This window comes from Magnolia sinica, chromosome 11 (assembly GCF_029962835.1).
Source record: "Magnolia sinica isolate HGM2019 chromosome 11, MsV1, whole genome shotgun sequence".
Lineage (NCBI taxonomy): Eukaryota > Viridiplantae > Streptophyta > Magnoliopsida > Magnoliales > Magnoliaceae > Magnolia > Magnolia sinica.
The window spans coordinates 81,049,082-81,193,260 of record NC_080583.1 but is presented as its reverse complement, the minus strand read 5'-3'; the positions used below and the strand labels follow the sequence as shown (position 1 = coordinate 81,193,260).

At 40.2% G+C, this 144,179-nt stretch overlaps 3 protein-coding genes, 1 long non-coding RNA gene and 5 other non-coding genes across 9 annotated transcripts; 4 read left to right on the top strand and 5 right to left on the bottom strand.

The window, feature by feature from the left end:
• The first annotated feature begins 3,619 nt into the window (after window positions 1-3,619).
• LOC131219490 (uncharacterized) lies at window positions 3,620-4,557 on the top strand. Its single transcript, XR_009158218.1, has 3 exons — window positions 3,620-3,967; window positions 4,081-4,143; window positions 4,241-4,557. It is a non-coding gene; the product is annotated as an uncharacterized LOC131219490 (long non-coding RNA).
• Window positions 4,558-55,189: 50,632 nt separating this feature from the next.
• On the top strand, window positions 55,190-59,486 carry LOC131219489 (premnaspirodiene oxygenase-like). Its single transcript, XM_058214651.1, has 2 exons — window positions 55,190-56,230; window positions 58,486-59,486. The coding sequence occupies exons 1-2, from the start codon at window positions 55,232-55,234 to the stop codon at window positions 59,107-59,109; spliced, it is 1,623 nt and encodes a 540-aa protein (XP_058070634.1). The 5' UTR covers window positions 55,190-55,231; the 3' UTR covers window positions 59,110-59,486.
• A 6,851-nt stretch (window positions 59,487-66,337) lies between these two features.
• Window positions 66,338-66,444, bottom strand: LOC131219642 (small nucleolar RNA R71). Its single transcript, XR_009158289.1, has one exon. It is a non-coding gene; the product is annotated as a small nucleolar RNA R71 (small nucleolar RNA).
• A 6,992-nt stretch (window positions 66,445-73,436) lies between these two features.
• On the bottom strand, window positions 73,437-73,543 carry LOC131219640 (small nucleolar RNA R71). Its single transcript, XR_009158287.1, has one exon. It is a non-coding gene; the product is annotated as a small nucleolar RNA R71 (small nucleolar RNA).
• Window positions 73,544-80,517: 6,974 nt separating this feature from the next.
• On the bottom strand, window positions 80,518-80,624 carry LOC131219638 (small nucleolar RNA R71). The gene has a single exon (XR_009158286.1). It is a non-coding gene; the product is annotated as a small nucleolar RNA R71 (small nucleolar RNA).
• Window positions 80,625-87,622: 6,998 nt separating this feature from the next.
• LOC131219637 (small nucleolar RNA R71) lies at window positions 87,623-87,729 on the bottom strand. Its single transcript, XR_009158285.1, has one exon. It is a non-coding gene; the product is annotated as a small nucleolar RNA R71 (small nucleolar RNA).
• Window positions 87,730-94,725: 6,996 nt separating this feature from the next.
• Window positions 94,726-94,832, bottom strand: LOC131219636 (small nucleolar RNA R71). Its single transcript, XR_009158284.1, has one exon. It is a non-coding gene; the product is annotated as a small nucleolar RNA R71 (small nucleolar RNA).
• Window positions 94,833-103,925: 9,093 nt separating this feature from the next.
• On the top strand, window positions 103,926-120,942 carry LOC131219488 (uncharacterized). The gene is made up of 8 exons (XM_058214650.1): window positions 103,926-104,322; window positions 107,060-107,187; window positions 107,403-107,459; window positions 109,710-109,802; window positions 110,796-110,874; window positions 115,459-115,583; window positions 119,247-119,393; window positions 120,524-120,942. The coding sequence occupies exons 2-8, from the start codon at window positions 107,062-107,064 to the stop codon at window positions 120,761-120,763; spliced, it is 867 nt and encodes a 288-aa protein (XP_058070633.1). The 5' UTR covers window positions 103,926-104,322; window positions 107,060-107,061; the 3' UTR covers window positions 120,764-120,942.
• An 8,708-nt stretch (window positions 120,943-129,650) lies between these two features.
• On the top strand, window positions 129,651-135,410 carry LOC131218201 (pectinesterase QRT1). Its single transcript, XM_058212882.1, has 5 exons — window positions 129,651-129,943; window positions 130,120-130,309; window positions 130,680-130,886; window positions 132,519-132,754; window positions 135,263-135,410. Exons 1-5 carry the CDS (start codon window positions 129,651-129,653, stop codon window positions 135,408-135,410), a joined length of 1,074 nt encoding a protein of 357 aa, XP_058068865.1.
• Window positions 135,411-144,179: the final 8,769 nt, after the last annotated feature.

The window sequence follows — 144,179 nt, the reverse complement described above, 5'->3', positions numbered from 1 at the left end:
TGCTTTGCAGCATGTTTTTTTTTATCATCTGTGCTGACATTTCCTGTTTCAATGGCCAATTTGTCAGGTTTCTCAAACTGAACTCCATCACCAGTTTCATTCTCTTGGGGCTGGTGTCATAGAAGAAGTGCATGTATAGAGAGAATAAGAAGAAGAGATTTTTCAATAACCTTACAGACCGCTGGACGAAATCCGCATCTGCAGAAACCCTAGAAAAATGAGAATTCGGGATTTGGTATGGAACACGGAATCTGATGAAATTGAAATAAAATCCTACTTCCTATTCGTCAAGGATAGTCCATATAGAGAAGAAAATGCGACAGATATTTCAGGATTTTGTGATTTATAGGGTTTTGAACGAATCGAGAAATCGACAGACGAAAATTGCACGATTTTTTTTCCTTTTTTCTCTCCAGATATTCATCTCATATCATCGCATAAAAAGAGAGAAATCGTGATTATTTTTTTAGAAAATGGAAATTTAAATAGAAAAATCAGAAAATTCGAAGAAATTACCAGAGGTTTTGACGATCTGAAATTCGGAGGCCTGCAAAAGCAGCTAAGAACGAGAGACAGAGAGGCTTCTGCCTTTTGCTGGAAAGGAAGTGGAAAGCCAGATGTATTCGACACGTGGCAGAGATGAGAGGGTAAGTGGAGATGGACGACTGATATTGAAGAAAATGGATGAAGGACAGTGGGAAAGAAAGTACCAGAATCGTCCACCACACCTGTTTTACGCAGCTCCATAAAACATCCAATCTCTGTGGGGATAACCGTGTATATATATATATATATATATATATATATAAAGGATGTGGAAAGCCAGATGTATTCGACACGTGGCAGAGATGAGAGGGTAAGTGGAGATGGACGACTGATATTGAAGAAAATGGATGAAGGACAGTGGGAAAGAAAGTACCAGAATCGTCCACCACACCTGTTTTACGCAGCTCCATAAAACATCCAATCTCTGTGGGGATAACCGTGTATATATATATATATATATATATATATATATATATATATATATATATATATATTCGACACGTGGCAGAGATGAGAGGGTAAGTGGAGATGGACGACTGATATTGAAGAAAATGGATGAAGGACAGTGGGAAAGAAAGTACCAGAATCGTCCACCACACCTGTTTTACGCAGCTCCATAAAACATCCAATCTCTGTGGGGATATGTTTGTGTGTGTCTATATATATATATATATATATATATATATATATATATATATATATATATATATATATATATATATATATTCGACACGTGGCAGAGATGAGAGGGTAAGTGGAGATGGACGACTGATATTGAAGAAAATGGATGAAGGACAGTGGGAAAGAAAGTACCAGAATCGTCCACCACACCTGTTTTACGCAGCTCCATAAAACATCCAATCTCTGTGGGGATAACCGTGTATATATATATATATATATATATATATATGTGTGTGTGTGTGTGTAAATCCACTCCGTCCATAAGGTGAGAAACATTATTCTAACCGCACATACAAATTATCCGAATGATTAGAAACTCTCATGGGACACACCAAGGGAGCAAAACCTTGAGGCCTGCCCAAGGTTTTGTGCCACTGATCTAATTAACCCTACGGTGGATAGTCCATTCCTAAAAATCTTCTAGATGAAAAGATCCTAGCCACCAACCTCTGACATTTTTTTCAATTGAAAGTTGACCACTGGTGATGCAGTTAACTTGAAAGCGGAGAGTTTTGAACTAGCCAAGTACTTTTCCTTGACCATCACTGGGATGCATCAACTGTTTTATATTTTTCTTGACCATCTATTTGCGGAAGTGAGTCAGCTTGGTTTTGGTGGGCGATGGTAAAAGAAAGTGTTTTAGTGGTCAAAGAAACATGTTGCTGAGTAATTCATGTTCCAAAACTGGACTGTGTTGGAAGTTGAAACAAGTCTTAGTGATTTATACTGATAGGACTGTCAACAGGCCAGGCCTAGGGTTGTCTTTGGCTTGGATTTTGAGCTGGTTGGGCTGGATCTAATCAAAATTTTTACTCTGTCTGGCCAGGCCCCAGCTTCTATTCAAAATTGAGAGGGCTAGCCTTATTCTCATAATTTTCACAGTATGTGTGACTATTGTGGGTATGTATTTCTGGCTGAATGCTGAGAACTATCATTAAAAACAGCAAGACGTCAAACTTGCTTAATTCATCCTAGTTTTTATTGATTTCATCTACATCAAGATGATGATTGAAATTCGGCATGATTGCAAAATCCAAATGCAGGTTTCTGACAGTGTATTTCCTGATGCTGCTACAAAGATTTACTTTCAAACAGCTCAGAGAAATGGCAAGATAGTCAACTGTATCACAAGCTTTGGTACAACCAGTTTTTTGTATGAAGGTATCTTTAAAACAAAAAGAAAAAAAGAAAAAGAAAAATCAGCAATCCAGCAAAAGAAACAACAAGGAATTATAACAAAGATTGATCTAATATTAAGTAATGCATGTATGGAATAGGACAAGATGTATAGAAGACAAATAGAACAATCGGTGTAGAAGACATACCAAATTTAATAAAAGCATAGGGCCTGGCAGCAGTTTGACTCCCATTGACTTTCTCAAATTCGTTTTTGAGGTCTACTAGGTATTGAAAAGCAAGTTTCTTCGGATAAGAATGATCACACATGGTGAAATAACATACACGGCCTTTAATAATATAGCTGCAAAATTAGGTCAGGGTAACAATTGCATTTGATTTAAATGGACTGGACATGAAATGCCTAACATAGAAAAATAGGGAACAAGGGAGAAAATCCATGTTGTTTTCTTAAGTAGCCAGTTCTGCTACATGGATCAAGCTGAAATGCTACTATTTCTTGTTCTGCAATTGGAATCCTTAGGAGAGCACTTCTTATAAACAGGTGGTGTGAGTTGGCCATTTTTCTTATTTGGTGCAATTGCTTCTTAGCTATTAGTAGTACATGTGACTCTGATCTCCTGTTAGAAACTATCTCTGCTCATCCTTCCCTGCTCTCTCTCTCTCTCTCTCTCTCTCTCTCTCTCTCTCTCTCTCTCTCTCTCTCTCTCTCTAATAGTAAATTCTTGATGTAGTTTGTTTTCCATTCAGCATTGATTTCTTTCAGGGATTGGCACTATTGATTTGTGCATTGCAGGCCCTTTATCTGAATTGCCCAGAGCTTAACGACCTGAATCTCAATTTATGTACAAACTTGCATCCAGGTAGTTACTGAATGTTCTACTTGTAGGTAGCTGACATGGAGACTCAATGTTAGACACTACAAACTTTGAGAATCTAAATGCAAACATCTCTGTATGGGTTATATGTTATTGTCAAAACTCAGAAGATACAATCATCATCTCCATATCCTAGCCATTTGTTGCGTGATGTGAGATTATACATGCGTACATATAGAAAAAATGTTTCTAGTTAAATAGGAATTTGCCTAGAACTACGTAGTTAGAATGTGGATGGTGCTTGTAAATGAACAAGACCATGAACTTAGATTTTACCCTACCAGCTATTTCAATGTGTTTAGCACAGATGTGCAGCTTATGCCCAGGATGGGTATTTTTTGAAAAAAACAAAGTTCTTCATACATAGATTAGGTGGGTGGGGGAAACATTTAGTACGTAAAATTATAATTAGGTTCTTTTGAAGCATAATCCTTCTTTCAAATTTGAGGCCTTGCTCTGTTCTGGTTCTTCAAGTTTGCATTACTGCATCACCTTCTTCTCCTTCTTCTTCTTCTTTTTAAATTTTTTATACACATTTAAACCAAATCTGATGACTACAAAGAAACTGTCTTAGTTCACTGATTATGTTACATACTTAGATTTCATTTCGTTATACAAATTTTTTATACACATTTAAACCAAATCTGCTTTTTTGTATGAAAGAGCAATTTGCACTATTGGAGCCAAATAAGAATGGATGCATCTCACTAGAAAACATAAGAATGGTTAGTTTCTTTTTGTAATATCTAGATTTCTTACTGGGCATGTTTACTATTGGTTGTTAAGCTACAATGTTCAGTTACTTCTGTTGATGATTACTATTGAATATTTTGGCCAGGCATTGGTGAAAAATGCAACAGATGCTATGAAGGAATCCCGCATTCATGATTTTCTTGCTTCGGTATCTATTTTACTGTTGACTTTGTAGTTATTCTTCAATTTCAAATGGTTCTGTATGCTTTATAACTTTTTACCAATACTCCTTTCTTCTATGACAGTTGAATGCTCTTCAATATGGAAAGATGGACTTCCACACCGGTAGCTTTATGGCCAGAAGCTAACAAACACGTCTACACACAAATGAGAGAGAGAGGATCCATTCCAGTGTAAAGAAGAATCATCAATGCCTGACGAAAGGGCGCTGTTCTTTGAAGTGGACATGGTCCTTGATGTTGTCTCCTTCCAACTTGAGGCTGGCCCACCACACCAAATCGCCTTCCACCTTTAGAGAACCCCCACCAACAGTGGTGGTAGAAGCAGCAGCATTGTCACAGGGAACTTGAAGAGGAAGATTATTCAGCTTCGAACATCCACTCACTCCGGCAAGCACACCTCACCACAAATACTCTCCAGCTTAGGTAGCTCCCACAGACACACTGTACATAGTTGTTGGAGTGAGCCTTTAGCTACCCCTCAAAACACCACCTCCAATCTATTGCAGAATTTGATATGGAGAGTTTCCAGGCTTTCTAAGCATACAATTGAGGAGAAGACGATCACGAGTCTCGGACAACACTCCATATATATGTGCAATTCCCAAAAAAACACAACCAAGGAAAAATTCTCTCAATGAAGCCAGCAGCAGCAATGACAGAAATCCTGGATGTACAGCAGGATGTACAGCAGCAACAACAATGGCAGTGTGTTTGTTTTGAAAACTTGAAATATACAATTAATTGTTTTGTTGGTATTGTGCTGATTGTTGTCTTGATGGATGTTAAATGGGTGAAACATGCACAGTTCAGCCATTGGTTGATTATAATATTGTTAGCATTTGTTGATAGAAACTAGACTTAACCTCGGTTATTGATAAATGATGTTAAAAATTGAATTTAGCCTCAGTTGATGCCAACAAAGGCTAAATCTATCTTTAGTCTTAGTTTTGCCTCAATTACTTAAACTGAGACTACAACTCCCGTGGTTAAAGGCTTTAGCCTCAGTTGTTGAGAACCAAGGTTAAAAATGGATTTGGCTTCAATTGGAGGCAACTGAGGCTAAAATTTGGATTTAGTCTCAGTTGGAAACAATGGAGGCTAAAATTTTGATTTAGCCTCATTTCGAGAAAACTGAAGCTAATAAGGTTCTTTTAGCCTCACTTGAAGAACCGAGGCTATAAAAGTCATTTTAGCCTCGGTTGCTAAAACTGAGGCTAAAGCTTTTAACCACGAGGGTTTCAACCTCGGTTTGGATAACTGAAGCAAAACTGAGGCTAAAGGCTTTAGCCTCAGTTTTTAACCTTTTTAGCCACAGTTTTGAACCAAGGCTAAAGCTCCCTTTTCTTGTAGTGGTAGGATATAGAGTACATGTAAACGGATGGTTCAAACAATTTTTTGGTCATCCATTTGTTTATGATTCATTTCACTTGAGGTGGGCAATTGCTGAATTTTAAAATCTAATTATCTAAACAATGTAAATCAGGGATGCAAAGGGGTCAAGTTCACTACACTAAATTGTAAGATTTGGAGTGGCCATATCTTTGGTTTAGGTACAGATGTTAGCCATTGCAAATTTGGAACAGGTTTAAACCGTTTCAAATGCAAACATAAAACCCTAAAAATAGGTTTAAACTATTTCAAATGCAAACCGTCCATCTCTCCGTCTCTCCCTCTACCGTGCTCTCTCTCTCTCTCTCTCTCTCTCTCTCTCTCTCTCTCTCTCTCTCTCTCTCCCTCTCTCACAAATCCCAACGCTCCCAATTAAACTCTTCGACGAAAATCTCCTCCTGCACAACTCAGATCTAGTGTAGCCAGCAGTCTCCGTAACTCATACGATGCTCTCCACCATCCGATCCTCCTCTCATCTTTCTCCTCATTTTCCTCATCATCTTTGCCGCTCCATCCGCTTTCGAATATGGTCACAAGGTACCTTCTCAAACTCTACCAATCTCTCTATTTCAAGGGATCGGCTTCGATCTCTAACCTTTGCTGGCTCAATCGCTATCAGATAGGATTAGATCTTCTGCTCGCAATTGATTTCAGCTTCGATCAGATCTAGAGAATCGTCTGGTAGAGAATTTAGGGGTTGCATAGCTTCTGTTCGTTCTTTGTCTTCAAAGAGAGGTCTTTTCCGGAGAGTCCTAGCTAGGGTTAGTTATATCTAGTTTAGGGATTTTTATAAACGTCGTTTTAGATCCTTTACTATAAGGAGGAATTTGAGAAGAACCTCCAACTGGCACTGCAGCACGTCGAGGCATCGAGGATGACTTTGCACCGGTTCAGGAACACATCATCGTCATCTCTATGGTATGAATTGAACTACATCGAATTGAATTGACACTAGAAATATTCACCCGAAAGCCTGGCAGGTTTTAGCCTAATGGTGTGGTCTTAGTTGCGTGATCATACAGCCACGTGGGCCCACCATGGATGGGTCTTACTCGAATCATGCGATAATCGGACCGTTTATCTAATGGGTCGCGGCTTCGAAATATCGACCGTTGTTTCTCCATTCATGATTGTAGGGGAATGAAAAGGAGAGCTTTAAGGAGCTATAAGAGCTGTTTAAGGAAATGTTCCAACGAGATATGAACGATTTTGGTTCGGCTTCTTTAGGCGCTAATTCCAACTGCTTTTCTACTCCTTGTACTGCTAATAACAACAACAACAATAACAAGAGAAATTGCTTGGAAATGATTTTCCCGGGGAATGGAAAAGCTAACGTTGATAGCTTTGAGACGAACCGCAGTTTCTGCCTAGGGGTGAGTGTCTCTTTCTCTAGCTTCTGTTCTCTTGCAAAAGAATCGCTCTGTGGGGGCTATCAAGTTCTGTACGTAATATCCAGTCCATCTGTCATGCTCCAAAACCGAAGATCGGACTCACAGGAATCCCGATCACCGAATTCAGTGCCGACAGCCTCTATAGTACCTATTCTCGGCTCCCAACACCCATACGCCAGATTCCGATCTTGAAATCCTACAAAGAGGATTTTCCAACGTACATTTATCTCGTAAGAAGCATAATCGCAAGTGTACCCAAATCACAAAGGCAACATCATCATCATATATCCACTAATATAATCATTTGAATACAATGCAGAAAGAAAAATACATATATCAAAAATCAAAGCTCCAGAAGTCCACTGCATGCTCCAAGCTCAGCGCTGCTGCAACCTAATGCCACCTGCACGCATCTATCGTGCATAAGCTTATAGAAAGCTCAGTGGGTGGTGAACGTGTGTGCACAAGGTAAGTGCCAAGTAAGCAATATCAGAGTAATCAGAGTAGGCGAAAATGTTGACAAGCCCATAAATCATACAATATCAGAATAATGCAAAAACATGCTGATAGGCCCATAAATACCATCAGCCTTATCCAGGCTATGCGATGCAAAAATATAATAAACCAATATCATATATTGAGGAAGCAATGTAGATCAGCTATGCAATGCGGAGATAATAAGCCAAATACTATGTGCTAAGGATGCAATGCAATATGCGATGCGAATGAAATACCATCAGCCTTATTCAGGCTATGCGATGCAAAAATATAATAAACCAATATCATATATTGAGGAAGCAATGTAGATCAGCTATGCAATACGGAGATAATAAGCCAAATACTATGTGTTAAGGATGCAATGCAATATGCGATGCGAATGAAATGACCAAGTTAGAGTGTGAAGTCGGGATGATAATATGTAGTATCGCAGGCTACGGGGTCCACCACAAGGGACTTCTATCCAAACCAGTCTCATACTTAAATTTAGATAGTCAAACTCAATGTGGTAAACTCCTGATCTCAGGTTAGTCGCGCGCCCAACCAAAATCCTGGCCATGCGAAAGTACACAACAATTAATTGCGCACCACCAGCCCGAGTGGATAGTGAATGAAATGAATGCATGAGTATGCAACTTCTACTCAATAAGTCCACATATCAGTATGGTTCCTCTCTAGGAAATCACCGGGGTCTATTACACTTCAAACCAGATTGTCGCCTCATCGCACACAACAAGGTGAATGGAAGAGACCTTACTATCTGCTTGCCAATATCAGGCTCTTCTCGTTGATAGCGGACTCATTCCTCGAGTTGGTCAGACTCAGCCTAGCATTGCCCGCTCCTCTTGGGCAGGTAAGGCCGTACCCCCTTCCAACCGACCACGACACAGTGGGAGACGCAGCTTAACGGTATACGGCCCTTATGCGCTCATTCATCCACTCGGTCTAGATATTAGAGCAACCTCTGAAACAAAGAGGGTTTAGAGACTTTCACCCAGGGATATCTATAGCACCCCATGTCTAACAAATTTTTGGTGTCCCATCTAGCCATCCACGAAATACCTGTGGAGGCTATGGCCCTGATGTCACTAAGGCGTACGGTGGTCATTTCACACAAATGCGAGATGCATGAGTGACACAATCTAATCATGCATTAATCTTGCGCATACCATGCGCTCATGTGGGGCAACTCCGCCTATCAGGGAGCCCCATGAACAACCTACCCTAGGCATATGCAATGGTCAATCACATCTCATAACAAAAATGCAGATGATGCATATGAGCATGTATTATGATGCTATGCTGTCACATACTCATAATCGGTATCAATAATTGGCCTCAATAATCGGCATCAATAATTGGCCTCAATAATCGGCATCGACAATCGCCTCGATAATGTGCACATTTAACCAACATTGCCCCCAAGGGATGACCCACATAAAGCCTAACATATAGTGGACTCATGGCCTCAAGGGCCTGATATACAACACCATGAGTCTCACTCAAGAGCTTAATACACATCACAATGGGCCTTTCACATAGGCCTAACATGCATCACAATGGGCTCCATTGCATGGCCCTCAAATGCATCGCAATGGGCCTCATCACATAGGCCTCATATACATCACATTGGGCCTTAAACACGAGCTGAATGCATATCACAATGGGCCTCAAATACGGGCCACATATATATCACACAGGCCAAATACTCATTACAATGGGCCTCAACTACGGGTCACATATACATCACATAGGTCTCGACAATCGGCCTCGGCAATCGAAATCGTCTTATACCATCGGCCTCGACAAATCAAAATTGGTCATAATGGACCTAAAAAGGCTTCGACAATCGAAATCGGCTTTAATAATCGGAATCGACACTCGGAATCAGCCTCGACAATTGGAATCGGCCTCGATATTCGGCCTTGACAATCAAAATCAGCCTATACAATCAGCCTCGACAATCAGAATCAGCAATCAGCTACAGCAATCGGAATCGACAATTGGCCATGACAATCAGAATCGGCAATTGGCCACGATAATCGGCCTTTATCAATAATCGGCCTTGATGAGAATGGGCCTAACAAGGCCTAAGAGAAGGTCACAATGTGGATGTCCAATCATCATTGCCCATCAATGTGGACATTCAACCAACATCGCTCCCAAGCAGTCGCCCACATAGAGCCGAACATAAAGTGGGCCCATGACCTCACAAAAAGGCCTAATATACATCGTAATGGGCTCCATCACCTAACTCTCAAATGCATCACAATGGGCTGCTCACACAGGCCTAATATACATCACGATGGGTCACATCCATGGGCTTCTCATACATCAAGTGAGCCACATCAATGGGTTGCACCAATGGGCCTCATACTCAACAAGTTGGGCCACATCAATGGGCCACAAATACATCCGATTGCACCCCATGGATGGGCTATAAATACCTCAAGGTAGGGCCTCATGAATGGGCCATAAATATATTAAAGTGGGCCTTAATGGGTGGCCACAAATACATCAAGGTGGGCCACATCCACAGGCCTTAAATACACAACAGGTGGGCCCTGCACATGGACCTCAAATACATAACATGTGGGCCCTACACATGGGTCTCATATGCATCAAATGGGCCATGTATCTAGGCCTCGAATACATAAAATGGGCCACGCGTCATGGGCCTAATACATATCACAATGGGCCTTGCCCATAAGCCACGAATACATCACAATGGGCCTTGCCCATAGGCCTCGATTCAAGTAGGTGGGACCCATCATATGGGCCTCAAATACAAGGTAGGTGGGCCCTATCACATGGGCCTCAAACATACATCACGATGGGCCTTATGGATGGGCCGCACTAATAGGCCTCAAGTGGACTTGGACTACACTAAAATCATTTCAATAGTTGTAGGTGTAACATGTGTATCACTGTACATAATGATAAGGGTACATGGCTCACTAATGTGATCAGCACCATCCAAACATTAGTTATGTGAATCAGCACCATCCAAACATTGTCTAGCACCGTCCAAATATGTGGGCGGTGTGGATGAAATAAATACATCACGGTGTGGCCCACATGGCAGAACAGGTGGACGGCTTGGGTCTAAAACACATCAATGGTGGGTCCACGATGGACGGATGGTTAGGATCTAACACATACATCGTGATGGGCCCACAGAACTGCTGATGTCAGTACACAGCTATATAACTAGTGTGTGGTACCTCGGCCAATCCATCGAGCCGGTGGGTCCCACATGGGGCGCACCACATGCATATATGTAAATATATATATATATATATATATATATATATATATATATATATATATATATACATATAATATAATATAATATAATATTATTATGAAAGAAGTCCAGCGTCCAGGTCTGAACATTGGACGGTGTGTATAAAATACATGCCCTTGTGGGTCCCACTGATCTGGACGGTCTGACCGTCTAGACTATGGATGGTATGGATACAACATATACATCATGGGTGGGTCCACGCACGTGGCTCACCAGAGATTTAAATCTGCCTAGGATTGGATGGACGATGTTGATGAAGGACACACATTAGGGCCCCACGGTTCCGTCCAAATGGACAGACAGCTTGGATATACCATACATCATGGAGGGGCCCACACGAGTGGACAGTGTGGATGCTACACACGTGCAGCGAATGGGGTCCACGGATGTGGCTACAAATGTAGGCCCCACACGTGTGGCCTACACCATGGTGATAAAACACCCACATCATGATGCGTCCCTCACATACGGATGACGTGGATTAAAACCCATATATCATGGTGCGCACCACACCAACACCGTCCATCAATATGCATTAAGGTGGGTCCCATCCCACACGTGCTGTACGTGTGGGTGGGCCCCACATCCAAACATGAGGACGGTGTGCTCCTCCTGGGATTTGAATCCGTCTCGTTTGCCGGCCCAAGACCTGGAATAATAAGGGAGGCTAGATGGACGGTATACATATACCATGGTACGGCCTCACCAGCAGATGGACAGCCTAAAGAAAATCAAGGTGAGCCCCACAGAGCTTGGTGACGTTAACTGCTGGTGGGACCCACGGAGCTTGCTGCATCAAAGCAGCAGCTACACAGCTGGCACGAGGTACACCAGCCAATCTGGTTCATGGACAAACAGTGTGGATAAAATCCACACATCAGGTGGGTCTCACCGTCCAGATCTGCTGGACGGTGTGGATTTCTCACACACACCAAGGTGGGCTCCACGTGATGGATGGCATACACGCATCAGGTGGGCCACACGTACCACCAATCACCACAAAAAAATAAAATAAAAAAGGGAGAGAGGGAAAAGAAGAGAGAGAGAGAGAGAGAGAGAGAGAGAGAGAGAGAGAGAGAGATCGGTCGTGGGAGGGGCCCCGCCACTATGGGCCCCTCAATACATACATCAAATGGGTCCCACCACATGTGGGCCCTTAAATCATCAAATCTAAACAAAAATCACCCACCTTTGATCTTCTTAGATTTCTTCTTCCATCAACGCATCCTTGAGCTCCAAGGAACGAACTTCAATGGTTGAGATAGGTTTTGGAGGGTGGGGATGGGAGATAAGAAGTGGGCCACACAAAGCTCGCTCATGGAGCTTGCTTGGACGTGGGTTGCTTGGGAGGAAATGAGAGCGAGAGAGAGAGAGAGAGAGAGAGAGAGAGATGGGTGAGTGATGGGTGTACTTGGGTGTAAGAGAGAGAGAGAGAGTTGACTTTGGGGTTGCTTGGGGATGGGGTTGTACTTGACATGTGAAGTGATGTGTACTTGATTGATGGGATTGATGTGATGTTCTCTTGGATTTTGCAACGTGCAGTGTTTTTCCTTGAACTGAATGGGGGCCCACATCTCCTGGCCTGCGTATTGCCTCGGCGCGCGAGACGAGGCATCGGAACCGCGGCGACGGCGCGGTCGCACTAGTACAAGTCTCGGATCGAATCAGCTCAAATATGTAGGACTCGGCTTAGGATCGCGTGCAAACGTTGGTTATAGGTCGCGGGTTGGCGGAATTCGACCAAGAGGACCGTAGGAGTATACGGAACGGTACGGGCTAGGATATGGGTTTTACACCATCTTTCAAGTTTTATACTAGATTCTAGGACATACGGCAAAAATTTAGTAAGACCCACAACTCAAATTGGCCACATTACAAGGAAAAATGGCAATGAGATGCCAACCGTAGCTTTGTTATCTTTCATCAAACACGCTAATCAGTTGTAACTGAAGCTACAGAAATCCGCCTGATACAGAACTTAGACGGCCACACGGAGGTTTTAAGAGCGATTGGCCCATTGAAAATTTCTAGGGAGCCGGTCTTTTGTATGTACGGTTCAGATAAGGTTCTCACCTTAATGGACACTGAAGGAGGCACAGAAAATGTGCTTACATAACAAAGTAGATTTGTCATGCAGGAGACAACTCTGTCCATATGCAGGCATCACCTTAGGTTGCCAATCTTTCACAAGCATTACTCCAATCAAATGATTCTACTAATTTGATCAATGGTCGTTAAAATTAATGATCCATGTCAATGGCCTACAAAATTGATGGTCCATGACTAACTGATTTTCACCAACCATCCTATGGACTGCACATTTGATTTCATGGGCCATTTTATTGGTTGTGGAGCTCAAGATCACTTTGCCAGCAGAATTGACTAATTCAGGAATTGTGGAATTGACCTTTTTCCCTTGTCTGACACTTCATGCTTTTGGACCATCTAATTGCCTAATTTGTTAATTGGGTAAAGGGTTGTTGCTCAAATGTCTCAAGAGCACACTTCATGAATTGGGTGGCATTAAAATTACCAAATTCATGAATTACACGTTGATGCAAAACTTCTTGCAGGCTTCATTTTTTTCTTCTTTCTTTACAGTGAACTTTGAATATTGTTCTTTCATATTCATATGCATTGGGCTTCAATCAATGCAGGGGTTCTCAATCAGACTTTGAGGTTCTCAATCAGGCAACCATCACTTGTTGTCCTCTGTCATCATTGTTATGAATGTTTTTCTTTGAACAAGAGAGTAGTATCATTGGAGATTTTCAATGATATTTTGATATGGCTACCATCGTCTTGTTTTCTCCTTCTAACTGAAATTATTAATATCAGCAATCTCCTGAGAAAACCATTTATAAATTTGAATTTCTTAAGAAGAAATTTTATATTGAAAGAAGCTTAAATGAGTTTTTTATATTTATCGTAGGTATGTAACATGCATGCAAGTAATGTGTGCTTGCAAGTGCCCCACACATGCCAATGTGGGACACATGTGTGAGTCCGGTGACTCATTAAGCAGGTATAATGAACAGCTCAGATAATGCATCCATGCTAGCACCACGGTCCCTTGTAACCATTGCATCTCTTTTTAACTATCTTCTTGCAGGCCATAAACTCGAAGGTTAGGATTGTCCTATCAAGGAGATTTTCAATGCTTGGTCCATCTATTATGGGTCCAACAGACCGATGGTGGGCCCCACTGGTAGATACCCTTGGATTGGGGATCATATAATTCCTCTTCAATTCTTCTTATAGAGTTGGGATCAGCCTGCAACATTGAGCTTTTGACATTGAGAATTGCCAAATTGAGCTACAGGCTAAAGTCCCAGAATAGAGTTGAGCAAAATATTCAACATTGGTTATTATTAATTTTCAGAACATGGTCAGCTTGGTGATCTAAGATTGCACTGATAAGCGGAGCCTGACCAGAGCAAGTTGATTTGACCGAGCTAATAATTGATTAGCCAGTTATGGGAACTGGACGTGAATCAGCTATCCATGGTTCGTTATTTATTGAAACATGATTGTCTATTTATTTGTTATTGTTTTGCAGGATGCTCAGAAGCTATCAATGACTTGACTGGTAAGGCATCTGGGGTTTGCAAATTTTGGGTTTGTCAAAATGCTTGTACATGGTATTTTTCGTTGATTTAGGTATGCTCCTGTCAGGTGAATGGCTCAGAAATAGACAAATAAGATGCAATTGGCCTGCTAAAGGAGCTGGCTTTACTGAGGAAAAACCCGAAAGCGAAAACCAAAACCAAAACATGTTGGTCCTGACAAATGGTAGTTTCAGTAGTATGGGTACAAGATCCTCCATCTTCTCCTTTCTATTGAAAGTTAGGGCCATTATTTCAATGCCAATGACAAACAACAAACCAGACTCCCATCTCCTTTATGTGTTTGTCATTGGAATCGACCATTTGGTGGACCTACCAAACTATCAATTCCACTGGTATATTGATTTTACTCTGTACTGAATGATGTTTAAAATGAGTGCTACCCACCACGCAACACACAATCTGAAATTTCATGGTCCTGCATTAATGAGCTATAGCTTAATGGCAGTCAACAGCTGTTCAGACTCTTGATCCAGATGCTTCAACATGGGGACACCCATTACTGAATTCTCAGTAGAGCTTTCCATCCAATTTGTGCATGTATGAGATCTCTAACCAAGAGGGGTGTGTGTCAACTGACGAATGTTATCTGCTTCCATTGTGACTTTGCAGATGGAGGAGATGAAGAGAATGTAAGTGATGAGGCCCCTGAAAACAATCCTGCATATACAACTGTCTATGTTGGTAATCTTGCACACGACGTAAAATACAAGAACTAAGACATTTGTTGGCTGCATGGTTTGTACAATTGAGGAAAAAAAAAAAAGAAAAGCCCCTTAGATTGATGGCCATGCTTTGCAGCATGTTTTTTTCTATCATCTGTGCTGACATTTCCTGTTTCAATGGCCAATTTGTCAGGTTTCTCAAACTGAACTCCATCACCAGTTTCATTCTCTTGGGGCTGGTGTCATAGAAGAAGTGCATGTATAGAGAGAGGTTTTGGATTTGTAAGGTACCACACACATGATCAAGCAGCCCAGGCCATTCAAATGGCCAATGGAAGGATTGTCTGTGGCAAGTCTATGAAAGTAGGAAGCTCTTTTTAAACTCCCAACTTTCTGTTTTTTAATTATTTTGGTTCCTCGAATCTTGGGGCCAGAATCAAATAATGATTTTGGTTAATGCTCGTGTAGTGCTCTTGGCTTACCAGCGCCAGCTTGCCTTGAACCAAGCTGCTGGGTTGGGACTCTCCAGCCAGACTCTCCTTCAGATGACTGGACAGCAGGGGCTTGTTGCAGCCCAAGCATCCATGGATGACATTAAATGAAATTCATCAGCTGACATTGCATTTCATTTGTTGTTAGAATCATGCAAATTCCTTGTTCCTTTATTCATTTCAACATGTTTTTGAATGGGTGCATGCATATTGTATCCATACAATGACAGCCTCTCTAAACTGATATGCTTAGTTATGGCTCTTGGAATGCTACCTCTAGTATTCACATTGAATGCCAATTCAAGACCCACGAGTGAGGTAATATTCCCAACAGACTCTGGGATTTCTCCATTAAGTAGACCATCTGTAGACAGATAAAGTAGCTAGATCCTACTCCAGCTGCCTTCAAGGAGTTGTGAATAGTTAGCACTGAATTTATTTATACCTCCTCTCAGCTGCAACTCTTCCAGGTTGGGAAGTTGGGAAAAATGTCATATGAGAGATTTAAAGACACAAGGCTACTAATGTTAGCTATCCACTTTGGAATTCTAGAGTTGAAGTCATTCCAATAGAGATCAAGGACATGGAGAGATGTGAAATTAACAGAAGCAAGAACTGGAGAAATATATGAAAGACCACAGCTTGATAGGTGCAACTCAACAACGGAAGGAGAGTTGTTCATTACGTGCACCCAATCATGGCTTGCCATGGAAAGGTCTACATAAGACATGTTGAGTTTTGTTCTGCAAATTACTACCATTAACAGATTTGGTTTTGATAGAGTTTCCATTGAATGATGTCCTGTTCCTGGCTGCAGGCGTTCCTTTTTGAATGCCCTCTTTCTTTGTTGTTCCTTTGACTGATGAAGTATGAATATTTTCCTAATTAATGGACCTGGGTTTTAGACTCCCAACTTTTGTGCTTGAAGATGCATTTCTTTCTCCATCTGAATGCCCTCTATTTCTGTTTCCTCTTATCATTTTACAGCAATCTGATGCATACTTTTTGAATTATAAAGGTCACCAGAAGCATTGATACCGGTGATAGAGAACTCAGCCCACAGGAGAAGAGCACGATTGATTGTATCAGACCACGGGAGTCGCTGCAAGGTATATCCCTATACTTCTTGGACACTTCCAATACTCACAAAGAAAGAGAAGAAGAAGCAGAGCAAGAAGAAGATGATATTCTCAATAAGCAGCAGTGGAGCAGCACGACCGTCCGATCAACCTGCATCCAACTTTGACAGGGTGTTTTTCTCCAAGGTTGCTCTTCTAACTGCTTTTCATCTCCTACAAGTTGGTCAGTATTTTCACACTAGCAGTCTCGACAAGGTTCAATAACCAAATGTGGATTTGCATTTGATCTTTGTAACATTAGGCAACATGTGCTTGATCACGGCAATCAGCAGGCTGACTTTCCACATCTTCATCAAACCATGGGGCTTCTTGAAAGGAGGATTCTGACCTTTTGGAAGTCCCAAACTCACCCACTGAATCTGCTCCATCAATCATACATACATACAAGCATGCACTTTTTTAAACTTCATGCATCTTGCTGAACATGTCATGATGCAAATTCTTCATTATTTCAAAATTTCATTTTTTTGTGCAAAACCAGCTTAAATCTATTTTTAGGAAAGACCCTTGCACTCTCACATGTTTGTGATCACATGGTTCATGCCCCTTCATTACACTCTAAGGAGTGTGCAACAAGCTGATATGCAGCGTCCCCTACCTTAGCATGTATGATTTTGCAATCTCACGCATATGCGGCCCATCGAATGGAGATAAGGGGTTTGATGGGTACCACTTCACTGTTTGCTTAGTTTTCATTGAATGTAGACTAATGTTGGGTTTTTTTTCTTAATTGTATAGGTAGGTTGATCCACTTGAGGCCTAATCATGGTGGCCCACTCCAGTTTTTAGCAGCTGCGGCATTTCTTAGTAAATTATACAAAGACTATCTTGGTATTATTAGGAGTTATGGAGGGAGTTATGGTTCCCAGTCATTTTCCATGAAGTGTCGTTTGTTGATAATGTGGGTTTGAAGTTCATCATGTTGTATGCATGATATCCAATTTGTCCATCACATTCGCAACTACATTTTCTTCTGATATCCCTAAACTCAAGCCCATTCAAGAGTTAGAATTTCACTACATCAATCATTTTGGTGGTTTAATCCAAACTGTTCAAAATTTATCTCTTGATCTAACTTTGCTTTACACTTTAGCTTCAATGTAATCATTATTTTAACTAAGAAAAGTGTGAAGTAGCTTATATTTTGACAGATTTACCTTGTATTATTTGTGATATTTTGGATATTTTTCGTTAGTAAAGATTTGATTTTGTTATCTTACATTTCTATGGTCATTATATTGTAACATTCTGAGTTTCAAATATTTAAAAAAATATAGGTTCCAAATGAAAAAAAAAAACTGTTCCTCAAAATTGAGGATTTTGGAGGGTGCTAAAATTGAAATTTTGCGACGGTTTTAAACCGTTCCTAATTTTTTGTGACGCCTTTGGGCACAGTTTTTAACCGCTCTTAAGAGGAATTTTGGACCGAAAATCAATAGGTTTGGGTGTAAGATTTAGACTCATGTGGCAAGTTTGGATCCAAATGTTTGATATGAATCACTGTATACGTCAGGTCTGGGTTCTCTTAAAATTAAGTTGGCTCAATGTGATCTTGACCCAATTTTTAAATGAGTTTGATTTGGGTTATATTAAAATAAGCCTAGCCTTGACATGCCTTATACCAAGGTAACAATAATGATTCATCACCTTTTCCTAAAAGGTGGTTGGTCATACACTAGCTGTCAACTTAAACTCAGAAACCAATAGCCCATTTTCAACAAAGAATATTCCTGTAACCAAATTGAGAATCATTGAATCCATTAGGGAAAAAAAAAATAGAAATAAATTTCAGTAATTTAAAACTAAATTAATTGATGATAAAATGAATTTACAATCATTTAAATAGTGATATTAAACCTAGGAAGAAATTTCATAATCAAACTCCAACTTAAACTTCCTAAAAATGTGACTTGCAATAAATAGTACACTTATTATTTATAGATGGTCATGATTTCCACTTCACGGTTTTTGGCCAAAAATAGTGTCCAATTTGGTCTAACCACGATGTTCTCCTAAATTTTCTATGCCCTTTTCATGTTGGTGACAATTCCTAATGCTCAAAGGATTGAGAGTTATGATCAAACTAAAAGTTACTATAAATAGTAAAAACAAAATGAAAATGGACTTTTGACCATCGATCAGATGAAATCTCACAAATCTGGTGTGGGTAACCCGATATAGCGGGTTGGTTGGCTAAAGTAGCTTCTCCTACCCCCAAAATCATATACTGTACGTCGAAAAATTCATTCTGATTTGTGAGATATGCCTATTTTAGGGTTTTGATGGCCCTGATCACCTCCACCTCTGATCGGGCCTTCTCTTGCCCATCTTGGCCATGAAAGTGTTTATGACCCTCTCTACATCACCTTTGATATGTACAATTAAATTTAATAGCCATCAAGGATTGTAATTTATACAAAAACTCAGTCCTAGATTCCATGATTGACAATATGATAAATGGGTGAGGTCGGGGCCCACTTATGCCAGACCTAATCCATCCAGTTGTTTCTTACTTGGACCTGACTTAGACCCAACCTTAATTTTGTATGGGTTAGGTTTGGGTCCAAAATTCTGACCCACTTCTTAATGGAATTGAGTCCAGGCACTCTTCGACTGACCAAACCCACGAGTGTTCCATGCCTGTGGATGAGCATGCTCCCCAAGGGGCCTAAAATTAGCAACCCTCTCTAACCAAAATGTTTAGTAAGGGACATTTCGTTGAGTCCACGCATCATATATAAGTCAGCTAATGTAGGATGCCACCACATGTATTAGCAATGCAGACTAGTGCAATTTTGAAGCCATCCATCATAAGGGTACCACTATGTAGATTTTCTATTCCAAGAATTAAGTATACTTAGTCAAATGGACCACAATTAATTAAATAAATTTATGGATGTGAAAGATCAGCCAAAGTTTTCTAACCCTTCAACTTATTTTTTTAAATTTGTAACGTGGTTTATTTGTATCCAGAAAAATAAAACAAATTTCTAATATGACAGCATACCTGCTGAACAGCCACCTTTATTTTTACTTTGAGCAGTAACACCTACACAGGGAAGCGGATTGGGTGGTGTACCACACACCAGCTCTATAGGTGATGTATTGACGTCGGCAGGTTCTGTGGGTCCCATCATGAGGTATGTGTTATATCCAAACCGTCCGGCCATTTTGCGAGCTTGTAGTAACGCTTGAGACAAACAATAAGACATATAAGGATCAGGTGGACTACACTGCAAAAAGCAGTGGGGGATTGAACGTCTATCATTGAAACCCTTTTAGGGATCACAAAAGTTTTGGATCAATATGAAATTTGTTTTTCCTCTTCATCCAGGTCTCTGTGACCTTGTGAACAGATTGGATGGAAAATAAACGTTATGTGTGCCCTACCAATTTTTTAACGGTGAAAATCATTATCTCAGCTGCTATTTGTGGTGTGGTACATTTGATCTTTGGATATTATTCATTTTTTGGATAATGCTCTAAAATGATCTCAAAAAATGTATGAACGGTGTGGATATAATAAACACATCATTGTGGAGCCATGTAACTTTGATCTCCTTTGAACCGTTCATACAACTCGGAGCCGGAGGAGCGTCAGCGCTCATCTTCCCACGAGACGTACCTACACCAGCTACATAGCTGGTGTGTGGTACACCAGCCCAATCCTCTTCCCTACACAGTCAGGTCCAACTGATGAGTGGCTTGCATATTTCGCCATTAGCTAGCAGGTAGCTGGCATATGTGGTGGTGCGTAACTCAGCTAATGCAGGCCCGATCCAATCAAAGATGTCAGCATCGTAGACAGCTGAAGCATTCAAGCCATCAATCAGAAAGAGATCATTATATATATGAAGATTCCCAAACCTTGAGAATTAGCGTGGCGGGAATAAACTCAACAATTCCCATGGCTGTCAAAAAAATCTGAGTTGATATTCAATTTCTGTTTCAGCCAACATTTCACGTGACTGAAAAACGTGCCTGTCAATTATTACGAGTCATACACAGCCAGCGCATTAAAAGAAGTACTTTTTTTTTCTTCTTTTTTTTTGTCTTCGAAACATTGTTCGTTTTTTATGGGACACGTTTGAGACGTTGTAACCAATCCATCGACAATACATAGTGACTCCTGTTGGAACTTACAAACCTGTTAAAAATCTAATACACGGCGGAGGATAGAAGAAAACGATCAGATCTATCAGGTTCAAGGCTCGACTTGAATAATCGATTTCTCAAGACAGATTTGTTGCCGTTTTTCTGAAAATTCCAGTAACTGCAAATGAAAGAAATCTGCAAATTGTCTTCAGGATACAATGAACTCTCAATCCAATTTTCAACACGACAATTTGCACATTTAAGTGTTGAACAGATCTCTAGTTTTGACACCGATATGCCTTAAGACGTTCAGAAAAAACTCAGTAAGAAATTAGATCGAGAGTAATTGCACAGAAGATGATATAATATTAAGAATTAAGAGTCAATCCTTCTGGATTATAGTATCCAGGATTTATATCAACTGAAAAGTTATGGATTTCTTCCTGAAGAGGTGCTAAAGAGCCTCTTCAAGAAATCCATACCCATTCACAGCAAATAATTGTCTTTCCATGAAAGGACATGACTCTATGTCATATAGCAGTTATTTCTGTACCCATTCAGACAGGAGCAGTTATCCAACAGGAAAAGCTGAATCCACATAAGTGACACATGGCATAAGTGTTACATGTACAATCATGTCACAATTACTCTCAATCAACAAAGGTCATAAAATCATCAGGAGAAACCCTTGTTCAATTCCAATTGTACCATGGCCAAAAAAGTTTGAACCAAGTGCCAAAAAGACTATCTTTTTGCTCCTTGCGACGATGCGAACGTGCAAAGTACTAAGTGCGCCTAATAAAGCGCTCATCTTCCCACGAGACGTACCTACACCAGCTACATAGCTGGTGTGTGGTACACCAGCCCAATCCTCTTCCCTACACAGTCAGGTCCAACTGATGAGTGGCTTGCATATTTTGCCAGTAGCTAGCAGGTAGCTGGCATATGTGGTGGTGCGTAACTCAACTAATGCAGGCCCGATCCAATCAAACATGTCAGCATCGTAGACAGCTGAAGCATTCAAGCCATCAATCAGAAAGAGATCATTATATATATGAAGATTCCCAAACCTTGAGAATTAGCGTGGCCGGAATAAACTCAACAATTCCCATGGCTGTCAAAAAAATCTGAGTTGATATTCAATTTCTGTTTCAGCCAACATTTCATGTGACTGAAAAACGTGCCTGTCAATTATTACGGGTCATACGCAGCCAGCACATTAAAAGAAGTACTTTTTTTTTCTTCTTTTTTTTGTCTTCGAAACATTGTTCGTTTTTTATGGGACACGAATGAGACGTTGTAACCGATCCATCGACAATACATATTGACTCCTGTTGGAACTTACAAACCTGTTAAAAATCTAATACACGGCGGAGGATAGAAGAAAACGATCAGATCTATCAGGTTCAAGGCTCGACTTGAATAATCGATTTCTCAAGACAGATTTGCTGCCATTTTTCTGAAAATTCCAGTAACTGCAAATGAAAGAAATCTACAAATTGTCTTCAGGATACAATGAACTCTCAATCCAATTTTCAACACGACAATTTGCACATTTAAGTGTTGAACAGATCTCTAGTTTTGACACCGATATGCCTTAAGACGTTCAGAAAAAACTCAGTAAGAAATTAGATCGAGAGTAATTGCACAGAAGATGATATAATATTAAGAATTAAGAGTCAATCCTTCTGGATTATAGTATCCAGGATTTATATCAACTGAAAGGTTATGGATTTCTTCCTGAAGAGGTGCTAAAGAGCCTCTTCAAGAAATCCATACCCATTCACAGTAAATAATTGTCTTTCCATGAAAGGACATGACTCTATGTCATATAGCAGTTATTTCTGTACCCATTCAGACAGGAGCAGTTATCCAACAGGAAAAACTGAATCCACATAAGCGACACATGGCATAAGTGCCACATGTACAATCATGTCACAATTACTCTCAATCAACAAAGGTCATAAAATCATCAGGAGAAACCCTTGTTCAATTCCAATTGTACCATGGCCAAAAAAGTTTGAACCAAGTGCCAAAAAGACTATCTTTTTGCTCCTTGCGACGATGCGAACGTGCAAAGTACTAAGTGCGCCTAATAAAGCGCTCAAGCAGCTCTACAGCCCACGCCATGCGCGCACGTGCGTGGATGGTGCGGAGATTTGAACCCTGGTTGCATAAGCGAAAATCTCCTCTCTTACCGACTGGCTATACACACTATTTATGAAAAGTTTAAATAACTAATATATTTATTTTCTTTCTAAAAATAACTTTTATTTTTGAAATTTATTTTTTTATTATTAAAAACACAACAAAACCAAATCCATCCTCCCCTTATTTGTAGATTAATCGTGCATCCTCTTAGTTATTTGCATATTCATCCAATATCTTTTGTAAACACTAACTAATCTTATAAATAATAGTGTCGTGAACGTGTATTGGAATCAGATGAGGAGAGTATCAAACACTAGCTAATCTTATAAATAGCAGTGTTGTGAACGTACAAACACATAGCTCGCCCTGCTTGAGACTTAACATTCTAGGATGAGGAGAGTATCAAACACCTTCAGGATTAGTCATATGATTTCAAAAACATTCCCCGATAGAGAAAGAAAAAGAAAAGGAATATTTTACAAACTATGAATGGAAGAAGTTCTGAATAATGCTTCTTATTAGATATTTAATGTTTACACAACATTAATTCAATAATGTGAGATTGCAAGTGGATAATTTTAATATGACTACTTGAATATTATTGATGCATTTTCCATTGATATTTGGTTATGAATATTAATTGTGGAGAATGTTTATGTGAATATTTATAATTCATGCTCAATTCACACCAATGACTCAATGATTGGGCCGAGTGCGCCGAGTGCGCTCGAGTACCAAAACTAAGGTGTAACATAAAATTACTCAATCAATATGAATTTTTAGATTGTAACTCACTGATAACATGTTCGAAATTTAGTCAATTTAATTTTAGTTAATACTTTCATATATACCATTTTTAAGTGCCTCTGATATCAAGCATCAAACCTAGCTTGAGTATCAAATAACTCCCCATGAGGTACTCATTAATTTACATTTTAATCCATGACATTTTAGAACTACCAACCTTTTTCATGTGTATGTACATGGGCAATTTTTCTGGGCTGTACTTTTCGCTTGTCTAATTTTCTAGAAGTAATTAATGTAGATAAAAATTCATGTGAAATATAATATATTAAAATTTAGGAATTTGTAGATAAGGGTGACAATAGTGTAGGCTACCCAGCTTGGCTTAGTGGCCCAGCCTATAGAGCTAGGGCCACGCTTGATCTTAGAATCTTAGTGAAATGTAAGCGGCCAAGCCAGGTTGGGGCCGATGATGAATAACCCACCAAATACATTGGCCCGATCCAATCATCAATGATTCATCATTGGTCAATAAAACTCCACAACACGACGACATTCGTAAGCAATCTTGTCCAATATACATGTGTAGTTTAAAAGTATATTAATTTTTAATCTAGCAGTAATAATTTTATAACCAAAGCCATTTATATGATGGAATTAAATAAAGGGAATAACTCTTTTTTTCTTTAATTTGCATCATTTTAAACCTTCGAACATTTCAACCATAGAAAGGCCTATTTTTAGGGGTTGTTTAGATGCACACGAAGTACTACATTATGTTATCAAATATCTTAAATTTGTCTGTAACTAGGTCTGTCAATGGCATCGACATACCACTCGATCTCATTGAGAAAATCCTAATTTATTCCCTTTGCTCGGTGGATTTTTTTTAGTCGAAATCGATATGATCAAAGGTGGCTTCGATCTCATCGAAAAAAGTGAGAGGTTTTGCAAAATTGTGGGAATTATTTCATATTTCGAGTGCGGCACTATATATGGGTGTAATTCTGAGATTATGGTTATTCCAAGGGTTTCTTAAGGTACTCAAAAGAGGCCTACAATGTTTTTGAGGACTCGAGAAAGTGAAAGATGGTTTTTGGATTATTGTAAGTGACCTCATCTCTTGTACTTTTGCTTTCACAGTAATTTGTTATTGCTTTGTGCCACGGTTTTTTTCGCGAAAGGATTTTTTTCATTTAAAATTGTGTGCGCTTTGTGATTGCTTATTTACGCTTGCTTAATCGCGTGAGATCCAAATTTAAGGTTCTCTTTTGTAGATTCCTAACAAGTGGTATCAAAGCGTACATTGAGATATGAGTTTATATTGGCATCATAACGATTAAGGGATTAAACGTGAAGTATAAAATGGAGAAGTTTACCAAGAAAAATAACTTCAAACTATAAAAGGTGAAGACAAGAGGCCTTCTAGTTCAGCAAGGGCTAAAACAGGCAATCCTTGGTGTTGAGACGAATCCAACATCTTTAAGCGATGAAGAATGGAAAGAGTTTGATAAAAGAGTGAAAACATCGGTCCAACTATGTTTGGCGAACAATCTCCTTTACAGCGTCCTAGATCAAAAGACTATGGCAGGACTTTGAAAGAAGTTAAATAGCTTGTACATGGTGAAATCATTATCGAATCGACTGTATATGAATAAACAATTCTATAATTTGAAGATGGTGGAGGGTTCAGATCTTAATGAACACATTAGCGTATTTAATCAGATCCTTTGCAAATTGACAAGGTGGAAGTGAAGATGGGCGAGGAAGATCAAGCCCAAACTATGATAAACTTTCTTCCAGAGTCTTGCAATGGCTTCGTAGATACTATGTGTCATGGTTGAGAGACCATTGATGTTGAGACTGTCATCTCAACTCTTCAGTTGAGGGTGTTGAGAAAGAAGAATAGTAGTGCAGGTTCCTTCATGGATATATTGGTAGCTAAGGGAAGGAATTAAGAGTGGGAAAAGGAAAATTCGTTGCATTCACCGTCCAAATCTAAGGGCAATGGGAAGATGAAGTGTTGAAACTATGGAAGACAGGAGCATATGAAGAAGGATTGCAGGAATCTTAGGCAGATGAAGCACCGAAAGAAGCCAATATAGTGGAGTCAAGTGAGGATGTGGACACTATTGATTTTCTGACCGCATCAAAATCCAATCCACTCAGCAATGAGTGGATTTTGGACACAGGGGCGTCATACCACATGACCTTGCATCGGGATTGGTTCACCACATACACCAAGCATAATGGTGGCCAGGTGTTTATGGGCAATGATGTTACTTGTAAGGACGTTGGAATTGGATCGGTGAGCATAAGGATGTCTGATGGGATAGAATGCATCCTGACAAATGTGATATACATTCCTAATCTATGGAAGAATCCGATCTCCCTAGGTGCTCTCACGGCTATTGGATGTTAATTCACTGATTTTGATCATGTCCTAAAGGTTTCAAAATGGGCACTCATAGTGATGAAGGCACAATGGAATAGTAACATTTACAGGCCGATTGGGAATACTATATCGAGTAGAGTCGCAGTGTCTGTAGTGGAGTCTACGTCAACATATTTGTGACTGCACATATAGGCCACATGAGTGACACGGCATGAAAGTGCTTGAGGAAGGTCGTGTCACTCTAGAGAAAATCTACACAAGCGTGAATCTAATGGATATGCTGACTACGATGCGGTTCCTGCAGAGAAGTTCTGATTCTGATCGACTTATTTGGGTTTGACGAAAGCCTAATGAAGATGGAGTGTACACGAGAAGCGACAACGATGATAAAGTTAGAGATGGAACTTGGAGCTGTGGTTCATGACAATTGAAGATATGGTGGAGATCGTTATTAAATGTCTTAAATTTGTCTGCAACTAAGTTTGTTGATGGCATTAACAGACCACTCAATCTCATCGACCAGTTGTCGATCCATCGATAGCCCACTCGATCTCCTCGAGAACATCTCGATTTATTTCATATGCTCGATGGAATTATTTTTTTTTTTCCAAATCGATATGATCAAAGGTGGGTTTGATTCCATCAAAGAGCCTTCTTTGGTTGTCGATCCCATAGATGGAAGTGCACGGTTTTGCGGAACTACGGGAATTGTTTCCTATTCTAGGTTCGACACTATATATGGGTGTAATTGTAGGATTAGAGTTATTCCAAGGATTTCCTAGGCTATTTTAAAGAGGGATAAAACATTTTTTAAGTGCTTGAGAATGTGAAAAGGGGGTTTTGAATTAGTATAAGTGATTTCATCTTTTATACTTTTGCTTTCATAGTAATTCGTAGTCGCTTTGTGTCGTGGCTTCTTTTTTTTCGTAAGAGTTTTTTCACGTAAAATTGTGTATCTTTGTGATTACTTGTTTACTTTTTCTTAATCGCATGAGATCCCAATTCAAGATTTGCTTCTGCCAATTCCCAACATATTACACATGTTATATTGGTCATGCCAACTTGTTTTGTATCATGTTTGTCATATACTAAAAACATGTATTAGTTGAATATATGGGAGCTTAAGATGATCGGTAACAAGGTAAGATTATGGTGCATGTGCAAATTGACTGAGACATGCAGTGCATGTGAGGTAATTGAAGATTAATGGTGGCAGATTCGGTACTTTAACATGGATGGTCAAATTTGTAAAACATGTGATAACATATGTGCACGGAGCATTAAGTTATTCCACATGCACACATGACTTTTTGTATGTACGATTTAATCAACCCTCAGAGTAAGGATAGACTATCCTCAACTAATGGTTGTATTAGCTGTACGCATTGTCTGTATTTCTCTTTTTGCGTGTAAAAGGGTGCATCATTTTATGATCATCTATACAATAGCATTGTTTTAGGTTTGCTTTTAGAGATTGTACATCCATGTATTTTTCATTTTTGGTATGTTTTGCATGCTAAATTCATGTAAAGTTTTAAAGAAAAATCAATAAAATTACAAGTGGTGTAATCCCACTTTTCTCAAAAAACAAATGCTAATAATACATTGTATTGCTTGTAGTAAACAACTTTGTATGATCAGGTAATAGGTTCCTCTTTGCCCCCTCTTCCTTACATCACTATGTATGTTTGTGGCGTACTTGAGACGTGTAAGAAAGCAGATCTGTCTAATTATATATGTTGTCAAAAAGGGATATCTTAAATCTATTCGAAGTGCTCGACCAGTCGAGGGACTAGCTTGACTAGTTGAAGATCCCTTCGACTAGTCGAAGCCTACTCGACTCGAAGTCTAGCAACAATGTATTTGGGATTTTCAGGACGCTCGACCAGTCGAGGGTCAGGCTCGACCAATTGAAGCCCTGGCTTGACTAGTCAAAGATTATGCAAATGGTGCACGGATTCCACGTGAACTGCGTAAATTTGAGGCGGTTTCTAGGGAGATGCGTAAGTGGGGTTTCCCCATCTATAAATAGGATTTCCTAGGGCCATTCTAAGGTATTTTAAGGCTTCCTAAAGGTATTTCAAGGGTTTCTAAAAGAGTTCTAGGGTTATCAAAGGGTGTAGCAAAGATAAGATTCGAGGTTGTTCATATCAGGTAAGTCCTCTCTCTTTGTAATTTCTATTTTAATAGTGAAGATCTATCGCTTTGTGCTATAGTTTTTTCCCGCAAGGGTTTTTCACGTTAAATCTGTGTTCTCTTGTATTTGTTTGGTTCTCTTGGATTGCTATCCTAGATCCATATCCGTGTGATTCTACAGCACAAATCCCAACAAGTGGCATCAGAGCAATCGTTGAGACATAGATCTGAATCTGCAAGATTAACAATAATGGGAAGTACTAGTTATGATATTGAGAAGTACTCAGCGAAAAATAACTTTGGGTTATGGAAGATCAAGATGATCAGTTCCTTAACCAAGCAAGGCGAGGATGGTGCTCTTGAGGTGAGAAAGTCTAGCATGATTGATGATGAATAGAATACCCTTAATAAGAAGGCCTTATCATTAATCCGTTTATGTCTCACGGATGAGGTTCTCTATAATATTTTGAGAGAGAAAATTGCGGCTAGTTTATGGGCAAAATTAGAAGATATCTATGCGAAAAAATTCTCTAAAGATCGCCTACACTTGAAGCAGCAGTGGTATAACTTCAAGATGGCAGAGGTGGAGATCTGGAGGCTCACATTAGCAACTTTAATAAATTGGTTTGCAAATTGCTGGATATAGATGAAGTGATCAAAGATGAGGAACAAGCATATATGTTGTTAAATTCTCTTCCATCATCATATGAGTCATTCAAGGACACAATGTGCACCATAAATAAAACCCTGAGTGTTGATGTCGTTATCTCAACCCTTCAAGGGAAGGCCATGAGAAAGCTAAACGATGACATAGGGACATCTTCCGATGCACTGATTACGAAAGATAGGAATTCTGAGCGAGATACAGGATCTTCAAGACCTAGATCCAAATCCAAAGGCAAGGGCAAAGGAAAACTAAAGTGCTAGAACTGTGGGATGTCTGGACACATGAAGAATGATTGTACCAATCCTAAAGCGAAGAAAGAAAATTTAGTGGCTTCTTCCAAGGAAACCAATGTTGTCACATCTGATGAAGAGACAAGTGGTGGTGATGTTCTGTCTGTGTCCATGATCGAACACTTGCACGAAAATCATGGAAATGAGTGGATCCTTGATAAAGGAGCGTCATATCACATGACTCCTCATCGAAGTTGGTCGCCGGTTACAGAAAATGCAATGATGGATAAGTTTTTATGGCAATGACAATGCTTGTAATGTTGTGACTATTGGCACGGTGAGCATCAAGATATTTGATGGGATGGAGCGTGCCATGACTAACGTCAGGCACGTTCCTGATATGAAGAAAAGTCTGATTTCTCTAGGTGCACTCGAGGCTTAGGGTGTAAGTTCACTAGTATTAATGGTATCCTTAAAGTTTTAAAAGGGGCGCTCATAATTATGAGAGAGCAAAGGCACGGAAACCTTTACAAGTTGATCGTGAATACTTCAGCAGGTAGAAGGCGCAACTATTGTAGATTTCACGTCTCTACGTATGTGGTATGCTCGTTTGGGCCACATGAGCGAGCGAGGCATGAAGGTACTATCTAATCGTTGTTTGATTCCAGCCTTTAAAAATTCTGATTTAGATATATGCGAGCATTGTATATATGATAAACAATATATATTATCTTTTAAATCTGAAAAATATGTATGTAAGGGAGTGCTTGATTATATGCACTCTAAAGTATAGGGGTCATCGCCAGAAATTTTCATTGGGGGGTTGTCATGGTTTGTTTTATTTATTGACGACTACTCCAAGAAAGTTTGGGTTTACTTCATGAAACGTAAATCCAAAGTTTTCACCATATTTGAACAATGGAAGGCAATGTTAGAAAAATATCCAGGGAGAAAAATAATGGTTTTAAGGACTGACAATGGTAGAGAATTCACTTCCACCGAGTTTAATGAATATTGCAAGGATGAAGGGATCATTAGGTACAACACAGTGCGCCACACGCCCGAACAAAATGGTATGGCTGAGCGAATGAATCGAACTCTCTTGGAGAGGGCCCGATGCATGTTAATAATGTTGCGTTGGGCAAGGACTTATAGACTGACGCCGTTAACACGGCTTGCTATTCAGTAAACCGGTCACCTTCAACGATAATTAAATGTAAAATTCTAGAGGAAGTATGGAGTGGTCATAAATCGACTACTAAGATTTGTGTATGTTTGATTGTAAGGCTTACTCTCATGTACCATCAGTTGAGAGAGATAAGCTAGACCATAGAGCCAAAAAGTATATTTTTGTTGGCTATGGTATTGGTGTAAAAGGTTACAGGTTATTTGATAAAATCACACGCAAAGTCATCAATAGCCGTGACTTCAAATTCGATGAAAGCTCTCTATTCCACAAGAATGATCAAGAGGAGCAAGAAGAACCAAAAAGGTTGATCGTAGACATCCAGATTGATACAAATAATACTCAAGTAGAAACAGATGCGCAAACAAAAGTAAAGGATCAAGTAGAGCATCCACCTGCGAGAAGGAACCCACTACATGATCGCAGGTTACCAGTAAGATACAGGGACGACTCTAATATTGCATATACCCTCATTACAGATGAGGGAGACCTGTCTACTATTTAGAAGGCTCTCAGTAAGCCTGATGCAGAAAAGTAGAAGGCTGCTATATACGATGAAAGGGACTCATTACATAAAAATCACACATGGGAGCTAGTGGAGCTTCCAATGGGCCGAAAAGTGATTGGATAAAAGTGATTATTCAAAAGAAAACATGATATATACAAAGCTAGATTGGTAGCAAAGGGTTATGCTCAAAGAGAATGAATCGACTTCATAGAGATATTCGCGTCGATGGTTAAGCAAGTGTCTATCAGATTCGTGTTGGAGCTGGTTGCCTAATATGATATCGAGCTAGAACAAATGGATGTCAAGACTGCATTCCTGCATAGGAAGTTGGAAGAGTAGATCTACATGAAGCAACCAGAGGGTTATGAAGTTAAAGGGACAGAAAAAAGTTTGCAGGTTTATGAGGTCATTGTACAGCCTGAAACAATCGCCTAGGCAGTTGTATAAAAATTTTGATTCTTTCATGTTGAGTTAAAAATTTACTCGGGGTAAATACGATAATTGTCTATTAAAAGACACTGAGTGATGACAGATTCATCATCCTAGTATTGTATGTTGATGATATGTTGATCGCCAGTCATTATACGTTTGAAATCAACGTACTGAAGACTCAGTTATCAAGGACATTCGAGATAAAAGATCTGGGGGCTGTAAAAAAGGTTCTCGGCATAGATATTCATAGAGACATTAAGAGGAGCAGGCTTTGGTTATCACAGGCAAAATACCATGAAAAGGTATTAATCAAGTATGGGATGGATGAGCGATCCCCACGCGGCTCACTTCAAGCTTTCCTCAGAACAATGTCCTAAATTAAATAAGGAGAAGCAGGTTATGTCTTATGTGCCTTATTCGAATGCGATTAGTAGTTTAATATATGTCATGATCTGTATAAGACCAGATATTTCACAGGTAGTCGGTGTTGTGAGTAGATACATGTTAAACCCCGGCAAACAACATTGGGAAGCGGTGAAATGACTACTTCGATATATTCGAGGTACAAAAGACTACGTCTTAACTTTTAAAAAGACAAGGACAAAGTTAGTAGGGTATGTGATTCCGACTATGCACATAGTATGGATTCCATAAAGTCTACTTCAGGATACTCGTTTGTACTAGCAGGTGGAGCAATCAGTTGGATGTCAAAGCTTTAGTCCGTGGTGACTCTTTCCACGGCCGAATCAGAATATATGGCAGTGACAGAAGCATTTAAAGAAAGTGTTTGGCTCAGAGGCATGATAAACCAGTTGGGACTTCAGCAGGAGGCCGTGCTGGTTAACTGTAATAGTGAGAGCGCTATCAATGTTACTAAAAATTCTGTTTATCACTCATGTACTAAACACATTGATGTTCGTCACCATTTTATCCGACAAGTACTTGAGGAATGAGGCTCAACACTGAAGAAGATTCACACCAGCATGAATCCAGCAGACATGCTCACCAAAGTTGTTCCTATAGAAAAGTTCAAGTTTTGTGCAACTTCTCTGGGCTTGGCAAGGGCGTAAAAGAATGACAGAGCGTGCACGAGAAGCGTTGATTGAAGCTATGATGTGATGCAGAGATAAGAGAAAAGGGCTACAAGATACACGTTTGAAGATTGAAGACATGGTGGAGATTGTTGTAAAAAAAGAATGTCTTAAATCTGTCCGAGGTGCTCGACCAGTCGAGGGATTAGCTCGACTAGTCGAAGGTCACTTCGATTAGTCAAAGCCTGTTCGACTCGAAGTCCAACAACAATATATTTGGGATTTCTGAGACGCTCAACTAGACGAGTGTCAAGCTTGACCAGTCAAAGCCCTGGCTCGACTAGTCAAAGGTTACACAGATGGTGTGCTGATTCTGCGCGGACTGCATAAATTTGAAGCGGTTTATAGGGAGGTGCGTAAGTGGGATTTCCCCATCTATAAATAGGAGTCCCTAGGGCCATCATAAGGTATTCTAAGGCTACCTAAAGGTATTCCAAGGGTTTCTAAAAGGGTTCTAGGGTTATCAAATGGTGTAGTAAGAGTAAGATTCGAGGTTGTTAGAATCGGGTAAGTCATTTCTCATTGTAATTTCTATTTTAATAGTGAAGATCTGTCGCTTTGTGCCATGGTTTGTTCCCGCAAAGCTTTTCCACATTAAATCTTTGTGTTCTCTTGTGTTTACTTGGTGCTCTTGGATTACTATCGTAGATCAATATCTATGTAATTCCGCAGCACAAATCCCAATGATATATATACCCTTGAAAGCTCAAATCTTGAGCATGTTCCATGCAAGCATCACTTACCTATTGAACGGCAATTTGAAATTCCCTTCAGTAGCATGGAGAAAGGAAGAGGCACCTTTAGGGCTACTTTAAAATCCTTGTAACTGACTTGTCAAATGCCATTTGAACAAAAACTTATTTAATTTTAGGACAAGTTAGCCTAAACAGGACCACTGGATTTTTTTTTCAATGGTCTAATAAAAGTCCACCAATATGATAGTTTTATAATCAAATAATTATACAATTTTAATCTAATAGTTTTATAATAAAATAATTATAAAATTTTGAAAATTTTCCTTATAACCATGGCTTTTTTGCTACATGGACCAAAAGCCTCTTGCTTTTAAACTATTTCTCAAAACTCACTTATCCATTTCATATCAATCTTGGAGCCGCTTACAGCCACAACGCATCGCTGGTTGACAGTATCTATTATTGTTTTACCCCTTCTAATGGCTTTATTTATGACGGCACTACCCTCCCATTTTTCCCCAGTTCAGGGACGTCGATTGCCTGCTGACAGTGCCAGTAGGTGCTCTGTGAGCCCCACCATGATGTATATGTTTTACCCATACCGTCTATACATTTTCCAGTTTATTTTAGGGCTTGATCCATCCAGAAATTTTAAAAAAAAAAGTCAAATCAAAATCTCAGGTGGATCACACCACGTGAAATAGTATTTAATGTCGGCTATTAAAATCTTCTTAACGGCAACAAAAGGTTTGGATTAAACTAATGTTTGTGTTTGGCCTCCATTCAGGTCTATATGACCTAATCAACAGGTTGGATGGAAAATAAACATTAGTGAGCCTTAGGAGGCTTTTAATGTTGAGCGTTCAATTAACATTGTTTTTCTATGGTGTGGTCCACCTGAGAGCTAGATTTGCCTAATTTTTTTGGCTCATGTCCTAAATTAATTATTCAAAATGAACAAAACATTGTTTTTCTATGGTGTGGTCCACCTGAGAGCTAGATTTGCCTAATTTTTTTGGCTCATGTCCTAAATTAATTATTCAAAATGAACAAATAGTGTAGATAAAGCAGATCCATCATGCAGGGACTATAGAGCACTGCCAGTAGCGATGTGGCTACTGGCAGTGTCGGTATCCAGTCGGGCCGCATCCCCATTTCAGCCGGTTCGATGCATGAAAGTTACTGCACGAGGATAGGTGGGATCCACATGAACGTCTCTACAAGGACGGGACTGCATACTGACACCACGGGATTGGACAGTGCCCTGTGGACCCATCATGAAGTATGTGTTCTATCCAAGCCGTTCATCTATTTTGACAGCTCATTTAAATCATGATCCTAAAAATGAGGTAGATCTAAATCTCAGGTGGACCACACCACAGGAAACAGTGGTGATTGAGCACCCACCATTAAAAACTTCTCAGGGGCCATAAAAGTTGGATCAAGCTGATGTTTGTGTTTTCTCTTCATTCAGGTCCGTATGACCTAATCATCAGATTAGATGGCAAATAAACATTACAGCAGCCCGTGGGAAGTTTTTAATGGTAGGCGTTCAATCACGACTGTTTTCCTATGTCATGGGTCTCTACCAAACCGAATCCAGTTCACCCCAACGGAGAGGGTTATTTGTTTCTCTAGTGGGGTATGAGTCCATGTGCATGCAGACACAACGGTCTACACATGGCATAAATGTACTTCAATCGGAATCCTACAAATCGTGCGGCCCACGGTGGAGGCGGCATCATCTCTTCACGTGCATCACAAGCTTTGCCCGCTAGTCCTTTCCACGAAACATTTATATATCTTACTCATGAAACATGAAAAAGTAAAGCTGTCCAAAACCAGTACCAGGTGATTAGAATGAAAGAACAAGTTGAAGGTACCTTGATCTTTTCATTTCATGTGGCGAAAACAATCACTTATCTCATGAATTCCATGAGATCCGAGCTGCACATGAGCCGCGCTTAGCTGAGTTTGACCCAAGTTTAGTTTGGCTTATTCACATGACACCACCTGCTCGGGCTTTATGCAAGCCAACTTTCTAACATATCCTTACTTTTTTAGTTTGGTTTAGTTTAGATTATTCGAGCTTGACCTGTTGAAATGTGGAGCCACATCTGAGGGCCCACGACCAGTCGTGGATTGGCTTGACTTAAAGTCCAGCGAGAATCAGTTTTTGAGTCTGAGGTGCTCGACCGGTCGTCGCCCATGGGGTCCACTCGACCTGTCGTGGTTATGCAAATTCGTTTCTAAATCAAATGCGGGCTGCGGAAAATTAAGTCACCTTTCACAATGGTACAAAAGGGAAGTTGTCAAAACTATAAATTGGGGTCCCTAAAGCTATTCTAGAGTTAAGGTGAATATTTGAAAATATTTCTAAGGTGTGGGCAAGGGATTTTCTCTGTACTTCCAAGGGAGAGGTTAGTATATTACCTTGTAATCTTCATTTTCTTCATTGTGGAAGTTTGCATTTGTGGTTTTTTACTCTAGTTTGGGATTTTTCCATGTATATCTTGTCCTGTGGTTTGCTTGCTTTGCTTTGATTTTTTTCTAGTCTATATTTCTTCATATTTATCGTTTGTGGGTGAGACTTGAGATTGGATATTGGTTCATTGCATTGTTGGCGTGCTACGCAACAACTGGTATCAGAGCTATTGGTTTAGTTCTATTGGGAGCAATGACGGAAGAAGTGAAAACTAGAATTGATAAGTTTGATGGTTCAAACTTTACCTTCTGGAAGATACAAATGGAGGATTATCTGTATCAGAAGGACCTCTATATTCCTCTAGGAGGAAAAGATAAGAAACCAAAAAAGATGACAGATGATGAATGATTTTTACTGGATAAGAAGGTATTAGGAACGATTCGACTCTCTTTGTCTAAGAGCGTCACCTTCAACATATCCAACGTGAAAACTACAAAAGAATTAATGGAAGCCCTAGCCACCATGTATGAAAAACCTCCAACAAGGTTCATCTTATAAAACAGCTATTCAACATAAAGATGTCAGATGGTGGGAGTGTGACTGAACATCTAAACGAGTTCAATACAGTCACGAGCCAATTGGAATCCATTATCATTGTTTTTTAGGATGAGGTTACCAGACAGTTAGGATGGTTTGGTGATTGCTGTGAGCAATTCTTTAGGGTCGACAAAGCTGAAATTTGATGATGTGACCGGTCTAATTCTCAGCTAAGAATCTAGAAGAAAAACATCAGGAGTTTCAGGGGATTTAGGAAATGCTCTAAATGTTGAAGAAAGAGGAAGATCGCTGAACAAAGGAGGCAATAAACATGGGCATTCTAAGTCGAGGAAGAAGTCCAAGGGACCGAAAGACAACGACGGGTGTTGGCATTACGACAGGAAGGGACACATGAAACGTGATTGCAGGGCACTCAAGAAACAAGAAGGAAGCTCTCAAGGCGGGAAGGATTCAGTGAATCTATCTGAGAAAAGTGACACAGAGGCGTTGATCTTATCTCTTGATGCGAGGAATGAGTCTTGGGTTATAGACTCGGGTGCTTCGTTTCATGCCACTTCGTGTAAAGAAGTTCTGAGTGATTATGTGTCAGATAACATTGGGAGAGTCTACCTGTGTGATAATGAGTCATGCAATATTGTTGTAAAGGAAAACATTCATATAAATCAAAAAGACGAAACGGCGTTGAAATTGAAGGATGTCAGACATGTACCGAGTTTGAGAAGGAATCTGATCTCAGTGGAGCAGTTGGCCGATACCGGTTATGTGACGACATTCACCAGTGATTCCTGAAAGATCACAAAAGGTGCCTTCGTGATATCTTGAGGCAAGAAGGAAGATACTTTGTACGTGACTTCAGGATCGTATAGTTCACTCGCAGTCACATCAACTGAAGTGAATGGGCAGTTATGGCATCAGAGGTTGGGACATATGAGTGAGAAAGGGATGAAAGTCTTATTGTCAAAAGGGAAGCTACCAGGGCTCAAGTCTATTGACTTGAAATTCTGCGAGAACTGCGTGTATGGCAAGCAGAAGAGAGTAATTTTCAAGAAGACGGGATGCGCTCTAAAGACGGATCTTTTGGAGCTTGTACACACTATATGTGGGGACCTGCATAGGTATTATCTCTTGGTAACTCACGTTATTTTGTTTCCTTTATTGATGATGCTACTAGAAAACTGTGGGTCTATTTCTTAAAACATAAATCTGATGCATTTGATGTATTTAAGAAGTGAAAAGTTATAGTAGAAAATGAGACAGGTAAAACAATAAAATGTCTCAGATCTAATAATGGGAGAGAGTACTGTGATAAGAGATTTGAGGAGTATTGATTCCAGGGACACCGCAGCAGAATGGTGTGGCTGAGCGCATTAATAGGATTATCCTTGAGCGCCCCAAGAGCATGAGGTTACATGCAAGGTTGCCAAAAACTTTTTGGGCAGATGCTGTGAATACTGCTACATATCTCATAAATAGAAGTCCCTCAGCACCATTGGATGGTGGACTACCAGAAGAAGTATGGACTAGAAAAGAAGTGAACCTTGCACATCTCAGAGTGTTCGGTTGCACTTCATTTGTTCACATTGATGCAGAGCACAGAAACAAGCTGGATGTGAAGTCCAGGAGATGCACGTTTATAGGCTACGGGTAGCATGATTTTGGCTACAGGTTTTATGATGCAGAAAACAGAAAAATCATCAGAAGCAAGGACGTAATCTTCAATGAAAAAGTGATGTATAAGGACAGTGTGCAAAAAAATAAGGCCAAGGAGAAAGAATTCGTAGAGATGGAAGAGTTACCGAACATGGGTGTTACAATGCCACAGGATGATCATGCACAGGAGCATTATGAGGCAGAGCCGCATACACCAGTTGTGAGGAGGTCTACTCGGGAGAGGAGACCCACAGTCCGATACTTACCCTCCTTACATTATCTACTGCTGACAGATAATGGTGAGCCAGAGTGTTTTGAAGTGGTGTTACAGTCAGATACATGGGTTAAGTGAGAGCAGGCCATGGATGATAAGATGGACTCTCTTGATTCTAATCATATATGGGAGCTAGTCACTCTACCCAAGGGTAAGAGAGCTCTTCATAACAAGTGGGTTTACAGACTGAAGGAGGAGTACAATGGTTCGAAACGGTACAAGGCTAGACTGGTTGTGAAAGGGTTTCAACAAAAGGCAGGTATCGATTTCACTGAAATATTTTCACCAGTGATGAAAATATCTACGATTCGCATGGTCTTTAGTATAGTGGTTACAAAGGACTTAAATTTAGAGCAGCTAGATGTTAAGATAGTCCTTCTTCATAGGGACCTTGAAGAAGAGATATATATGCATCAGCCGACAGGATACGTGGCATCAGGAAAGGAGAACAAAGTATGCAGACTGAAGAAAAGCTTATATGGCCTGAAGCAAGCCCTGAGGTAGTGGTACAAGAAGTTCGACAGTTTCATGTCGGGAAACGGTTTTAGGAGATGTCATGCAGACCACTGTTGTTCTTGAAGAAGTTTGATACATCGTACATCATCCTTCTTCTGTACATTAATAATATGCTTGTGGCCGGTTCAAGCATGAAGGATATCTCAGATCTCAAAAGACAACTGTCTAGAAAATTTGCCATGAAGAATTTAGGAGCTGCAAAACAAATCCTAGGCATGAGGATAAAGCGTGACAAGAAAAATAAGAAATTAATTTTATCACAGGCAGAGTACATAGCCAAGGTACTTGATCAATTCAATATGGGAAGAGCTAAGCCGGTTAGCACTCCATTAGCCAACCACTTCAAGCTATAGGTACAATGACGCTGGAGGAAGAGGATTACATGGCTAAAGTCCCATATGCGTCAACTATTAGGAGTCTGATGTATACTATGGTGAGCACGAGACCAGACATTACTCAAGCAGTGGGAGTTGTTAGCAGGTTCATGAACAACCCCGGAAAGGAACATTAGGAAGCTGTAAAGTGGATACTTAGATACCTAGTAGGTACTAAGGATTTAGGGTTGTGTTATGGTGGATCGAAAATCAAGCTACAAGGCTACGTGGATTCAGATTTGGCAGGAGACATCGACAGCAGAAGAAATACTACAGGTTATGTCTTTACTCTGGGTAGTACTATAGTCAGTTAGGCCTCTCAGTTACAGAAGATAGTATCTATCAGTACGACAGAAGCAGAATATGTTGCAGCTACAAAAGCATGTAAGGAGATGGTGTGGATGCAAGGTTTCATGGAAGAGTTGGGTAAGAAGCAAGCAGATTACAAGCTATACAGTGACAATCAGAGTGCAATACACTTGGCTAAGAATTCAGCCTTTTATTCAAGGACCAAGCATATTGCCATCAGATATCACTTTATACGTTCGTTACTGGAAGATGGATCGTTTACTCTGGAGAATATTCATACAAGTGAGAATCCTGCGAATATGTTCACTAAGGCGGTCACACAGGACAAGTTGAAGCTCTATTCAGCTTTGATTGGTCTTCAGGCTTAAAGATGGGGAGGTGTTGCACTACAGATGTAGATGAAGAAGATTTATGGTGATGTGTCTCCAAGTGAGAGATTGTTGAGATGTGGAGCCACATCTGGGGGCCGCACGATCGGTCGTGGGCCCTGCTCAACCAGTCATGGACTAGCTCGACTCAAAGTCCAGTGAGCATCAGTTTTTGGGTCCGAGGTGCTCGACCGGTCGTGGCCCATGCTCGACCGGTCGTGCAGTCTGCTCGACCGGTCGTGGTTACATAAATTCGTTTCTGAATCTGATGCGGACTGCGAAAAATTGAGTCGCCTTTCGCAAGGGTGCGAAAGGAAAGTTGTCAAAACTATAAATTGGGGTCTCTAGGGCTATTCTAGGGTTAAGGTGAATATTGAAAAATATTTCTAAGGTGCGGGCAAGGGATTTTCTCTGTACTTCCAAGAGATAGGTTACTATATTGCCTTGTAATCTTCATTTTCTTCATAGTGGAAGTTTGCATCTGTAGTTTTTTACCCTAGTTTGATGTTTTTCCTCGTATATCTTGTCTTATAGTTTGTTTGCTTTGCTTTGATTCTTTTCTGGTCTATATTTCTTCCTATTTATCGTTTGTGGGTGAGAGTTGAGATTGGATCTCGGTTCACTGCATTGTTGGCATGCTGCGCAACATGACCTTAGTTTGGTTTGCTCCAAATATTTGAGCTAAGCAACTGAACGAGAGGGGGCTGCGCCAAGGGGACCCAATCTCACCAAGCCTTTTCATCCTCCTGAGGGAAGCTCTCAGCGGAGGCTTAAAAAAAATAATGGAGAGGGGTTGCTGCACGCCTTACAAGACCTCAAGAGGAAACCAAATCATCTCCCACCTCCTCTTCGCAGATAACACCATCCTATTCACAAATGGCAGCAGCAGATCTCTCCCTGTCGTGCTTAACTTCCTCAACAATTTCCTAGCAATATCAGGGCTGAATATTAATAAAAGGAAAAGCAGTTTACTTCTCCCCTCCAACATGACTGAAGTGCGAATCAAAGTAGTTGAGAGGCTTACAAGGATAACTAGAGCGGCGTCAACCTTCACATACATCTGAGTACACCTATCAAGAGGCAGACAAAGGAGAGCCCTCTACCAGCCATTACAAGATAAAATTCCGCACAGAATTTCTGGATGGAAAGGACGGTTCTTAAACCAACCAGGTAAAACAATCCTCATAAAGTTGTTCTGAGTAGTGTATCGATCCACTCCCTTGCGGCAACATTTATGCCGAAAGGTACGCTAGATGTTATGAAAAAGGATTCGCCAACTTCCTTTCAGGTGGATAGATTGTAAGAAAAACTGTCATTGGATCAGCTGGAAAAGGATTGCTGCCCTAAACAAGGAGGAGGATTGGGAATGAAGCTCCTCAAGCACGTCATGAAAGCTTTGAGAATGAGGATGGACTGGACAACCCTCTTTGGATACAAAAATAGCCTGTGGACCAGCTTCATGCAATCTAAGTACGGCTTCGAAGACCCACTCCCACAACTCTCTCCCACTAGTCAAGCAGGTTCTCCCTGCTGGAAAGAAATTATGCACCTCTCGGATTTGTAGAGGAGAACAAGTGCCTGTTGTTGGTTGAAGGTTCCTGTAATTTATGATTGACTAATTGGTCGGGGCTTGGCGTTCTTTGGAACAGTTTCCAAGGGCATTTCCCACTAGAATTCTAGCACATGAAGGTTTGCTCGGTCCTCATGGCCCCCTACCAAATGCCTCTTTCCCCCACTTCCTCCCTCCCTACGTCCTCGGGCACATCCACAGGGAGGGTATATCAACCAAGCGAGGTGAGGACCAATTCATCTGGACCAAAAAGTCATCAGGGAAGTCCTCTGTCAGGTCAACATGGAAGGAAGTACGCTCACTAGGGTGCATAAGACGATGGGCGAAGTGGGTGTGGCATGCCAGATTGCCTCCCAAAATCGCAACTTCCTCATGGAAGATGCTCAACGGAGTTGTCCCTATTGACATCAACGTCAAAAAGAATGGGGCGATCCTCGCTTCCTCCTGTTCATGTTGTGGCATAGACAATAATCACAAAGAGGAATTATTGGACCACCTCTTTGCAAGTGGTGACCTGGCAAACAATCTTTAGTCATATTTCTCATCTATCCTCTTTGTTTCCTTCCTAGAAGGTCAGTCAGTAGTGGGCCATGCTGCACAATGGTGGAGCCTGGCCAACGAGAATACTGGTATAGGATTCTTCCAAGGGCTGGCCCCGGTGCTTTTTTTTTTTGGGAAATTTGGACCTCCAGAAATGGCAAGAGGTGTGATAAGACCCAGATCAGAGTGGGCCAAGAGATTGAAAGAACTCGCAAATGGCTCTTCACAATTGTGTCTTCTGCCCCCATCTAAGGATGCCAGTAGCGTAGAAGCAGTCAGAGACCTCGTCATCCTTCTTCCTCCAAACCGCCCATGTCGGTAATCAAATGGAGCAGGCTGATGGAGGGATGCACAAAACTTAACGTCAACAGGTCCTCTCGGGGGAAACCAGGTCCATCTGGTAGTGGGGGATTTTGTCAAGACTTCAAAGGAGATCTCATCTTCACATTCTCTAGAGGATATAGTGTTGGTTCCAACTTTCAAGCTGAGGCTATGGCAGTGGTGGACGGTTCGAACTTATGTGTGGCCCGTGGCCTCAATAGGATTGAAGTGGAGAGTGACTCGCAAGTAGTAGTGAACCTTCTATCCAATTCCCCTAAGACTCCATGGAACATTTACTATTGGAAAAGGAGGGTAGATTATATTTAGGGAATTGCCTCAGTCACTATCAACCACACTCGAAGGCAGGCGAATAAAGTGGCTGATGGTTTGGCTCGCTTAGGTAGCACAGAGCATTGGACATGGACTTTGTCCAGGCTGCTGATCTCACCCTCCTCCCCCAAGGAGAGATCCTCCTCGATGGCTTGGAACTATTAGAGAGACGTAGTCCTATCTTTTCAGAGTTCAAAGAACATGTTTAGTTTAGTTGTTTCCTCCTCTCCTTTTTGTCACGGAGGAACATTCGGTAATTGTAATTCCTCTATAAAGTTGCCTCAAAGATGAATATACAATCGTTTTTTTTTTAAAGGGTCAACTAGTTTTTTTTTTTATTAAATATACAATATGTACATAATATAAACGTTTTTAGACAACAATAACATTATAAACTAATATTAGAAAAAACTAATACTAAAAAATAACATAAAGTTTAATATCCTCCATAGAATGATAACAATAAACAAAAAGTTATGACTTAAAACACAAGTATATAGAGGTTTCAAAGTTCCCCATCACATAAGGTCATGACCAAAGTAATATAATTACATGGAAGGAACATCTCAATGTAAGTATAAATTTTTATTTTTATTTTTTAAATGACCTTCATGCAGATGCAGTCTCGCCTTAACTCATGTGCTCGTCCTCATCCTTCTCAAAATCATAACTAGCCAATTCCAATTCCACTTTAACATATTGAGTAAACTTTATGAGCCCACCGTCATGCATATGTATTATCCAAGTCGTCCATCCATTTTTACATGTCATTTTAGGACATGATCCAAAATTGAATCATATCTAAAGCTCAAGTGAACCAAACCAAAGGAAGCAGTGTGCATTCATGTATATGTATTATCCACATCACCATGTATATGTAGTATCCACGTTGTCCATCCATTTTTACATATTATTTTAGGTCATGATCCCAAACCTGAATCATATCCAAATCTCAAGTGGATCACACCATAAGAAACAGTGTGCATACAATCTACGAGCCAAATCAAACCAAGCTAAATTAAGCCGAGCTTAGAGCTGAACCTAGCCAGTACTCCCCTGATGATTTGAGCTTGGTTTCTTTTTTAAACGCGCTTGACTCTGAGGCTTGGTTTAGTTTAAACTTCTATTCAAACCGATCCAAACAAAGCATTTTCAAACAAATTTGAGCCAAGCTTTTGAGCTGCCTTGGTTCGTATCCAGCTCTAGGAGCATGTAGTCCCACGGGCGTACCTAATGCAAGCCCCTGCACCCCACACGAATGCGACGTGGAACACGTGATGATCTATAAAATAAAATTAAATAAATAAAATAAAAAATATCCACTGATCACATTAGTTTTTAAACAATATTTTAGGTTAATTCCATCAACCCATCGGATTTTCCATCTCATTTTAGGGCATGGGCTAAAAAGGATATTCCAAAACTCAACTATGCCACATGAACAGGAAAGATTGCAAATTAAATGCCCATTGTTGAAACATTTGTGGGGCCAAAGATTTTTTTTTTGAGAAATCTATCCGTCTTTCTATATTTTCAACTCATTTTAGGCATGAACCCAAAAATAAGGCAACTCCGAAGCTCAAGTGGGCCACACAAGAGGAAACAGTGAGAAAGAATGCCCATTGTGAAATATCTTGGGGCCACCATGGGGCCCTCTTTGTCTTTTGGATTTGTCTCATTTTTAAAGTCATGCCCTTAAATGATCTGACAAAATGATGTAGAACATGTCACAGATACATTCCTAGCTTGGTTGGGCCAAAAGAAGGTACACCGTAAATTGATCATAACTTTTGATCTGGGTATCTTTATGGGACACAAACCTATCAATCTTTACTGAAATAGGCCATCTGAGGAAAACTGACCCACAAAGTGGGTCATATCTGTCCGTTTCATCAGAAAACGCGTTCTTTCAGCTCAAAAACGAATTTTTAGAGAAAAATTACTATTTTCAGTAATTCCAAATTTTTTAATATTTCCTTATTTTTAGAGTTTTAGATTTTATTCCTTTTTAAAAATAACTGGCAATCATGTTAGGACTATTCTCATAAAAGTTTATTTGGAATTTTCTTTTTAGAAATTAGACTTTAAAAGAGTTTTATTAGAATTAGGATTTATATTAGGGTTAGAATTTTGTTATTTTTGGTAATTATGAATTTTGAGCTTTTTTTCTATATTAATGATGTAATAGGGATATACATTATCACCCCCCCAAACTTAGAAACCGGGCTCACAAAATTCCTGATCGCCGAATCTGGCGCTGACAGCCTCTATAGTACCCCATTCTCGACTCCCGGTACCTATATACCAGGTTCCGATCCTGGGATCCTACAAGGAAGATTTTCAACGAGAATTAATTCCGTAACAAGCATAACCCACGAACAATAACCAAAACACCATCACAAAATCCACTATAATCAAAAGCTTTAAGGTACAATGCGCATAAAGTGAAATACAACGATAATAATAACGAAAATTCCTAAAGCTCGACTACACGCTCCTGCTCCTTCTAAGCTACAGCTGCGTCCTGGCGTCACCCGCACGCATCAATCATGCATAAGCTTATAGAAAGCTTAAAGGGTGGTGAGAGTATGTGCGCAATATAAGTGTGCTCAGAATGCAATATCAGAGTAATGCGGAATATGCTGACGAATTCATGAATACTATCAACCGTACCAAGAGTATGCGATGCAAGGCATGAATGCTATCGGCCATATTAAGGCCATGCAATGCAAGGCATGAATGATATCGGCTATACCAAGGCCATGCGATGCGAGATACAAATCAAGCATACTAGTCCTCATCCGAATCCATATATCAATGCAACTCATCACTAAAGCATTAAATATCAGTACAGTTCTCACGTTGGACAATCACCAAGGTCTATTACACTCTACACCAGCTTATCGCCCCTATCCGAGCTCACAACTTGGTAATTGGAAGAGACTTCACTATCTGCCTGCCAATATCGGGCCCAGCTCATCGATATCAGAACCATTCCTCAAGCTGGTCAAACTCAACCTAGATATTGCCCCCTCACTCAGTCAGGTAAGGTCACACCCCTTCCAACTGACCAAGACGCAGTGAGAGACGCGGCCTACTGGTATACGGCCCTCGTGCGCTCATGTATCCACTCGATCTCGACGTTGGAGTCATCCTCTGGTACCATCAGGTTTAGGAATTTTCACCCAAGGACATCTATGGCGCCCCGATGTTAATAACAATATTTTTGTTATCTAATCCAGCCCTCTACGATGTGCCTGTGAAGGCCACGGCCATGATATCGCTAGGGCATATAGTAACCACATCACACAATACAAGATGCATGAGTCATACGATCCAGTCATGCATTAATCATGTGTGTATCTTGCACTCATGAGGGACAACACCGCCTATTAGAGAGTCCCATAAACAACTTTCCAGAAGGCATATGCAATGGTCAACCTCATCTCATCGCAAGCATGCAGATGATGCGTATGGGCATGTATCATGATGCTATGCTGTCACATACTCATAATCGGTATCGATAATCGGCATCGATAATTGGCCTATATGCAAGGCAGGGTCCATAGATGAATAGCAGATCCAAACTATAATATAAAGATCAGCCCTCGGCCATGGATATATCAAATCCGATACCACGGAGCTATCCGTCTACGGCGATGATGGACCATGCAACATCAATAGGGCCCAATGATTTGGGTTAACCCACAAAGAGAATGATGAGAATGAGCCTAACAAAGCCTAAAGGAAGGTCACAATGTGGACATTTAACCATCATTGCCCATCAATGTGGACATTTAACCAACATTGCTCCCAAGGAATGGCCCACATAGAGCCACATGTACAGTGGGCCCATGGCCTCACACAAAGGCCTAATATACATCACCATGGGCCTCACTCAAGGGCCTAATATACATCACGATGGGCCTCACTCATGGGCCACATATGCATCACATTGGGCTTCACTCATGGGACTCATATACATCACATCGGGCCTCATCATATGAGCCTCACATGCATCAAATGGGCCGCAATACATGGGCCTCATATACATCAAATGGACTGCAATACATGGGCCTCATATGCATCAAATGGGCCATGTCCTATGGGCCCCGAATACTTCACAAAGGGTCACAACCCATGGGCCTCAAACACATCATAATGGGCCTCTCATACGGGCCCAATATACACACTATATTTTCATTTTATTATATCTCCACCATAAATCTATTTTTAGAGATCATTTAAAGCATTACCCAAAAAAGAATATGAATTATATTCAAAGATCATCTAGACCATACCACAATGGTAGCAGAGATGATGATTTAAAGATCATCTGGACCACACCATAACATTGATTTTCCATCCAAACTGCTCATACGGTTACAAAGACCTGAATTAAGAGGAAACAAATTTCATAGTGATCTAAAACTCCCATGACCCCAAAAGGGTTTCAATGGTAGACGTTCAATCCCCATGGTTTTTGCAGTGTGGTCCACTTGATAAATAAAACTGTCTTTTTTTTAGTCTCAAGCCTTAACACGGGCTCACCATCCGGATGGATGGTTTGGATGTAACACATACATCAAGGTGGGCCGGGCAGATGGATGGCGTTGACATAAAATACATACATCAATGGTGGGTCCCACTGTCCAGCCATCTGGACGGTGTGGATAAGACCCATACATCAGCGGTGGGTCCCACGCATACAATGAGATGGATCCAAATTCAGGTGGGACCCACAAAACTTACTGACGTCAATACATCAGCTAAATAGCTGGTGTAAGGTACTCCGGCCAATCCACTTCCCACCGTCCAGGGATTGGATGGTGGGGATACAACACATCCATCAAGGTAGGCCCCACACTTGTGGTCCCCACACAGATGGACGGGTGAATATAGCACATATATTATGGTGGGTCCCACGTCCGTGTATTGGATGGACGGTGGGGATTAAACCCATACATCACGGTGTATCCCACATAACACCGTCCATCTCTCTGGACAATGTGGATACAAAATATATACGTCAAGGTGGGTCCCATCCCACACGTGTAGCACGTGTGGGGTGGGCCCCACACTACTACCAGGTGGAAGGATAGTTGGGATATAACTCACACCATATGATGGGACCCACAAAATTTGTTGATGAACATACCAATGGATGGTTTGGAAATAACAGACACCACGGTGGAGTTCCACCGTCTTGGGATGGATGGTGGACGGTGTGGATCATCCACATAGGGTCCACGTGATGGACAGCTGGATATAACACACTCCTCATGATCAAACCCACTGATCTGGTTGACGCCTAAACTGATGGACGGTTAAATATAGCACATGCCTCACGGTGGGACCCATAGGACTTGCTGACATCAGCTGTAGCAAGCTGATGGGGTCCTCACCGTCCAGATGGACGATTAAGGTATAACCATACCTCATGATTAGACCTGCTGACGTCAAGTGCAGACCCCACGTTTTACATCAAGCTGATATTTGTGCTTTTTACTTCATCTTTGGACAGGCAGCGAGGTGGGGCCCAACACATGGACGGTCTAGATCAGGTGGGCCACATTCCATCACAAAGAGAGAGAGAGATAGATAGAGATAGAATTGATGTGCGATGGAGGGCTCCGCCACTATGAGCCCTCCCTTCCATGCATTACAAAACGTACATCAAGTGGGTCCCAATACATGTGGCCCCACCGATAGAAATTAATGATGAAAATGCTAATATCACCCACCTATGGTCTTCTTCTTTAGCTTCTAGGAAACCTTGGCTCCTAAGCTTTGATTTTGATGGAGGATGATGAAGATTGAAGGGTTAGATAGTGAGATGAGGGGGTAGGAAGTGGGCCTTAATCTTTTCTCTCCTTAGAGCTTTTCTCTCATGGAAGCTTGGGAAATGGTGGAGAGAATGAGAGAGGAGAGGGTGTTGTAAGAGAGATGGGATGGGAGGAATAGATGTTGTAATAAAATGACATGGAGGGTATGAGCTTAGTTGAATTTTGGATGAGAGAGGGATGGGTGGAGAGAGAGAGAGAGTTGACTTTGGGTAAGGCTTGTGTAAGAGATGGATGGGTTGTGTACTTGATTGTGATTGATTGATTGATGTGAAAGGTGATAAAGATTCTCTCAGAATTCACAACGCACAGCGTTTTATTCGAAATAAACGTGGGCCCACAACTCCTGTCCTAGGTATCGTATCGGCGCACGAGACGCGGCAACGGTGCGGTCACTAGGGTATAAGTCTCGGGTCGAGCCAACTCTGATATATGAGATGCGACTTAGGGTCGCACACAAATGCTATATACACGTCGCGGGTCACCGAAATTCGACCAAGAAGACCGCGGAAGCCTATGGAATGGTACGGACTAGGATATGGGCCTTACATACATAGCAAACAATTATTCATTAATAAAATTTTGATTTCCTAGTTTCTATCTTTCCTCGTGGATTCGAAGTATCTCTGTGAGGAGTCCAGAGAAGCTCCGTGGATTTGGAGTAGTTATCCCCTTGAGGAAGACGGTGCTCGACCTCATCACGTTCATCCTAGCGTCAGTTTGGTATCAGAGCGAGGCTTTTCCTCAGATTTATGGCTTTTAACGATGGGTCGGGCAACAATCCCATGGACAGTGCTCTAAGGAATTATCCTTTAACGGCGGTGGCTTTCGAAGTGGTGCAGCTAGACAATCAACAAGTCATGCAAAGGCTACAGGCTCTCATCGATCGCATGACGGATCGCATAACGAAGGCCCTAGGGTAGCTCCGTATTCCTGGCGGTGATCCACCACCAGTAATTACTGGAACTCGTAATCACCCTGATCATAGGATGGTGCCAGTAGTGACCCACAGGATCACTCCTGAGTAAAGGTGGGCACGGGATGAATCGATCCGCTAACTCGACTCGTCCGACTCGACCCTAATCGAATGGGTGAGTTGGTCCGAACTTAGTAAGCTTCGCCCAATCCAAACTCAAACCGAGTCAAATTCGAGTTACCCAATAACTCGACCCAACTCTCTAACCCTACCCCAACCCAATCCCAACCTCTCTCTCTCTCTCCCTCCCTCCTCCTCCTCCTCCTCTCTCTCCTCTCTACTCCCTCCCTCCCTCATCCTCCTCTAAGGTTGGCAACCACCCACCACCATCACCCTCCTCCTCTCCTCCTCCTTTCTCTCCTCTCCGCTCCCTCCCTCCCTCATCTCTCAATCCAACTCGGTGCTAACTTGACCCGACGCGGTACTTCTAATCGAATTGGACTTGGTCTAGATCAGTCCAGGCCGGAATAAACTCGGATCGAGTCAGGCATGCTGGACTAGGTATCGAGTTCGAGTCAGACCTATTTCAAAACCGGATCGAGTCGAGTCAGCCCTAACTCAGTCCGACTCGACTTGATGCCTAGCTCTACTCCTGAGAAGGTGAGATCCAACAAGATGATTCCACAACATTCTGGATAAGGCATTGATCAGATAGATCGAGAATTCAAGATAAGGGTCAATCTTCCTAATTTCAATGGCCAACTTCACATTGAGAATTTCCTTGATTGGCTTTTTGAAGTTGAGAGATTCTTTAAATATATTGAAATTCCTAAAGCAAAGAAGGTTAAGCTTGTTGCCTACAAGTTAAAGGGCGGAGCTTTAGCTTGGTGGAAACAACTTTAACTCGAACGAATGAGACAGATGAAGGCGTCAATCCGCACGTGATCGAGGATGAAGCAGTCATTGCGCATGTGAGTCCTCCCTAGCAACTACGATTAGGTATTATTCCAACAAAACTAAAATTATTAACAGGATAGTCGATCAGTAAGGAGTTATGTAGAGTAATCCCATTATTTGTTGACGAGAGATAACCGCGTCAAAACAAAGTTGCGACAGGCCGCATGATTCATCAATGGTGGACATGTGGCCCCTATAGTAACAGAAAACCAATCCAAGACTTCTAAAGTGGAGGGATAGTCTCGCATAACTGAACAGGATTTTGTTAAATAATCTCAGAAAATAGGAGATGTAGATGCTTTAGTTGAAAAAGAAAAATATATGGAACCTATGAATATCCCAGAGGACTTGAAACCAGTATTGTAGAAGTTGAAGGTGATTATGCTCGATGAACTTCCTCATAAATTGTCTCCCATACAAGATATACAAAACCACATTAAACTTGTCTCAGGGGCAAGTCTGCCTAATTGTCCACATTATCAGAAGGAATGTGAGATCTTGAAGACGTAAGTGATCGATACTAATCAAGTCAAGGAGAGTATGGGTACATGTATTGTGTCAGCTCAAGAACCTAATGCAAAGTATAAGAAAAAGGCTAATAAACATTGACGTCAGAAATTATCTGAGAATCAAGAACCAAGTCCCTTGAGTAACTCGAGGACAAGTTTTTTTCAAGTAGAAGGGTCTGATGTAGAACGTGTCACAGATACATTCCTAGCATGGTTGGACAAAAAGAAGGCGGACCGTAAATTGATTATAACTTTTGATTTAGGTACCATTATCGGACACACAACCTATCAATCTTTACTGAAATGGGCCATCTGAGGTAAACTAACCCACAAAGTGGGTCACATCTATTTGTTTCGTTAGAAAACGCGCGCTTTCAACTCAAAAATGATTTTTTAGAGAAAAATTACTATTTTTAGTAATTCCAAATTTTTTTAAGTTTTCTTATTTTTAGAGTTTTAGATTTTATTCCTTTTTAGAAATAACTTGTAATCATGTTAGGACTATTCTCGTAAAAGTTTATTTGGAATTTTTATTTTTAGAAATTAGGCTTTAAAAGAGTTTTATTAGGATTTTTATTAGAGTTAGAATTTTGCCATTTTTGATAATTACAAATTTTGAGCTTTTTTCTATATTAATGATGTAATAGGGACATACATAGCAGACAATTATCCATTAATGAAATTTTGATTTCCTAGTTTCTATCTTTCCTCATGGATTCGAGGTATCTCTGTGAGGAGTCTAGAGAAGCTTCATGGATTCGAAGTAGTTATCCCCCTAAGGAAGATGGTGCTCGACCTCATCACGTTCATCCCTACGTCACAAAACAGATTGACAGGGTAGATTTATCACAAATATCAAGGTGGGCCCCACATACTATTTGGTGATTGTTCACAACAATCAGTGTCAATAAAACATGGTCCAAAAATGCTGGGACAAAGTGGGAATCAATATCCTAGATGCAGCTCATTCTCTTTTCTTGAGTGGCCCCATGCCCAGGGCCTTTACATCTACCCTCATCTGCCTCATTCCGAAAACCTCCTCCGCAGATAAATTTTATGATTTCCGTCCTATTAGTCTCCGTAATTGCATGTATAAAATTTTTTCTAAGTTAATTGAGGACAGACTTGGAAAGATTCTCCCTAATATTATTTCTGCAGAATAAGAAGCTTTTGTTAGAGGGAGATCTATACCCGAAAGTTGTGCTCTAGCCCAGGAAGTTTTCCGTGACATCGATAGCAAGGTGAGAGGTAGAAATATCCTTATCAAGCTCGACATGGAGAAAGCCTATGATAGACTTGACTGGAATTTCCTCAAAGTTGTTCTTCGCAAATTCGGATTTTCTGTCGAATGGATTTCTCTGGTTGAAAAATGCTAGTCCAACTCATGGTTCTCTATTCTAATTAATGGAGAACCTAGCGGTTTCTTCAAGTCATCTCGAGGCCTCCACCAAGGGGATCCTATTTCTCTGGCCCTTTTCATTATTGCGGCCAAAGTCCTTGGCCATGGTTACAAGCACCTGATTGAGAGAGGGATCTGCCGTCCATATCACAATCACAGCAATTGCAGGCCCATCTCCCATTTGTTGTACGCCAACGACACGATCCTCCTAGCCAACTAGAGCAGTGATACTCTCCGATGCATCAACAGTTTCCTTTCTGTCTACCAGAAAGCTTCCGGCATGAAATTTAACACCCACAAGAGTTTTTTCATCTCCTTGGCTGCCCAATCCAAGTTGCGAGTTCGCTCCATCCAACGCATTCTGGGTTTCAACAAAGGTGCAGTACCCTTTTCCTATGTGGGTGTTCCGATCTACAAAGGTAGACCACGCAAGTCCCTTCCAGCCCATCGCTGAAAAAATTTCTCTTCGTTTATTTGGTTGGAAAAGTAGAATTCTATTGGGCCGCTTGACCCTGATCAACCACGTCCTTTCTAGTATCCCAATTCATATCATGGTGGCTGTTGTGGTCCCATCTGGACTGATAGAGGGGCTGGAAAAAGCCTTTTCCAATTTCTTTTCGGGCTGGGAGGGCAGCAAAAAATGCCATCATTGGGTTAGCTGGAAATCTATTTGTTTGCCTAAAGCTAAAGGTAGGTTGAATGTGAAAAGCCTCAGTAGTGTCATGAAGGCGCTCAGATTGAAGATGGCCTGGACTTTTTTGTGCAGAGATAACGGTAGCTATTGGGCTTCCTTCATGAAGGAGAAGTACACTTCTGATGTGGTAGATTCAGGTGATTCCAACCACGCCCCATTTTCCTCCCCCATTTGGAGAAAAATCTGCTCACTCTTCCCTTCCATCCCTGCCCATTCTCGTTGGATCATCGATCGTGGAGAATGCAATTTTTGGGATACTGACTGGTCCGGTCTTGGGCCATTGAAAAATTGGAACCTGTGGCCCTATTTTCTTCAATCCGTGCGTGTCTTAGACTGGATTGGCCCAAACGGATGGCGAGACCCCCCTCATGCAAGTCTATTTTTTCCTCGAGTAGTTACTGACCATATTAGTGAAGAGGGATTCTACACCCCTTTTTCAGACGACTCCCGGATTTGGATCCACTCTTTGTCAGGAGAATTTTGTACTGCTTCGGCCTGGTTGTTCTCTCGTCTCTCTGGCGTTAAAAAGAGTTGGTCCAAATGGGTCAGACGTTCCATCCTCCCCCCGAAGATTTCCCTATTCACTTGGAAGGCTCATTCATCATGCCCTCCCAATCGACTCCAGGACCCAAGCGAAAGGCATCTCCATGGCCTCCAAATGTGACTGTTGTTTGCCTCCTTCGATGCCCAATCTCGAGATAATAGATCATGTCTTCTCCACAAGTCAGTTAGCCTCAAAGGTGTGGAGAAACTTTGAAGATTTTCTCATCCAGCAATCCTCTTCCCATCATTCAGCCTTACTTGGGCCACCATCTGGTGGTCCATTACTGGGTCAGCTGACCTTTTCCTCTCCCTTAGAGGCCTAGCCCCTGCCGTTATCTTCTGGGGGCTCTGGCTGGCTAGAAATGCAGCCCATATGGATGGTTCAACTATAGATTCTGTCAGAATTATATCCAAAATCAACCATCCAAAATTAGCCACTGGATAAAGCTACTCGCTTCTCGCCTCCCTCTCCCCAAAACTATCCTCCGTTCCTCCGTTGCTGCCTTGCAGAACTTGGGCCTGAACGGTGATAAAGCTAGACCCACAAAGATGCAGATTGTTTACTGGGTGCGGCCTAAGGCCGGTTGGATAAAGATCAATGTTGATGGCTCAACACTGGGCAATCTGGGTCCTTCGAGTGGTGGAGGTATCACTAGGGACAACTCCGGTTCCTTCATTTTCGCTTTTGCTTCGGGTTATGGGATAAGATCTAATGGCCGGGCCGAGACCAAGGCTATCTGGGAGGGCCTATCCCTTTGTATTCAAAGAAGCTTCACTCCAAGTCAGCGGTGGACTCTATTATCAACAAGGCCTCTCAATCTTGGGCCCTTTGGTATTGGTGGATCAGAATTAGGTCCCTCATGGACAGCATTGACGACACCATCTCCTATTCTCCTTGGGAGACTAATGCGGTGGCAAATGGTCTTGCCCGCATGGGTAGTGGCGGCCAAATCCACAGAATTTTCCAGACCCTAGCCGAGCTTCCTCCCATTGTTCGCGGCAGATTCTTCCTGGACAAGCATGGTCTAGGATACATGAGAGAACGCTAGGCCTTTTTCTGTTTTTTTTTCCCCTTTTCTCTACTGAGTTTGCTCTTCCTTTTTGTTTACAAGCCCAGCTATTCTTGTACATTTCCTTACTCTATCATATATGAAATATCCTTTTTCTTTTAAAAAAAAAAAAAATGGTCCAAAGAGGTTGCTAGACATGTAAGTCCAGAGGGAGGGTTGCCTGATCGTAGGTGGGGCGACTATGATGTTTGTGACAAATCCACCCTATCCATCTGATTTGCCATCTCATTTTAATGGGCCACACGAACAGAAGATTACAGATTGAAAGCCTGCTGTTGAAACATTCGTGGGAATATTCGTGGGGCCATAGATTGTTTATGACACATCCACCCTACTCATCTGTTTTTCCAGCTCATTTTAGGGCATGTGTCCAAAAATAAGGTTGATCAGAGGCTCAAGTAAGCCACAGGATAGGAAACAGTAGGAAAGAACGCCCAGCATCGAAATATATTGGGGTCATGGTGGGGACTATTTTGAGCTTCGAATCTGTCTCATTTTTTGGCCCATGCCCTTAAATAAGCTGGCAAAACAGATGAATGGGATAGATTTCTCGCAAACATCATGGTGAGCTCCACGTACGAGTGTTGTGATATATAGAAATACAGAGACACTCGTTCGCATAACTCACCAATAACAAGTGGGTTAATGTCTAACGGTGAAAATTTGGAACAAATTTTGTAAAAAGAAGTTTAGGGTTCATATTCCAACCTTTTTTCTTTTTTTATACTTTAAATGTTAAAGTGGGACCCGCCGGTGTATAGTGGCGCCCATAGCTTGGACAATTCAATTTGAAGTTGCCTGCCTACGTATCATCACCACACCTTTGTTTTTTTTTCAACGCACGTTGAAGTTGCCTGCCTATATATCATCATCACACTTTTTTTTTTTTTTAACACACGCACCCACGCAAGCCGTAGTGGGATTTCACCACATGTGGGTTTCCAACCCAAGACCCCATGTTGAAACTCCTCAAGAGTCTACCACTCGGAAAAGGATTGGAACCCAATATCATCATCACACATGCAAATGTATCAAAGCTCTCTTGGTATAGCATGGGTACAAACGTACAAGTGAAGTGCAAGTTTATATATAGAACATCTCCCTTCCAACCTTTACCACAACCTTCTCAAACAGCATCCATGGAATTCCAATCCCTCTCTGTCACTCTTTTATTTAGTTTCCTCCTCATCTTGATCATGATGATGAAGAGAGGAAAGTGGCCCACCACCCAAAACCCAATTCCCAAACTCCCCCCCGGTCCATGGAAACTACCCATCATAGGCAACATGCACCACTTGCTCGGACCACTACCACACCGCACCCTTGGGAAACTGGCTCAAAAACATGGGCCCATCATGCACCTAATGCTGGGTCAGGTCCCTACCATTGTGGTCTCCTCTCCAAAAATGGCCAAAGAGGTGATGAAGACACATGATCTCAGCTTCGCAACACGGCCCAGGCTTCTGGTGGCCGAGATCTTGTCCTACGGGTGCAAGGCCATTGCCTTTACACCCTACGGCGATTACTGGAAGCAGCTTCGCAAGATTTGCATGATCGAGCTCTTTAATGCCAAGCGCTTCGCATCGTTACAGTTCGTTAGAGAAGAAGAAGCATTAAATAGCATCCACTCCATCTACGCATCGCGAAATTCTCCAACCAACATCACCGAGAAGATTTCCACATTCACCAACAATGTGATTGCCAGGGCCACGATCGGCAATAAATGGAAGGATAGAGAACTGTTCATATCAGAATTGAAGGAGGGATTCAAATTGGCTGGAGGTTTGTCTGTGGCCGATCTTTTCCCTTCTTTGAAATTTGTTCCAGTGATTACCGGATTGAAGTTCCGGCTAGAGAGGATTCACTGGAAGTTAGATAGGATGTTCAATGACATCATTGACGAACACAAAAGAGAGAGTGCGACGAAGGAGACGAGAACGGATGTGGGTGGAGCAGATGGTGAGGATTTGGTTGACTTCTTCCTTCGCCTTCAGCAAGATCAGTACCTTGAATTTCCATTCACGACTGACAACATAAAAGCCATCCTCTTTGTAAGTATATCTCGCAATTCGTTTTACTCTCAACAAGGTGATATTCGTAGATGGTGTCATCAAAATCATACCATTAGTATAAATGTCCAAGTAATTAATCCAACCGTCCAATCAATTGACCACCCTTATAGATGCATATTTCACCGTACCCTAGAACTTGGGTGGCAGCCTCTCTCACAATTTTTTTATCCTCACATACAAAATCACAATCCCTCTTCTTCAACGGCTACCTAACTCTTTATCTGGTGAAGATGATAAAGATAAGAGGCATGTAATCCATCCTTTTAGCAGTCCATTGCCTGAATACCACTTGAGATCTGTGGGGTCACTGTGTTATGCGTGAAGCATCCTCTCCATCCATCAGTTGAGCCACTAGTTGTTAGGCCATGGGGCAAAATAATCTGACCGATCAACAACTTAGGTGGGCCACAAGAGGAGAACATGTGTTTGTGTGGGGCCATTCCATGGTATGTAGTTTCCATCCAATACTTAATTAAGTGAGCCTTGCTAGAGGCCAAAAAAAGAAGAAGAAGAAGAAGGACAATCCAAAAATCACCCAGAGTCAAAAGTCAGGTGGGCCTCACCTGCCTTATGCACCTTATTTCATCTTGTCAAGATGTCCACTGTCCTCAAAGAAAAATCTAAAAAGGGTCCATTGATTCGGTGGTTGGGATCATTCATCTATATATGATTTTCATGCTCCACGCCCATTTGAGACATAGCCAGCCATTAATAATCGGTCCGTTGTACTCGTTCTAAAACGGTTATTCAATAAGGAACTATATCGGAACACAACGGAGGGACCTGATGAGATCGATCACCGTCTTCCTCCAAATTCATGGAACTCTGTGGACTTGTCACGGAGCCTCTTAGAATCCACGTGGATAAAAGAAAGAATAATTCTTAATAAATTTGAAATAATTTAATTAATGATTTTAAAAAATATAATGAAATTACAAGTCTTTAAATAAGGAAATCAAACCTAGGACCAAGTTTTAGACTTATACTCCAATTCAAACACCCTAACAACATGACTTAATAACTGTTAAATTTGGCCCAACCACGTTATTTTCCTAACTTTTATAAGCTCTTTTCATGTTGGACACGACTTCCACAACTCAAAAGGATCAAAAGTTATACCCGGACTAAAACTTACTATTTATAGTAAAAATGAAACTAAATGGTACTAATTTTGATCATTGATCTGATGGAATCTCACAAATCCGGCGCTGTAGATATGACTGATTTAAGGTTTTGATGGTTCAGATCGATTCCACCTCCAATTGGGCCTTCTCTAGTCCATCTTTCCCGTGAAAGTGTTTACAACCTGATCTAAATCAGATCCTGGCCACTCATCTGACAGTTCCCACTATGAGCATGCCATGGACCAAAAATAATGGCCCGCTGATCAGGCAGGTCATAGAAAAATGGGCAGTTAAGAAAGTCCAGTACACCAAACTCAACCTGCATGAATGGCTCATTTGATGAGTGTACCGCCTTGATTTTTGGTACATGGCATGTTTACACTGAATGCTATCTAATGAATGGTCCAATTCTTTCACACCGGTGGGGTTCCATGAGAACTCTAAAACACGTGTTCCACCCACTTCATACGATCGGAAGCGGATTAGCTACTGACAGGTTGAGTAGCCAGACTCTAATGAAGTGACGTGACTAAGTTATGTAGGCCCCACAACGATAAATGTTTTGTATCCATATCCTTCACCCATTTGGAGAGGACGGCATGAGCCAAAGAATGAGTCAGATTCAAAGCTAGAGTGGGCCCCACCACAGAAAAAAGTGGGAAGAGTGACACTCACCATTAAGAACTTCTAAGAGCCACAAAAAGTTTTCCATCAATCTGATATTTGTTTTTCTCTTTTTTCATGTGTGCGTTAACATATGAACTGGTTGGATCTCTAATACAGATCATGGTGGACCTTAAAAAATTTTCAAGGGTGGGTGTCACTCCTGTTTTCTATGGTGGGGTCCAATTCAGCTTTGGATCTGCCTCATTCTTTGATCATGCCTTAAAATAATCTCTCCAAATGGATGGACAGTGCGGATATAACACAAAAATCACGGTGGGCTAACAAAACTTGGTGGCGTCACTTCAGTAGGGAGTCTAGCTACTCAACCTGTCGGTGGCTAATCCGCATCATTTATACTAGGTGCCGCTCATCCAATCATGACCTTGCACGTTGAAAACAATGCATAAACAAATCCATTTGTTTCTTCATTTATTCTATTTTCAGGACATGTTCTCGGGTGGGACTGACAGTTCAGCTGTAACAATAGAGTGGGCCATAGCAGAGATGATGAAAAACCCTAGAGTGATGGAGAAGGCTCAGGCAGAAGTGAGGCAGGCACTCAAAGGCAAGGCAAAGGTAGAAGAAAACGACACAAACCAACTCAACTATTTGAAATTGGTGATTAAGGAGACTCTGAGGTTGCACCCTCCTGGGCCATTGCTGGTCCCAAGAGAGTGTAGGGAGATGTGTGAGATCGACGGCTACGAAATACCTATAAAGTCAAGGGTCATCATTAATGTATGGGCCATTGGGAGGGACCCACAACATTGGGATGATCCAGAGAACTTCAAGCCCGAGAGATTCGAAGGTAGTTCAATTGATTACAAGGGGACTCACTTTGAGCTTCTCCCTTTTGGAGCTGGTAGGAGGGTATGCCCAGCTATACCATTTGGAATAGCCAACGTGGTACTCCTCCTTGCTCACCTTCTCTACTACTTTGATTGGAAACTCCCCAATGAAATGAATGGTAAGGATCTGGACATGACTGAGGTCTTTGGGATAACAGTACATAGAAGATCCAATCTCTATTTAATTCCCATCCCTCATGTTCCTTTGCCTGGGGAATAATACAGTAGAAGTGGTGTGTGACTCAAGAATAGGATGATCCGCTCTTCATGTGGGTCATAATGTTTAAATAAAATCAATATAGTGTGGCTTATTGATGGCCAAAACGCCATGATTCCTGATGTTGAGCATCTACTTCTTAGGAGTCACCTAATGGATGGATTAGATGTCACACATGTTAATTTACTACATCCACATATGTATGAAGGTGAAGTATACGAGAGCTAGTGTATGAAGTGTGTAAGAATTATGTTAAGGGGATGTACTTTATTCGTAGTCCTACAGATTGGCTGACATATCTTCTGATGTACTTTATTAGTATAAATAAATTAAGAAAGGGGAAAGGGAAGCTCTGATCCTATCTTCTACTTTTATAATTATCAATTTTGTTAGTGAATTATGATTAAGCGTCGATAGGGCTTGAATGGGCCGGATGCCCAATCTCAGCTCAAAATCTTCTAGGCTCATGACCACTTGCAAATGCTAAATATATAAAAATAAAAAATATTGGAAGCAAGAATATCAATGTATTTCAATCCAAGTTAATTAAATGAGAAAGAAAATTCAATGAAATTCTCTCTATGAGGGAGGATTTAGAAGTATATGGGGGTGAAATGCCTTTTTTATATTCCTTGAAAGAGTCGCATGAGTAATTAAACATGTTGCTAGGTACATGTTCATTATACACATGGTATGTTGATGATAATCTAAAACAATCTAATAATCGGCTACATCACTAAAATTATATAAATAGAATGATCCAAATCATCCAAAAGTTTGCTATTTAAATAGACGGTTATAAATTATTAGTGAGTTAATTGTTTGTGATCCTTATGTTTGTGGCTCATCTGAGGCTTGAAATTTTCTTATTTGCATGTAGTTAAAATATATATTTCAAAGAACTTATTATAGTCATTATATTAAATATCACATCATTATATTAAACATCACATACGTCCACTGCTTTCATCTTGGACTTGAAAATAAGACTAGTAGCCATAGTTCTAGTTGAGCAATGGGCAATCAATTAAGGGCTTGCCGCTTTCATCCTTGTAGCTAAGTCATCTACATTAATTTAAAATGTTAAAAATGATTTGGGATATCACATATACTCATGTAAATATATTGAAAAAATTCAAATACATTCTGATTCCTCTCCCATTACTTCCATTCAAATAAAATATTTAGATTTTAAATGCATTTCAATCCAAACACAATTGAGCAAGTGTTCACTCCCCAAGTATAGGGTTGTGATGTAGTAATAAACTCGGTGAGACCGAAGTCGAATCCCAAGGGACTGAAACCTGTACGTAATCTGAAATTAAGTAGAACTAGAACTAGACTGAGATGGAATCTAAATCAAATATAAATTGATGAATAATGATGGGAAATTAATGTAAAACTTAAGAGAAATCAGAGATAGAAAACTAGGGATTCAGAAGATCCACTTGTAGAGGTCAGGGAGATCTTATACCTGCATCAAGAATCATGGAAATTAAACTGAACTTACTTGATCTAGTTTTCACGAGATGAAAAGTATATAAATTAGAATGGATTCCATCATCAAACCATGCTTAAGAGACAAAGCAAATAACAGAATTAAACTAATTACCAACCAATCAACAATGCATGAAGGTGAGGGAAGATACCGTCATCCGACCATGTCCATGAGACGATGGTGAACAACAGGGCTTCCTGACGTCATAAACATTAAAAGGAGGAAGAAATTCTCAAAGCTATCGCAGATCTATTGTAATTTCAGTCATAACAAACCATAAAAAAACTAAAAGTATCCCTTTAATTGAACTAAAATCAACATCAGTCAGTCTAAACAAAAGGCACACGCATAAATTCTCCCATCACACTACAAGCTTCACCTCTTAGCCCTAGCTAAGAGGTTTAGCTACTCATGAACATGGTGAGGCTAAAAATCTTAACTAAACATAAGTAAAAACTAAGAAAAGAGAAGGAAAAGAACTCTCTTTGAAGCTTGCCCGTGCTCCACTACGTTCACAGCTTCACGTTCCCGGCTCCCTCTCACGGCTCCACCTCTTTTGTCTCTTTATAGCTATGAAAGGGCGGTGGAGAGAAGCTCCCTTTACTGCTAAAGTTGGTGGAGAGATGCGGACGGTGGCTTACGAATCAATCTTTACGCAACCGCGAACTCCCCTGCTTAACACGGTAAGACACGCAACAACGTCTTGCGTTTGAGCTGAATCCAGGACGGAGGATCCCCATTCCACGAGATCCGACAGCATAGGGAAGGTAGAAACTTGCATGGCTACCTTCTGGACGGTTCAGATCTTTGGTCCGATAAACGGTGGTGGTCCACCCGGATCGACCGCAGGTCTGTTTGCGAAACAGAGCTCGCATCGCATTGCGCTGTGAAAGTCGGTGGGCCCCTGTTAAGTGACGGTTGAAAAATTCACTCCGTCTACTGAATGCACAACGGAAAAATAGGTGGGAATGGCTGGTTTCAGATCAAATTAGGTGTGGCCCACGGATAATTCCGTTGCACCGTCTATCTTCCATTTTAACGGCTGAAATCATATCTCCGTTGTCTTCTGGGATTCCGTCACCTAGGATATGGTTACGCCTACATTCTGGAGTGAATGAACAGTTTGGATTGTCCATATGGACTATGAGTAGCGCCCACTATGCAAAAACGGAAGGATAGCGTCCGTCCGTTACACGAACGCTGGAACATCCTGTTTCTCATCTTATTTAAACTATCGATGCCAATTTTGAAGCATATCTAGATAGTATGTGGGCCCCACTTAATGAATTACGGAGCTGATCCATCCGTTGGCCCATTTCCAGAGATATCCAATGGTTGAAATTTTACATGTACGGTTAATTTATGGTCCCCAGGCCATGTATAAATTTTCGTGTCAGTCTGATGGCAGAAACTCTGTGACCGCGCATTCTGGACCCATTTTAGGTCTCTTTAACATGAACGGCTTGATCTTCTCGGATCCCTGGCATGTAAATCCGTTGATTTTGGTCCCATGGAGTCCGTCCCTTGCCTTGGTGAATTCTGAGCATTAATTTCATGCTTTTAGCACCCTGTTTCCATCCGAGCTCCTAAACTCACCTTGCAGCACAAACACGATTAAAATAGTCCGTTAAACAGTATCATGTCCATAAATTCAGGTAATAACTGGGGTCTAATATGCAATATTTGACCCTCAACAGCAAGCAATTTACTCTCAATTCATTTATGATGTAGAGCGGGTCGCAAACACTTTCATCTCCAAGATGGACCAGAGAAGGCTCATTTGGAGGAGGAGGTGATCCGAACTGTAAGAACCTTACAACATGCATATCTCGCAAATTGGAATAAGTTACTTGACGTACCATATATGATTTTGGGGTAGGAGAAGCTACTTTAGCCAACCAACCCGGCTATGCCGGGTTGCCCATGCCGAATTGCAAGATTCCATCAGACCAACAGTTGAAAATTCATTTTATTCCCATTTTTACTATTTATAACAAGTTTTAATTTGATTATAACTCTTCATCCTTTGAGCTTTGGGAGTTATGTCCAACATGAAAAGTGCTTAGAAAAATTAGGAGAATAACTTGGTTAAGCCACATAAGACACTTACTATAAATAGTAAATTTGTTATTTATAGTTAGTTATGAATTTTAAGAAGTTCGAGTTAGAGTTTGATGTTGAAACTTCTTCCAAATTTTGGTATCACTATTTAAAGGGTTTTTAATTCATTTTTATTATCTGCCAATGAAATTTTGAATTTTCTAGAATTTATTTCTATTTTCTTATTTTCCCTCATGGATTCCATGTTTTGCTCGGGACTAGCAAAATGCTGGTTGGAGGTTGTGATCAGGGTCAAATATTGCATATCAGACCCCAGTAATTACCAGATTTTATGTATATGATAATGCTTAATGGAGTATTTTAATTGTATTTTTATTACAGGATAAAGTCAGGAGCGTTAATTGAAAATTGGTGTTAAAGGCATGGATTTCATGATCCAAAGTCTCCAGAGCACGGGGTGGACTCCAGAGAACCAATAATGAAGATTTTACACGTCTGGGATCTGAGGAAAGCAAGCCAAAGGGGCCCGAAAAGGGTCCAGAATGCAAGATCACATGGTTCCCACTATCCGATCAGTTCGAAACTTCTTACATGAGATGAGGGCCGTAAATTAACCGTACATATTAAATTTCAGCCATTGAAGATCTCGAGAAGTGGGCCAACGGATAGATCAGCCCATTAATCTTCACCTTGGGGCCCACCTGATATTTGGAACTGCCTCAAACTTGGAGCTGATGGTTGAAAATAGATGACAAATAGGATGGACGGATTGGATTTCTCGTAAACATCACGGTGAGCCCTGTGTAAGAGATGTGTACACAGTGCACAGGTGCATCGGCTGCGCACCAAACGGACGAGCGTCGGTCAGCAGCGCTGACCCGACTTCGTCTTTGGAAAACGGAAGTTTCCGTTTCCAGCGTCCGCGGAACCGACCGCTGTCATCGGTTGTGGGGCCCACCTAGTGTCCAAATGGACAATCCGAACCGTCCATCCGCTTCCCGGGGCCGATATCATCATCGCCTAGATGTCCGTTTGGTTCCATGCATGTGTACGGACGTTGATCGCTGAAAAAACGCAAAACGGACGGTGAGTTCAAAACTCCGTGGGCTGCACCAAATTCACCCCAAAACCAGTCAATTCCTACTGATTTTTCGAGCTGAAACCAATGGACGACGTGGATTCCTGTGAAAAGTCCAGGAATGGGCCCCACCATCATCGCAGCGTCGGTTTGGCGTCCGCGTAGCGTCTTCCGCTGGCCGTTTGTGCGAAGGATTGTGGGCCCCGTACGTCACCCGTACGGCCGATCCGAGCCGTCCATCGTGTAGAGGGCTTCGAGATCTTCAAAACTATGCTGATATTCCACTCCCATGGGGACACACATGTGCGGTACAGAGGCCACAAAAGGGCTACCTGGCGACGTTCAAAACTGATTTTTTTGTATTTTCTTCTCTGGGCCGCGATAATGAACCTTCAAAACCACCCATTCTTGACTGAAATTTCGTTCTGAATCCAATGGATGGGGTGGATTTTCCAGAAAACACCTCTGTGGGGCCCACCGATCACGGCTGCGAAAAATTACACTTCGAGTCCTTCTACGACTCCGCCACCGATTCCAACCATCCAGCAGCTATAAAGGGGGAGTTTTGGACGTGGGAAAGGCATTCAGAACCAGGGGATTCCAGATCTGGAGCAAGGAAGAGAAGAAAGAGAAGAAAGAGAAGAAAGAGAAGAAAGAAGAGAGAGATCGATTGGTTTGGTGTTTAATTTTTATGAATTTTATTTAATATTTTTCATGAATTTTATGGGTCACTAATCTCTCAGCTAGGGCTGAGATGAAGCCCCTAATTTGATTAGCTCTTGTATTGGTTGATTTACTTTGAATTTCAATTAATTTGTTTCTTTCTTTAAGTGGGCTTTATGGGTTTAAATTCTATACTTCTCCATCTATGAACTTGATTAAAGTATATATATGGATGTTGTTTGATGCTTATTATAGGTACTTGTGTCTGATCAAGAACAAGTTTCCTATAGAGGAAGAAACAGTGGTGCTTTAATGAATGTACATTCCATGTACCCAACCAAGGATATGGGATATGTCATTCATGGCATTGCTTAAAGGAATTAGACAGTTTGTATGCCGATTAAGGACACAGATTGTGCTTTCTCTATTTAAGTGGTATCAATCTAGATCAAGGTGAATCAACAGACAAAACAAGGGTTAGGATAATTAGGGGTGGATTCGAAAGTCCTAGTGCCCTCTCTCTGATTGAATTTTCTTCCCTGTTCTTAATTAATTATTTTTCATAAAATTGTGCTTAGTAATTCATTCCATTATTTGTTGGATTAGTTAAGGAGAATCATAGATTTGAATTGTGACGACCAGTCCTCGTGGGAACGATCTCGTAATACGTACCGTATCTACATCTGATTCGTATACTTGCGAGTTTAAAAATCATTTAAATCATGTTGGTTTAAATAAAACATCAAGTTTTTGGCGCCGTTGCCGGGGACTGTTTTGTTCCAATTGGATTTAGGATTCTCTCTTATCATAATTCATAGTCTTAGGTTTTTTACTAACTCTAGGTTAAATTTTTTTGAAACTAACCTATTTCCTGTTTTGTAGGGACCTGACATAAACTACTAATTTGGTAATCTCTTTCCAAATTTTCTATTTTTTTTCTAATTTCTATTTTTAGAATTAAGGTTTTATTTTTTTTAGAAAGTTTCTATCTCTAGGCTATTTTATTTTATTATTTTTTTTTTCCTATTTTCTAATTCTAGATTCTGATTCTTCTTTCAAGTAACTTTCTATTTTCTAGTTTAGGTTTTATTATTAGAAGAGTTTTTAGGTTTTATTTTTTTAGAAAGTTTCTCTCTTATTTTCTAATTTCCTATTTTTTAGAAATTTTCCCTTTTTAGAAACTAACTTAGCTTTTATTTCTAAGATTACAAACTTTTTTTTTTTTTTTTTTTTTTAGAAATTAACCGTTGCTTAGGATTTTTTTTATAGAATTATATTAGTAAATTTAATTTATTTTTGTTTTCTTTTGTTTATAGGAATTAAGGAAGGAAGTTGCTAAATAACATTGTCTTCAAAAGGAGGAGCTCTTCTTCGACATCAATATTTATTTTTAGTTTTATTTCTCTTAGGTTGCTTCTTAGTTTAGTTTTCTTTCTCACATTGCAATAACATAGTTTATGCTAGGACGTAGATCTCTGAATATAGAACTAGCACCGCTTGATCCTGAGATTGAAAGAACAATTCGTGAAAGATTGAGAAATAATTTTGTTGAAATGGCGAATGAGACTGAAGTTAAAGCTCTCAAAGATTATTCAGCTCCTGTCCAATTTAATGCGCCTTCATGCATAGTGTTGCCAACCACTACGGCAGCACACTTTGAACTTAAACCTGGAGTCATACAATTGTTGCCATCCTTTTATGGATTGGACAAAGAGGACCCATATCATCATGTGAAAGAATTCTTAAACATTTGCTCCACCTTTAAGTTCCAAAACTTCTCAGACGATTCGATCCGCCTACGCCTGTTTCCTTTTTCTTTGAAGGATAAGGCGAAAGCATGGTTGAATTCTCTAGAAGTTGGATCTATCACTACATGGGACCAACTGTCTAAGAAGTTCTTAAACAAGTTCTTCCCCGTTCACAAAACCAATGCCCTCCGTAGAGAAATCACTAACTTCACACAAAAAGAGGGCGAGCACTTTCATGAATGTTGGGAAAGATGGAAGGACTTGCTTCTTAAATGTCCTCACCATGGTTTTGAGAAGTGGCAACAAGTTCAATACTTCTATGACGGTCTGACACCACAGAACCGTCGCATGGTTGATGCCACTAGTGGAGGGTCATTCATGACCAAAAGTGATGTCGAAGCGTGGAACTTCTTTGAAACTTTGTGCGAAAATTCCCAACAGCAATGGGATTATTCAAATAGAGGTGATAGAAGTCCCCAACAACAAAAGAGAGGTGGTATATATGAGATAGGAGTCATACCAGAGCTAAGTGCCAAGCTTGATAACCTGACAAAGAAAGTTGATGCTCTGGTATTGAATAATGGACCACCACAAACAGCTCAAGTCGAGGCATATGCCACATGTTCCAGTCCTGCCCATCCTATGCAGTCTTGTCCATCTGGTGCAACATTCCATAACTTCTCTCTGAACAAGTTCATGCTATGAACACTTTTCAAAAATCTGGGAATGATCCTTACTCGAACACATACAACCTATGGTGGGCTAGACATCCAAATTTCTCTTGGGCAAAAGGACCACAACAAGGAGGACCATCTGGAAATCCTCCCATGCAACCGCACCTCCAAGTTGGCAATCAACAACCTCAACAGTTTCCACAATATCAACAACTGCCTACACAATCAAGGAAACCATCTCTTGAGGATACACTCCATCTTTTCATGCAGAGTTCTCTCCAATTCCAAAAATACACCCAACAAACCTTACTGGCCAATCAGGAAAGCTTACATGCAAATGCACAATCCATTGCCAAGCTGGAAGTACAAATGGGTCAACTAACTGCCACATTGAGTGAGAGAGAGAAGGGCAAGTTCCCTAGCCAACCTGAGGCTAATCCAAAGGGACAGTATGAGATTGGCTCTAATTCCAACCAAGGGCAATATCATGAACAAGCCAAATCGATCACTACCCTTAGGTCAGGCAAGCAGATTGATAACGGAATAGAGATGCCTGGGGATGAATCAAATTCTAAAACAGAAGATCAAGATAAAGCAGAGAGTCATACCAATGCATCCAAAGTCCAAAAGCTCTCTGACTCTCCAAGAGCCACTAATGTGCCACCTTATGTGCCCAAAGCACCCTTTCCTCAACGTCTGGCACCAATAAAGAAAAGAAATAACTTTGATGAAATCTTGGATGTGTTTCAAAAAGTGCAAGTCAACATCCCGCTTGCTTGACGCTATCAAGCAAGTCCCTGCTTACGCTAAGTTTCTTAAAGATTTATGCACTCAAAAGCGTAAGCAGAATGTTCATAAGAAAGTCTTCCTTGCAGAGCAGCTCAGCTCCATGATTAAACATAACAACCCTCCTAAATTTAGGGATCCAGGAGCTCCCACCATTTCTTGCGGCATAGGAGATCATAAGATCGGGAAGGCATTACTTGATTTAGGGGTGAGTGTCAATTTGTTACCATATTCAGTTTATGAGCAGCTAGGACTTGGTGAGTTGAAACCGACTAAGGTAACATTACAACTAGCCGATAGATCTGTCAAGGTGCCCCGGGGTATTATTGAAGATGTGTTAATCCAGGTTGATAAATTTTATTTTCCAGTGGATTTCATAGTTATAGATACTCAGCCTGTCCAGAATCTTCATAGTCAGATCCCAGTCATTTTGGGTCGTCCATTTTTGGCCACATCTAATGCTATTATCAATTGCAGGAATGGAGTTATGAAATTGTCCTTTGGTAACATGAATATTAAACTCAATGTTTTTAATGCAGGACAACAACCCTCAGATTTGGATGACATATTTGAAGTGGACATGATCGAGAGCCTTGTGCAGGACTCCTTCCGTACATCTTTTGAAGATCCTCTTGAAACCTGCTTAGCACAATCGGGCATGGATTTTGACATCGATAGTCCCATCCATGAAGTCAATGCATTGCTCGACTCTACTCCTATATTGGAGACTGAAAAATGGAGAGCGAAAGTGGAACCTCTTCATCCCTCTGAGATTCTTCCTGACAGCACAGTTTGTAACTCTGAGAAGACAAAGGCGAGCAGGCTGCTTAATGTTCTCAGAGCATATAAGGCAGCAATTGAACGGAAGATAATGGAAATACAGGGAGTATGCCCCACGATATGTATGGATCATGCTGTGGAAATGTCGCGTGAAATGCAAAGGAAGCGTGATCCTAACATGGAAGAAGTTGTTCGAGCAGAAGTCCTTAAATTATTTGACGACAGTGTCAGTTACCTCATTTCAGATGGCACAGTTCATGAGAACTCACATCACTTGTCTGGGATTGGTTAATCAAGATGTTGAGGTAATTTCTTTGGCGGACCCTGGTTATAAAGATTATTTCATTCATGGTCCGTTCTTGTCTGGCTGAAGACGTTAAACTTAGCGCTCATGGGAGGCAACCCAGCCTTTTGCTTTATTGTATTGCTTGTTATTTCATTCATTTTCATTATTTTCTTAGTTAGTTACTTCAATGTTTGTGGGTAACATTACTGCAAACCCTCACGAGACTACAACTCGTCCACTAGGGGTAACCTAGGGGTTTAAAGGCTTGTTGCATGCGCTAAATGCAATCGAGAGCACCTGCGAAAGTGGTATAGGTAGGATCTTCTTTTGTTTTTCTTTTTGTTATTTTTGCTTATGTTGATTTCTCTCTTGTGCTAACTCGCTTTTACGTTGAAATTTTTCACAAATTTTGAGAAAGCTTCTTGATTCTCCATCCAGGTATTATCTTTTCATCACTCCTCTTTTATTCTCGTTGTTCCATGTGCATTGCTTGTTTATTTCTTTTACATCGAGGACAATGTAGATTTTAGGTTGGGGGTGGGAGATTAGGTTACCTAATCAGTATTTTCTTGGTCTTGAGCAAAATTCGTGAAAACTTTAAAATTTTTTCTGGAATTTCTATTGAATTCAAAGTGATTTTGAAGGATAGTTGTGATTTTACCATTATAAGATACATGATGTTGGTAACTTATGACTCTTGGATTCGGCCATCTGCTTGATTTCACAGTCAATTTTGAATTGTTAATCCATGATTAGACGTTGTAAACATTGATTGAGTCATGATTTCACATATCACATCTCGCTTACACATTAAGTTTTCGGTTCGATAACTGAATGATTAACTTGGTAAAAAGAAGAATTAAAAGGCTAAGTCACAAAATCTTTACCATAGGTTTGCTCCCTATAGGTATAGCTTTGATTCTCCATAGTTGACTTATAAAAAAGTTGGGCGACAAGTTTTCGCCATAGGTTTGCTCCCTATAGGCGAGGATTTGAGTTCCTTGGTGTACTGTTCATAAAGAAAATCAAAGGCTAGTTGAATGGAAAGTTAATCTAAAATGCCAGTATTGGTTTCAAGCTTGGTTGTCACGAATTACTAACGATATCATGAAAATTGACAATTGATTGTAAGTCGAGATTACACTTTACACTCATGGAACTCAATGTTTAGGAATGTTATAATTAATGGATTAATATGTTGAACTTGATTATGAAGTTTACTGAGAGCTTGATTCCAAGAGAAAAATTCCACACACCAATCATGAATCTTAGAATTTTCACATCTCAGCTATCTGTTCACAAGTCACTTGAGTTTATAGGAATCATCTTTTATTTCTAAAATTATTTTTCGCATACTTTGCTCGGGACTAGCAAAATGCTGGTTGGGGGTTGTGATCAGGGTCAAATATTGCATATCAGACCCCAGTAATTACCAGATTTTATGTATATGATAATGCTTAATGGAGTATTTTAATTGTATTTTTATTACAGGATAAAGTCAGGAGCGTTAATTGAAAATTGGTGTTAAAGGCATGGATTTCATGATCCAAAGTCTCCAGAGCACGGGGTGGACTCCAGAGAACCAATAATGAAGATTTTACACGTCTGGGATCTGAGGAAAGCAAGCCAAAGGGGCCCGAAAAGGGTCCAGAATGCAAGATCACATGGTTCCCACTATCCGATCAGTTCGAAACTTCATACATGAGATGAGGGCCGTAAATTAACCGTACATATTAAATTTCAGCCATTGAAGATCGCGGGAAGTGGTCCAACGGACAGATCAGCCCATTAATCTTCACCTTGGGGCCCACCTGATATTTGGAACTGCCTCAAACTTGGAGCTGATGGTTGAAAATAGATGACAAATAGGATGGACGGATTGGATTTCTCGTAAACATCACGGTGAGCCCTGTGTAAGAGATGTGTACACAGTGCACAGGTGCATCGGCTGCGCACCAAACGGACGAGCGTCGGTCAGCAGCGCTGACCCGACTTCGTCTTTGGAAAACGGAAGTTTCCGTTTCCAGCGTCCGCGGAACCGACCGCTGTCATCGGTTGTGGGGCCCACCTAGTGTCCAAATGGACAATCCGAACCGTCCATCCGCTTCCCGGGGCCGATATCATCATCGCCTAGATGTCCGTTTGGTTCCATGCATGTGTACGGACGTTGATCGCTGAAAAACGCAAAACGGACGGTGAGTTCAAAACTCCGTGGGTTGCACCAAATTCACCCCAAAACCAGTCAATTCCTACTAATTTTTCGAGCTGAAACCAATGGACGACGTGGATTCCTGTGAAAAAACATGGGTCCCACCATTGCCACGGAAGTTGGTTTCGCGTCCACGTAACGGACGACCGCTGGCCGTTTTGCGAAGGATTGTGGGCCCCGTACGTCACCCGTACGGCCGATCCGAGCCGTCCATCGTGTAGAGGGCTTCGAGATCTTCAAAACTATGCTGATATTCCACTCCCATGGGGACACACATGTGCTACAGAGGCCACAAAAGGGCTACCCGACGTTGATTTTTTTTGTATTTTCTTCTCTGGGCCGCGATAATGAACCTTCAAAACCACCCATTCTTGACTGAAATTTCGTTCTGAATCCAATGGATGGGGTGGATTTTTCAGAAAACACCTCTGTGGGGCCCACCGATCACGGCTGCGAAAAATTACACTTCGAGTCCTTCTACGACTCCGCCACCGATTCCAACCATCCAGCAGCTATAAAGGGGGAGTTTTGGACGTGGGAAAGTCATTCAGAACCAGGGGATTCCAGATCTGGAGCAAGGAAGAGAAGAAAGAGAAGAAAGAGAAGGAAGAGAAGAAAGAAGAGAGAGATCGATTGGTTTGGTGTTTAATTTTTATGAATTTTATTTAATATTTTTCATGAATTTTATGGGTCACTAATCTCTCAGCTAGGGCTGAGATGAAGCCCCTAATTTGATTAGCTCTTGTATTGGTTGATTTACTTTGAATTTCAATTAATTTGTTTCTTTCTTTAAGTGGGCTTTATGGGTTTAAATTCTATACTTCTCCATCTATGAACTTGATTAAAGTATATATATGGATGTTGTTTGGATGCTTATTATAGGTACTTGTGTCTGATCAAGAACAAGTTTCCTATAGAGGAAGAAACAGGGTGCTTTAATGAATGTACATTCCATGTACCCGACCAAGGATATGGGATATGTCATTCATGGCATTGCTTAAAGGAATTAGACAGTTTGTATGCCAGATTAAGGACACAGATTGTGCTTTCTCTATTTAAGTGGTATCAATCTAGATCAAGGTGAATCAACAGACAAAACAAGGGTTAGGATAATTAGGGGTGGATTCGAAAGTCCTAGTGCCCTCTCTCTGATTGAATTTTCTTCCCTGTTCTTAATTAATTATTTTTCATAAAATTGTGCTTAGTAATTCATTCCATTATTTGTTGGATTAGTTAAGGAGAATCATAGATTTGAATTGTGACGACCAGTCCTCGTGGGAACGATCTCGTAATACGTACCGTATCTACATCTGATTCGTATACTTGCGAGTTTAAAAATCATTTAAATCATGTTGGTTTAAATAAAACATCAAGTTTTTGGCGCCGTTGCCGGGGACTGTTTTGTTCCAATTGGATTTAGGATTCTCTCTTATCATAATTCATAGTCTTAGGTTTTTTACTAACTCTAGGTTAAATTTTTTTGAAACTAACCTATTTCCTGTTTTGTAGGGACCTGACATAAACTACTAATTTGGTAATCTCTTTCCAAATTTTCTATTTTTTTTTCTAATTTCTATTTTTAGAATTAAGGTTTTATTTTTTTTAGAAAGTTTCTATCTCTAGGCTATTTTTTTTTTTTTTTATTTCCTATTTTCTAATTCTAGATTCTGATTCTTCTTTCAAGTAACTTTCTATTTTCTAGTTTAGGTTTTATTATTAGAAGAGTTTTTAGGTTTTATTTTTTTAGAAAGTTTCTCTCTTATTTTCTAATTTCCTATTTTTTAGAAATTTTCCCTTTTTAGAAACTAACTTAGCTTTTATTTCTAAGATTACAAACTTTTTTTTTTTTTTTTAGAAATTAACCGTTGCTTAGGATTTTTTTTCTAGCATTATCTTAGTAAATTTAATTTATTTTTTTCTTTTTGTTTACAGGAATTAAGGAAGGAAGCTGCTAAATAACATTGTCTTCAAAAGGAGGAGCTCTTCTTCAGACATCAATCATCTCCTTTTCTGGGTTCTTTCTTTGCATCTTAGTTTAGTTTTCTTTCTTACATTGCAATAATATAGTTTATGCTAGGACGTAGATCTCTGAATATAGAACTAGCACCGTTTGATCCCGAGATTGAAAGAACAATTCGTGAAAGATTGAGAAATAATTTTGTTGAAATGGCGAATGAGACTTGAAGTTAAAGCTCTCAAAGATTATTCAGCTTCTGTCCAATTTAATGCGCCTTCATGCATAGTGTTGCCAACCACTACGGCAGCGCACACTTTGAACTTAAACCTGGAGTCATACAATTGTTGCCATCCTTTTATGGATTGGACAAAGAGGACCCATATCATCATGTGAAAGAATTCTTAAACATTTGCTCCACCTTTAAGTTCCAAAACTTCTCCGACGATTCGATCCGCCTACGCCTGTTTCCTTTTTCTTTGAAGGATAAGGCGAAAGCATGGTTGAATTCTCTAGAAGTTGGATCTATCACTACATGGGACCAACTGTCTAAGAAGTTCTTAAACAAGTTCTTCCCCGTTCACAAAACCAATGCCCTCCGTAGAGAAATCACTAACTTCACACAAAAAGAGGGCGAGCACTTTCATGAATGTTGGGAAAGATGGAAGGACTTGCTTCTTAAATGTCCTCACCATGGTTTTGAGAAGTGGCAACAAGTTCAATACTTCTATGATTGTCTGACACCACATAACCGTCGCATGGTTGATGCCACCCGTGGAGGGTCATTCATGACCAAAAGTGATGTCGAAGCGTGGAACTTCTTTGAAACTTTGTGCGAAAATTCCCAACAGCAATGGGATTATTCAAATAGAGGTGATAGAAGTCCCCAACAACAAAAGAGAGGTGGTATATATGAGATAGGAGTCATACCAGAGCTAAGTGCCAAGCTTGATAACCTGACAAAGAAAGTTGATGCTCTGGTATTGAATAATGGACCACCACAAACAGCTCAAGTCGAGGCATATGCCACATGTTCCAGTCCTGCCCATCCTATGCAGTCTTGTCCATCTGGTGCAGCATTCCCAGAACTTCTCTCTGAACAAGTTCATGCTATGAACACTTTTCAAAAACTGGGAATGATCCTTACTCGAACACATACAACCTGGGTGGGCTAGACATCCAAATTTCTCTTGGGCAAAAGGACCACAACAAGGAGGACCATCTGGAAATCCTCCCATGCAACCGCACCTCCAAGTTGGCAGTCAACAACCTCAACAGTTTCCACAATATCAACAACTGCCTACACAATCAAGGAAACCATCTCTTGAGGATACACTCCATCTTTTCATGCAGAGTTCTCTCCAATTCCAAAAAGACACCCAACAAACCTTACTAGCCAACCAGCAAAGCTTACATGCAAATGCACAATCCATTGCCAAGCTGGAAGTACAAATGGGTCAACTAGCTGCCACATTGAGTGAGAGAGAGAAGGGCAAGTTCCCTAGCCAACCTGAGGCTAATCCAAAGGGACAGTATGAGATTGGCTCTAATTCCAACCAAGGGCAATATCATGAACAGGCCAAATCGATCACTACCCTTAGGTCAGGCAAGCAGATTGATAACAGAATAGAGATGCCTGGGGATGAATCAAATTCTAAAACAAGATCAAGATAAAGCAGAGAGTCATACCAATGCATCCAAAGTCCAAAAGCTCTCGACTCTCCAAGAGCCACTAATGTGCCACCTTATGTGCCCAAAGCACCCTTCCTCAACGTGGCACCAATAAAGAAAAGAAATAACTTTGATGAAATCTTGGATGTGTTTCAAAAAGTGCAAGTCAACATCCCGTTGCTTGACGCTATCAAGCAAGTCCCCGCTTACGCTAAGTTTCTTAAAGATTTATGCACTCAAAAGCGTAAGCAGAATGTTCATAAGAAAGTCTTCCTTGCAGAGAATCACAGCTCAATGATTAAACAAAAAAACCCTCCTAAATTTAGGGATCCAGGAGCTCCCACCATTTCTTGCGGCATAGGAGATCATAAGATCGGGAAGGCATTACTTGATTTAGGGGCGAGTGTCAATTTGTTACCATATTCGGTCTATGAGCAGCTAGGACTTGGTGAGTTGAAACCGACTAAGGTAACATTACAACTAGCTGATAGATCTGTCAAGGTGCCCCGGGGTATTATTGAAGATGTGTTAATCCAGGTTGATAAATTTTATTTTCCAGTGGATTTCATAGTTATAGATACTCAGCCTGTCCAGAATCTTCATAGTCAGATCCCAGTCATTTTGGGTCGTCCATTTTTGGCCACATCTAATGCTATTATCAATTGCAGGAATGGAGTTATGAAATTGTCCTTTGGTAACATGAATATTAAACTCAATGTTTTTAATGCAGGACAACAACCCTCAGATTTGGATGACATATTTGAAGTGGACATGATCGAGAGCCTTGTGCAGGACTCCTTCCGTACATCTTTTGAAGATCCTCTAGAGACCTGCTTAGCACAATCGGGCATGGATTTTGACATTGATAGTCCCATCCATGAAGTCAATGCATTGCTCGACTCTACTCCTATATTGGAGACTGAAAAATGGAGAGCGAAAGTGGAACCTCTTCATCCCTCTGAGATTCTTCCTGACAGCACAGTTTGTAACTCTGAGAAGACAAAGGCGAGCAGGCTGCTTAATGTTCTCAGAGCATATAAGGCAGCAATTGAACGGAAGATAATGGAAATACAGGGAGTATGCCCCACGATATGTATGGATCATGCTGTGGAAATGTCGCGTGAAATGCAAAGGAAGCGTGATCCTAACATGGAAGAAGTTGTTCGAGCAGAAGTCCTTAAATTATTTGACGACAGTGTCAGTTGCCTTATTTCAGATAGCACAGTTCATGGGAACTCACGTCACTTGTCTGGGATCGGTTAATGAAAGTGTTGAGGTAATTTCTTTGGCGGACCCCGGTTATAAAGATTATTTCATTCATGGTCCGTTCGTTCTGGCTGAAGACGTTAAACTTAGCGCTCATGGGAGGCAACCCAGCCTTTTGCTTTATTGTATTGCTTTTTATTTCATTCATTTTCAATTTTCTTAGTTAGTTACTTCAATGTTTGTGGGTAACATTACTGCAAACCCTCACGAGACTACAACTCGTCCACTAGGGGTAACCTAGGGGTTTAAAGGCTTGTTGCATGCGCTAAATGCAATCGAGAGCACCTGCGAAAGTGGTATAGGTAGGATCTTCTTTTGTTTTTCTTTTTGTTATTTTTGCTTATGTTGATTTCTCTCTTGTGCTAACTCGCTTTTACGTTGAAATTTTTCACAAATTTTGAGAAAGCTTCTTGATTCTCCATCCAGGTATTATCTTTTCATCACTCCTCTTTTATTCTCGTTGTTCCATGTGCATTGCTTGTTTATTTCTTTTACATCGAGGACAATGTAGATTTTAGGTTGGGGGTGGGAGATTAGGTTACCTAATCAGTATTTTCTTGGTCTTGAGCAACATTTGTGAAAATTTTAAAATTTTTTTCTGAATTTCTATTGAATTCAAAGTGATTTTGAAGGATAGTTGTGATTTTACCATTATAAGATACATGATGTTGGTAACTTATGACTCTTGGATTCGGCCATCTGCTTGATTTCACAGTCAATTTTGAATTGTTAATCCATGATTAGACGTTGTAAACATTGATTGAGTCATGATTTCACATATCACATCTCGCTTACACATTAAGTTTTCGGTTCGATAACTGAATGATTAACTTGGTAAAAAGAAGAATTAAAAGGCTAAGTCACAAAATCTTTACCATAGGTTTGCTCCCTATAGGTATAGCTTTGATTCTCCATAGTTGACTTATAAAAAAGTTAGGCGACAAGTTTTCGCCATAGGTTTGCTCCCTATAGGCGAGGATTTGAGTTCCTTGGTGTACTGTTCATAAAGAAAATCAAAGGCTAGTTGAATGGAAAGTTAATCTAAAATGCCAGTATTGGTTTCAAGCTTGGTTGTCACGAATTACTAACGATATCATAAAAATTGACAATTGATTGTAAGTCGAGATTACACTTTACACTCATGGAACTCAATGTTTAGGAATGTTATAATTAATGGATTAATATGTTGAACTTGATTATGAAGTTTACTGAGAGCTTGATTCCAAGAGAAAAATTCCACACACCAATCATGAATCTTAGAATTTTCACATCTCAGCTATCTGTTCACAAGTCACTTGAGTTTATAGGAATCATCTTTTATTTCTAAAATTATTTTTCGCATACTTTGCTCGGGACTAGCAAAATGCTGGTTGGGGGTTGTGATCAGGGTCAAATATTGCATATCAGACCCCAGTAATTACCAGATTTTATGTATTTTATAATGATTAATGGAGTATTTTAATTGTATTTTTATTACAGGATAAAGTCAGGAGCGTTAATTGAAAATTGATGTTAAAGGCATGGATTTCATGATCCAAAGTCTCCAGAGCACGGGGTGGACTCCAGAGAACCAATAATGAAGATTTTACACGTCTGGGATCTGAGGAAAGCAAGCCAAAGGGGCCCGAAAAGGGTCCAGAATGCAAGATCACATGGTTCCCACTATCCGATCAGTTCGAAACTTCATACATGAGATGAGGGCCGTAAATTAACCGTACATATTAAATTTCAGCCATTGAAGATCGCGGGAAGTGGTCCAACGGACAGATCAGCCCATTAATCTTCACCTTGGGGCCCACCTGATATTTGGAACTGCCTCAAACTTGGAGCTGATGGTTGAAAATAGATGACAAATAGGATGGACGGATTGGATTTCTCGTAAACATCACGGTGAGCCCTGTGTAAGAGATGTGTACACAGTGCACAGGTGCATCGGCTGCGCACCAAACGGACGAGCGTCGGTCAGCAGCGCTGACCCGACTTCGTCTTTGGAAAACGGAAGTTTCCGTTTCCAGCGTCCGCGGAACCGACCGCTGTCATCGGTTGTGGGGCCCACCTAGTGTCCAAATGGACAATCCGAACCGTCCATCCGCTTCCCGGGGCCGATATCATCATCGCCTAGATGTCCGTTTGGTTCCATGCATGTGTACGGACGTTGATCGCTGAAAAAACGCAAAACGGACGGTGAGTTCAAAACTCCGTGGGCTGCACCAAATTCACCCCAAAACCAGTCAATTCCGACTGATTTTTCGAGCTGAAACCAATGGACGACGTGGATTCCTGTGACAAGTCCAGGAATGGGCCGGAAGTTGGTTTCGCGTCCGTGTAACGGACGACCGCTGGCCGTTTTTGCGAAGGATTGTGGGCCCCGTATGTCACCCGTACGGCCGATCCGAGCCGTCCATCGTGTAGAGGGCTTCGAGATCTTCAAAACTATGCTGATATTCCACTCCCATAGGGACACACATGTGCGGTACAGAGGCCACAAAAGGGCTACCTGGCGACGTTCAAAACTGATTTTTTTGTATTTTCTTCTCTGGGCCGCGATAATGAACCTTCAAAACCACCCATTCTTGACTGAAATTTCGTTCTGAATCCAATGGATGGGGTGGATTTTCCAGAAAACACCTCTGTGGGGCCCACCGATCACGGCTGCGAAAAATTACACTTCGAGTCCTTCTACGACTCCGCCACCGATTCCAACCATCCAGCAGCTATAAAGGGGGAGTTTTGGACGTGGGAAAGGCATTCAGAACCAGGGGATTCCAGATCTGGAGCAAGGAAGAGAAGAAAGAGAAGAAAGAGAAGAAAGAAGAGAGAGATCGATTGGTTTGGTGTTTAATTTTTATGAATTTTATTTAATATTTTTCATGAATTTTATGGGTCACTAATCTATCATGGGCTGCGATGATGCCCATAATTTGATTATCTCTTGTATTGGTTGATTTACTTTGAATTTCAATTAATTTGTTTCTTTCTTTAAGTGGGCTTTATGGGTTTAAATTCTATACTTCTCCATCTATGAACTTGATTAAAGTATATATATGGATGTTGTTTGGATGCTTATTATAGGTACTTGTGTCTGATCAAGAACAAGTTTCCTATAGAGGAAGAAACATGGTGCTTTAATGAATGTACATTCCATGTACCCGACCAAGGATATGGGATATGTCATTCATGGCATTGCTTAAAGGAATTAGACAGTTTGTATGCCCGATTAAGGACACAGATTGTGCTTTCTCTATTTAAGTGGTATCAATCTAGATCAAGGTGAATCAACAGACAAAACAAGGGTTAGGATAATTAGGGGTGGATTCGAAAGTCCTAGTGCCTTCTCTCTGATTGAATTTTCTTCCCTGTTCTTAACTAATTATTTTTTTTTTTCATAAAATTGTGCTTAGTAATTCATTCCATTATTTGTTGGATTAGTTAAGGAGAATCGTAGATTTGAATTGTGACGACCAGTCCTCGTGGGAACGATCTCGTAATACGTACCGTATCTACATCCGATTCGTATACTTGCGAGTTTAAAAATCATTTAAATCATGTTGGTTTAAATAAAACATCAAGTTTTGGCGCCTTGCCGGGACTGTTTTGTTCCAATTGGATTTAGGATTCTCTCTTATCATAATTCATAGTCTTAGGTTTTTACTAACTTTAGGTTAAATTTTTTTAGAAACTAACCTATTTCTTGTTTTGTAGGGACCTGACATAAACTACTAATTTGGTAATCTCTTTCCAAATTTTCTATTTTTTTCTAATTTCTATTTTTAGAATTAAGGTTTTATTTTTTTAGAAAGTTTCTATTTCTAGGCTATTTTATTTTATTTTTTTATTTCCTATTTTCTAATTCTAGATTCTGATTCTTCTTTCAAGTAACTTTCTATTTTCTAGTTTAGGTTTTATTATTAGAAGAGTTTTTAGGTTTTATTTTTTAGAAAGTTTCTCTCTTATTTTCTAATTTCCTATTTTTTAGAAATTTTCCCTTTTTAGAAACTAACTTAGCTTTTATTTCTAAGATTAGAAACTTTTTTTTTTTTTTTTTTAGAAATTAACCGTTGCTTAGGATTTTTCTAGCATTATTTTAGTAAATTTAATTTATTTTTGTTTTCTTTTTGTTTATAGGAATTAAGGAAGGAAGCTGCTAAATAACATTGTCTTCAAAAGGAGGAGCTCTTCTTCAGACATCAATCATCTCCTTTTCTGGGTTCTTTCTTTGCATCTTAGTTTAGTTTTCTTTCTTACATTGCAATAATATAGTTTATGCTAGGACGTAGATCTCTGAATATAGAACTAGCACCGTTTGATCCCGAGATTGAAAGAACAATTCGTGAAAGATTGAGAAATAATTTTGTTGAAATGGCGAATGAGACTTGAAGTTAAAGCTCTCAAAGATTATTCAGCTTCTGTCCAATTTAATGCGCCTTCATGCATAGTGTTGCCAACCACTACGGCAACACACTTTGAACTTAAACCCGGAGTCATACAATTGTTGCCATCCTTTTATGGATTGGACAAAGAGGACCCATATCATCATGTGAAAGAATTCTTAAACATTTGCTCCACCTTTAAGTTCCAAAACTTCTCAGACGATTCGATCCGCCTACGCTGTTTCCTTTTTCTTTGAAGGATAAGGCGAAAGCATGGTTGAATTCTCTAGAAGTTGGATCTATCACTACATGGGACCAACTGTCTAAGAAGTTCTTAAACAAGTTCTTCCCCGTTCACAAAACCAATGCCCTCCGTAGAGAAATCACTAACTTCACACAAAAAGAGGGCGAGCACTTTCATGAATGTTGGGAAAGATGGAAGGACTTGCTTCTTAAATGTCCTCACCATGGTTTTGAGAAGTGGCAACAAGTTCAATACTTCTATGACGGTCTGACACCACAGAACCGTCGCATGGTTGATGCCACCAGTGGAGGGTCATTCATGACCAAAAGTGATGTCGAAGCGTGGAACTTCTTTGAAACTTTGTGCGAAAATTCCCAGCAATGGGATTATTCAAATAGAGGTGATAGAAGTCCCCAACAACAAAAGAGAGGTGGTATATATGAGATAGGAGTCATACCAGAGCTAAGTGCCAAGCTTGATAACCTGACAAAGAAAGTTGATGCTCTGGTATTGAATAATGGACCACCACAAACAGCTCAAGTCGAGGCATATGCCACATGTTCCAGTCCTGCCCATCCTATGCAGTCTTGTCCATCTGGTGCAGCATTCCCAGAACTTCTCTCTGAACAAGTTCATGCTATGAACACTTTTCAAAAATCTGGGAATGATCCTTACTCGAACACATACAACCCAGGGTGGGCTAGACATCCAAATTTCTCTTGGGCAAAAGGACCACAACAAGGAGGACCATCTGGAAATCCTCCCATGCAACCGCACCTCCAAGTTGGCAGTCAACAACCTCAACAGTTTCCACAATATCAACAACTGCCTACACAATCAAGGAAACCATCTCTTGAGGATACACTCCATCTTTTCATGCAGAGTTCTCTCCAATTCCAAAAAGACACCCAACAAACCTTACTGGCCAACCAGCAAAGCTTACATGCAAATGCACAATCCATTGCCAAGCTGGAAGTACAAATGGGTCAACTAACTGCCACATTGAGTGAGAGAGAGAAGGGCAAGTTCCCTAGCCAACCTGAGGCTAATCCAAAGGGACAGTATGAGATTGGCTCTAATTCCAACCAAGGGCAATATCATGAACAGGCCAAATCGATCACTACCCTTAGGTCAGGCAAGCAGATTGATAACAGAATAGAGATGCCTGGGGATGAATCAAATTCTAAAACAGAAGATCAAGATAAAGCAGAGAGTCATACCAATGCATCCAAAGTCCAAAAGCTCTCTGACTCTCCAAGAGCCACTAATGTGCCACCTTATGTGCCCAAAGCACCCTTTCCTCAACGTCTGGCACCAATAAAGAAAAGAAATAACTTTGATGAAATCTTGGATGTGTTTCAAAAAGTGCAAGTCAACATCCCGTTGCTTGACGCTATCAAGCAAGTCCCTGCTTACGCTAAGTTTCTTAAAGATTTATGCACTCAAAAGCGTAAGCAGAATGTTCATAAGAAAGTCTTCCTTGCAGAGCAGCTCAGCTCCATGATTCAACATAACACCCCTCCTAAATTTAGGGATCCAGGAGCTCCCACCATTTCTTGCGGCATAGGAGATCATAAGATCGGGAAGGCATTACTTGATTTAGGGGCGAGTGTCAATTTGTTACCATATTCGGTTTATGAGCAGCTAGGACTTGGTGAGTTGAAACCGACTAAGGTAACATTACAACTAGCTGATAGATCTGTCAAGGTGCCCCGGGGTATTATTGAAGATGTGTTAATCCAGGTTGATAAATTTTATTTTCCAGTGGATTTCATAGTTATAGATACTCAGCCTGTCCAGAATCTTCAGTTAGATTCCAGTCATTTTGGGTCGTCCATTTTTGGCCACATCTAATGCTATTATCAATTGCAGGAATGGAGTTATGAAATTGTCCTTTGGTAACATGAATATTAAACTCAATGTTTTTAATGCAGGACAACAACCCTCAGATTTGGATGACATATTTGAAGTGGACATGATCGAGAGCCTTGTGCAGGACTCCTTCCGTACATCTTTTGAAGATCCTCTAGAGACCTGCTTAGCACAATCGGGCATGGATTTTGACATTGATAGTCCCATCCATGAAGTCAATGCATTGCTCGACTCTACTCCTATATTGGAGACTGAAAAATGGAGAGCGAAAGTGGAACCTCTTCATCCCTCTGAGATTCTTCCTGACAGCACAGTTTGTAACTCTGAGAAGACAAAGGCGAGCAGGCTGCTTAATGTTCTCAGAGCATATAAGGCAGCAATTGAACGGAAGATAATGGAAATACAGGGAGTATGCCCCACGATATGTATGGATCATGCTGTGGAAATGTCGCGTGAAATGCAAAGGAAGCGTGATCCTAACATGGAAGAAGTTGTTCGAGCAGAAGTCCTTAAATTATTTGACGACAGTGTCAGTTACCTCATTTCAGATGGCACAGTTCATGAGAACTCACATCACTTGTCTGGGATTGGTTAATCAAGATGTTGAGGTAATTTCTTTGGCGGACCCTGGTTATAAAGATTATTTCATTCATGGTCCGTTCTTGTCTGGCTGAAGACGTTAAACTTAGCGCTCATGGGAGGCAACCCAGCCTTTTGCTTTATTGTATTGCTTTTTATTTCATTCATTTTCAATTTTCTTAGTTAGTTACTTCAATGTTTGTGGGTAACATTACTGCAAACCCTCACGAGACTACAACTCGTCCACTAGGGGTAACCTAGTGGTTTAAAGGCTTGTTGCATGCGCTAAATGCAATCGAGAGCACTGCGAAAGTGGTATAGGTAGGATCTTCTTTTGTTTTTCTTTTTGTTATTTTTGCTTATGTTGATTTCTCTCTTGTGCTAACTCGCTTTTACGTTGAAATTTTTCACAAATTTTGAGAAAGCTTCTTGATTCTCCATCCAGGTATTATCTTTTCATCACTCCTCTTTTATTCTCGTTGTTCCATGTGCATTGCTTGTTTATTTCTTTTACATCGAGGACAATGTAGATTTTAGGTTGGGGGTGGGAGATTAGGTTACCTAATCAGTATTTTCTTGGTCTTGAGCAAAATTTGTGAAAATTTTAAAATTTTTTCTGAATTTCTATTGAATTCAAAGTGATTTTGAAGGATAGTTGTGATTTTACCATTATAAGATACATGATGTTGGTAACTTATGACTCTTGGATTCGGCCATCTGCTTGATTTCACAGTCAATTTTGAATTGTTAATCCATGATTAGACGTTGTAAACATTGATTGAGTCATGATTTCACATATCACATCTCGCTTGCACATTAAGTTTTGGTTCGATAACTCTGAATGATTAACTTGGTAAAAAGAAGAATTAAAAGGCTAAGTCACATAATCTTTACCATAGGTTTGCTCCCTATAGGTATAGATTTGATTCTCCATAGTTGACTTATAAAAAATGAGGCGACAAGTTTTCGCCATAGGTTTGCTCCCTATAGGCGAGGATTTGAGTTCCTTGGTGTACTGTTCATAAAGAAAATCAAAGGCTAGTTGAATGGAAAGTTAATCTAAAATGCCAGTATTGGTTTCAAGCTTGGTTGTCACGAATTACTAACGATATCATGAAAATTGACAATTGATTGTAAGTCGAGATTACACTTTACACTCATGGAACTCAATGTTTAGGAATGTTATAATTAATGGATTAATATGTTGAACTTGATTATGAAGTTTACTGAGAGCTTGATTCCAAGAGAAAAATTCCACACACCAATCATGAATCTTAGAATTTTCACATCTCAGCTATCTGTTCACAAGTCACTTGAGTTTATAGGAATCATCTTTTATTTCTAAAATTATTTTTCGCATACTTTGCTCGGGACTAGCAAAATGCTGGTTGGGGGTTGTGATCAGGGTCAAATATTGCATATCAGACCCCAGTAATTACCAGATTTTATGTATATGATAATGCTTAATGGAGTATTTTAATTGTATTTTTATTACAGGATAAAGTCAGGAGCGTTAATTGAAAATTGTGGTTAATGGCATGGATTTCATGATCCAAAGTCTCCAGAGCACGGGATGGACTCCAGAGAACCAATATTGGTGCCTGAGATCTGAGGAAAGCAAGCCAAAGGGGCCCGAAAAGGGTCCATAATGCAAGATCACATGGTTCCCACTATCCGATCAGTTCGAAACTTCATACATGAGATGAGGGCCGTAAATTAACCGTACATATTAAATTTCAGCCATTGAAGATCGCGGGAAGTGGTCCAACGGACAGATCAGCCCATTAATCTTCACCTTGGGGCCCACCTGATATTTGGAACTGCCTCAAACTTGGAGCTGATGGTTGAAAATAGATGACAAATAGGATGGACGGATTGGATTTCTCGTAAACATCACGGTGAGCCCTGTGTAAGAGATGTGTACACAGTGCACAGGTGCATCGGCTGCGCACCAAACGGACGAGCGTCGGTCAGCAGCGCTGACCCGACTTCGTCTTTGGAAAACGGAAGTTTCCGTTTCCAGCGTCCGCGGAACCGACCGCTGTCATCGGTTGTGGGGCCCACCTAGTGTCCAAATGGACAATCCGAACCGTCCATCCGCTTCCTGGGGCCGATATCATCATCGCCTAGATGTCCGTTTGGTTCCATGCATGTGTACGGACGTTGATCGCTGAAAAAACGCAAAACGGACGGTGAGTTCAAAACTCCGTGGGCTGCACCAAATTCACCCCAAAACCAGTCAATTCCTACTAATTTTTCGAGCTGAAACCAATGGACGACGTGGATTCCTGTGAAAAGTCCAGGAATGGGTCCCACCATTGCCACGGACGTGGTTTCGCGTCCGCGTAACGGACGACCGCTGGCCGTTTTTGCGAAGGATTGTGGGCCCCGTACGTCACCCGTACGGCCGATCCGAGCCGTCCATCGTGTAGAGGGCTTCGAGATCTTCAAAACTATGCTGATATTCCACTCCCATGGGGACACACATGTGCGGTACAGAGGCCACAAAAGGGCTACCTGGCGACGTTCAAAACTGATTTTTTTGTATTTTCTTCTCTGGGCCGCGATAATGAACCTTCAAAACCACCCATTCTTGACTGAAATTTCGTTCTGAATCCAATGGATGGGGTGGATTTTCCAGAAAACACCTCTGTGGGGCCCACCGATCACGGCTGCGAAAAATTACACTTCGAGTCCTTCTACGACTCCGCCACCGATTCCAACCATCCAGCAGCTATAAAGGGGGAGTTTTGGACGTGGGAAAGGCATTCAGAACCAGGGGATTCCAGATCTGGAGCAAGGAAGAGAAGAAAGAGAAGAAAGAGAAGAAAGAAGAGAGAGATCGATTGGTTTGGTGTTTAATTTTTATGAATTTTATTTAATATTTTTCATGAATTTTATGGGTCACTAATCTCTCAGCTAGGGCTGAGATGAAGCCCCTAATTTGATTAGCTCTTGTATTGGTTGATTTACTTTGAATTTCAATTAATTTGTTTCTTTCTTTAAGTGGGCTTTATGGGTTTAAATTCTATACTTCTCCATCTATGAACTTGATTAAAGTATATATATGGATGTTGTTTGGATGCTTATTATAGGTACTTGTGTCTGATCAAGAACAAGTTTCCTATAGAGGAAGAAACAGGGTGCTTTAATGAATGTACATTCCATGTACCCGACCAAGGATATGGGATATGTCATTCATGGCATTGCTTAAAGGAATTAGACAGTTTGTATGCCCGATTAAGGACACAGATTGTGCTTTCTCTATTTAAGTGGTATCAATCTAGATCAAGGTGAATCAACAGACAAAACAAGGGTTAGGATAATTAGGGGTGGATTCGAAAGTCCTAGTGCCCTCTCTCTGATTGAATTTTCTTCCCTGTTCTTAATTAATTATTTTTCATAAAATTGTGCTTAGTAATTCATTCCATTATTTGTTGGATTAGTTAAGGAGAATCATAGATTTGAATTGTGACGACCAGTCCTCGTGGGAACGATCTCGTAATACGTACCGTATCTACATCTGATTCGTATACTTGCGAGTTTAAAAATCATTTAAATCGTGTTGGTTTAAATAAAACATCAAGTTTTTGGCGACGTTGCCGGGGACTGTTTTGTTCCAATTGGATTTAGGATTCTCTCTTATCATAATTCATAGTCTTAGGTTTTTTACTAACTCTAGGTTAAATTTTTTTTGAAACTAACCTATTTCCTGTTTTGTAGGGACCTGACATAAACTACTAATTTGGTAATCTCTGTCCAAATTTTCTATTTTTTTTCTAATTTCTATTTTTAGAATTAAGGTTTTATTTTTTTTAGAAAGTTTCTATCTCTAGGCTATTTTATTTTTTTTTATTTTTTTATTTTTTTATTTCCTATTTTCTAATTCTAGATTCTGATTCTTCTTTCAAGTAACTTTCTATTTTCTAGTTTAGGTTTTATTATTAGAAGAGTTTTTAGGTTTTATTTTTTTAGAAAGTTTCTCTCTTATTTTCTAATTTCCTATTTTTTAGAAATTTTCCCTTTTTAGAAACTAACTTAGCTTTTATTTCTAAGATTACAAACTTTTTTTTTTTTTTTTTTAGAAATTAACCGTTGCTTAGGATTTTTTCTAGCATTATTTTAGTAAATTTAATTTATTTTTGTTTTCTTTTTGTTTATAGGAATTAAGGAAGGAAGCTGCTAAATAACATTGTCTTCAAAAGGAGGAGCTCTTCTTCAGACATCAATCATCTCCTTTTCTGGGTTCTTTCTTCCCATTCTCATTTACATAATTTTAACTTGTTTTAGAATCTCACAGTTTATGCTAGGACGTAGATCTCTGGATTTAGAACTAGCACCGTTTGATCCTGAGATTGAAAGAACAATTCGTGAAAGATTGAGAAATAATTTTGTTGAAATGGCGAATGAGACTGAAGTTAAAGCTCTCAAAGATTATTCAGCTCCTGTCCAATTTAATGCGCCTTCATGCATAGTGTTGCCAACCACTACGGCAGCACACTTTGAACTTAAACCTGGAGTCATACAATTGTTGCCATCCTTTTATGGATTGGACAAAGAGGACCCATATCATCATGTGAAAGAATTCTTAAACATTTGCTCCACCTTTAAGTTCCAAAACTTCTCAGACGATTCGATCCGCCTACGCCTGTTTCCTTTTTCTTTGAAGGATAAGGCGAAAGCATGGTTGAATTCTCTAGAAGTTGGATCTATCACTACATGGGACCAACTGTCTAAGAAGTTCTTAAACAAGTTCTTCCCCGTTCACAAAACCAATGCCCTCCGTAGAGAAATCACTAACTTCACACAAAAAGAGGGCGAGCACTTTCATGAATGTTGGGAAAGATGGAAGGACTTGCTTCTTAAATGTCCTCACCATGGTTTTGAGAAGTGGCAACAAGTTCAATACTTCTATGACGGTCTGACACCACATAACCGTCGCATGGTTGATGCCACCAGTGGAGGGTCATTCATGACCAAAAGTGATGTCGAAGCGTGGAACTTCTTTGAAACTTTGTGCGAAAATTCCCAACAGCAATGGGATTATTCAAATAGAGGTGATAGAAGTCCCCAACAACAAAAGAGAGGTGGTATATATGAGATAGGAGTCATACCAGAGCTAAGTGCCAAGCTTGATAACCTGACAAAGAAAGTTGATGCTCTGGTATTGAATAATGGACCACCACAAACAGCTCAAGTCGAGGCATATGCCACATGTTCTAGTCCTGCCCATCCTATGCAGTCTTGTCCATCTGGTGCAGCATTCTCAGAACTTCTCTCTGAACAAGTTCATGCTATGAACACTTTTCAAAAATCTGGGAATGATCCTTACTCGAACACATACAACCCAGGGTGGGCTAGACATCCAAATTTCTCTTGGGCAAAAGGACCACAACAAGGAGGACCATCTGGAAATCCTCCCATGCAACCGCACCTCCAAGTTGGCAATCAACAACCTCAACAGTTTCCACAATATCAACAACTGCCTACACAATCAAGGAAACCATCTCTTGAGGATACACTCCATCTTTTCATGCAGAGTTTTCTCCAATTCCAAAAAGACACCCAACAAACCTTACTGGCCAACCAGCAAAGCTTACATGCAAATGCACAATCCATTGCCAAGCTGGAAGTACAAATGGGTCAACTAGCTGCCACATTGAGTGAGAGAGAGAAGGGCAAGTTCCCTAGCCAACCTGAGGCTAATCCAAAGGGACAGTATGAGATTGGCTCTAATTCCAACCAAGGGCAATATCATGAACAGGCCAAATCGATCACTACCCTTAGGTCAGGCAAGCAGATTGATAACAGAATAGAGATGCCTGGGGATGAATCAAATTCTAAAACAGAAGATCAAGATAAAGCAGCAAGCCATACCAATGCATCCAAAGTCCAAAAGCTCTCTGACTCTCCAAGAGCCACTAATGTGCCACCTTATATGCCCAAAGCACCCTTTCCTCAACGTCTGGCACCAATAAAGAAAAGAAATAACTTTGATGAAATCTTGGATGTGTTTCAAAAAGTGCAAGTCAACATCCCGTTGCTTGACGCTATCAAGCAAGTCCATGCTAACGCAAAGTTTCATAAAGAAATAAGCACTCAAAAGCGTAACCATAATGTTCATAAGAAAGTCTTCCTTGCAGAGCAGCTCAGCTCCATGATTCAACATAACACCCCTCCTAAATTTAGGGATCCAGGAGCTCCCACCATTTCTTGCGGCATAGGAGATCATAAGATCGGGAAGGCATTACTTGATTTAGGGGCGAGTGTCAATTTGTTACCATATTCGGTTTATGAGCAACTAGGACTTGGTGAGTTGAAACCGACTAAGGTAACATTACAACTAGCTGATAGATCTATCAAGGTGCCCCGGGGTATTATTGAAGATGTGTTAATCCAGGTTGATAAATTTTATTTTCCAGTGGATTTCATAGTTATAGATACTCAGCCTGTCCAGAATCTTCATAGTCAGATCCCAGTCATTTTGGGTCGTCCATTTTTGGCCACATCTAATGCTATTATCAATTGCAGGAATGGAGTTATGAAATTGTCCTTTGGTAACATGAATATTAAACTCAATGTTTTTAATGCAGGACAACAACCCTCAGATTTGGATGACATATTTGAAGTGGACATGATCGAGAGCCTTGTGCAGGACTCCTTCCGTACATCTTTTGAAGATCCTCTAGAGACCTGCTTAGCACAATCGGGCATGGATTTTGACATTGATAGTCCCATCCATGAAGTCAATGCATTGCTCGACTCTACTCCTATATTGGAGACTGAAAAATGGAGAGCGAAAGTGGAACCTCTTCATCCCTCTGAGACTCTTCCTGACAGCACAGTTTGTAACTCTGAGAAGACAAAGGCGAGCAGGCTGCTTAATGTTCTTAGAGCATATAAGGCAGCAATTGAACGGAAGATAATGGAAATACAGGGAGTATGCCCCACGATATGTATGGATCATGCTGTGGAAATGTCGCGTGAAATGCAAAGGAAGCGTGATCCTAACATGGAAGAAGTTGTTCGAGCAGAAGTCCTTAAATTATTTGACGACAGTGTCAGTTGCCTTATTTCAGATGGCACAGTTCATGAGAACTCACATCACTTATGGGATTGGTTAATCAAGATGTTGAGGTAATTTCTTTGGCGGACCACTGGTTATAAAGATTATTTCATTCATGGTCCGTTCTTGTCTGGCTCGAAGACGTTAAACTTAGCGCTCATGGGAGGCAACCCACCTTTTGCTTTATTGTATTGCTTTTTATTTCATTCATTTTCAATTTTCTTAGTTAGTTACTTCAATGTTTGTGGGTAACATTACTGCAAACCCTCACGAGACTACAACTCGTCCACTAGGGGTAACCTAGGGGTTTAAAGGCTTGTTGCATGCGCTAAATGCAATCGAGAGCACCTGCGAAAGTGGTATAGGTAGGATCTTCTTTTGTTTTTCTTTTTGTTATTTTTGCTTATGTTGATTTCTCTCTTGTGCTAACTCGCTTTTACGTTGAAATTTTTCACAAATTTTGAGAAAGCTTCTTGATTCTCCATCCAGGTATTATCTTTTCATCACTCCTCTTTTATTCTCGTTGTTCCATGTGCATTGCTTGTTTATTTCTTTTACATCGAGGACAATGTAGATTTTAGGTTGGGGGTGGGAGATTAGGTTACCTAATCAGTATTTTCTTGGTCTTGAGGAAAATTTGTGAAAATTTTAAAATTTTTTCTGAATTTCTATTGAATTCAAAGTGATTTTGAAGGATAGTTGTGATTTTACCATTATAAGATACATGATGTTGGTAACTTATGACTCTTGGATTCGGCCATCTGCTTGATTTCACAGTCAATTTTGAATTGTTAATCCATGATTAGACGTTGTAAACATTGATTGAGTCATGATTTCACATATCACATCTCGCTTGCACATTAAGTTTTGGTTCGATAACTGAATGATTAACTTGGTAAAAAGAAGAATTAAAAGGCTAAGTCACATAATCTTTACCATAGGTTTGCTCCCTATAGGTATAGATTTGATTCTCCATAGTTGACTTATAAAAAATGAGGCGACAAGTTTTCGCCATAGGTTTGCTCCCTATAGGCGAGGATTTGAGTTCCTTGGTGTACTGTTCATAAAGAAAATCAAAGGCTAGTTGAATGGAAAGTTAATCTAAAATGCCAGTATTGGTTTCAAGCTTGGTTGTCACGAATTACTAACGATATCATGAAAATTGACAATTGATTGTAAGTCGAGATTACACTTTACACTCATGGAACTCAATGTTTAGGAATGTTATAATTAATGGATTAATATGTTGAACTTGATTATGAAGTTTACTGAGAGCTTGATTCCAAGAGAAAAATTCCACACACCAATCATGAATCTTAGAATTTTCACATCTCAGCTATCTGTTCACAAGTCACTTGAGTTTATAGGAATCATCTTTTATTTCTAAAATTATTTTTCGCATACTTTGCTCGGGACTAGCAAAATGCTGGTTGGGGGTTGTGATCAGGGTCAAATATTGCATATCAGACCCCAGTAATTACCAGATTTTATGTATATGATAATGCTTAATGGAGTATTTTAATTGTATTTTTATTACAGGATAAAGTCAGGAGCGTTAATTGAAAATTGGTGTTAAAGGCATGGATTTCATGATCCAAAGTCTCCAGAGCACGGGGTGGACTCCAGAGAACCAATAATGAAGATTTTACACGTCTGGGATCTGAGGAAAGCAAGCCAAAGGGGCCCGAAAAGGGTCCAGAATGCAAGATCACATGGTTCCCACTATCCGATCAGTTCGAAACTTCATACATGAGATGAGGGCCGTAAATTAACCGTACATATTAAATTTCAGCCATTGAAGATCGCGGGAAGTGGTCCAACGGACAGATCAGCCCATTAATCTTCACCTTGGGGCCCACCTGATATTTGGAACTGCCTCAAACTTGGAGCTGATGGTTGAAAATAGATGACAAATAGGATGGACGGATTGGATTTCTCGTAAACATCACGGTGAGCCCTGTGTAAGAGATGTGTACACAGTGCACAGGTGCATCGGCTGCGCACCAAACGGACGAGCGTCGGTCAGCAGCGCTGACCCGACTTCGTCTTTGGAAAACGGAAGTTTCCGTTTCCAGCGTCCGCGGAACCGACCGCTGTCATCGGTTGTGGGGCCCACCTAGTGTCCAAATGGACAATCCGAACCGTCCATCCGCTTCCTGGGGCCGATATCATCATCGCCTAGATGTCCGTTTGGTTCCATGCATGTGTACGGACGTTGATCGCTGAAAAAACGCAAAACGGACGGTGAGTTCAAAACTCCGTGGGCTGCACCAAATTCACCCCAAAACCAGTCAATTCCTACTGATTTTTCGAGCTGAAACCAATGGACGACGTGGATTCCTGTGAAAAGTCCAGTAATGGGCCCCACCATCATCGCAGCATCGGTTTGGCGTCCGCGTAGCGTCTTCCGCTGGCCGTTTTTGCGAAGGATTGTGGGCCCCGTACGTCACCCGTACGGCCGATCCGAGCCGTCCATCGTGTAGAGGGCTTCGAGATCTTCAAAACTATGCTGATATTCCACTCCCATGGGGACACACATGTGCGGTACAGAGGCCACAAAAGGGCTACCTGGCGACGTTCAAAACTGATTTTTTTTGTATTTTCTTCTCTGGGCCGCGATAATGAACCTTCAAAACCACCCATTCTTGACTGAAATTTCGTTCTGAATCCAATGGATGGGGTGGATTTTCCAGAAAACACCTCTGTGGGGCCCACCGATCACGGCTGCGAAAAATTACACTTCGAGTCCTTCTACGACTCCGCCACCGATTCCAACCATCCAGCAGCTATAAAGGGGGAGTTTTGGACGTGGGAAAGGCATTCAGAACCAGGGGATTCCAGATCTGGAGCAAGGAAGAGAAGAAAGAGAAGAAAGAGAAGAAAGAAGAGAGAGATCGATTGGTTTGGTGTTTAATTTTTATGAATTTTATTTAATATTTTTCATGGATTTTATGGGTCACTAATCTCTCAGCTAGGGCTGAGATGAAGCCCCTAATTTGATTAGCTCTTGTATTGGTTGATTTACTTTGAATTTCAATTAATTTGTTTCTTTCTTTAAGTGGGCTTTATGGGTTTAAATTCTATACTTCTCCATCTATGAACTTGATTAAAGTATATATATGGATGTTGTTTGGATGCTTATTATAGGTACTTGTGTCTGATCAAGAACAAGTTTCCTATAGAGGAAGAAACAAGGTGCTTTAATGAATGTACATTCCATGTACCCGACCAAGGATATGGGATATGTCATTCATGGCATTGCTTAAAGGAATTAGACAGTTTGTATGCCCGATTAAGGACACAGATTGTGCTTTCTCTATTTAAGTGGTATCAATCTAGATCAAGGTGAATCAACAGACAAAACAAGGGTTAGGATAATTAGGGGTGGATTCGAAAGTCCTAGTGCCCTCTCTCTGATTGAATTTTCTTCCCTGTTCTTAATTAATTATTTTTCATAAAATTGTGCTTAGTAATTCATTCCATTATTTGTTGGATTAGTTAAGGAGAATCATAGATTTGAATTGTGACGACCAGTCCTCGTGGGAACGATCTCGTAATACGTACCGTATCTACATCTGATTCGTATACTTGCGAGTTTAAAAATCATTTAAATCATGTTGGTTTAAATAAAACATCAAGTTTTTGGCGCCGTTGCCGGGGACTGTTTTGTTCCAATTGGATTTAGGATTCTCTCTTATCATAATTCATAGTCTTAGGTTTTTTACTAACTCTAGGTTAAATTTTTTTGAAACTAACCTATTTCCTGTTTTGTAGGGACCTGACATAAACTACTAATTTGGTAATCTCTTTCCAAATTTTCTATTTTTTTTCTAATTTCTATTTTTAGAATTAAGGTTTTATTTTTTTTAGAAAGTTTCTATCTCTAGGCTATTTTATTTTTTTTTATTTCCTATTTTCTAATTCTAGATTCTGATTCTTCTTTCAAGTAACTTTCTATTTTCTAGTTTAGGTTTTATTATTAGAAGAGTTTTTAGGTTTTATTTTTTTAGAAAGTTTCTCTCTTATTTTCTAATTTCCTATTTTTTAGAAATTTTCCCTTTTTAGAAACTAACTTAGCTTTTATTTCTAAGATTACAAACTTTTTTTTTTTTTTTTTTTAAGAAATTAACCGTTGCTTAGGATTTTTCTAGCATTATTTTAGGAATTTCAATTTATTTATTTATTTTATTATGTCTACAGGAATTGTGGAAGGAAGCTGCTAAATAACATTGTCTTCAAAAGGAGGAGCTCTTCTTCAGACATCAATCATCTCCTTTTCTGGGTTCTTTCTTCCCATTCTCATTTACATAATTTTAACTTGTTTTAGAATCTCACAGTTTATGCTAGGACGTAGATCTCTGGATTTAGAACTAGCACCGTTTGATCCTGAGATTGAAAGAACAATTCGTGAAAGATTGAGAAATAATTTTGTTGAAATGGCGAATGAGACTGAAGTTAAAGCTCTCAAAGATTATTCAGCTCCTGTCCAATTTAATGCGCCTTCATGCATAGTGTTGCCAACCACTACGGCAGCACACTTTGAACTTAAACCTGGAGTCATACAATTGTTGCCATCCTTTTATGGATTGGACAAAGAGGACCCATATCATCATGTGAAAGAATTCTTAAACATTTGCTCCACCTTTAAGTTCCAAAACTTCTCAGACGATTCGATCCGCCTACGCCTGTTTCCTTTTTCTTTGAAGGATAAGGCGAAAGCATGGTTGAATTCTCTAGAAGTTGGATCTATCACTACATGGGACCAACTGTCTAAGAAGTTCTTAAACAAGTTCTTCCCCGTTCACAAAACCAATGCCCTCCGTAGAGAAATCACTAACTTCACACAAAAAGAGGGCGAGCACTTTCATGAATGTTGGGAAAGATGGAAGGACTTGCTTCTTAAATGTCCTCACCATGGTTTTGAGAAGTGGCAACAAGTTCAATACTTCTATGACGGTCTGACACCACAGAACCGTCGCATGGTTGATGCCACCAGTGGAGGGTCATTCATGACCAAAAGTGATGTCGAAGCGTGGAACTTCTTTGAAACTTTGTGCGAAAATTCCCAACAGCAATGGGATTATTCAAATAGAGGTGATAGAAGTCCCCAACAACAAAAGAGAGGTGGTATATATGAGATAGGAGTCATACCAGAGCTAAGTGCCAAGCTTGATAACCTGACAAAGAAAGTTGATGCTCTGGTATTGAATAATGGACCACCACAAACAGCTCAAGTCGAGGCATATGCCACATGTTCTAGTCCTGCCCATCCTATGCAGTCTTGTCCATCTGGTGCAGCATTCCCAGAACTTCTCTCTGAACAAGTTCATGCTATGAACACTTTTCAAAAATCTGGGAATGATCCTTACTCGAACACATACAACCCAGGGTGGGCTAGACATCCAAATTTCTCTTGGGCAAAAGGACCACAACAAGGAGGACCATCCGAAATCCTCCCATGCAACCGCACCTCCAAGTTGGCAATCAACAACCTCAACGGTTTCCACAATATCAACAACTGGCCTACACAATCAAGGAAACCATCTCTTGAGGATACACTCCATCTTTTCATGCGAGTTCTCTCCAATTCCAAAAAGACACCCAACAAACCTTATTGGCCACCAGGAAAGCTTACATGCAAATGCACAATCCATTGCCAAGTGGAAGTACAAATGGGTCAACTAACGCCACATTGAGTGAGAGAGAGAAGGGCAAGTTCCCTAGCCAACCTGAGGCTAATCCAAAGGGACAGTATGAGATTGGCTCTAATTCCAACCAAGGGCAATATCATGAACAGGCCAAATCGATCACTACCCTTAGGTCAGGCAAGCAGATTGATAACAGAATAGAGATGCCTGGGGATGAATCAAATTCTAAAACAGAAGATCAAGATAAAGCAGAGAGTCATACCAATGCATCCAAAGTCCAAAAGCTCTCTGACTCTCCAAGAGCCACTAATGTGCCACCTTATGTGCCCAAAGCACCCTTTCCTCAACGTCTGGCACCAATAAAGAAAAGAAATAACTTTGATGAAATCTTGGATGTGTTTCAAAAAGTGCAAGTCAACATCCCGTTGCTTGACGCTATCAAGCAAGTCCCTGCTTACGCTAAGTTTCTTAAAGATTTATGCACTCAAAAGCGTAAGCAGAATGTTCATAAGAAAGTCTTCCTTGCAGAGCAGCTCAGCTCCATGATTCAACATAACACCCCTCCTAAATTTAGGGATCCAGGAGCTCCCACCATTTCTTGCGGCATAGGAGATCATAAGATCGGGAAGGCATTACTTGATTTAGGGGCGAGTGTCAATTTGTTACCATATTCGGTCTATGAGCAGCTAGGACTTGGTGAGTTGAAACCGACTAAGGTAACATTACAACTAGCCGATAGATCTGTCAAGGTGCCCCGGGGTATTATTGAAGATGTGTTAATCCAGGTTGATAAATTTTATTTTCCAGTGGATTTCATAGTTATAGATACTCAGCCTGTCCAGAATCTTCATAGTCAGATCCCAGTCATTTTGGGTCGTCCATTTTTGGCCACATCTAATGCTATTATCAATTGCAGGAATGGAGTTATGAAATTGTCCTTTGGTAACATGAATATTAAACTCAATGTTTTTAATGCAGAACAACAACCCTCCGATTTGGATGACATATTTGAAGTGGACATGATCGAGAGCCTTGTGCAGGGACTCCTTCCGTACATCTTTTGAAGATCCTCTGGAGACCTGCTTAGCACAATCGGGCATGGATTTTGACATTGATAGTCCCATCCATGAAGTCAATGCATTGCTCGACTCTACTCCTATATTGAAGACTGAAAAATGGAGAGCGAAAGTGGAACCTCTTCATCCCTCTGAGACTCTTCCCGACAGCACAGTTTGTAACTCTGAGAAGACAAAGGCGAGCAGTCTGCTTAATGTTCTTAGAGCATATAAGGCAGAATTGAACGGAAGATAATGGAAATACAGGGAGTATGCCCCACGATATGTATGGATCATGCTGTGGAAATGTCGCGTGAAATGCAAAGGAAGCGTGATCCTAACATGGAAGAAGTTGTTCGAGCAGAAGTCCTTAAATTATTTGACGACAGTGTCAGTTACCTCATTTCAGATGGCACAGTTCATGAGAACTCACATCACTTGTCTGGGATTGGTTAATCAAGATGTTGAGGTAATTTCTTTGGCGGACCCTGGTTATAAAGATTATTTCATTCATGGTCCGTTCTTGTCTGGCTGAAGACGTTAAACTTAGCGCTCATGGGAGGCAACCCAGCCTTTTGCTTTATTGTATTGCTTTTTATTTCATTCATTTTCAATTTTCTTAGTTAGTTACTTCAATGTTTGTGGGTAACATTACTGCAAACCCTCACGAGACTACAACTCGTCCACTAGGGGTAACCTAGGGGTTTAAAGGCTTGTTGCATGCGCTAAATGCAATCGAGAGCACCTGCGAAAGTGGTATAGGTAGGATCTTCTTTTGTTTTTCTTTTTGTTATTTTTGCTTATGTTGATTTCTCTCTTGTGCTAACTCGCTTTTACGTTGAAATTTTTCACAAATTTTGAGAAAGCTTCTTGATTCTCCATCCAGGTATTATCTTTTCATCACTCCTCTTTTATTCTCGTTGTTCCATGTGCATTGCTTGTTTATTTCTTTTACATCGAGGACAATGTAGATTTTAGGTTGGGGGTGGGAGATTAGGTTACCTAATCAGTATTTTCTTGGTCTTGAGCAAAATTTGTGAAAATTTTAAAATTTTTTCTGAATTTCTATTGAATTCAAAGTGATTTTGAAGGATAGTTGTGATTTTACCATTATAAGATACATGATGTTGGTAACTTATGACTCTTGGATTCGGCCATCTGCTTGATTTCACAGTCAATTTTGAATTGTTAATCCATGATTAGACGTTGTAAACATTGATTGAGTCATGATTTCACATATCACATCTCGCTTACACATTAAGTTTTCGGTTCGATAACTGAATGATTAACTTGGTAAAAAGAAGAATTAAAAGGCTAAGTCACAAAATCTTTACCATAGGTTTGCTCCCTATAGGTATAGCTTTGATTCTCCATAGTTGACTTATAAAAAAGTTGGGCGACAAGTTTTCGCCATAGGTTTGCTCCCTATAGGCGAGGATTTGAGTTCCTTGGTGTACTGTTCATAAAGAAAATCAAAGGCTAGTTGAATGGAAAGTTAATCTAAAATGCCAGTATTGGTTTCAAGCTTGGTTGTCACGAATTACTAACGATATCATGAAAATTGACAATTGATTGTAAGTCGAGATTACACTTTACACTCATGGAACTCAATGTTTAGGAATGTTATAATTAATGGATTAATATGTTGAACTTGATTATGAAGTTTACTGAGAGCTTGATTCCAAGAGAAAAATTCCACACACCAATCATGAATCTTAGAATTTTCACATCTCAGCTATCTGTTCACAAGTCACTTGAGTTTATAGGAATCATCTTTTATTTCTAAAATTATTTTTCGCATACTTTGCTCGGGACTAGCAAAATGCTGGTTGGGGGTTGTGATCAGGGTCAAATATTGCATATCAGACCCCAGTAATTACCAGATTTTATGTATATGATAATGCTTAATGGAGTATTTTAATTGTATTTTTATTACAGGATAAAGTCAGGAGCGTTAATTGAAAATTGGTGTTAAAGGCATGGATTTCATGATCCAAAGTCTCCAGAGCACGGGGTGGACTCCAGAGAACCAATAATCATGCCTGAGATCTGAGGAAAGCAAGCCAAAGGGGCCCGAAAAGGGTCCAGAATGCAAGATCACATGGTTCCCACTATCCGATCAGTTCGAAACTTCATACATGAGATGAGGGCCGTAAATTAACCGTACATATTAAATTTCAGCCATTGAAGATCGCGGGAAGTGGTCCAACGGACAGATCAGCCCATTAATCTTCACCTTGGGGCCCACCTGATATTTGGAACTGCCTCAAACTTGGAGCTGATGGTTGAAAATAGATGACAAATAGGATGGACGGATTGGATTTCTCGTAAACATCACGGTGAGCCCTGTGTAAGAGATGTGTACACAGTGCACAGGTGCATCGGCTGCGCACCAAACGGACGAGCGTCGGTCAGCAGCGCTGACCCGACTTCGTCTTTGGAAAACGGAAGTTTCCGTTTCCAGCGTCCGCGGAACCGACCGCTGTCATCGGTTGTGGGGCCCACCTAGTGTCCAAATGGACAATCCGAACCGTCCATCCGCTTCCTGGGGCCGATATCATCATCGCCTAGATGTCCGTTTGGTTCCATGCATGTGTACGGACGTTGATCGCTGAAAAACGCAACACGGACGGTGAGTTCAAAACTCTGTGGGCCACCGCAACTCTAACTCGAAATTGGGCATTCCTAGCCGTTTTTTCATCCTCCATCCAATGGACGGCGTGGATTCCTGTGAAAAGTCCAGGAATGGGCCCCACCATCATCGCAGCGTCGGTTTGGCGTCCGCGTAGCGTCTTCCGCTGGCCGTTTTTGCGAAGGATTGTGGGCCCCGTACGTCACCCGTACGGCCGATCCGAGCCGTCCATCGTGTAGAGGGCTTCGAGATCTTCAAAACTATGCTGATATTCCACTCCCATGGGGACACACATGTGCGGTACAGAGGCCACAAAAGGGCTACCTGGCGACGTTCAAAACTGATTTTTTTGTATTTTCTTCTCTGGGCCGCGATAATGAACCTTCAAAACCACCCATTCTTGACTGAAATTTCGTTCTGAATCCAATGGATGGGGTGGATTTTCCAGAAAACACCTCTGTGGGGCCCACCGATCACGGCTGCGAAAAATTACACTTCGAGTCCTTCTACGACTCCGCCACCGATTCCAACCATCCAGCAGCTATAAAGGGGGAGTTTTGGACGTGGGAAAGGCATTCAGAACCAGGGGATTCCAGATCTGGAGCAAGGAAGAGAAGAAAGAGAAGAAAGAGAAGAAAGAAGAGAGAGATCGATTGGTTTGGTGTTTAATTTTTATGAATTTTATTTAATATTTTTCATGAATTTTATGGGTCACTAATCTCTCATGGGCTGAGATGAAGCCCTAATTTGATTAGCTCTTGTATTGGTTGATTTACTTTGAATTTCAATTAATTTGTTTCTTTCTTTAAGTGGGCTTTATGGGTTTAAATTCTATACTTCTCCATCTATGAACTTGATTAAAGTATATATATGGATGTTGTTTGGATGCTTATTATAGGTACTTGTGTCTGATCAAGAACAAGTTTCCTATAGAGGAAGAAACAGGGTGCTTTAATGAATGTACATTCCATGTACCCAACCAAGGATATGGGATATGTCATTCATGGCATTGCTTAAAGGAATTAGACAGTCTGTATGCCCGATTAAGGACACAGATTGTGCTTTCTCTATTTAAGTGGTATCAATCTAGATCAAGGTGAATCAACAGACAAAACAAGGGTTAGGATAATTAGGGGTGGATTCGAAAGTCCTAGTGCCCTCTCTCTGATTGAATTTTCTTCCCTGTTCTTAATTAATTATTTTTCATAAAATTGTGCTTAGTAATTCATTCCATTATTTGTTGGATTAGTTAAGGAGAATCATAGATATGGATTGTGACGACCTGTCCTCGTGGGAACGATCTCGTAATACGTACCGTATCTACATCCGATTCGTATACTTGCGAGTTTAAAAATCATTTAAATCATGTTGGTTTAAATAAAACATCATTATTCCCCTGAGGAAGATGGTGCCCGACCTCACCACATTCATCCCTATGTCAATTGGTATTAGAGCGATGACTCCCCTCGGACTAATGAGAAATAATGAAGGTATGGACCAAATTTTTGTGGACGGTGATTTAGGAATTTATTATCTTTTAGAAAGAATTGAAGCTTTCCATCGAAAGAGTCAGTTGACTATGCAAAGGCTGCAGGCAACCCTTGATCGTATTGCGAATGTTCTAATTCCGCCCTAAGCCCAAGGCGGTGCTTAACTACCTGTGGTCGATTACGACACAACCCCGATTTTCGCAAAGCATCACCCAATGATGGTATATCGCAAGCCACCACTTTGATCGTGAGGAAGCCGTTGTACATGTCAAATATAGAAATAGATTTACAACGGTACAACATCTTTCAAACGAGGTGCACTGTAAGCCAAAAAGTTTGTAATGTTATTATCATTGATGTTATGAGCTATGAGAATTTCGTGTCAAAAATAATGGTAGAAAAGCTACAACTAAAAACAGAAAGGCACCCATATCCGTACACAATTAAATGGATTAATGAGGTCAACAAAACAAATGTAACCGAACAATGTCATGTATCATTTTCTATTGGTAAATATTATAAAGACAAAGTAATGTGTGATGTAGTTAACATGGAAGCTTGTCACATGTTACTTAGTCGACCATGATAATATAATATTGATGTCATGCATAGAGGGCAAGATAACGTATTTATATTTATTAGAGAAGGAAAAATGATTATTCTCATCCCTATAGGAACGAAGAATCAACCCAAGACTTCTAAAGTGGAGGGACAGTCTCTCCTAACCGAATATGATTTTGTTAAACAATTTGAGGAAATAGGAAACGTAGACGCATTAGTTGAAAAAGAAAAATATATGGAGCCTGTAAACATCCAAGGAAATTTAAAACCAATGTTTCAAGAGTTTAAGGCGATTGTGTTCAATGAACTCCTTTATAAATTACCTCTCATACGAGATAAACAAAACCACATTAATCTTGTCTCAGGGACAAGTCTGCCTAATTGCTCGCATTATCAGAAAGAATTCAAGATCTTACAGGCGCAAGTGAATGAACTTATCCATACTAGTCAAGTTAAGGAGAGCATAAGTACATATATTGTGTCAGCTTAAAAGCGTCATGCAAAGTATAAAGAAAAGGCTGATAAACATCGATGCCAGAAATTATTTGAGTATCATGAGGAAAGTCCCTTGAGTAAATTGGGAACAAGTTTTTTCCAAGTGGAGGGGTGTGATGTAGGACATGGCATCGATACATTCCTAGCATAGTTGGACCAAAATAATGCAAATCGCGAATTAACCATAACTTTTGATTCGAGTATCATTACAAGGCGCACATGATCGAGTATCATGAACCGAAGCAGGACGAGAACTCGAAAATGAGTTCTTTTGAAATAGAGGGGACTAATGTAGAGCGGGTCGCAGATACTTCAATGTCCAAGATAAACCAAAGAAGGCCCAATCGGAGGCGAAAGTTATCCGGACTGTTAAAACCTTACAATAGGCATAGCTTACAAACCGAAATGAGTTACTCAATGTACCATATAATTTTGGGGTAGGAGAAGCTACTTTACCCAATCAACTCAGCTATTCTGGGTTTCACATGTTGAATTTGCGAGATTCCATCAGATTGATGGTTGAAAATCCATTTTATTTCCATTTTTACTATTTATAGTAAGTTTTAGTTTTATTATAACTCTTCATCCTTTGAGCTTTAAGAGGTGTGTCCAACATGAAAAGTGCTTAGAAAAATTAAGAGAATAATGTGGTTAAACCACATAAGACACTTGTAAATTTATTGTTTATAGTAAGTTATCAATTTTAAGGAGTTTGAGTTGGAGTTTGATGTTGAAAATTCTTCCAAGGTTTGGTATCACTAATTTAAGAGTTGTAAATTCGTTTTTATTATCTATCAATAAAATTTCGAATTTTTTTAAAATTTATTTCTATTTTCTTATTTTTCCTCATGAATTCGAGGTATCTCTCCAAGAAGTCCAGAGAAGCTTTGTACATTCAGAGTAGTTATCCCTTGAGGAAGACTGTGCTCGACCTCATCAAGTTCATCCCAGTGTTAGTTTATATCCAATTTCATCTCCCATTGACTTTTACTTACATGCTCTTAAGCAAAAACAAAACTTTTCTAAGTTTTCAAATATAAGGTTTAGCAACAAATGACTTACAAGTGAAACTTTCCTATCAAAAGTGGACTCGCAAATTTAAAATATCTCTAACAATATAAAAAATAAAAAATATTAATAATAAATCAAATCATAATTACTACATTACTTAAATAAATTACTTCTTACAAATCTTAGTCTAATCAATCATTTTGGACTTTCCATTAAATACTACTTCTACAATTTCAAAAACCTTAAAATCTAATCCATTTATTTGTAGGTGGCCATCATAAATTGCTTATGATTCTAAAAAATTACTTTCATAGGTCGATCCTAACCGTCCCCTCCATCTCTTTGAAAGTAGATAGCTATTAAAATTAGGGCAAATTAAAGATAGATTGGATAGATCTATCGTTATGATTCTTGCATGATAACTCATGAATGTATCTTAAACTTAATGGACGGTTTAGATTGATGGATTAGACTGTCCAATTTGCCCAATACAACTACAAGTATTGCACGGCTGTAAAAGTGCACGGGATCATTTTTCACTTCCAAATGGGAATGATTTTAAACTATTTAGATTGATCGCTACCCTGTCAAACTAGGCCCCACACAGCGAATATAATACAAGCATTGTACGGCTGCAAGAGCACTGGATGAGAAAATTTCTCACTTTTAAATGGGAATGATTTAAAACTATTTAGATTGATCAGTACTACCCTATGAGAGTAGGCCCACACAGCTAATTTAAAGTGGACGGCTTGGATGGCTTACACATCCATGTGGGCATACAATAAAATTAAAAAATTAAAAATTAAAAGGGAGAAAGGAGCGGAAGCTGCTACCTTGGGGCCCCACCAGGACGTATAGAGACGGACGGTCTTGGCAGGGGCTCTGTGGAGCCCACCGTTATGTATATATTTTATCCAAGCCCTCCATACATTTTTAAGGATCATTATAGGGCACGAATCCAAAAAGAAGGTAGATTGAAGGCTCAAATGGAGCAAACCACAAGGGATTGAAAACTTACCGTTGAAATCTTCTGCAGGGGGACCGGAGTTTTGGATAAAGCTGATATTTATGTTTTGACATTATGAACAGGTTGGATGGCAAATAAATATCACGGTGGGCCCTAGGAAGTTTTCAACGGCGGGAATTCAATCCCCACTTAGCCTTCAATCTGCCCTCCCTCTTGGGCCACGACCTAAAATGATCTTATAAGATAGATGGACGGCATAGATTAAAAAAAATATACATCACGGTGAACCCCACGGATCCCCTAACAGGACCGTCCGTCTCCAACTAGGTCCTGGTGGGGGCTAGTACCCAATCCACACCGCCGACATTGCTGCCGAACCGGAGGGGAGCAGAGAAGTTGTCCGTTGAGAGTCCGGCTGGTGGGAGGGGAGGAGCGGAGCTGCTGCGCCAGTTGCAGAGAGAGAGAGGGAGCGGAGTTGCTGCCCCAATTGCAGAGAGATAGAGAGAGAGAGAGAGAGAGAGAGAGAGAGAGAGGCTGCTGCTGCTGTAGGTGCGTTTCCCCCTCTTCCACCTTTTTTTTTTTTTTTTTGGAATATTTCAACCGTTAGCCTGTAAGTCAGTCACTTACAGGGAGACTTCTCACCCCTTCCCCATGTAAGTTACAGGGACTTACAGGTTGTATGTCAGTTAACAGTTAACCTGTAAGTCACGTACAAGCATCCAAACGACCCCTTATAATCAACTTGAGATTATTCAATGAGTCCTTTGGCATATATTGATATTTGGGTTTTGTTCATTCAACTATGTACTCCATTTTTATATGGATTTTTAGCTGCTTCAATGTGTGCCATGATGTTCAATTTCTGTGCTTCTTATGTGTTCGATGAAATGCCTAAGTGGTGGACTGTGTTTCTGAACAATTCAATAATGAAGATTCCTTGCCCATAATATAGATATTTGTATGTATATCATATCTATCACAAGACTTGTTATAAGAGGAACATTTCTGGTCCGGACCCATTTGTCAAAGAGTAGAGTAGATGAGAAGCATAGCTAATTTTGAACTACTGACAAAAAAGAGGATAAATGTTTAGGGGGTAAAATGGGCCTTTTCTTTATTGGGGATTACTTGATTCAGGATGTACAATGCATATGCCATTCCAAAGTGATCTATTAATCTGCTAATAAGTTGTTTCATGACAGCTGCATCTATCACGTTATTGTGAAAAATCAAATTGGCATGTTCTGCCATAAGTACCTCCATGTTCCGTTCAGTAGGATTCGACAATGGGTTTGAGTCAGTGATGTGAAGACTTCCTTCTCCTTGATTCACGTAGAAATTCAGGAAATATGATACCGGTTGAACCATAGAGAACCAAATTCCCACGGTAGAGTTGCGAAACTTCTGGATAGGTATCCTACATCTGAACCGAATTCTTTCTAGTTAAAGAATCTCTTCTAGTTGCTCTGGAACCATTGGGAGATTCTCCGAAAGAAATGTAGGGTTCTGCTTCTGGCAGCGACATGCTAGTGGGTGGTGATCTCGCTTATGGGGTCAAATCAACATTTGAATACCAATCTCATTGATACCATCGATCTCATCAGCATCATACCAAATCTCATCTTCTCGGCTAGTCAAGCATGAGCTAGTTCATAGATATTTGGACTTCAGTTACCAAGTAATAGAGACTTTACAAATAAAGACCGAGGATTAGTACTCTTGATGGGCTTTAATTAGGCAATGCATCTGTATGAGTTTGCATGCATATCATCAATTCTATTTCCTGGTAATAATTCAACCTTGTAATCTGTTTGGTCGGTGTAAACTATCTAGGAGTTTGGCACTGTGATGGTTTCCTTCAGATTGGAATCCTCTACAACACAAAACACTTGAGCTCTATGGGCCACCAGGTTGTGTGTGTAACATTCTTCCTGTTCATTAGGTCTCTCTTGGTTTTAGTTCATGGAGTCCAAAATTAGCCCGATTCACAACTCATGCGGGCCACACCACAGGGAACAATGGGGAGTGGACGGCAACCTAATAGATTTGTTTTAGGGTCCACCATGGTGTGGATACTCCATCTAACCTTTTTATCAGCTTCTCAAACACTTCGAAAATCAACCAGATCCAAAACTTAGGCTGGACACACTGCTTGATTTTACATTGCTCCCCATGGTGTGGTCCACCTGAGTTTTGGACTGGCTGGTTTCTGGGATGTATGGTGAAAATTAGAGGAAGCACCTGATGGACGGAATGAATTACACTCGAAAAGCATGGTGGGCCCCAAAGAGCGAACATCGAAAAATTTAAAAACTACACTATACTTGAGAAATTTAATATATACTTGAAAAAACAGTACACTTTAAAAAATTAAATTCTACTAATTTTAGGAAATTAAATTTTAAACATGACATAAACAGAATTTATACCAGTGAAGACTGAGAAATTAAATAGGACTAGTTCTAGTATGTAGATGAGAAAAATGGAATGCATGTTCATCCTAAATCATCTACTCCACCTAATAAAAATAGATCCGTCAAGTGGCAATTATAGTATATCTTAAAATGCAACTAGTGATGTTAGAGGTGAAGTCATTTGAAGATGGTTGATCAATTCAGGTATCAACCCGCACATGATGTCAAAAGATGTAACTCAAAGTGCTTGATGCCTACCATGACCTCAAAAGATGGTTGGTTAATTCAGGTTTCCAACCAGCACATTGTGTGATCACAGTTCTTTGAAGATTCTAGGAAATTAAGGTAGTAGAAAAATACATCTACTTGAGAAATAACACCTATCTTGATGTGCTAGGTATGGGAACTATGGGTACCTGTGAGCTAAATTGAGGGTTATTGATTTCGTGCTCACTATGTTATACTTTGTGGCTGTATGAGGTGCAATTGCATCATCAGTCCCTCTCCAGTTCTGAAAGAATTTGATGTACGTTTTTGCTTGGCTAAAGTGTCAAGACTAATGATGGACGGTCTAGATCAATGATGGAACCTTTTAGCATAATCAATATGGATTGTCCATCCTCCGAATCATTGATCAGACTTCATCTGATGAAAGTGATTGAAAGTGAAAGTTGACAAGGATGGGACATCAAAGATAACCACCAATGATGGTCAATGAGATCAATGACCAAACCTTTATTCATTAAAAAACAAGAAAAAGAAAAGGAAAGAAAGATATTAGAATGGCCTGCCCCTGAAGGGTTTTTTTCCCTCCTCATATCCTTTTCTCAATCTTCCATGAGTTTTTATCTCTTCACTTTTGTTACATGTAGGGATGGTGGGATTATCTATTGCAGAGAAGCATTTTATACAAGGTGGGATTGCACAAGACCTTCGAACTGATGGTCGTAAAAGACTGCATTATCGACCGATCTCAGTTGAAACTGGAGTCATTGCTCAGGTATGCTATGTAGCTCTATATCATTGGTGTGTTCACCATCCATCGGTAAACTTAGTTCTTTACTGATGATATAATGTTCCTTACAGATTACGTAATGTTCCCTTTTTTTCCTTGGTTATTTTTGGCTCCTTCTTCATTGCCCACAAATGACTAGGACTGTTGTGCTTGCTTCCATATTGGTCTGACTGCAACTTCATTTGTGGGTTTGGCAATAGGCAAATGGTTCCGCACGAGTTAGAATGGGTGCAACGGATGTTATTGTCAGTGTGAAGGTATTCATATGTCTTTGTTGGTTTTTTTATGTTTGATTCTAGCATTCTTTTTTTAAGTGTGATTCTAGCATTCTTTTTTGAAGTGCAATTCATATTGATTTTTACCCGTAAAGCTTGATCTCCATATCACTAAATATGGAGATGGAAAAGGAGGGTGCATCTAGGGTGAATGCAGTGGAAGTGTTGGGTCTGGAAATTTGGAAAGCTATTAGCTAATTTTGCAAGTTGGGTCCAGAAATTTGGAAAGCTATTAGCTAATTTTGCCAACACGTCCCATGAGGAGGATTCTCAATCCTCTCATGCAGGTCCCTTACAAAATCCTCTTTCTTGTTTCTGATTTGTTATCACATGATGCTTCTACATTCCCCGGATACAACTTTACTTGAAATTCTACTGTTGGAGCTGTTTGTTTGATAGATCCCAAATGTCTCATGCTCATTTCTTTTTTAAAGGGAAGAAACCATCTTACTTTGTTTAAAATGAAGTCAGTTTGCAAGTTTTGAAATGGTCATTCCCAAAACCATGTTAGTTTGTTTGTCTATACTGTTCTTGCATTGTCATAGGTAGGTTTCCACTTTAACAAAGTTCTTGTGATTGTCTTTTGTTCACAACCCCAAGTGTAGGGTCGTGATGTAGTAATAACTCAGTAAGACCGAGGTCGAATCCATAGGGACTAAACTTGTACTTATTATGAAAATAACTAAAACTAGAACTAGAAAAATATCTAAATTGAAATCTGAATAATTGAGAGTAATGGTGAATAATGTTGATTAAAACTTATGAATTTAAAGGTGGGAACTAGGGTGCCAAGGATCCACTTGTAGTTATCAAGATGCTACCTTACTTGATTCAAGGAACACAATTGGAATCAGAATCCTATCCTATCCAATTGGAAGATAAAGCAATTTAAATCAAATCTGAACTTTTCATTGACCTAATTCTCAATGGAGGAGAATTGTGATGATTGGAAGAGATTCCATCACCCTACCATGCCCAAGAGACAATGGTGAACAATGGGATTTACTAATCTCACTATCTCAAAATAAGAAAAGAAGATATCCAAAGCTATTACAGTATCTATTGTAAATTGAGTCACAATAAATCATAGAAAACTGAAAATATTCCCTTAATATCAAACTAGAAATCAATGAATTTCAATAATTACAAGAATCAAAGCAAAATAAACATCCAAAAATGCTACAAGCTTCACTCTCAGCCCTAGCTAAGAGGTTTAGCCAATCATAGACATGATTGAAACCAAATCTCTTAAACCAAACATGAAAAATAAACTACAGAAGAAGAAAAACTCTTTGGCAGCTGCTCCACCCTTGTGCATGCTCCTTGAGACCTTTCCAAATCCTAGAAGATACTTTGGAGCATCCTAGGGAGTCCTATTTATAGTTGTGGAACTCCAACTTTCGCACCGAGTTGGAAAAATCTAGAAACCGCCTCAAATTTACGCACTCTGCGCAGTTTTCCAAAATAAACTCGGAGTTTAAACCATCTCAAATTTACGCACTCCGCGCAGTTTCTCAAAATATACTTGGAGTTTCAAAATATGCATTTTCAGGACAATTTCAGAATTCTTTTTCTTCACTTCAAATCTTTGATTCTCTTCATTCCTCACTTGGTTTTCTTGGATCTTTGACATGTGAATTCTTCATAAATGACTTCCAAATCTCTAAATCTTCATTTAGTAATCTTTTGAACATAAATCTTCCTTTTGACATCAATTTCACCTTAAGCTCTTGAAATCACCTCGCACATGAAAACATGCATAATTAAATCGATTAGGCACTATCATGTTTATAAAACCAAGGTATAAATAGGGGAAAATATGCAATATTTCACACTCAACATCTTTGATGTTATGGAACTTACGAATCTATTGTACTTGAATGAAAAGACCTAGCATTTCCACCTCTCCCTGCATACGGTTCTTTTCTATTATCTTCATCACGACCTGATGCCTCAATTCGTCTAGTGTCTATTATTATCGCCGGCTAGCGGTTTAGTTCAACGCCTAGTGCCTTACCTTCCCTGATATCAAGTTGACCAAACTATGCAAACCAGCTTTCCCTTTCCACCTTTTTTTCTTCTTCTTCATCAAGGGATTTATTTCCACCATATTAAGTTGGGATGTTGATTGCATAATCTCTTGATCATGTTAGCCATCATTTAACTTTCTTTGACAATGGACCTCTTTTTATCTCTTTATACCCTACTTTTTCTATAAATATTTCATGACAGGCTGAACTTGGCAAACCAAGTATGCTTCAACCTGACAAAGGAAAAGTAGCTATATTTGTTGACTGCAGTCCCACAGCTGCCCCGATGTTTGAGGTAGGTGGTTTACTTGAATTCGTAATTATGTTGTCGTTGTGGTTGTGGTTATTTGAAGGTGCTAGTTATAAAAGAATCTTGGTTAAATCATCATCCTGTGCAATTGAGACCATGTGTGTGCATGTTCATAGTTTTTTGTCTGTCTGTACATGTATGAGAAAGCACTTAACACGAACTCCACTACAATTGAACCAAAATTTGAGACCATTTTTATATCAGCAAGCACTTCATGTCTGCATGTGTTGAGAATGGGTTTTCTTTTCCGAAGTTGCTCTCATCAATAAAATGTAGGGTTGATAAATTCTCTGTTTAGTGTTCTACAGGCTGAACATTCTGACAGAGATTGAATTGTTTGGAATTCTGGCTTCCTGACTAGATCCGAGAGGTATATTGCATATATATATACTTAGGATATTGTAGGTTACAAGAGATTTGAATTTACAAACAGAGGGAAATAACAACATAATAACAACCCTAACAAACATTTGATTTGAAATTTAAAATACAAAAGAGAGGTTTGTTAAGGTTGTTGGAGAAGATCAAGGGATTTGACTGTCTTTATTAGTGATCTTAGTCAAAGTTACAGATGTTTTCTGCTTAACATATTCCACATTCATATGGCCAGGACCATTATATTGTTAGCATTTTGCATCAGATATCAGATGCACCACGGAGGCTTCCATTCCTTCCAATCCTCAAAACTCAAACCACCTGATAGAAATTTAACAAAGTCGTTTCCTGTTCCTGCTTGTGACTGAGAAATTGGTGAAGTGAAGATACAGTTTTCCATAAATTCATATACTGTGTTCTTTTTCTTTTCCTTTTTATTCAAAAAATCTTGATTGCTCTTCCCTTTGTTAACTGAAACCATAGTTTTCTTCCCCTCTTGCTATTTGAAATTTGTCCGTTATGTATTCCATAATTCATCGTTCACCATTTGGCTTTTGTCAGCGTTTTATTTGCATTTCAATCATATTTGCTGCATTGTTGCAGGGGAGAGGAGGTGAAGAGTTGTCAGCAGAGCTCTCAGTTTCACTTCAGAGATGTTTATTGGGTGGTAAGAGCGGAACAGGTACATCTCAGTAAAGGCCAAAGGAGTCATCCAGAAATTTCTTGCTTTTAAATTAGAAAAGATTGAAAAGTCACCAGGAATCCTTTTTTTTTTTCTTTAATATCAGAAAAAATCTACAAGTCTTCAACAAAAACTTTTCCCCTTAATTACATAAACTGACAAATCACCAGGAAAGGTTTTCCTTTCAAAATAATTCTTTCACTGCAACAACACCATTTTAGTAAACCATTATCATTTCTTGCTAAACCAGATAAGACAGTTTATCTGCTTAAAATTTGAATCTGCACATGTGTCAGTTGGTTAAATACTTTTACATTTTCATATGCATAAATGCATATCTTCATTGATTTTTTTATTTTTATTTGTGAAAGATAATGCATTTCTTCCTTGATGTGACCAGTGTTTAAGTTATCGGCGAGATCACCGATAATTTCGGTGTCACCAATGTGGCGACACCGAAACCTACTAATTTCGTTTCTCTTCCAAATGTTGCCGAAATTTCGGCGATTTTTGCGATAAAATGGGTTGTTGGAGATAAATTCGTTGTAGATACCTTACCAAGAGAATTTCGGCGACAGTGTAAATTTGTAAAAAAATAAAAAATAAAAAAATCTTTCATTTTTAATTTCTTTCAAGATTAGAGAGAGTGTGTGTGATTTCCGGTACCTGTAGAAGAGGATTGGTTGATCGCAAATAGTATTTGGTGGGCCAATCACGAATCCATCAAAAGTTGTAGGCACGAAAAAAACCTCCAATTTCCCCCTCCTTTTTTTCTTTTTTCTTTTTTTTCCTTCAATTGGATAATATATTTCAAACGCAATAGGGATTTCGGCGAATCTTCAGCGAGTTTTGGTCGAGATTTGGCCAGGAGAATAGGGTTTTGAAACGGTGCATTTGAAACCCTCTTTTCCCCAAATTGCGTCCTTTCGTTTTTAACGGGATGACGCTGGACGCGGATTAGATACTTACAGGTTGAGCAGCGAGACTCGCTAACGAAGTGACGTCACCAAGTTCTGTGGACCCCACTATGATGTATGTGTTGTATCCACAATGTCCATTCATTTGGATATATTATTTTAAGGCATGACCCAGAGAATGAGGCAGATCCAAAGCTTTAGTGGACCCACCAAAGAAAACAACAGGAAGATTGATGCCCACTGTTGAAACCTTCCTGAGGCCCACCATGATGTTTTTTCGGAATCCAACTTGTTCAAAAGTTAACAAAGACATTAAATAAGGGAAAACACAAATATCAGCTTGATATAAAACTTTTGTGGACTTAAGAAGTTTTTAATGGTGGTGTCACTCTCCCCACTGTTTTCTCTGGTGGGGTCCACTGGAGCTTTGGATGTGACTCATTCTTTGGATATTACCCTAAAATGATCTCTCTAGATGGACGGACGGCGTGGATACAAAACATACATCATGGTGGGGCCCACAGAACTTGGTGACGTCACTTCAGTAGTAGTCTCGCTACTCAACTTGTCAGTAGCAAATCCGCACCCGACGACGCTGGTGCGATTTGCAATATGGAATGGCCCACCTTTAATGCCCTATGCGCCACACGATAATATTATGTGCTTTATCCGCGCCATCCATCTATTTTGTAAGGTCATTTAAGGGCATGAGCCTAAAAATAAGTCATATCCACATTTCAGGTGGACTATACCAAAGGAAACAGTGGTGATTGAACGCTTACCATTAAAAACTTATTTGGGCCCACTGTAATGTTTATTTTCCATCTAACTTATTCATTAGGTCACGTAGACTTGGATGAAGGGAAAACATAAATATCAGCTTGATCGAAAATTTTGTGGCCCCCAGGAAGCTTTTAATGGTGTCCATTTAATGACCATTGTTTCCTGTGGTGTGGTCCACATGAGATTTGGATCTACCTCATTTTTTGCCTAGTGCCCCAAAATGATCTGAAAAAATAAATGTATGGCATGGATATACAATGAAATGCATCTAGGTAGGCCCGCTATCAGGGTCCCGCGAACCTCCCTGGTGCACAACTCGTCTCTACCAATTGATGGATTATCTGAAAGCTTTCTCGGGAACTTCCTGGTAGAGGAGTGCGGCTTAAGTTGCGACCCGAAACCATCCAAGTGGATGGAACCCTGACTATAGGGCCCACCTCGATGTATGAATTGTATATCCATTCCATCCATCATTTTGGCAGGTTATTGTAGGGCATGGTCCGAAAAATGAAGCAAATACAAATTTTAGGCGGACCACGCCAGGAAACAATGGCCATTGGACACTCACCATTTATAACTTCCTAAGGTCTACTCTAGTGTTTATTGACCATCAAACCTACTGATAAGGTAACATAGACCTGGATGAAAGGCAAAAACAAATATCACCTTGAGTGAAAATTTTTGTGGTCCAAAATAGGTTTTTAATGGTGGCCATTCAATGACCACTTTCATGTGGTTCGGTCCACCTGAAATTTGTATCTACATCAATTCTTGCACCATGCCTTAAAATAGGCTGGCAAAAAAGATGGATGTCATGGATATACAATACATATACTGAGGTGGGCCCTACCATTAGGTTCCTACAGTAGTCGTAGACTCACAGCCAGACTTGCAGCCACAATGCTGGTCGACCAGATTTTTTCGCATGCCTATTTGAGGATTTCTATCCCATATGCAGACATATTTTAACAATCTAAGCCATTCTTCATCTTGAAAATTGAATGGACAAGTCACAACTTACAACTTTAAATCCAAAATTCTTAATGAATGGATAATTCTATATATTTTTTTAAATAGCTGAGTACTCGCCCTCACACATGAAATCCTTTTGTGAGATCCAAGCCACTCACCAGATTGGACCCACTATGTAGATGCATTATGTCATATGATAAGCCATTCTCATCATGTAAGACAATTATATGAATTCCCACCAATCTGATGTCTCAAGTGGACCACCCCACATGAAATAGTGGTCACTGAATGCCCACCATTAAAAACTTATTTCGGCCCACAAAAGTTTGGAATGGATGCATAGATTGGATGGTTGGATGGATGGATTAGATGATTGGATGAATGGATTAGATGGTTGGACGTGATGGTTTGGATGGATGGTTGGATGGATAGTAGAATTTTGGTTATTATTGAAGTGATTTCTTATGGTAGCGCATGCTTTTAGGTTTTTATTAAATGAAAACTTATTATGTATGCATTCTTTTTATAATTTTTTTAATTCCTAAATATGCAAATATATGTATTTAGGCATCTCTTGAAGTTTCACTAAAAAATTCCAGCGTTTTCCTCATGTTTTTCCTTGTTTCCCCTGCATTTCCGGTTATCGGCGATATTATCGGCAATAACGATATTATATCTTTATCTCCGGCCAGCGAAACTTGTAACGATACCAACAACTCGAACACTAGATGTGACTGTCTCTATGCATTTGCTTGACAGTCAGTCCATAAAACAAAATTAGTAGTTCATACAAAATATTTGCCCCATTACTAGTGCCATAATACAATGGGACTCTAAATAACGGGAAAACAAAATTAATTTCTGCTATCTGATGTTCATGTTATGTACTTTTAGAATGTTGCATATCTGTGTTTTTTTGTTTTGCAAGAAATGATAAATATAGAAAAGAGGAAAAATAGTGAATGTCTGTTACACTTCCTAAAGCTCTCTCTAACCTCATTCTACATCGGATTCGTATGCTCTCCCTCCCTCCCATCCTACTTCTTTTTTCTTTTTTTTTCGTACGATTGCATCGTACTGCCATTGTCGTACCCAAATTATCATGCACTTCCGTATTGTCATTTGGTTTAAACCTTTTTGTTGTGTATGGTAACTTAAATTGTGTTGAAGCAAGAAAAAAAACAAACACTAAGAGGTGCCAAAGAGCCAATTTTGATTGATCCTCTCATCACTCCTTTAGCTATGGAATTGGCTATTTTGCTTGCCTGTTTAGGAATATTAGAAAATACAACCCTCATATTACCAAAAATATCCTACTCATTTGGTGTGGCCACAATGGTTGGAGGTGAGCAAAAGATTTCCTCAAGCGTAATGATTTTGTCCATCAAGCCATGTCTTTTTTATTTTTCTCATAGACCATTGTTTGTGTTTTGCTTCTAAGACCATTCACAGGTCAATCATGGGATAGCTAAGGCTATCAGATTCGGGAGTTTTTATGCAAGATTGCTGATCCACACCAGTTCCCATTGGATGAGATGTTGGATCGTTGAAAAATGGGCCTACCATGGCAGCGACAAGCAGACAATGCTACTGATTCATGTGAAATTTTATCTATTATCATCTTAAGAAATTGTTTGAGTAATGGTCAATTGAAATGTAATTTTCTCACAGCTGGAATGGAACTTACTATTCCTGAATCTTATAAATTCAATATTCATTTCCTTCTAACACTGATTCTTGGAATTCTCTTGTGAACTACTTGTGCATGATTGCTTTAGTTTTACATATATAACTTCATACTGGCCTTTTTATGCATGTGGCAAATCACAGTCTTTCTTCTACTCAATTTAGTGGAATCACGTTTTAGTCTAACAGACTCGATTGGTGTTTGAACTGAATTAATCTGCATCAGGAGCAGGAATCGATCTCTCCTCTCTGATGGTTGTGGAAGGGAAGTTGTGTTGGGACCTATATATTGACGGCCTTGTTGTCAGTTCAGATGGAAATCTCCTTGATGCATTAGGTGCTGCTATCAAGGTAACATATGCTTGCATATGCATTTCATGGCAGAAGTTTTTTTTTTTTTCCATTTCTTTTTTAATCCAAATATGTCACCACAAAATGGTGGATTCCAGCTCTTTGCTTTGAAATTTAGAAACTAAGGTTGTGTTTGGATGCACTGTTGGATTGAATTGCAAAAATTAGTCGACTAGAGAGGAAATGACCTTGAGTGGAGTTAGCTGCTTTGGAGTCCATAATGAAGTAGCCCTTGATTGAAGTTGCATTCTTTCCAAATCCAAAGGTAACATCCTTGTGATGTGGAGCCCAATTTATCAATATGAATACTTAGGAAGGTAATGTAATTTGGCCATATCAACTTTATTGAGCTAAAAGATTGCAATTGAATTCAATAATGCACTCTAACACAACATATATGCACTTCAAATGAATTGGTTGATATCTACAGTGGGCAGCCTACTCTTGTTTTACAAAAGCAGTACTTCTTTTATGGGTGGCTGATTAAAGATCTGCCTGTTACCTCCTTGTTTCTGAGGGCATATTAGTTAACACGCTAGACTTCTATGTGCATTTTCCATCATTTCTTAAATGGTGGTGCCTCATCTGCGACACTAGTAGCATATATGCAAGTCAATCCAGACTATCCAATTTGTGGGGCTCAATGTGACTGAAATGCATATGCATCGAGATGGGCCATGTATGTTCAGATCTAGTCCTCCAAACCCATCCAATTGGACTGTGGGGCCCACACATCCAATTCTATCCTCATTTTAGAAATATACTTTCTATTTCCAGCATTTGTGGGCCATCACCAGAAGAAATACTCAATTTCCAGCAGCATACATCGACTGGATCCTATTTTAGGAGTATTACAGTCATACACAGCTAGTCAATCCTCTATGCAATCAACAGAGACATTATAGGGAAGGAAATCCAGTCAACCTTATGGTATACTTGAAAGCAGTTCCTCTGTTGGAGTATGTGATGATTTTAGAATGTTTTGCTCTTCCTTTCTTACTTACTGCTCAGAAATTAGAGTCCTAATGTTTGCCTTCTTTAGATTAAGATCAGATTATTCTGGAATAACCAATAGGGGAAGCAGATTAGAGCAAGGATCTGAATAATTGACAGGGATTGTCCACAGCTTTGTAAGGGCTATAGTGAGGGTTTGCAAATCAGTTTCAGCATACTGTATTAATCACCACCAATAGGGGGTTATATCTCCCTGTATTGCCGTGTATTAGGCTGTTTTGGGCTGATTCACCCTTATCATTCATGGGTGATACCAGTATTTATCAGGCGATATGTGCCAGTTTTGGACGATACATGGGTGTAATCCCATGTTTGTGTCATGGTAATTGATTTTTAAATAGAATATGCATGTCAGCATATGTTGTTATTGTCTCTTAGCATGCATTGCTTAATCCAAGCATGTATTTCTGTATTTTACCTCTAGCATTAGTCGCTAGGCTGATTCAAGGTATTCAATGAATCAATAATGGTAACGGTGGCCGTAATGGGCACCTCTGTTACCATTAGAATATGGGCCCTAATGGCTGTTGCATCCCCTCTTCTTCTTCTTCTTCTTCTTCTTCTTTTAAGAAAAATGTATGTCAGCCTGTAACAGACTTTATACCCCCGTAATGGCTATTATGGCAATGTAAAGGTCCGTTACAGGTCATTTTTCGATAACAGCTGTTACGTTACCATTTTTGCATACCTTGCACTGATTGGCCTGCTCCAACAGCCCTTTGCATATTTCCTCAATTGTGTGGACTTTGTGCAGAACTTTGACCTCTAATCCTGTATGTCTGACAGCAGATTCACTCTTGGTGATACAGTTGCACCAAATAGATCCCAAAATTTACCCTCATTGAACGTTCAGTGATGGGCATCAAATGGATGGTTAAAAGGAAAAGAACAATTATATGCAAGGTACTCAATAACGGTAATGGTGGCCGTTACAATATTGGCCATAATATGGGCTTTTTTTTTCTTCTCAAAATGGCCGTAACAGCCCCATATCGCTTAACAGCTCCTACCGTTACCTGTTACCGCTGTTACGTAACCATTTTTTAATACCTTGATTATATTATCCTCGATCATAAATGATAAGTGCAATTTACTCAAGCTTTCAGTTTGGGTAAGTGGAGCCCTGGGTTTAGTGATCCATGCCATTGGTGCGTTGAGGGCCTTGAGGCCCTACTGGATGGAGTATGCCAACAATCTTTTAATATGGAAGATCTTGGCCAGCCATCATGAACCCTTTTTCAGGTGAATGTAGAGTGTTTCTATATTTCTTAACCATCCATTTTTAGGAACCAAATTGAAAGGTTAGGATGTTCTAACCTATTTGGGGCATGGTCCACCAATGGTGGGTTCTGACAGGCAAACTGTCCGGATCACCGAACCTGCACCCCACATGCAAAAAACTGAAAAACTATTTATAATGTGCTTATCCTCAGTATCAATCAATTAACTTTTTTTTAGAAACTATCAAATAATTAACTACAAGGAAAATGGTCAATGGTTCAAATTGAATGGTTGATTTCAGATGGTTACTACAATCAATGTGATGTTTGGGCCATGCTTCATCATCTACAATGAAACCCTCAATTTGACCATCTGGAATTACATACTGCATTTATGGTGGGTGAATCTCCATTGTTTAAGTGATGGAAAATGCATGCAGCATTAGATGGTATTTTCTCCCAGCAATACAGAATAGCATGTATTGCGGTTTCTCTAACTTGCTGGCAGTGTCTTGTTGCTTTATTTGACGAAACTCCCGTAAAGTCATGAGAAACTATTTTTTTAGGGTCAACACTGAACTGGTGGTAATGCCTTATTGTTCTACCTCCACCCAAACAGCTCCTAAAAGTTAAGCTTTTGTGTTGGAACACAAACCTGGGGTTAGCCTTCACTGATTTTGATTCAGTCATTGTTTCCTTTTAGACACACTTCAAAGATCCCATACAAGCATGGTGTGGAGCCCCTGTGGCACTTATCTTGTATTTTCTTTTTCTTTTTTTCTTTTTTCTTTTTTTTAATGCAACAAAAATTTGTCTTTCTCGTCCTTTCTTGTAGCTTATTTTTAGTTTCTTTGGTTTTCTTGTTGTAGCTTGTTGTGAGGACTTCTCATCTTTGTGTTTAATAAATTTGTGTGATTTCTCAAAAAAAAAAAAAAAAGAGTCCTAGCAGAAGAAGCACAAAAGGGCTCAAAATACAAACACAAATGACACCCAGCAACAAGAAATGATTAGATGACTCATCTATCCAAGAACACCAAGAAATCCACCCCAATGACCTGCTCCTGTCCCCTTCAAACGCAATATGCTGTCTCTTCTAGATTACTACCGGGGCTTAATATTAATCTTGGGTACCATACAAATTACAATGGTCCCTACTGCTATGATCATAATAAGGCTGCCAGTGGGCCCAGCCTGTTACAAGCAAATTTTGATTTTGAACTAGCCCAACCTGACCCTACCAGTTAAATAATCCAAATCTGAACCATGGCGTGATCTCATAGACCTTGCTATTCATAAGTAACTGTTTTTGGTATTTTCTTTCTTCTGTTCCCTGTTTCTTGTTGTCATTCCATAAGGGCATTTCTGATATTATTGTCATACAGCTTACTGTGGATTGATATACTCCTAAATGATCTTCTTCTCCTATTAGGCTGCTTTGAGCAATACAGGCATCCCGAAAGTTGAAGTTGCCCAAGCCAGCGCTTCCATGGATGAGCAACCAGAGGTCGATATCAGCGACGAGGAGTTTTTGCAGTTCGACACTTCTGGAGTTCCTGTCATCATAACTTTAACAAAGGTGACTTGGAACTAGGTTCTTCGAGATATGCAAACTTGGTTTTCATTCCTGCACCCTCTGGATGTGCCACTTTGGCGTGCATGCCACATTGAGGGTGTTCATCAAGCACGCCCCACCATGTAGTGGCCGGTATTTCAGGCTGGTCATGTCATCAAGTGGGGCACATGTGTATGAAGAAAAGATAGGCTAGGAAAAATGACCAGCCAGATCTTCCGGCCTGCATGCACATGATGGGGCCTGCCTATTGGACAGTATGGATTTGAGTAGTTGAGATTCCTACTCATGCAAGTGATCTTAACAGGGCTTCCATTCTGTACACTGAGGACCTGTTTGTGATCATGGAAATGAGAATATGGATTTGGTAAATCCATAAACTTCTCAAATTCATGGATTTGTTTTGAATTTTGATTGGTTTTGGCAAATATCAAAGTCACTTGTTTGGTAATCAAGCTTCAAATCCATGGGTTTGAAGAGAAATTGTTGGCTATTGCAATGTCAGGTCTATTGCAAAAGCATAGCTTTTATTGTGTTTAAGAGAGTCTCTTGTTGTGTGGATTTGCCCCAGTTGTAAGTTGTTTTGGGGGGATTTGGATTTACCCAAATCCATGAATTCATGGAGATATGGATTTGAGAAACCCCCAATAGAGAGGGCGAACTTGAAATCCATGGAGTTCACAAATCCCTGCCCAAATCCCTCACCCTAAACAGCCCCTAAAAGAATAGAATGATCATGCACTCACCGTAAGACACCCTTTTTTTCCCAGCTATCTCCTGTGTAGGACATCATTGCTGTGAAAACGTTGGGCTCCACCGTGAGGATCACCGGGCGTGCCAATCAGGCTGATTCCCTCTTCAGTTGGGCCGCACTGTCTAACCACCAACAGCTATTTGATCTGACCCAACATACAGGGGCTGCTCACCTGTTGAGTGGATCGACCCGATTTTCAATCCAGATGATCTTCATGATAGGTCCCACCTTTTGCACCGTCAGGCATCCTGTACATAACACATTGGCCATAAAAAGGTGCCATATGGTAAGCTTATGGTGCCTATGGACTGTACCTGATCATTTCTCATGGTAGCAACTGCCTCATTTTTATGGTTTTTCTGCTGACTAATGCTTGCCATAGGTTGGTAGGCACTACATTGTGGACGCAACATCAGAAGAGGAATCCCAAATGAACTCTGCTGTTTCAGTTTCCGTCAACAGGCACGGGCACATCTGTGGGCTGACCAAACGCGGGGGTGCAGGCTTAGACCCGAGCGTTGTTCTCGACATGGTATCTGTGGCAAAACATGTGAGTCAACAGCTGATAACGGTGCTTGATTCAGAGATTTCCGCTGCCGAAGCGTCTGAAGCTGACTCATAACATGATTAGCCTTCGATATAGCAATGGAAGTCCTTGTAATTTTCTGACCAACAAGGCATGATCATGATCATCATAGCCTTATATCTTAACTATTCAGGAACCAAACAGCCACAATCTTTGGGCAAAAAAATGTTAATTGATACCTTATCAAACAAGGTAGAAATGGTTTTTGCCACTTACGTTCTCTTTCGTGAACAGTTGTGATTTTCTCATTAAATCCATTGAACGGCTCTGTTTGGAAGACCTGAAATAGTAGTGCTTGCCGGCAGGCCAGTTACTTTGGGCCTAATTAATACTAATTATCTATAGGCATTGTTTTAGGAGGCAGAAAATGAAATTCCTTAAAATGTATTATGGTCCATTGGATGAACGGTTCCAATCACTGCAAAGGACCATTTAGCAAGGCGAGCAGGCTACTTCAGTCCAAATTAATATAACCATGTAGAAGCACTGCCCTAAGATGCCGTAGATGGGTCAGTGCAACATGGCTGTTGGGTCCCAACAGTTCAAATCTCTGAGCGTGGACTCTGCACAATGGAGATTGGAAATGATTGTGATTCGGGATGCACGGTATGTTACATTCCTTTTCCTTTGAAATGCTTTATGCCTTGGGATTCAGGTGTTATGCATTCAAGGGCTTGTTTGTTTATACCGAATAGTCAGGAGATTCGTGGAAAATGATTTGTTTTCCTCTTGCAAGGCATTTTCATCGTATTGGGAAAACCATTCAAGGGGAAGAAATCATTTTCCATTTCAAGGTTTTCCTTAAGATATGCAATATTATTTTTTTTCCTCAATAAAACTTAAGGGCCTGCTTCGATTCATGAAAGCATAGGAAAGGAAATAGTGTTTCTCCGGAAACCTTATTACTGGGAAACACGGGAAAGGAAGTATTGTTTTCTTTATTTGTTTTTTCACAAGATTTTTCTAGAAATGTGGAATCTAATTTTGAATTTGTTTCATTTTCTTAGAGAAGTTTCTTAGAAGTCACTGGCATGTGCTAGATGGTAGGTGGCATGTGGGATACTTAAAGATAGATAGCTGCACGGCATGTGGGGGGCTTGATGCTGAATAGTAGCACCGATGGCATGTTTGAGGTGCTTGAAGGTGTACAATGGCACATATGCACAAGGCATGCATTGATACATTTGACTCATGCAAGCACTTTAAAGGCAGGCTGCACATTAGCGCATTGGCACATATGGAATGATTGAAGATGGATGATGGCACATGTGGTATTCGTGCATGTAAGGTGCTTTGCACGTGTGAGATGCAAGAGAAGATGAAGAATGGTACATGTGGAATATTAGCACATGGGGGGCACAAGAAACAGATGGTGGCACATGTGGCACTTGCAGGTATGGTGCAAGAGAAGATGAATGGTGGCACATGTAGTACATTAGTATGTGTGGCATGTGCCATAGCGGTGCTTGCAGGGCATAACCGAATATGGACAGTTCCTCATTTGGCATTTGTGGCACATGTGAGAACATTGAAGAAGATGGATGGTTGCACATTTGGGATTAAGTTTTGAGAAATTTATTTTTCTTTGATTGCAGGAAAATATCTTTCCTAGGGGTGGAAGTGAGAAAATAAATTTATTCATTTTCCAACCAAAATGGTTAAAAATGTTGGAAGAAAGGTTTGATAAAGAATGGAAAGTTCTTTAGACGAGGAAAAATGTTCCTTTTCCTTTCCTTAAGCAGGCTTTACATAAATTCAGTTTTCGTTGGGAAAGAAACAAATGAAAATTTATTTCATTTATAAGGTTTCCTTCCAAGAAAGGTGTTTTAGTTTTCTTAAAAGAAACTTTATAATTTTCATTTTCACACATTTTGAGAGATAAATTTTACATTTTAACCATTGACCCTGCCAAATCCAAGTTGTTGTGGGCAGATGCACCCTGCAGCCCTCCACAATGTTTCGTGAGAAATCTATCCCGTTCATTTATTTCACCAGCTCATGTTAGGACATGAACCCAGAAGTGAGGTAGATACAAAACTCAAGTGGGCCACATGACAGGAAACAAAGGGAATTGAACACCCACCATTGAAACATTCATAGGTCACAAAAGTTTTGTTGGTTCAGGCTAAATCTAATATTGGTTTTTTTTAGTTCATCTGGGTGTGAACGGTTTGGATGGCATACAAACATCACATTGGGCCCTTATGAAATTTCCAATGTGGGCGTCCAATCCCTATTGTTTCCTGTCGTATGGCCCACTGAGTCTTGGATCTGCTTATTTTTTAGATACCCTTGGTGAAACAGATGCACGGAGTGGATTTCTCACGAAAATCACAGCCCTATGAATATTACAATGTGGGTGTCCAATTCCTATTGTTTCCTGTCGTTTGGCCCACTTGAGTGTTGAGTCTTACATCTCCCTCATTTTTCGAGGTGGATTTCTCATAAACACGCGTACCGGTTTAAGCAATCATTCTTTGAATGTAACCCCAACATCTATGGGGGCGGTCCTGATGTCTATATTGCATCCACTCCATCCATCCGTTTCCTTAGCTTATTGTAGAGCATGAGCTTGAATAAGAGAGAGATCCAAAGCTCAAGTGGGCAACAACAGTGTGGATTGAATGCCCACCATTGAAATCTTCATTTGGGGGGCTGATATTTGTCTTTTCCCTCAATCCATTTGGGAGTCACTTTATGAATGGGTTGGATGGCATATAAACATCATGGTGGGACCATGATGGTTTCAACGGTGGGCATTTCCATCCCTAATGTTCATGTGGTGTGGCCCCTGAGGCCAACCTACCACAAGAGATGGGATAGGTGTGGCAAGGTGGTTGTAAGAGAAGAGGAGAAGTGCCGCATGACGGTTGAAAGAACTTGGTCGATTTGGATGAGTGGACTCCACTTGATTGACTTTTAATCAAGACACGACGAGTCAACTGAGTCACGAAGGAAAACTCACTGTGATCAAGTTTTTCACACGAGACGGCCTTTTCTGGTCAGGTGATCAGGCTGAGTTTTTGTTAACCATGTATCAATTGATTGCTACGGTTGAGATTTATGATGTAGAGTGGGTCGCGGGCACTTTCATGAAAAGGCCCGATCGGAAGCGGAAGTGGTCAGAACTGTTGGAACCCTAAAGCAGGCATATCATGCAAACCAGAATAAGTTATTCAATGTACCATATATGAATTTTGGAATAGGAGAAGCTACTTTAGCAGGCCAACCCACCAACCCACCACGCCGGGTTGCCCATGCTGAATTTGAGAGATTCTATCAAACTTATGGTCGAAACTCTAATTTAATTTCATTTTTACTATTTATAATAAGTTTTAGTTTGATCGTGACTCTTCGTCACGTCCATCCCTGCATCAATTTACCATCCTCGGTGTAGTAATTTTCATCTCAATCCACGTTAATACTACCAAAAATCATGACCGTGTATCTAATTATCATCCGTGGTATTGTGATTTTCATCTCAAATGAATATGAATACTATCACAAATCATAACTGTATTTAATATTATTTGATTGAGAAAAATGCAAATCCCTCCCTTCCATGTGAATCACTTAAATAAGCACTAAGGTAGACCGGTGTAGCTGGACCCACCATGATGCGTATGTGAACTCCAGTCCATACATCCAGTCTAACTACTCACGTTAGACATAGGGCCAAAAATTAGCCCTTCCTGTGATTCCGGTGAGCTACACCAGTGAAAATAGTGTGAAGGGTGACACCCACCCTCTCCCCTCGCGTAACTTGCCTGAATCATGGATAAGGCTGATTTTTATATATAGTGCCTAAAATTTAGTGTTTCATGTAATGGATGGAGTGGATATCATTTAATCATTATAGTGGGCCCTAAAAAAGAAAACTCAAGGATAGATGTCTCTCGTGCAATTGTTTTCTTTAGTAAGGCATAAACTTGAAATTTAAGTGAATTACACTCTCTGCTCTTTCGCAGAATTGCGACTTTTCAACCGTTGGATTTCAACTAAACTGGAGGTGCGAGTTAAGGATATTTCCCCGCACATATTCTTATAGCCTCGGCCCCAATCGATCATCGACAACCATTGATCGTAAGTGGGGCCCCCACAACTAATCGGAGTGTTCGATCCCCGCTTAGTTGTCTAAACATAAATCTCATAGTAAGACACCTGCCCCATGGTATATATAAGTCAGTGGGCCCCCAAAAAGCCCCCATGGTTTGAGAATAACCTTTCCCACGGTAATTTTATTGAGAAAAGAATCATTGGGGCTATTTGTACACATTCTGGCACTATAAATAGCCTCTCATTTCCACCATCTCACTCCCATACTAATTTTCAATTGTAACTTGAGAGAGAGATCAGAAGAGGGGTAGAAAGTGTGGGAGAGGGATTGATTGGGAAGAGGCACGCCCCGTCCCTGTTCAGCCAGCAACTTGATCGTCGGAGTTGCTCCAACAACAATTAGAGATAATCAACGAGTTCCTTTTGAAGATTTGAGTCTTAAAAGTTGGATGCATGAATCCTTAAAAGCTAATGGTACTAGTATAGGGCATTGGTAAACCGTCCCACAAAGCCCTAACCCTTAGAGCGAGTCCTGATTAGATGACGTAACCCAATGTGCGGACCATTATCCCTAAGTTGTTGTTTATCGAGTCTTATGCTTCAATCAATGATTTATACTTGTGAATATGTGAATGCATGCTAACTTTTGTGTGTGTGTGTATTGATTTCTCTTTCATAAATTACTATTACTGATGTGGTGAAGCTTGCAGTTTGATGAAATGACCGAATGAGTAAATTGCTAGATTTATTGCTCATGTTTCATTCTTATAAATTACTATTGTGGGTTAACTAGTTCTGTCAGATAATTAGGACTAATTGAGTAGTTGGGTTAGTTGGCAAATCGCGTGGCCTAGATTTGGTCGGCCACCCTAGACTGATTTGATTGATCCAGGCCGAACACGGACGACTGACAGTAGCTAGGTTACGCAAGATGCTTGCACCCAATGCCGGTTGCGCAGAAGGTTCGCCCGAGTCAACCGAATTCATCTAACAAACAACTAACCACATATATTCACCATGTCTGAATACGACTGCCTAAATCTATAATACCCCATACCATTTGAAAAGTCTACTAATAATCATTAGCAGTACGATCCTCAAGTCTCATGAGCTGGGCAAGGTGGTATGGGACATCATGACCATGCTGTCGGCCTATGCCGGGGTGACGAGCCTCCCCGTAGTGACCAATGAGCAATCAAGAAGGCTATGAGAGAGCTGTACATTGAGCTTAATCGAGTCAAGGTGGGCCAACTTAGCTTGACTCGTTCGTGCTCTCCTCGAGTTCGAGCTCGACCTCAAGCTCAACCTCGAGATTACCATTAGAGCTTGGCTTGTTTGCCAAACCTTTTGAGTCGAGTTCGAGGCGAGCTAGTGGATTGAGTCGAGGCGAGCTTACCTCGGGTCAAGTTGAGCCTGCTCCTAATCTAACCTAACCCATCACCCAACTCAACCCAGCAACCCGACCAAACAAATACCCGACTCAACCCAACCCATCCACCCGGCCCAACTTACCCAACCCAACTCTCAAATGAAATATTCAATTAATAATATATATTTATATATTATTAAATATAGCCATAGAGGTACCTTGTTGTTGGTGCTGAGAGAGAGAGAGAGAGAGAGAGAGAGAGAGAGCTCGGGCGAGTGGTTGAGTGCAGGTTGTACGATTGAGATGAGTCGGGCAGACACTGAGTCAAGAGAGAGAGAGAGACTATGGAGCTCGGGCACAAGAGAGAGAGAGGAGCTCAAGCACGGCGGGTTGGGTAAGGAAGGGAAAGAGTAAGAAATGGATGGACGGGTAGGGTAGGGTTTAAGTTTTATTTATTTTTTAAAATATTGTATATATAATATATATTCGAGTCGAGCCGACCTCGAGCTTCGAGTCGAGTTAAGATCTACTATGATCGAACTCGGCTTGTTTTCAAAACGAACTAGGTCATATGAAGCTTTGCTCGCCTCGAATCGTCATTCAAGAGGAGTCAAGTCAAGCTAGATCGAGCCAAGCTGAACGAGCTTTTCGAGTTATCTTGGCTCATGTAAAACCATAGCTATGAGTCTATTACATTAAACTAAAATATTGATGTCGCGACTGCCCCACAATTGTGTTTGGGTGATGACTCCTGCATCAATTATGGGCATCCTTTACATGTCGATGGGGTGTCTAACCTTGTATGTCCAGGATATGTCATCCGGGTCCTTTATGATCGGTCGGGCCAGTGTTAGTCCCTCATTGGCTAGGGAGTTGTTGCTTAGGTGATGAGCCCAAAAACAGATTAAGGGACACGGGTGAAGAGCCGTTGTGGCAGTCCCACGCTTAGTGTTCTAGATGAGAATAATGACCAAAATGGAGGTATTCTAACTTTCCAAATATGCTGGATGAATAGGCTTAATTAATTACTTGACTAACATGAACATTCACCGCATTATACTAGTATAAGTTGTGGCGAATTGAGCGTTTTAGTCGCATGATGAGGGAGTATTATCATTTGTGAATTAGATGTCGAAGTCACTTGTGAGGGAGTGTTGGATTGTAAGAGCATACATTATTTCATAACCGCATGCATGTACATGAATAAGAGTACTTAGGAATTGCATGTTTAAATTGTTTGATCATTACTTGTGCTAATATAGTTGATAACATGCGTAACTTAAAACTAACGGAACTACCAAGTTGATCATTCATTTCCACTCTGGGATGGTATTTTAAAACACCAACTAGACAATATTATTGATGCATGTACTATCGAGACATCAGACGGGCAAGCGTAGATCGACTTGCACTACCACTGTTATGTTTTGGATGATTGGCGAAAACTGAACTTTATACTTTAATCGTTTTTTGTATGTATATTATGGATTGTATAATCCTCATTTCTACAAACACCCCTTTCAAAATTATACATTTTGAATATTTACATTATGTTTTCAAATTTAGTTATTTCTACTTAACTTTTGATACCACTGATTTTAAAGCTACTCTGATTTTGATCATATATAAATATTAATCGGATTATGCAAGCACGTGAGAAATCGCCCACATACATCTTCACTAAGATCACACCTAAGAACTCAGGATCGGAATTTATGTACTTAGGTACCAACATTCAGTCCATGACACCAACCACAGATCTTAAACACGTCCTGAGTCAAGTGTAACATGTATACACCTGCATGTATATGCAACTTACCATGACACAGGGAAAAAATTAGCACAATAGATGAGTCTGTACTACGCCTTCTTCTTTTTTTCGCTACTTGGAAACCTATCTCACCAAACACGACTTTTAGGGTACGGACTTTCGTTATTTGATGAAAATATCCCTGCCTGTTAGGGTAAGCACCTGAAAAAAGCAAAGGTATTTTTATCTTTTTAGGTTCATTCATACGCATAGAGGTCTACTTTGGTGCTTAAGGTTTTTATTCGGTCCAATGAAAAAAAGGTGAGTAGTACGTTGGGTGTATATGACGCAAAATCCCTGACATAGGCATGCCAGGTCACTGAGAAATTTCTGCAATCCCCCATACGCAGGAGGCCCACCTATGTGTCGAGTTAGACCGTCAGTTTTTCACTGATTCCAACAATGTGGCCCACCTAATAAGCTGAACGGCCTTATTTTTGTGTGCCAGGTGATCTTCATGGTGGGCCTGCCCTCTTCATGGTACAGATATCACACACAAGTGGCATGTTGGTTGGAAAGATGGAATGAAATGATAAGTTATCATGGAACCACATGCACCAGACCAATTCTCATACAATAGACGCATGTATGGGCATTTTTACACGTGCGGAATTAGATAGCCGTTTGTAGTTACTTCTACGTACAACCCTACAGAATTTATGTACTTGGATTTTCAATACCTATAACCCGGGCCCAGCGTTCACTTATCCAAACCGTTGGTCTTTCCGGACCAACCTTGGATTGACCATCCCCCAAAATTCTTCTCCAAATGACAATCTCAACCTTTCAACTTTCTTCTTGCAAATCAATGGTTAAAACAGAAGAACAACAAATTTCCAAATTCAAATGAAGAAAGGCCAAGGTTGGGTGAATAGATCTTCTGATATTCGAGAGTTTCTTAGCATATTCCATCCAGAGTGTGGCCCAACAGACCTATGGTCTGGATCAAGGAAGCTTTGGCCCCACATGCACCCACATGTACATATCGAAAACCTAAGAAAACATTCCTCTAGGAATGTGATAGGGCGGACATTTTCGGAATAACCTGAAGGTCCAGATAGGCCAGTTCCGTACATGTGGGGCCCATGGTTCAATGATCTAGACCGTTCATTTTAAGGAACACGAATGGATCTAAGGTATCCAGAAATTCCCAGATCAATTAGTATCCTAAAAATAGATTATCAGGGTTAGCAAAAAACAACATCCCTTCATAATAACAGCGTCGAAGGAATGTATAGGATCACCTAATCTGGAGAAATTTTGGACCATCGTCCATCCATGGTGGGGACCATCTTATGAACAGTGTGGATTGCTGGAATGTCGTCCGTACATGTGCAATGTAGATGCATCAGATCACCATTCATAATCCATCAGGACCTTAGTCTGTGGGCAATTTAGTCATTTCATTCTCCCCATTTAAAAATCAGTTTTCGTTTCAGCTGAAGCATAACCGTTGCCTTTAACTACTCATGAACCACCTCTTCAGATCTCTAAAAAAATAAAAGAAAAATAAAAATAAATCCCTTCTCTAGCATTGTTACACATGTCATGACCCACCTTTCCCTCCACAATCTCCCTCTCTTCCCCTTCTTAAACTCTTCTCTTCCTCTCTCTCAACTCCAATCTCTATAACTTGAGAAACCCAAATAGGAAAACCACTATAACAGGAATTTCAGAGAGTAAAAGCCATGGATTTCTCCATTTTGAGGCTCTCCATGGCTGTCCTATTCATAATTTTCAGTACTCAAATGGGTATTTGTTACAGCGACATATTCCCATCGCAGAATTTCATTTCGTGGAGGGACTTGAGCATGGATAAGTACTTGGGGAAGTTGAATTTGAATAACAAAGCTCAAGGCCGAGTCATCGTAGTAGCGAAGGATGGGACGGGGGATTCGAGGACCGTCCAAGGTGCGGTCGACTTGGTTCCAGATGGTAATAAGGAGAGGGTGAAGATCTTCATATTACCAGGGATTTACAGGTGGGTGTGTGAGGAAAGGAGAATTAAAGGAAATTGCAAGACACAGATATGATTTCCATGCTCTTGGATTTTATAACCGTTGTTGTTGAAAGAACTTGAACTCCCCATTGTTCCTTGGAATTCTTATATTACATAACTTCTCAGGTATGGTGATTTAGTTTCTGAATTTTCTGCAGGGAAAAGGTGATCATTCCGGCCACCAAGCCTTACATTTCACTTATTGGGAATCAAAGCTACGAAACGGTGATTTCTTGGAATTCCAAAGCTTCCGATAGGAGTTCCGATGGGAAGATTATTGGGACATTTGCTTCCGCTTCCATTGCTGTTGACTCTGATTACTTTTGTGCTCGAGGGATCACTTTCGAGGTAACCAAGAATGAAAATTCCAATCAATCTAAGCAGAACATGAAATGAAAAATTCTACAATCTTCCACCCAGGGATAAGCATTGTATCCCCAGGATTTGAGTTATTAGAAGTGGGGTCCATTATTCAGTGATCTAGACAATCGAGATAGCGGACCCCACCTTGAGGATTCTGGCCGTCCTGTATTCGGGGTTTATAAAACAGTGTGTGTTCAGGCCACCAATTATAGGTTAGGATTCTAAAACTTAGGTTTTTGAGCCATCGTGGATCACTGTGGGGAACGGCAAATCAATGGTCTGATCACCAATCTTTGGATACGAATACAATAAAGAAGAATAGATTCTGATGGTTGTGGCCTCAATCGTATTGCAGAATACAGCTCCACGTGCACTGCCAGGAGCGAATGGGATGCAAGCAGTCGCATTGAGAGTATCGGGAGACAAAGCCATGTTTTATAGTTGCAGGATCTTGGGGTCACAAGATACGCTGTTTGATCACATAGGAAGGCATTACTTCTTCAAATGTTACATTCAAGGATCCATTGATTTCATATTCGGGAAGGCAAGATCGCTGTATCAGGTAAAAATCATTCAAATCAGAGCATCTCCTAGCTCTCTCTCTCTTTCTTTTTTCTTTTTTTTTTTAAAAAAATAAATCACTCAAAACCTCACAGCAATGTTGATATTTCCTTGATGTGCAGGCTTCAATGTATGTGGGGCCCGTAGTTAGGTAACCCCAACCGTTGATCTGATGGACCCACAGAAAAAATATCCAAGATGGGAGGATCCCATGCCTTCAGTGTTTGGCTCATATTTTGTTGAATGTAGACTGTCTATTTGCAAGGGACTGATTGAAGAGTTAGGCTCTTACAGTCTTGGATAATTTTTAGGTGTCCCCTCCATGGAGGGGTCCATCAGATCAGTGGTCTGGATCACAGAACCATGGGCTTCCATGTATGGAATCCTGACCCTCAAGTGATATAACCCCAGCTCAAAAGTAGGGTTAGTAGCAGTTTGGGGACCAGATTCTCAATATGAACACTTGGGGAACTACAAATTGGTTATTTCCACTTTATTAGACTAGTAATTGCAATTCAATTCAATGTTGCATCCAAACACATTCTCGCTGATACATACAACAATCATACAAAATCAAGGGTCTTGTTTAAAATTTTCTGACTGAATTCATTGCATTGTTGTTAGGATACTGATACTAAAACTGGAGTGTCTTGAACAAAGGAAACTACAATTTGGTTATTTCCACTTTATTAGATTAGTAATTGCAATTGCAATTCAAGGGTGCATCCAAACGCATCCTCGCTGATACATACATCAATCATCCAAATAAAGTAGGATCTTGTTTAAAATTTTCTGACTGAATTCAATTCATTGTTGCTCGGATACTGATACTAAAACTAGAGTATCATGAACAAAGAAAACTGCAATTTGGTTATTTCCACTTTATGAGGCTGATAATCGCAATTCAATTTGACGGTGTATCCAAACACATCCTCTATGATCATTTCTATTGATGTTGGATCCAAAATCTGGTGAGGATCATGTTAAACTCTCTTTTGGATTGTGTACTAGAACTGGTTGTCATGACAACTAACAGAACTGCAATGTGGTAATGTCCACCTTTTATACCATTGATTGCAATTGAATCCCAGCATGCATCCAAACATGCCCTCACTAGTATACGATCATTTGATGTCTGATCCAAATCTCTTTTAGATATTGATACTAGAACTGGGTCTTGTGAACACTACGGAAACTACAGTTTGGTTGCCTCCACTTTCTAGAATAGCAATTGCAGTTCAATTTGATGGTGCATCCAAACGCACCCTCAATGTTATGTCAACATTTAATTGGAATTTGATCCAAAATTTAGTAACATGTCGCAAACACTAAGGAATTATAAATTGGGTATCTCCAATTTTAGACTGATAATTGCAATTCAATTCAATATTGGTACATCCAAACATCACCTCACTGCTATATGATCATTTCAACTCTTCTTTTTTTCTTTTTTCTTTTTTTCTTTTTTTGCGGGGGTGGCTAACATGGAGTGTGTGTACTAACAAGCTAACCCCAAAAAAATAATAATAATAAATAAATAAATAATTTAAAAAATAAATAAATAAATAAATCAACTCATTTTTGATACATTGTCTTTTGGATTCTGATACTAGAATTGTGTGACATTGACCAGGACTGTACTCTTCATGCAATCGCGGATAGTTATGGAGCGGTCGCAGCTTCTCAGAGGAATTCAGCATCTGAAAATTCAGGATTCTCTTTCATCAATTGTGATTTGACTGGGTCCGGGATCATTTACTTGGGAAGAGCCTGGGGCAAATATGCAAGGGTAGTCTATTCCTTCTGTGATTTGGAAGGCATCATAATCCCACAAGGGTGGAGTGACTGGGGAGATCCATCAAGAAGAGGGTCTCTCTCTCTCTCTCTCTCTCTCTCTCTCTCTCTCTCTCTCTCTCATAAGAAAATGAACCAGAATGGTTAGTCCATGGTGTATCACTCGCTGCGGCAATGGGCCCACTTTTTTTTTTTTTAATCAAGGATTCACTAATAAGCATGTGGGTCCTGTTAGGGTTGAGGTGGAAAAATAGAGAAACTAATCACTTAAAGATAAGCTTAATTACCCATCATTTATGTAGTGTCGTGAACACTAATTGCAACAAGATCAACTATTAGGGTTCCGGTTCTAGGATCATGAAATGCATACAGCATGTGACGCTTGAGGGTGCTCGGTCTTTAAGATGAACAGCCTTGATCTGTGGTCCACATGCATTCTAGAGTGTAGATTCCTCTCTTAGCTCACTTTCTTCTTATCTCTATCATAAGTGCCTGGTAAAGATACGAAACCTCATAATTTTGCATACGTGGAGAAGGTCAAAAGTCTTCTATTCATTCATGTTTAGCTTTTCTCTCTCATTGTAGAAACTAAATCTAATTAGGAGTCATTTTCCTTTTAGGGTTAGCCATTATTAAGATTTCCTAATTGTTTTAGGTACCGTTACTTAAAGCCCAAGTTTTTTTAAAATATATATTTTAAAAAAAAAAAAAAAAAACCCACACGCATACATGCATATTTACATATGTATTGTATGTGCATGTGGGCCACTCACAATAATATATGGTTTTGACAAGTGGTCCCACTCCCTGTGCTTCAGCTGATGACAGCACCATGGATTGTCTGCCTTAGGTCGCTTTGAACGCTTACACATTTTTCTCTCCCAAAATACCATACGTGTTTTTTAAAACCAGACAACCCCCACATGGGCACTCCAACCGAGGACTTCAAACCATGTATTCTACAAAGAGAAATAGTCACATACAGCCCATGTATGTGAACGTTCGTATATATGCTTAGCTTTCCTTCCAACTAAGTCACCTCTAGTGAATCTGATCCTTGCAAAAGGTGGGCACCACCATGAGGATCACTTCACTCCATTCATTGGTTGGTCCATACCTATATATTTGAGTCATACTATCGGATGTCCGTTGATTTTTTCGTTGTGTCCCACCCGACAAGTGGATTGGTCTGATTTTTGCATTAGATGGTCATCATGGTGTGCTCCACCTCTTGAATGGCTCCGATTTTTTAATGTAGCAGGCATAGAAAAGGGTTGTGTATGTGAAAGTTCACCTAAAGGGCTGTATGTGTTCATGTATGGAAAATTGGAAATTTTTTATTGTTCGTGCACCCGTATTTTACTTTTGGTATTAGAACAGTGTCAGAGGCACACTATTGTATTACCCAAAGAGGGCAACAAAAAAAAAAATTTCCATTTCAAAGGGGGTGTACCTATCAGTTCCCTTCGATTTGAATGACAATATGCATATATGCATGGCCATGATCTAGTGAAAAGTTTGCTCCATAAATGAGTTGTGTGGACCCAATCTGATGTGTTCATGACATCCACTCTAACCATAATACACACCATCTTTTATTTGGCTCTAGACCCAAAAATCAGGCTAATCTGTACTTCAGGTGGGCCACACAAGCAGGAGGAGTTGAGAGGGCGCCCACCATTGATTTGCTGGTCCTCCCCAAGTTTCAGAATGTCATGGTTCTCAAGGGGTAGAGCTGGGCATGGGATGAGTCGACTCGTCCGACTCGTTTAGACCCGACTTGATCTGAACCGAGTGGGTAAGTCGAATCAAGTTGACTTCGTCCAATCCGAACTCAAACCGGGTTAAGTTTGAGTCACCCAGTAACTTGACTCGACTCGACCCGAAATCCAACTTGGTACTGACTCGACTCATACATATATTTTTTTTTTTTAAAAGTCAGATATGATGTTTCAGATTTAAGATGTCGGGTAGCTGATGGAGAGGCTACAATTCTAGCTAGTGAATCTAAGTTTTAAGTTGTGATTTCAGCCCGTGGATACCCGCTACATCTGACCTAACTCGGTGCTAAATTGGCCCGACTCAATACGTGTGACTAGGTTGAACTCAGTCTGGATTAGTCCAGGCCTGACTCGGACTCGGATCGGGTCAGGTCAGGCATGTTGGACTCGGTACCGAGTCAGGTCAAGTTCGGGTCAAGCCTATTTCAAAACCAGATCGAGTCAGGTCAGCCCTAACCTAGTCCGACTCCACTCGATGCCCAACTCTATTAAGGGGTGCCATCATTTAGGGACAGTCATTTTGTATCAATGGATTGGATGACATATACACAACACAGTGGACCCATTACAAGAATCAAGGGTGGGTGATCCCCTCTCAACACTTCCTACTCATGTGGCCCACCTATCATGGATTGGTCTCGTTTTGAGAGATATGGCCAAATAAGAGATGACATGCAAGATGATCAGAATCAATGTGATCACGGTGGGGCCCACATCAACCATTTTCACTGTAATATAGTACAAACCTTTGCACTTCATTCTCTTGAATATCTTGAGAAATTTGATTATTTGAAATATGCAGGACCGTTTTATTCGGCGAATTCAAGTGTAAAGGAAGAGGAGCCAGTTCCCCGGGCAGAGTTCCATGGGCCAAGTCACTCACTTATGAAGAAGCAAGACCTTTTCTAGATAAGAAATTCATAGATGGAGATCAATGGCTGAGGCTGTAATTCATCACTCATTAAGAAGCAAGGCCTTTTCCAGATAAGAATTTCATAGATGGAGATCAATGGCTGAGGCTGTAATTCATCCTTTTTGCAACATTATTATTTTTTTACCAGACCCATATCTCTCTGTTTCTTCTCTATTTTTTGCTTGCACGGTACGCCAACCAACGGAAATGATCACTCTGTTAACGGTTACGATCAGAGCAGTTAGTAGTTTGACAGTTCCAAATTTCCCGCCATGTGGAATGCAATGATATAATGCATGGCATGCCAACGGAATGATATGGAGGAAATAAATGAAATCCATTGACTTGGTAGGAATATGACTTCAAGGGGACGGTGAGAACATGATGTTGGACCAAAGAGAGTAATGATATGGTGCAATCACTTGAACTGAATTTCTTTAGTGTGCAATCTTAACAGCCATTCGATTGGTTTTCGAGTGTGGGGACAACATCTGTTTGGTTGATTGGGCTACATGAGATTGGTTTTTCGTTTGATCAATTGGATGGTCTTAAACTGATTGGTTTTTCGTTTGATGAATTGTATGGTCTTAAACGGTTTGGAAGTGGGTGATTACATGAAATGGAGCTGCAATCAGACCATGTTCTTCGGAATTTGTAGTTGGGAGCTGTAATCAGAACATGTTCCGGTCACCCTGTTTGGGGATGATTTGTCCAAACAAGAATCAGCACTTCAGCTGTACACAAGTCGAGCTTAGCCCAGCTGGGCTCGACTCAGCCAGCGGGCTACCCCATCTCGAACTTGGCTCAGTCCTCTAGTCTGACTGGGCATCCTGGCTCAGCTCGATCAGCAGCTCGAGCCAAGTTCGACCCGATCCTGAGCTCGATCTTTCGAGCCTACAAGTTGAGTTTGAGTTTAGGTTTTAGGGTTTTTAATATATATAATATATAATATATTATAATTTATATAATACATAATTTATTTAAATATATAAAACTATAAAAAATAAGTAAACCCGATTTGAGTCGAATCGATTTGAACTAAGTCACGTTTGAGTCCAGTTTGAGTCAAGTCGAGTTTGGTCTAGCATGGACTACGCTTGAAAATTTTTCCAGCTCAAAAAATCAGCTTGACTAGGCTCGAATCCAATTTCGAGCCGAGTCGAGTTGATTAAGTTAATCAAACTAATTAGGTTTGCTTAGAGCTCTAATCAGCACAGTACATTGCATAGATTATTAGATTTACATTTAAAATGGTTGTTTGGACGCATGGAAAGCTCATGTTTAGTACGGGGGAATTCGCATCTATGTGGATTCTCTTTCCACAATTTTGCTCTTTTTTTGGTTTCTTTGTGAAACCAAACGCACCCAAAACCAAAGATTTCAATCTCATGAAATCCTTTCCTTGTAAGAATTCTTTTATTTCCATGGAATCCAGTTCCATGCATCCAAACGGACCCTTAAAAATATGTCATGGAATTGAGAAATGATAGTTAATCCTGCCAAACAGTCACTTGTACAAGACATCCAAGCCATGTAAAATATATGCCCCACCATGGATATCACATGTCTCGAAAATCAAATCCATCAATTGATTAGATGGATGACATGGACCACACCTTTACATTGAGTCATGCCATCATCCATCCATTGATTTTGACGGTGAGGCCTGCCAGATGAGTGGACCAAACTAGTTCTCGCAGCTGCTGATCTCCATGGTGGGGCACACTGTTTAAATGGATGGGAAGCGAGCAATCACCCACAACCCCATCTTTCCTACCGATGTGTGATGTGTCTAGGACATCCAAGCCGTCGAAAAGGTGGGACACTGTAAATATAACCCGTGGTGAAAATCAGGCCGATCCACTCACTAAGTGAGCCACACCGGCAATGTCGAAACAGGAAACGGATTGGCTACTCCCCCTGCCACCAGCCAATGGTTGATGGTCAGTACTCTGTGGGCCCCACCATGATGTATGTGTTTCATCTATGCCATTCATCTATTTTTCTAGATCATTTTATGGTATGAGAGAAAAATGTCGTACATACCAATCTCAAGTGGACCACGTCAAAAACTTTTTTGGGGCCCACAAAAGTTTTGGATCAAGTTGATCTTTGTTTTTTTTTCCCTTCATCTATATCTGCATGACCTAATCAACAGATTGCATGTCTAATAAACAGTACAGTGGGCCTTAGGAGGATTTTAATGGTGGATATCTAATCACTATTGTTTTCCTATGGTGTGGTCCACCTGAGATTTAAATCCCTCTTAGTTTTTTTATCAAGTCTAAAATGATCTGTAAAAATGGATGAACGGCATGGATGAAACACATACATCATGGTGAGGCCCATAGAGCACCGACCACCAGCCACATGGCTAGTGGCAGGGGGAGTAGCCAATCCGTTTCCGTCCGAACTCCCCTGGGCTAGCGAAGATTCATGTTCACCACGCAAGTTGGGAAACCAGGGATTGGACTCGGCTGTCACTGGGTCAAGTTGACTAGGGACCCAGCGGGTCACTCAAGTCCGAGTGAACTCACCTGAGTCCTGAGTTGGCTAACCGAGTTAGACGAGACAGATTGAAAGTGGGTGCATCTCGACCCAGTCACCCAACCGGGGAGCGGACTGAGTTGACTCGCCCGAGTCACGGGTCGATTGGCCCAGTGCTAGGAAAATGTAAGGGGTTTTGGCCAGTGAGGGCTATGGTCGGTGCTATGTGGACCCCACCATGATGTCTATGTTTTATCCATGCCGTCCATCCATTTTAAAACATAATTTTAAGGCTTCATCTCAAAAATGAGGTAGATATAAATCTCAGGTCGATCACACCATTGGAAAACTAGTGATTGAATGTCCACCATTAAAAACTTCCTAGGGCCCACTGTAATGGTTATTTGACATCTAACCTGTTGATTAGGTCATACAGACTTGGATGAAGGGAAAAAATATATATCATCTTGATCCAAAACTTTTGTGGCCCCAAGAAGTTTTTAATGGTGAGAGTTCAATCAACACTGTGCGGTCCACTTAAGATTTGGATCAACCTAATTTTTGGTATCATACCATAAAATGATCTGGAATAATGGGTGGACTGGCATGGATGAAACACATACATCATGGTGGGGCCCACAGAGCACCGGCCACTAGCCATTGGCTAGTGGCAGGGTCAGTAGCCGATACGTTTCCGGTGCCATAGGATGTAGGCATAAGTGTGACAGGTTGACACTTATGAGGCAATCCATCCGTTTAATCCATGTTGCAAACACGTGCCAGATTGGCAAGCGTGTAGGGTGTCCGAACGGTGCATCATGCGCACGACCACCACCACCACATAATGCAGCATGATCTTATCACATGGCAATAACACATCAATGAATGAAGATGACTCCTTACTTTGGATGTGCTGTACTGAGTAAAGCGGACTTGGATTGCCTGCAAAAGCCCACAGGAACTTCCCGCGACAGGAAGCTGGATGTGGCCCACGGTGATGTTTGTGAGAAATCCACTCCGTCCATCTGTTTTTATGGATCATGCTAGGACATGGGCTGAAAAATGAAGCAAATTCAAAACTCAAGTGTGCCACACAACATGAAGTGAGGATTGAACGTCTGCAGTTGAAATATTTTTGTAACCACAGAAGTTCTGGATCAGGTTAATATTCATGTATTCTCAGTTCATCCCCCAGTAGGAATGACCTTATGAACGGTACGAATGGCATGTAAACATCATGGTGGACCTAGGGATGTTTCAACGGAAGGATTTTCCTATTCACTTTTTCATGGCTTGCAGCCCACTTGAGTTTCAGACTTACCTTATTTCTTATCCTAACATGAACCAGTAAAACAAATGGATGGAGTAGATTTCTCACACACATCATGACTAGCCCCACCTAACTTTCCCTTACACGAAACCCCTATCAAAGGCTTCTTTGCAGGTGATCTGTTGGGGGACATACATAAACAACCCTGAGTTACAATCAAACAATAAGTGATCAAATAAACTATGCACATAGAGAACATAAAGCTTTACATGGAAAAAATTTTGTGGAAAAAAATCACGGCACAAAGCGACAATGAATGTACTATGATAATCAATGCTACAAGATATGGAAGAACTAATTAATCCAATAATAAACCCCGAAAGACATACAAAAAACTCTAGCTTTGATCTCTATTTGCTCGCAAAATCTTTAAGCACGTTTTAAATACCATAATTCCCAATTGCAAATCCTTGAATAGAATTAAAACTAAATTAGATAACAAAACCCGCAATTCTGTAAAATTGCATAAGTTGCATAAGTCGGTTGATGGGAGCTTTGATCAGATCGAGTGTCATTGACGACCCATCGATGAGATTGAAGATATCTTCGATCAAATCGATTTGGACCTAAAAATTGTCTAGCACACGAAGAAAGTAAAGAAGATTTTTTCGATGGAATTAAGTGACATCGACAGACCTAGTTATAGACAAATTGAAGACATGTGACAACAATCTCCATCATGTCTTAAATTATTATAGACCATAGCTTCAAGCTCCATCTCTAATTGCTTCCATCGTCGTCATCATTTCTCGTGCACGCTACATTTTCGTCAAGCCTTCGCCAAAACAAAGAAGTTGAACAAAACTTGAACTTCTACGTATGAACCACCTTTGTAAGCATGTCCGCTGAATTCACGCTTGTGTGGATCTTCTCAAGAGTTACTCTGCGTTCCTCAAGTACTTGTCGAATAAAAATGATGACGAACATCAATATGTTTAATATGAGAATAGTAAATTGAGTTCTTCACGAAATTGATCGAACTTTCGCTGTCATTTACTAGCATGGCTTCCTACTGAAGACCAAGATTATTTATCATCCCTCTCATCCAAACACTTTCTTTGAATGCTTTCGTAACAGTTAAATGTTATGCTTTGGTTGTGGAAAGAGTCATCACAAGTTGAAGCTTCGACATCTAACTGATCGTTCTACCTGCTAGTACAAATAAGTTGCTAAAAGTTGATCTCATGTTATTTACGCTATCTACATAATCAACATCCACATAGCCTTCCAACTTGTCTTCAAACTTTTCAAATGTCAAGACATAGTCTATTGTACCTTGAATATACCAAAGTAACAATTTCACTGCCTCTCAGTGTTATTTACCGAGGTTAGCCATGTATTTGCTCACAACGCCCATTACATATGAAATGTTATGTCTCGTAAAGACCATGATATGCGTCAAACTGTCAATAGTGCTCGAATAAGGCACATGAGACATCACTTGCTTTTCTTCATTTGTAGTAAAACATTGTTTAGAAGAAAGTCTAAAGTGAGCAACATGGGGTTTGCTAAAAGTTTCACATTATCCATACCAAACTTTATAAATACATTCTTAAGGTATTCTACCTGTGATAACCATAGCCTGTTCTTTTGTCTGTCTCTGTGAATATCTATGTTGAGAATCTTCTTGCAGCCCCCAGATCTTTCATTTCGAATGTCTTTGACAACTGAGTCTTCAACGTATCGATCTCAAACATGCTATGGCTAAAAATAAGCATGTCATCTATATATAATATCATTATTATGAATTATCCATCATTCAATGTCTTGTAATAAACACAATCATCATATTCACTTCTGGTAAATCATTGACTCATCATGAAAGTATCAAGCCTTTTGTACCACTATTTAAGCAACTGTGGTTAGGCCGTATAACGAGCTCCTTAATTTACAAACTTTATTCTCTGCCCCTTTCATTCCAAATCATTCCAGTTGCTTCATGTAAATCTACTCCGCTAACTCCCCATGTAGAAAAGCAGTCTTCACATCTATCTCTTCCAATTCTATATTGTAATGTGTAATCAACGCCAATACAAATATGATAGACACCTGCTTGACTACATGTGCAAAAATCTCATTGAAGTCGACACCCTCTTTCTACGCATACCTTTTCGCGATTAATCTTACCTTATATCTATCATGTTTCTTCTTGTATATCCACTCACAACTGATCTCTTTACACCCCACTTGAAGCTCCACCAGCTCCTATGTCTCATTCTTATGGAGGGAATCCATCTCATCATGTATGACCGCTATCCACTTCTCAGCATTCAAACCATCTAATGTTTCCTGAAAGGTAGAGAAATCCCCTCATCTGTAATGAGGGCAAATGCAACATTCAATTTATTCCCATATCTGACTAGCAATATGGATCTTTCAGCGGATTTCTTCTGAGAGGTGGCTACTCCACCTGCTCCCGTAACTCTGCCTACGGATCAGGCTCTGCTAATGTATCTACTTTTTCAATCTCGACATCAATGACCACTAATTTCTTCGGTTCCTTATGTTCGTCTTTGTGGAATAAGGAATCTTTACCAAACCTGACATTTCAAGTAATTATGATCTTATGTGTGACCCAATCGTACGACATGTACCCTTTCACACTATCACCATAACCCAAAAAAAAATAATCTTAGCCATTTTGTCTAGCTTATCTCTCTCAACTGACAGTACATGAGAGTAAGTGTCACAACTAAATACACGCAACTGTAAGTAGTCTACTTCATAACCGCTATGCACTTCTTCAGGAATCTTGCAGTCTATCAGCGTAGACAGGGACCGATTCACTAAGTAACAAGCCGTGTTAATTGCCTCCATCTATAACTCCTTGCGCAATCTATCATTATTCAGCATGCTTTGGGCTCTCTCTAAGAGAGTTCGATTCATTTGTTCTACCACTCTATTATGCTTGGGGAGTGTCTCACTATATTGTGTCTCACAATACCCCATCTTTGCAAAACTAATTGAATTCATTTAAAGTAATTTCACTTCCGTTATCAATCCTCAATACCTTCAGTTTCTGCCTTATTAGCCTTTCAACAATCGTCTTCTACACTTAAAATGTGGTAAAAATATTAAATTTATTTTTGAGGAAATGAACCCGTACATTCATAAACTAATCATTGATGAATGAGACAAAATATGATGATCCTCCAGCAGAAACAACGGGCGACGGGACCCATACATTTTAATGCATATACTCAAGAACGCCTTTACAAACATACTTTTCCGATTTAAAAAGGTTTGCCTTGTTGTTTACCAATATATAATGCTCGCATATATTAAGTTCAATACCTTTAAAAATAAGAATCGAGCAATGATCAGAAAATACCTTCATGTTGTGGTGCTCAAGTGACCTAGGCGCACATACCACAATCATGCCGGCATGGATTCCGCTATAGATGTTGCAGCGCCACCCACTTCGGTATTTCTAATAAACATGTATAGATTACTGCTCCACTGCGCTTTTATTAAAATAAGTGTTCCTTTCGAAACTTTAAGGACCCTATCATAAGTAATGAACTTATAACCAAGTGCCTCAAGAGTCCTCAACGATATTAAATTCTTCTTGAGGTCTAGAACATGTCAAACATCTGTCAGAATACGCTCCACTCTGTCAGAATATGCTCCACTCCATTGAACATTCTGATGTGCACTGAACCGGTTCCAACAACTTTACAGGCAACACCATTGCCCATAAAAATATGTCCACTGTTATACTCGTTGTATGTGGTGAACCAATTCTTATAAGAAGTCATTTGCTATGAGGCCCCCGAATCCAAAATCTAGTCGTTACTAAGGTAACTAGATTTGGATGCAGTCAAGACATCACCCCCATCCACCTCCTCATATGATTACGTTGTGTTGGCCTCTTTTGACATATTCTCTAATTTTTCTGCCTTTTAAGCCTTAGGGTTCCTGCAGTCCTTCCTCATATGCCCTTTCATTCCACAATTACAACATTTCACCTTGCCCTTTCCTTCCAATTTAGATCGGGATTGAAAATTGTCATTCTCCTTTTTAGTGTTCCTTTTCCTAGCAACTAATGCATCCGTAAAGATACCTCCGCCACTGTCATTCTTTCTCAGGTGCTTCTCATGAATGATTGAAATGACGTACTCTACATCAATGGTATCCCTAATGTGGATCAGCGTGTCTACCAAATTCTCAAAAGACAGTGGAAGCAAATTCAAAAGAATCAAGGCTTGATTTTCCTCTTTAATCATAACTTTCGCATTCATCATTTTATATGATAATTTGTCGATAGTGTTTATGTGTTTATTAATGTCAGACTCCACTATCATCTTAAAATTATCGAATTGTTTCTTAAGATACAGATGACTACCCAGGGATAGAGGTGGGCACCGGATGACTTGATCCGGCTAACTCGACTTGTCCGACTCGTTCTGATCCGACTCGACCCGAACCGAATAGGTGAGTCGGTCCAAACTGAGTAAGCTTCATCCAATCCGAACTCAAACCGAGTCGAGTTCGAGTTACCTAGTAACTCGACACGAAACTCGATCCAGTTAGACCCGACTCGATTCGAAATCCGACTCTCTAACCCTACTTGCCTCACCCTACCCTCGACCCGATCCCAAAATCTCACCCTCCCTCCCTCCCTCATCCTCCTTATCTTCCAAGCCCGACAACTACCCACCACCATCACCCTCCTCCTCCTCCTCCTCCTCTCTCCTCTCCACTCCCTCAGGCTCTCCCTCCCTCATTGCTCAATCCGACTCGGTGCCAACTCGACCCGACTAGGTACTTCTGACCGGATCGGACTCTGTTCGGATTAGTCTAGGCCAGACCAGACTTAGATCGAGTCAAGCATGCTAGACTCAGTATCGAGTTAGATCGAGTTCGGGTCAGGCCTATTTCAAAACCAGATCAAGTCAAGTCGGCCTTAACTCGATGCACCTCGACTCGATACCCAACTCTACCTAGGGATTTCTTCAGGTATAAACTATCCAATTTTGTCCATACCCC

Coding starts and splice junctions, on each gene's coding strand:
- LOC131219489 (XM_058214651.1), top strand. CDS start 55,232: ATGGGTACAAACGTACAAGTGAAGTGCAAGTTTATATATAGAACATCT. Junction 56,231..58,485: donor ACATAAAAGCCATCCTCTTT/GTAAGTATATCT, acceptor TTCTATTTTCAG/GACATGTTCTCGGGTGGGAC.
- LOC131219488 (XM_058214650.1), top strand. CDS start 107,062: ATGGTGGGATTATCTATTGCAGAGAAGCATTTTATACAAGGTGGGATT. Junction 110,875..115,458: donor GGGTGGTAAGAGCGGAACAG/GTACATCTCAGT, acceptor AATCTGCATCAG/GAGCAGGAATCGATCTCTCC. Junction 119,394..120,523: donor TCATCATAACTTTAACAAAG/GTGACTTGGAAC, acceptor TGCTTGCCATAG/GTTGGTAGGCACTACATTGT.
- LOC131218201 (XM_058212882.1), top strand. CDS start 129,651: ATGGATTTCTCCATTTTGAGGCTCTCCATGGCTGTCCTATTCATAATT. Junction 130,310..130,679: donor CTCGAGGGATCACTTTCGAG/GTAACCAAGAAT, acceptor ATCGTATTGCAG/AATACAGCTCCACGTGCACT. Junction 132,755..135,262: donor GGAGATCCATCAAGAAGAGG/GTCTCTCTCTCT, acceptor TGAAATATGCAG/GACCGTTTTATTCGGCGAAT.